The 144,179-nt window shown below is 41.3% G+C and overlaps 1 protein-coding gene across 2 annotated transcripts; it reads left to right on the top strand.

The window, feature by feature from the left end:
* Positions 1 to 36,320: 36,320 nt before the first annotated feature.
* On the top strand, positions 36,321 to 138,967 carry FBLN1 (fibulin 1). Of its 2 annotated transcripts, XM_073329642.2 has the most exons (17): positions 36,321 to 36,533; positions 48,317 to 48,416; positions 59,501 to 59,630; positions 67,807 to 67,975; positions 68,607 to 68,666; positions 73,034 to 73,135; positions 73,918 to 74,055; positions 75,998 to 76,135; positions 78,834 to 78,977; positions 82,764 to 82,892; positions 83,453 to 83,578; positions 84,275 to 84,394; positions 85,322 to 85,453; positions 87,159 to 87,282; positions 106,986 to 107,128; positions 109,611 to 109,742; positions 137,860 to 138,967. In XM_073329642.2, the coding sequence occupies exons 1-17, from the start codon at positions 36,458 to 36,460 to the stop codon at positions 137,997 to 137,999; spliced, it is 2,103 nt and encodes a 700-aa protein (XP_073185743.1). In that variant the 5' UTR covers positions 36,321 to 36,457; the 3' UTR covers positions 138,000 to 138,967. The 2 variants fall into 2 exon arrangements, with proteins under 2 accessions (XP_073185743.1, XP_073185749.1); XM_073329648.2 differs by lacking the exons at positions 106,986 to 107,128; positions 109,611 to 109,742; positions 137,860 to 138,967 and adding an exon at positions 101,042 to 101,491.
* The last annotated feature ends 5,212 nt before the right edge of the window (positions 138,968 to 144,179 follow it).

The following is a 144,179-nucleotide window of genomic DNA, read 5'->3' as shown; positions in this document are numbered from 1 at the left end:
TGGGTGTATAAAGGGATCCATGTATATGGAGGAGGGGTCTCATCCACTGAATCCAAGAACTGTCCTGAAATTGTAACCAAATGGGACAAACCCTTGGTTTCAAGGACATTGACACCTACCAAGGTCTCTGTGGAAGATGACTGACCCCTTGTAAAACAGGCATATATTTATGTTGGTTGTTTTCAAGATGTTCTCTGTGGTGCTTTTGTTCTACATAATTGCTTTTCTTTGTGAAAGCTGGCTGGTTACTGATAAACCTTGTCATAGGTTCTGGGAGATAACAAGACCACAAGTGCTGAAGTAATTTCAAACTTGCTAACATGACCATAACAAAGGACAGGAGGAATGGCAGTCTAATTTCTCAGCCTAGAAGGAGAGGACCATGAGTTCCTGCACCAAGTACGGTAATTGATTGACCCCTGAGATCTGAGTGGGGGTGCCCTCAGGGAGGCCACAAAGGGGTCAGAGACACAGTTACCTTGGGAACTGTGACACGATTAAATAACCTTTTGTTTAGAGTTTGTTTAGCCCTGGTCTACACTGGGGGATTGATCTAAGTTAAGCAACTTCAGCTATGTGAATAACCTCTGTACTCCAGCGCAGTGAGAGGCAAGGAGACGACAGGAGAGCGCTCGGTCGATTTATCGTGTCTCAACTAGACGTGGTAAATCAATCCCCGCTAGATCGATCACTGCCCGCCAATCCAGCAGATAGTGAAGACATACCCTTAGAGTTGCTGTAGCCATGTTGGTCCCAGGATATTTGGGGGGGGGGGTGGGAGGTAATATCTTTTATTGGAACAACTTCTGCTGGTGAAAGAGACAAGCTTTTGAGCTACACAGAGCTCAGAGGAGGGAAGGGGACAGGAGAAAATAACAAAAGAGAAAAGGGGTGAAAGGGAAGAGCTAGAGCAGAATGAATGAAAGAAAAATGAAAATTAGACAAAATGAATACTGTAAAGTGAAAACCCATACAATGATGAAGTAATTTCTATCAGAGAAGGAAGAACCTGGATAGAGTAACATTTTGCTTTGTGTTAACCTGATATCAGACATTTCTTCAGATAATAGAGAGTCGTCTTATGACCTACACAGTTGCCAGAATTCATTGGACAGCAAGTGAAATAGTGCGGTCTGTCTGGTGTAAAACAGCCCCACATGTGTGGTGTTTTATTTCTGAGAATCGAGGTAGGTTTGGCTATGCCCTTCTAGCAGCCCAGGCCCTGTCTATTGGGCTGGACTCTAGCACTGGAACATGTGAACTTCTCTCTCTCTCTCCTGTTTTTCTGTTTTTTGTCTCAATCTCTCCCTCTTTCTGTGGAGGAGAGTGGGAAGTGGCCTTTTGGAGTTTTCCCTTTAAGGAGAGGTCTTTTGCTTGGATTATAGGGTTTGATTAGTCCAACTGGAAATGATTAGGAAGGCTGAGTGCAAAAGACAACCGCTGTGAAGTGATTGGTGTAAGTCATCTCTGAAGATGGAGCGAAGGGGAGATAAAATGAATAAAAGAGAGTGCAGTGCACACAAATTTGGTAAAATAGAGACTACATCAAACCTATTCTATTTTCCGCTGTTACCTTTCTACAGCTTTGTAAGCTGTAGCATGACCCAAGTGTGTTCAGGTGACCAGCAGTTCAAGGTAGAAAGCATTTGTCATTATTTAGTTAGCTACTCATAGTTGCTTACATATGGATTCAGTTTTTAAACTTGTAGCACATGGACTTTTCCCAATGGTGTTGGCTACAGTGTCTTGAATTGAATACTTTTCGAGGGGCTGGGTGGATGGGGGATAAAACCATTTCAGGGGGAGTTCTTCTCCTTTGGGAAACTCTTTTGGAAACCACACACATTTCCTGCTATGTGATGTATTGCAAAGAAATTGCCCTTCAGACATATCTTCACAAGTTAAGGAGGAGATTGGTCTCTCCCTCCTCTTCTCCCCCCCCCCCCCCCCACTCCCTCACCACCTTAGTACTGTCTGTCAGGAGGCAAATACTGCTCCCCCAGTATGACTCATTTCCCCTCTCCACTGTGCTAGGCCTTATCCAGCACACAGGCTCCTCCTCTCCAGCTTCTGGGATCTTTTTAGTTAGGGTGACTAAACATCCCGTTTTTAAAAGGACAGTCCCATATATAAGCCCTCTGGCAGGTGTCCTGACTTTTTCTTAAAAACAGGCAAATTGTCCCGTATTTTCTGTCTCTCCCCTCCTTCCCCCTGGACATCAGTACTTGTGGGTTCTGCTGCTGGCCGGATCCCTGTTCGCCAGCTGCCTGCCCACCAGCGGTGAGTGGGGGTGTGTGCGCAAGGTGGTGGTGGGGTGAAGATGCAGCGCACAGGGCCGGCCACTCCCCCTGCTGGTTTGTCAGGATAGCCCTTGCTGTGTGCCAGGTCTGGGCAGCAGGGCCCCGCCCCGACCCAACCCCCGTCCCGTTTCTGGCTGGTACTGGCTGCAAGCTGCAGTGGTTGATGATTGCGGGCAGGTGTCAAGTGGCGCCAGGCAGCAGTCGGGTTACATGTCACCTCTGCTGTGCACCCATTGACCCTTTGCGTGCTTCCCCTCTCACTGTCTTCTTGCTGCTTTGCCCCTCTGCCCTCCCCCACCCAGCCCTGCTGTTCCTCCATATCCCCACTGGTGAGGTGCGTCCCACTCCCAGTGCTGTGCAGAGAACCAGCCCCTGCTCGGAGCACTCAGCTCACCAACAGCCTGACCGGCAGGTTGCTTCTTTCCCTCATTGCCTCTGGCTGGGCTGGCTCCCCGAGAAAGCCCAAGACCCTCTGGCCTGGTATGCTGGCCAGGAGGAGCCAAGCCCTACATGTGCCAAAGACCCACACAGCGCTGGCACAGGACAGCTTCTCCACCCCTCAGCTATGCTCTGGAGTGGTGTGGGGGAAGCAATTTCTGGCCTGTTCACATGCCAAACCTGCAGGCTCCTCAGCAGCCCCCCAGGCAGGGGCTTAGCATCCTCTTCACACACACCCCAGCCGTGGGTCCTGCCCCCATGGAGCACAGGGCTGCTCTGTCCCCTAGGTACCTTCCCCTGCTGAGCCACCTCTCTGGCTGGGTTTGCTGAAGCCCCTGCAGTCAGGTTGCCTGGGCCCTGGTGCACAATGCATCCTTAGGGCTTAACCCCTTCCTGCCTGTGCTGTAGCCAGGGGACAGGAGGCAGCTGGGTTACGCCAGTTTGGAGGTGTTAGCTACCTTTCTACACTGTGCAGGCAGGGGAAGGGACAAGCTGCTACCAGCCACAGGGGAGCAGGGAGGTGGAGGTGAAGATGAGCTCTGCAAATACACGGGCCAGGTCAGCCCTCTTCCACCCCCCCTACCCCACCATGGCTGGAAGCAGCTCTTCCTCCCCCGCCCCCAGTGCCGAAAGGCTGCTGCTGGCCACATTTTAGTGTGAACCCTGGCAGAAATCTGGGGAGAAGGGGCATGTGATCCTGCGTCATTCCCCTCCCCCCCCCCCGATGTGTTGCCACGGGAAGACAAGGCGCCAGGTGTCAGAGGTGGGTCTGTTCCAGGGGCATAGCCAGGTATGGAAGATGGAGAGCACCTGGCAGGAAGCATGAGTCAGTCAGTCACCACCCCCACTCCCACCACCAGTGTGAGAGAGGTGTAAGGAAATGTGTGTGTCACCTCTCCCTGTGTTAACCCTAAAGCCTTAAAGATAAGAAGGTAAATAAAAAGAATCCATCTATTCAGTATTTCTTTTTAAGAGGGGCTCAGTCAACTTGATGTTAATTTGAAAGTTTGTGCTGCATAGTTCTGATTGCCATTGAACTTGTTTGAATATGAGTAATTTTACCAGGTGTCCCATATTCAGGAAATATGGTCACCTTAATTTTAGTGAAGGAGGGCTGGGGAAAGATAAGTGGAAAAACTTCACCCAGAAGGGAGATTTTTAAACATCTCTTACTACAGAGTCTTACATCCTGAGGGAAAGACCTTAACTGCCTTAAAATGACCCCTCCTCCCCAACTTACAGGTCACTATCCTGCAATTAGGAGGACATGGGCAGCTGAGTTATAGTTCCATAGAAATTGATTTAAATACAAACAGGGCTGGGTTAGAAGCCTGGTTGAAACTGCTAATAGAGGGCTAGAGTATAGCTTGGAGTGTGTGCTCATATAGTAGTGTAAGAGGTAGTAATCCCCCCGCCCCCTTTCCTTCTTCTCCACACTTTATGCCCTGAATGGACTGCCCAGTGCTTAGGTCCAGATGTGCCGTGGTAAGGGATGATGTACACCCACTTACTCTTCCCCCAGAGCTGGTTGGTGGGAAATAGTGTTGGCCCCACACTCTCTGAATGGACTGGCACTGGCATGACGGTTATAATTTGCTGCTGGTTTAGACGAGAGCAGGATCGATGATGAAATTGTGGCTCTTTGAACCACAATTTCTTCCCTGGACTGCTCCTGGGGCAGCATAGACATTGTGCCTTGGTACCCAATCTAGCCCCTAATTGGCTTGTCTTAAAATTGTAACATTATGCTGTATGTTTTCCTAATCATTCTTTTTTATATAATTCTGTTTAATTTTAACATCTACTTATTATGCCCATTAAAGGGCAGAAATTTGAAAATTCACAGCATCTCACAAGGCTCCATGTGAATCCCTAGCATTCTGATTTCCAGCTTGTTACCATGTCTTCCCCCCACTCCCATCCCTACAGATGAAGCATATGGTGAGAATGCTGTAACTGTAAGACACTCCCTGCTGTCTCAAGTAGTTTTCACAGCAGCATTTTCAGAGTGTTTGTGAAGTGTACCATATGGTTTCCACACTTCCCTGCCGCCTGAACTCTGGCTGTTATCCCACAGACATGAGCAACATGCATCAGAAGCTCACATTCTTTACTCCTTTTCTTCTATTGCATCAGCTCTTTTTTTTTAATAGGATATGTAATAAATTGGACTACATTCAGGCAAATACATTGAAACTGATTGCTTTGTGATAGTGGGAAAACTGCATCTAACATTGAAGACAGCAATATATGGTCCCCAAAGCAATGACTTACTTGCAGTCTGTTAAATACACTTTGTAGTTACTTGGCAGAATTTGTTAATTGACGTATAACCGGTTATAGTCAAAACATCAGGATCTTATCTGGTTAGGGTGTTGACCAACTATGACCAAGGAGGCAACTAATTTATGCAAATACAGCTGTCTTTACTGTTACCCTGTCTGTCTATTTGTCTGTTTATCCCCCGTGACATCTTGTCATAGTTCAGGATTGTGAGCTCTAGGGGACACTGACTGTCTTTGTTTCACTTGTGCTTACAGTAAGTACCTTGTGTATTGGGGCCCTGAATCCTGATTGGGGCTTCTAGGCGCTATCTTAGTAAAAACAAACTACAATTGAAAATGCATTGCAAATGCCATAATGTCATGCAGGATGGGTGAGGTCCCAGAGGACTGGAGAAGGGCAAACACAGTACCTGTCTTTAAAAGGGGAACAAAGAGGACCCAGGAAATTACAGACTAGTCAAGCAACTTCTATAACTGGAAGATACTGAAACAAATTATCAAATCAATATGTAAGCACCAGGTGATAAGTAATAGCCCACATGGATTTGTCAAGAACAAATCACACCAAGCCAACCTCATTTCCTTCTTTGACAGGGTTACTGGCCTAGTAGATGCAACGTGTAGTGTTTTGTTTTGTTTTTTGACTGGGTACCACATGACATTCTCATAGGCAAACTAGGGCAATGTGGCCTAGATGAAATTACTGTAAAGTGGGTGCACAACTGGTTGAAAAACAATACTGAAAGAGTAGTTATCAGTGATTTGCTGTCAAACTGGGAGAACTTTTCTAGTGGGGTCCCACAGAGGGCCATCATGGATTTGGTACTCGTCAATATTTTCATTAATGACTTGGATAATGGCCTGAAGAGTGTGTTCATAAAATTTGTGGATGACGCTAAGCTGGGAGGGGTTGAAAACAGTTTGGAGGATGGGGTTAGAATTCAAAATTACCTTGGTGAATTGGAGAATTTGATCTGAAATCAACAAGATAAAAGTCAATAAAGACTGGTGAAAAGTACTACGCTTATGAAGGAAAAATCAAATGCACAACTGCAAAATGGGGAATAACTAGCTTAGCAATAGTAGTGCAGAAAAGAAATTTTAAGAAAGATATGAACAAACTGGAGAGAGTCTCGAGGAGAGCAACAAAAATGATAAACGGCTTAGAAAACCTGACCTATGAGGAAAGGTTAAAAAAAACTGGGCAAGTTTCATCTTGAGAAAAGAAGACCGAGAGGAAAATCTGATAACAGGCTGTTACAGAGGATTGTGATCCATTGTTCTCCACAACCACTGAAGGTAAGACAAGAAGTAGTTTTACATTAATACAGAGAGTCCTTGGACTTACAACACCATTCGTTCCTCAGAATTGCATTGTAAGTCGAAACGTAAGTCAAAACTGCTTTTCCCATAGGAATCAATAGTATGAAGGGGGGAATTGGTTCCTGAACCTTAGGCTTGATACACTATTTTCACCACAATAACACAGATTTTTGTACTAAATGAATTATAGATGACTAATGTTGCAACATCAATGGCTTTACCATCCACTGTACTTTGTAAACAGCATTCAGATAAACATAAAACTCGCGCTGCTCAGAATGCCGGCAACACAGGCTCAAAAAGCCAGGGAGGACGGCACACATGCTGAGCCTCAGCCAATCACTGTTCAAGCTTTCTGATTGGCTCCCGGCCCCAGGCTCAGCCAATCAAAAACAAGCGGCAACCCTATCCCGCAACAAGCTACCCTGCTGCTTCAAAGCCAATCAGAAGTGACCCCTTCCAGCTCCAGACCAGTATAACGCAACCAGGAGGTAATTTCAAGTGAAACTTTATGCAAATTGAGCATCTTAAGGGCGAAACAAGCGTCGTAGGGGTGAAACGGGCAGTCAATTGAAAAGCGTCATAAGTGGCATCTGATGACTCCCTGTATGAGGAAAAAAGAAAAGGAGGACTTGTGGCACCTTAGACATGTCTCTAAGGTGCCACAAGTCCTCCTTTTTCTTTTTGCAGATACAGACTAACACGGCTGCTACTCTGAAACCTGTATTAGGAAAGACTCTCTAAGGGTACGTCTACAGTACAAAATAATTTTGAAATTATTCTATTTGAATTTTTGGAAGCGATTTTATACATTTTTTGTCTTCTGTGTCCCCACTAAAGCATGTGCATTCGGCCGAGTGCGTCCACAGTACTGAGGCTAACATCGAATGTCGGAGCAGTGCACTATGGGTAGCTATCCCACAGTCCCCATCGCCCATTGGAATTCTGGGTTAAGCTCCCAGTGCATGATGGGGCAAAAACATTCTTGCGGGTGTTTCTGGATGTGTCATCAGTCGCTCTTCCCTTCGTGAAAGCTACGGCAGACAATTGTTTTGCACCTTTTTGGCATGCAGATGCCATACTGCTTTCAGCAAATCGTGCTCCGCTGCTCTCCTGCTACTATGAATCCACCTCGCATTTCCTCTCATCTTCCTTTGTCATCTCTAGTATCTACTCCTTCTCTTCCCCATTGAACGCTTCCGCTGCCAACTCTGCTCAGCCATCGTGAACTGAGCAGCACAGCTTCCACCATCAACTCTGCTCTCCCGCTCTTGCCGTGCTACCAAGCTTCTCCATGTTGTCTGTCCTGGGCTCCCGCCTCCATGTAAGCTACAGAAGACAACAATTTCCTGCCTTTTTTTGGCTATCGTGAACCAAACAGCACCTGTTCTGCTGCCACTCTGCTCTCCTACATTTCACCCCCTTTTTCCAGGATTACCCGTGCAGGTGCCATAGCCATGGAGCCCGCTCAGATCTCTGCTGCAGTTTTGACCATTGTAAATACCTCGCACATTATCCAGCAGTATGTGCAGTACCTGCAAAACCGGGCGAGGAAGCAACGATAACGTGATTACGATAGTGATGAGGACATGGATACAGATCTTCCTAGAAGCATGACATGTGGTGATTAGGAAATCATGGTGGTGTTGGGCCAGGTTCATGCCATGGAATGCCAATTCTGAGCCCAGGAAACAAGCACAGACTGTGGGACCGCATAGTGTTGCAGGTATGGGATGATTCCCAGTGGCTGAGAAACTTTCATATGCGTAGGGCCACTTTCATGGAACTTTGTGACTTGCTGTCCCCTGCTCTGAAGCACAAAGACACCAAAATGAGAATAGCCCTCACAGTTGAGAAGTGAGTGGCCATAGCCCTGTGGAAGCTTGCAATGCCCGACAGATACCGGTCAGTTGGGAATCAGTTTGTAGTGGGAAAATCTACTGTGGGGGCTGCTGTGCTGCAAGTAGCCAACGCAATCACTGACCAGCTGCTATCAAGGGTAGTGACTTTGGGAAATGTGCAGACCACTGGATGGCTTTAATGTGCTGGGGTTCCCTATCTGTGGCGGGGCAATAGACAGAACACATATCTCTATCTTGGCCCTGGAACACTGGGGCGGCCAGTACATAAACTGCAAGGGGTACTTTTCCATGGTGCTTTAAGCACTGGTGGATCACAAGGGACGTTTCACCGACATCAACGTGGGATGGACAGAAAAGGTGCATGAAGCTTGCATCTTCAGGAATTCTGGTCTGTTTGAACAGCTGCAGGAAGGGACTTACTTCCCAGACCAGGAAATTACTGTTGGGGATGTTGAAATGCTTATAGTTATCCTTGGGGACCCAGCCTACCCCTTAATGCCATGACTTATGAAGCTGTACACAGGCACCCTGGACAATAGTAAGGAGCAGTTTGACTATAGGCTGAGCAAGTGCAGAATGGTTGTAGAATGTGCTTTTGGATTTTGAAAGCGCGCTGGCGCAGTTTACTGACTTGGTTAGATCTCAGCACAACCGATATTCCAATTTAATTGCTGCTTGTTGTGTGCTCCAATATCTGTGAGTAAGGGGGAGACATTTATGGCAGGGTGGGAGGTTGAGGCATCTCGTCTGGCGGCCAGTTTCTCACAGCCAGACAACAGAGCAATTAGAAGAGCACAGCAGGCTGCGCTGCACATCAGAGAAGCTTTGAAAGCCAGTTTCATGACTGGCCAGGGTACGGTGTGAGAGTTGTGTTTTTGTTTCTCTTAAAGTTATTTCCTTTATATATTATATAGGGGGCTGGTAAAGTCACAATTGTTTAAAAACAGTTTATTATTTGTTGCACAAAACATTGAGAGAAATCAGAAGCTAGATGGGCGGGGGGGTATTGGGTTGGGGGGTGGAGGAGGAGGGAAGGACAAGTCCAGAAACCAAATCAAAATGTAGGATATGCCAGTTTTCCGCTGCTTGTTCAATCCTCTGGGATTGACGGTGTGGGTCTCCATAGCCTCCCCCCCGCCGTGTTCCTGGGCATCTGGGTGAGGAGGCTATGGAACTTGGGGAGGAGGGAGGGCGGTTATACAGGGGCTGCAGCAGCAGTCTGTGGTCTTGCTGCCTTTCCTGCATTAGATCCACCATACAGCGGAGCATGTCAGTTTGCTCCCCCATTAGCTTGACCATAGCATCCTGCCTGCTCTCATCGTGCACATCCCTCCTCTCTTCGTATTCATGTAATGCAGGGGTAGGCAACCTATGGCACGCGTGCCAAAGGCGGCATGTGAGCTGATTTTCAGTGGCACTCAAACTGCCTGGGTCCTGGCCACTGGTCTAGGGGGCTCTGCATTTTAATTTAATTTTAAATGAAGCTTCTTAAACATTTTAAAAACTTTATTTACTTTACATACAACAATAGTTTAGTTCTATATTATAGACTTATAGAAAGAGACCTTTTAAAAACGTTAAAATTTATTACTGGCACGCAAAACCTTAAATTAGGGTGAATAAATGAAGACTTGGCACACCACTTCTGAAAAGTTGCTGACCCCTGATGTAACGCTTTACGCAACTCCACAATTGTTTGCCTCCACGCATTCAGCTGGGCCCTATCAGTGCGGGAGGACTGCATGAGCTCGGCGAACATGTTGTCCCGAGTTCATTTTTTCCACCTTCTAATCTGGACCAGCCTCTGGGACGGAGTAGATAGGGCCTGCGTTGAAACATTTGCACCTGCTGCAGGAGGAGAAAAGGGGAGGGTAGTATTTTAAAAGATACATTTTAGAGAACAAAGGGGACACTCTTTCTCAGTGAAACAGGCAATTCATAGTACACAGCACATGGTCTTTCTGTACAAGGTCTCATTTTGCCTCATACACTGAAGTGCCTGCCACTTTGGTGTGAGTAAGCCATCACATGCGGCCGGGCAACAGAATTCAGCTTGCAGGCAGTCATGGTAAGCCCTAGGGGCACATGGGGTTCTGCTTCTTCCACATTCATTTCAATGCTTTCAAACTGCTGGCCCCCTTTCCCATAGCAAGCAATACCTAGTGAGTTTGCCATATAAAAGGAGGGCTGCAGGCTCTCTGGGATGATTGCTTCACACAACACCCTCCCCTGCCCCCACCGCATGGCTCCGATCAAGCTCTCACTCACCAGAAGTGCCTTCTCCAAAGAGTATGAAGAGTATTCTATTCAAATACAGTACCTGTTTTCAATACGGCATGAAATCATTTTTCTGTTTAAGCTTTCATTCTGTAAGAATAAAACAGTAAAACATGAAAACTTCAAAAACAAGTTGATACAATCATAAATTTGTTTTACACAGATGTATCCTGTTTACTTAGGTGGAATGATACGCTCTACATTTGCTAATTCACTTAGGCCCATGTACCAGTTCGTATTGTGTAACCCTTTAGAATGTGTTTTTTTGCAGGAATCAATTGGGGTTTGTTTTTGTTTTTTGTTCAACTAAGACTCAACAGAAATTTGTTCATATGGTTTTCAAATGCATACATTTTAAAAATCATCTAACTAAACAATTTAAAATCTAGAGGAGTAATGCTGTCCAGACTCATATTAATATATACAAGTATTTTATCTCAGAATTTTTGATCAAATGGACATTCCCAAAACATATGCATTAGATTAACATTTCATCCACCATAGATACAGCACATAACATTTTCTTTAGAATTCACCAGCCTTCTGAAAGCAAGAATTAAAGTTTTTTACTCTGTTTCAGATGTAGGCCATGTTTGCAATTAATCATTTGTTTGCTCAACTTCATGAGTTCAACTTCATGCTAGTGTAGCACCTTTGAAAACAATGTTGTTACATTAGTGTAAGACTGGAGTAACCACATTGATGAGCAATAAATCAAGCCATTACGTATACTGTACAACAAAGAAGGTTAGTGAAAATTCACTATCCCAGTTCTGTTTTTATTATTTGTATTATCATAGTGCCTAGGGTCTCCAGTCATGGACCAAGACCTCATTGTGTTAGGTGCTGTACAAACACAGAAGAAAAAGACAGTCCCTGCCCCAACGAGCTTACAGTCTATGTATAAGCCAAGAGACAATAGACGGAGACAGACAGACAGGGGAGTACAAGGAAACAATGAGTCTGGACTACATAAACAGACAGGGTGAGGGAAGAGTAGAACACACGAGCAGAATGAACAATGTGATGGCAGCAAATATCATGTTCTACTTTTTGGAATTTGACTTAGGAGGTGTCGTAAATATAAAGGGAAGGGTAACCACCTTTCTGCATACGGTGCTATAAAATCCCACCTGGCCAGAGGCAAATTCCTTTTACGTGTTAAGGGTAAAGAAGCTAAGATAACCTCACTGGCACCTGACCAAAATGACCAATGAGGAGACAAGATAGTTTAAAATCTGGAGTGGGGGAGAAACAAAGGATCTGTCTGTGTGTGTGATGCTTTTGCCAGGAACAGAAAAGGAATGGAGTCTTAGAACTTAGTAAGTAATCTAGCTAGATATGCGTTAGATTTCTGTTTTGTTTAAATGGCTGGTAAATAAGTTGTGCTGAATGGGATGTATATTCCTGTTTTTGTCTTTTTGTAACTTAAGGTTTTGAATCTAATTACCCTGTAAGGGTTCCAGGGGGAGGGGAGGGGAGGGGAGGGGAGGAGGGATAGCTCAGTGGTTTGAGCATTGGCCTGCTAAACCCAGGGTTGTGAGTTCAATCCTTGAGGGGGCCATTTAGGGATCTGGGGCAAAAAAAATTGGGGATTGTGCCTGCTTTGAGCAGGTGGTTGGACTAGATGATCTCCTGAGGTCCCTTCCAACTCTGATAGTCCTATGAGTAAGGCATTCACCATCCTGATTACAGAGGTGGTTCTTTTACCTTTTCTTTAATTAAAGTTCTTCTGTTAAGAACCTGATTGCTTTTTCATTGTTCTTAAGATCCAAGGGTTTGGGTCTGTGCTCACCTATGCAAATTGGTGAGGATTTTTATCAAGCCTTCCCCAGGAAAGGGGGTGTAGGGCTTGGGGGGGGGGGGATATTTTGGGGGGGAAGATGTCCAAGTGGGCTCTTTCCCTGTTCTTTGTTTAACACACTTGGTGGTGGCAGCATAAGGTCCAGGGACAAAAGGTAAAATAGTTTGTACCTTGGGGAAGTTTTAACCTAAGCTGGTAAGAATAAGCTTAGGGGGTCTTTAATACAGGTCCCCACATCTGTACCCTAGAGTTCAGAGTGGGGAAGGAACCTTGACAGGAGGGGATCAACTGACAGGGATGGGGACAAGGCAGGGTGCCTCCTCTAGGTTTTCACATAATGGCCATCACCAGGATTTCTGAGCTGGCATATGTAGGCTGCTGTGTAAAATCACAGCTGAATATGACTTCCACCTAAAAAAGACCATGCTGCTAGTTGATAAGAAAATGTAGGTACAGTACAGGTTTGCTGATAACATCATTAAAACTCTTATCTTACAGAGAAGATTACTTATCTTATGAGTAAGTCTGTCAATAAAGAACTCCTGTATCGTGATACCGAAAACACAAAAGCATAAAAGAATGAGAAAAATGTTGCAACCTATAGAACACACTGCCCACCCTACACCTGGGCTGTATATGTATTGGAGTGTCTGGTTTTTCTTTTAACAATGAAGTAGGTGTTAAACCTATTGACATGACTATGGGACATCATTTTGTTCCTTGTTACTCAAGGGCCCGTTTCAAACACTACACTGCAAAGCAATCACATACAGTGTATCACATCACAAATTATATTAATAAGAAAAAGCACTTGACATAAGCAAACAGGGTATGTTGGGAGGGTGCTTCCCAGCACAGGTAGACAGACATGCTAACTCTGATCAAACAACGATGCTTAAAAATAGTGGTGGGGGAGCACTGGAAGGGGCAGTGACTTGGGCTGGTGGCCTGAAAATATACCCAGTGAGTCAGGTGGGATTATATTCAAGGGGCTAGATCAAGATGCTACCCTGGCCACATTATTTTTAGTGTGCTAGGACAAGCAGTGTTAGCACGTGTTTGTCTACCTGTTCTGGGAAGTACCTTCCCATCTGCAGTATAGACATACCTGCCTTCACAGTGTAAGGGTAAGGCTTATAACAGGCAGCATTGTTTCTTAGTCAGCACATCCAGTTAATAACAAAACGTGTAAAAATTCAAAATGGAGCATGAAAGCCTCAAGTTGAGGTTTTCTGCAGTTTTGAAGTAAGTCAAAATTTGACAAAACAGCAGGTGAAATCCCGGCCTTATTGAAGTCAATGAAATTTTGCTATTGTGTTGGGGCCAGGATTTCAACCAAACCAGCACAAAGGGTTAGGAATATCTTTTTAGCTCTTCCCATTTCTGCCCCCCACATTCTCTAATCTATGAAAACCAGCCAGTCTGCACAAATGCAGCCTAGAGTAAACATCTTGCTCCGATAAGAACAGAGGAAATAACAATCTCTGTACACTTGGGCGCTGATTCGGCAAGGTACTTAAACATGTACATAACATTAAACGTGTGCAGACTCACTGATGTTAACGGAACTCATTACATGCTTAAAGTTATGCATGTACTTGAGTACCTGGTGGAATGGGGGAATCTATTTTTTTAAAGGAATACACTGCCTTTAATGTGCACACACAATTCTCTTTGTTGTTGATGGATAATATGTGCATGGATCAAAAGCAAGAGAGACCCTAAAATTTTGAATTATATATATCTTTCTGTCATCTTAGTAAAATTTAAGTAAAATTGCTATTAATAAAGTGGCAGACATAGGATAGGAAAATCTCTCTGAAATTTTATATTTTAAGACCACTAACAAATGAGTGTTTTTGGAGCAGTGCACGTTTGAAAAGTTGTTGCAGCACTTTTGGATTAACTGAGTGTTTTTTATCCTTTTATGGCAGATTTGAATGCTGTGTCTGTGTGCACAGCTTTTGATAAGAACCAAATGTAGTCTGTGGAAATGACTGGAAATTGCACTTATGACTGGTATGGTAGGGTGTGTCCTCTCCTTGGAAAGCCTAACTGAGAAACAAATGTAGAAGATGCATTTAAATTACTTCAGGATGTTGCACCACTTCTGTTTCCTTGCCTTCTCTTTCATTGATTAAAGCCCAGAAGGAGCCACTGTGATGACTTAGTCTAACCTCCTGCATAGCACAGGCCACAGAACTCTCCTGAATTAATTCCTGTTTGAACTAGACCATATCCTTTTAGAAAAATACACATGCTTGATTTAAAAAAAAAATGGCCAGTGATGGATAATCCACCACAACGCTTGTTGTGCACTGCTCCATCATGGACTGGACTGATCCTGGCAAGCACTCTTCCGGCTGATCAGAAAGCAGTGAGTTGGGGCCTGTAGAACTGAACTGAGAAGCTCAGTCCTGTTGCTAGTGGGGCAAAATCTCCCACCACTATTGGCGTTTAAACCACAGTAGTCTCAGTGGAGAGGCCAGAGAGAAGGTCTTCTCATTCTGGGTTTTGCAGAAGAAAATTGCAGAAGCAAGTAAGAAAGATTCTCATCATCATAGTGATCCCAGTGTTTGGATTTTATTCCACTAGTAAGCATAAAGTGCATGTCACAAGGATCAGTAATGGACAGAATAATATGGGAACCTGTAGAAAACAGGTCAGCTTGTCTGCCATACCATAATAACAATATTATTTCTGTTCTTACAGACATAAGCATTATGCCCTCAGTGTCAAACTCCTTCTGTCACTCTGCCTACCCAAAATTCCAGTATAAAGTCACATGCTTCTTCATCTGGCTCCTCAGTAGGGGACATGCTGCATCCCTAAGGACACTACTGGGGGAGGAGGAGCACATAGTGGCAGGAACAGTGGTAGATCCAGAAGAGAAGTCTACTACTAGTAGTACAGTAGAGGAGGTACTTTGATCATCTACCTTTGTCCTCATGAATTCCCTAGCTACCTGCATCACCAGCTGCAGGACACTGCACACTGGATGGGCCTGGGCCTCCTTTCAAATAGCCAGATCTCCTGATCATCCAGCAGCCACTCCTTTTCCTCCAGTGCCTGGTTATATTGAGTGTAAATAGCTGCAAACTGACAGGAGACTGGCCTATTCTGGGCCACTGGCTGCTCCAATATAGCAGAAAAAATCTGACTACTTCTGCCCCTCTTTATGGTTCTGATGTCTTGGGGCTTCCTGGGGCAGGGAATCCTGAGTGCAAGCAAGACTAAACACACATCTCCATGCCACTTAATGAGGTGGAGTCAGAATGCATATGTCCCTGGGTACCTCTGTCCCAGCCTGACCTGGGTGTTTGTGTGTATAAGTAGTACAGTATATTAGATGTGTGTGTGCTCCTTTCTCCTTCTCCATCTTCTCTCTACAAGCCACGATTGCCAGAGATGGATGCTATTGTTTTTCCTCACAAATTTATGTAGAGGTGCAATTCTGAGCTAAAGCAGACTTTGCAAGCCAATCATGGAACTATTCTGAGGCCTTGAAATGTCATAAAGTGAAATTGTGAGGACGTGAAATGTCACATGAAATGAATTGACGAAAACTTTCTCGTACCATTTTTGTCAATTTCACCCAACCCAAATAAAGAGTTCTGTTGGGTTTCCTTCCCATACTCCCTTAGGTTTAAACATTCCCCATCAATGTTGTGAACTCACCTGCATTGTACTAGAACTTGAGATCTAGAAAACAAATCTCATTAGAAGCCAACAAATCAACTTTTAGTGTAAAATTATCTCATTGAAAGTCACAGGGATTTAGATTTCTAAGTCCCTATCCAAAATAGCACTTAGAAATCTAAGTCATTTAGGCACTTTTGAAAATTTAGCACTCCATTTCTCAGCCAATTACATCAGTCAAATTTAAAATCACCCCACTCCCTCAAGCCTGTTTCATAACCTTTGATAATCTTAGTCCAGTTCTTGTTGGACTATTGTCTACATCACAAAAAACACTACCGGATTGGGTACCATTTGACATACTTATTTACACTCCGCAAAGAAGCCAAGGATTAAATGGGCATAGAAAATTATCCTCTCACTACTAAAGGGGTGTCTCCATGTCAGGATTTAGGTATGTTAGCAGGGCAGATTGGGAAGATTGTATTACCACTTCCCAATAGGGCAGTTTAAAAATTTTAAAAATTGTTCTTTGATCAAAAACGGAGTTTTCATCCAAATGAAATTTGCCATGAAGTGTGTGCTTTCCACCGAAAATTTAGATATTGTTATCAAAAAACCAAACATCTGAAAAGTAAACCTAAAACTTCTGGCAACCTTCCCTCCCAAATTTTGATTTCAAAATGCTGCCATGGTGTTTCACCTGAGTTGTAGTTTGGGTGCCTCATGCCCACTTCTCCTCTATAGGCCAGGCTCCCCCAGAACTATATCTTCCTTGATGCACCATGGCTATGTGACTCCTATGATGGACTGTGGCATCTCAGTAAAAGGGGAGACCATGGTGTGTCATAGCAGAGGTAGTCCAGCCAAGGAGACCAGCCTCTAGAGGAGAATTGGAATAGCACCTTAACTAAAGTCTCCCTGAGGCATGATGATGGCATTTCCAAATCAGTTTCCAATTTTCAGTTTTCTGCCAAAAAGTTGGAATTTTCTCTGGGAAATGACCATACAGAAGTTGTTGGATATGTAGTGGACTCCAATCTCCAAGGGTGTCAATATGGCCATTTTCTCCACACCCCCAATAAATTCACTTAATTTTTATGTGGACCAGATTTTGAAAATTCTTTTACTTTTGATATAACTTATGATGTTATCAGAAATGTAAGTAAGGAAATAGTTTAAGGGTTTTTAACCAGCAAGTTTCTCTTTTTATACTAGGTTTATGATGCAGATGTTTACAACCTTTGGCCAAAGAATCCTTCCCCATGGGTATTTTTGGAAATATTTTAATTGCTGTACCAATCTGCTATATTTATAAATATAGGGTCAGATCCTCCACTGGTGTAAATCAGTGTAGTTGCACTTAAATCAACACCAGCAGAGAATCTAGCCTATAGGACTTAATCCCTGAGGAAGAAAATTAGATTTTACTATTTAAAATACTCCTAAAATCTGTAGCTCTTAAATGAAATATTCAATATGTTACCTTAGAAATGTTCATACTAGTAACAGTGAGGAGTTTTCACGCATTTAAATGGCAGCCAAGTATAACAAACACACTGCTGATGAGTAATTCATGAGTGCATTCCAATTGGTGAGAACTTTCATTTCCTTTGGAGGACAAAATACAGCTAAGGCCATCCCAAGAAATGAAAAATGTTTCATGCAGCTTGGGCTGGATCCTACTCTTGTTGGAGTCCAGAAGAGATTTGCCACAGATTTCACTGGAAGCAACACTATAGCTTTGCCCTCCTAGTAAAAGAGTCACTGGACCTGATTGTCCATTGCCCTGAACCTTGTGTAGTCATTTTTCCATCAGTGCAAAGTAAATATAAAACACTACTGTTCTGATCTGTTAATGATTTACACTCACTTTGCCTTGCTCTGGTGTCAATCACTACATGAGATGCACGGCAATGGAGAACCAGGCCATTGAACTACTGCAATCTGAAGTATGTCAAAGCTTATGTAGTCACTGACATTATTACATCACATTGTAGAAAAGTAATATGTTCCATGTAAACGTTCACTTAATTTTTATCAGGACACAAATCCAGATCACTTTACTCAGTTAAATAGTAGAGTGTTCATGGGCTTGATCCAAACTTCACTAGGTATGTCTACACTGCAAAAAAACAAACACAACAAAACCCACAACAGTGAGTCTCAGAGCCTGGGCTTTTGCTACAGGGCTAAAAATAGCAGTGTAGATCTTCCTGCTTGGGCTGGAATCCCGGGCTCTGAGATTCACTGCTCCAGGAATGTCAACAATGCAAGTTTTAATTCCATAGTGTGAACCTGAGTAAATTGAACCAAGCTCTGAGATTTGCTGCTGCAGGTACGTTTTTTGTTTGTTTGTTTGGTTTGGTTTTTTTTGGGTTTTTTGGTAGTGTTGATGTACCCACTGACCTCAATGGGAGTTTTCCATTGACTTCAGTGGACTTTGGAGCAGGCCTGTAGCAGGGTGGTCACCCACTCTGGCCTTAAAGGGCTTAAAACAGCCCAGGAGAGGGCTGTGGCTGGGAGCAAGCAGTTCCCAGGCTGATTGGGGAAGTAGGCTCAGTTGTGGCCATGCCCCAATCAGGGCTCAGCTGGCCCTTATAAGAGGGCAGTGGGCCAGGAGCAGATAGTCTCCTCTAGCTGTGGAGGGAGATGGGCCTGGCTGCTGTGGAGTATACCAGAGTACCTGAGGTGGAGCAGGACTGGGGGAAGGCCAAGGGAGCTCTGGCCTGGAAACCCCCCAGGCTGCAGGCCTAGTGTAAGGTCAGATAGGTACTGGGGTTGCAGGGGGCAGCCCAAAGGTAGGCAGAGGCAGCAGGTCCAAACCCCCCTTCTGTGTGATGGTTGGCTTATATACTGCAGTCTGCCCCAGTGTGCGGGGGCTCAATGGTGACTGGCAGTAGCCAAAGACTGAGGTAAGGTGGGGATAGTGGGTGGGGGTTCCCCTGGGAGGGTAGACCCAGAGACTGCAGGGGTACTACCAGGGGGCAGCACCCTGGGTAAAAGGGGCACTGGTGTCTGGGAGGGACACTAGCGTGCAGAGGGTGCTCCAGAGCCTAGAATGCTAGTTCCCTGGATGACCAGCAGGAGGTGTTGCAGGGGTGTGTCGCCACCCTGCTACTTCCTGCATGAATAAAGCAGGAAGAATTTGGCCCCTAATCTTATTATCTGAATATAGACTGTTGCTGTTTTAACAGAAATAGGAGCTGTCTAAAATCAGAATTGAGTGTGCCATATTTTAACCTTGCTGGGGAAACACATTATAACAAGAGGCCAGTAAGTGTGCTGATCTACTAATGCAGCTGTAATAGGTATGATCCTTCTTCCACTGAAGTGAATGGCAAAATTCCCACTGACTTCAGCAGTGGCGAAAGCCAGCCTAAATTATAGGCTAAATGACTAAAAATCTTGTTTTTGTTTTTTTTTAAATTATTTTGCATTTAAAATGTTTTACTGATCTACTGAAAGATTTTTAGCTCCTTCAAAGTCTTAAAAGATTAGTAAAACATCAGAAGCTAAGTCACAGAGTAACTGAAATCAGGAAACAAAAGACCTTGATTAATGTGTTTCAGTACAAGTACATGCCAATCTTACAGAAAAGAAGATATTAAATTTGTATATAGTACATTTCAAACACTACCGGCTTTTTAAAAGACCTACATTTGTGTAATTTTCTTTCTTAAAAGTATCCTCTAACATATTCTGCATGGTACTGGTTAAAGCTTGTTATGGAGAAAACTAAATGAAAGATTCTAATGAAATAGGCTGTCAGATCCCACATGATAAATTGTAACTTCAGGCATCTATGTTTAAAAAAATCTCCTCTAACCTGTTCCCAATTAGTGGCATCTGGGACCAACTTTTCTTTCACTTAAAGCAGAGGCTTTATAAAGCTTTAACTGTCAGAGATATTTAAAAAAAGAGACTGGAAATGTAATAGAACTTTAAATCCAACTGCTCTACTGTAATTGATTTTACAAGCAATGTCAGAATATTTTAAAGTGTGCCAGCGAAGTGTAGTTGCTTTGTACCATGACACGTTAAAAGTCCAGTTTTAGAGAGGTTGGTATCTTTCCAATTCAAGTTTCAATACTTTGGCTAAGATTACTAACTACATCTTATTTTTTAAAGGGATGAACTGGAAGATCTTTGAAGAAACATTTATTTTGTTTCCTCTCCTGAATATTACGCCTTATTTCCAAAGGGGGAAAATGGCCAAATTCTTGCAAATCAGAGTAGCTTAGTTGACATCAATGGCGTAATTCTAATTTACACCAGCTGAGAATCTTGAATCACCTCTATTTTTTCTTTCTCCTGGAAGTCTTTTCAAATTATTTATCTGTGTACTCCACTTTTAAAATAACTACTGACATGCCAGAGCCAGGGGATAACAACAGCCAAGATACTGAGATTTAGGAATGATATTTCATACACGAATGGCTTCATTTTGAGAAGCACTGGGCACGCCCAGCTCCCATTAACTTTAACTGGAATTGTGGATGCTCAGAGCTTTAAAAAATTGTGAGCTGGTTTTCAAAACAGTATATTTTGGCCAAATGTAGGCTTTTTATGTGTTACATATCTACCTGGAAGTACTTTTCATATCTTCTTTGGCTATCCCTTGATGCGAGGATGATGTCTGTCAAGGGGGTTCATTTGTGGTTTTTTAAGTGGCTGAGGAACCCAATTCGTGTCCTGCAGTTTTTCCCACAGAAGTGACAGGTGTAATCTTGGAGGAGACATAGTTGTTGGTTGGACTGTTGTGCCCTTTCCTCTCGTCTCTTCTGTCTCATGAGCACATCTGCTCTCCTCAAAGTGAGCTGTGGCTTGGTGTTTGGTGTGGCTCCACTGTGTTCTGTTCCATGCCAAGTCCTCCCAGTTTGTTGGGTTGATGCCTCCCTTTTTAAGATGTACTTTCAGTATGTCTTTGAAGTGCTTCCACTGCCCTCTGTGAGCCATTCTTCCCTGACTTAACTGAGAGAAGAGTACTTGCTTTGGGAGGTGAGTGTCAGGCATACATACACAGTGGCCAGCCCAGCGGAGTTGGTGTTTCATGACCTGCGCTTCTATACTACCGATGTTAGTGCATCGGTCTTCCCAGCTGACCCTGAGAATCCTCTTGAGGCAGCGCTGCTGGAACCACTCCAGCCGCTTGAGATGTCGTCTGTAGGTTACCCAGATTTCACACCATAGAAGAGAGATAAGACAATGAATTTCACCACCTGGAATGTCCGCACACTTATGCACTGTCAGCACAGTGAATGCCCAGAAAGAATAATTGCCAGAGAACTGGCAAGACTCAGCATTGACATTGCAGCTCTTAGTGAGACCTGCCGGGCCAATGAGGGCCAATTAAGAGAGGATGGAGGTGGCTACACCCTGTTGGGAAAGGAAAGCCACCTGAAGAGACGCATTCACGGGATTGGCTTTGCCATCAAAAAATAAGATCACCAGTCAGAGCTTCCTGTGAGGATCAACAAGTGTTTTATGACTCTTTGGCTCAAGCTTAGCAACAACCAATATGCCATGGTCATCCACGCATACTCCCCAACACTCAATGATGAGGAAGACAATAAGGAGCAGTTTTGTAGAACTCATCACAGCCACACCTAAGGCAGACAAACTCCTCCTCTTGGCAGATTTCAATGCCACAGTCAGAGGGGACTGTCAACTCTGAAGTGGCACAATAGGCAAAGAGGGGGTGGGGAAATGTAAACCCCAATGGTATTCTGCTCTTCAGCAAATGTGTGGAGCATGACCTGCTCATCACAAATACTCTGCCTAAAGAGAGTAACAAATTTAAGACCACCTGGAAACATCCTCGGTCCAAACACTGGCACCTCCTTGGCTGTTATAGTCAGAGCTTGAGACTATACCAACACCTGTATAACAGGAGCTATGAGAGGTACTGATAACTGTTGGACAGACCATCAATTAGTAAGATAAATTGTGTACTTGCAGCTCGCTCCAGCACACCACAAACGCCCAAAAACTAAGCAAAAGTGGTACAAAGTCAAAGCACTTCAAGACCAAGCCAGCTGCAAGATATTCCAGCAACACCTGCCTGAGAAACACTCTAACTTGCCTGATAACATCATTGACGTTCAAGAGCACTGGGATCAACTTAAAAATACCATTCACAGTGCATGTGCTGAAACTATAGGATATTCCACACATCAGCACCAAGACTGGTTTGACGAAAACCAGGAGGAAATCCTAGCATTAATTCACCAGAAAAGAAACGCATTCTGTAACTGGCAAAATTATTCCTCTACCCGACGAAAACATGAGGCTTATCACCTGCTCACTTTGCATATACATGTGGGACACAAAAGCAGTGCAATTTACACGGTAAATTGTTAATGCTTTTCAGAAGGCACATGTGACACATCCTTGAAAGAGTTACTGCTAATGGTGGAGAGGAGTCAGTGGGAGACTCAAGTGGTAGGAGCAGAACAGCTAAAGCAGGAACTGCTGCACTTGTGGGAGAAGATTAAAATGGGGTCCAGCTGGTGAGACCTAAGACCCCTCCCTATTCTGGGAGCCATTAAAACATAGCTTGTATGTGTCTGTCTGTCTGTCTCTCTCCCCTCCCCCACCCCACCCCACCATGTGGCCCTTTGGGAAAAGCTGCAGCAAGGAGTCAGCCAAAGATGATTGCCAGCTGGTAGGAACAGAAGCAGTCAAAGCAGGGGACCTTTGGACAAACATTAGACTGGTCTCTGGGTATTCTCTGCCCTGTGCTGATTGGCTGTTTGCTTCAACTCTATTCTCCCTTCCCTCGTAGTGTCTTCATCTTGGGAAGATGTGCAGTGAAACCCTTTTACTCTCTTCTTCCTTGATCTGTGCCCCTTACCCCCTTCTTTTATTTCCATTTAACTGATCTCTTTGTAAATAAACCCATCTCCCCCACAAAAAAAGAACTAATATACTTCCTACCATCTCATTGTTCACTCTGCTTGCGTATTCTACCCCTACCTTATGCATCTATCTTGTCTGCTTAGACAAGGACTGTCCAATGCTTTGTTTTTCCACAGTGCATGCACAAAAGGGACCCATTTTTGATTGGCCCTTAGACATAACTGTGCAGAACACAATTATTAAAAAATAACTAAGGATACTTAAATAATAAGCTATATAAATGGAATTGTCTATGTTTTAATGATTTCAGCAGAGCCAACACTGTGCTAAGGAGATTTCATTCCCTTGTGCTGTGAAAAACAAAAAGCAGCAATTCATTTTTAAGCACATTTAGGCCCTCTGCCACAATGCTGATGAGCACAACAGCAATGCCTATGAATACAAGGCAGCTTTGGTGGTAAATGGGACTGCCAAAACCAGAAGCAGTAGAAATTGCAGATGTGATAGGCCAGGCAAATGGTATAGGGGCAATGCAGGATAAATTTTGAGCAGCATTATGTGGGGTGCACAAGCAGATGGCATCTGCAGATATTCTGTAGCTCCCAATCTGAGCAAGGGTTGGGCCACCGAGGTGTGTAACTTAAAACTGCCTGTTGGCCACTATAGTATGTTTCTCAGCCAAGGTGATAGTAAAGCAGAGGCTAGCGACCTTATTCTCATTTAAATCAAGGCCCCTTTATATACCTGTGACCATGTAGTGGAACCATAAAGTGAAGTAATCAGGCACCAGGTGTTCACAATCAGTCACTGTGTCACAGAAGCAGATAGTGATCATGGGAACATATTGTACACTGTGACAACAACAGGGATCAAGGACAAAAGAGGAAGGCAAACACAGGGTTAATAGGACACAAAAGCATGTCACGAAAGCATGCTTGAGTACCAGAAAAAGTACAAATGCAACACATTGTGCAAATAGTCATTCTTCAGTGCTGCACTTAAAACAAAGGTCTGTAGATGGCTGTCTATAACTATGACCACCCAGGTGTACAGAACACAGTACTGCCAACCCCAGATGTTCAAAAATCATGAGTCACTCCCTAAAGTCCTGATTTTTTAAAATGCTGGGTTCTTTTCTGAATCTTTAGGAGACATGTTTTCAAACTTTTTTCCATAATTACAAGGGCTAGAAACTTACTCTTCAAACAAACAAAACCACAAACCCATAGCTGAGATTCTCAGCTAATCACATGAATCCAGGTGCTGGGGCTGTAAGAATAACACTAGATGTTGCAAGACTTGAGATAAAATTGCAAGCATGAAAGAGTGGGCAGCACTGAGAACAGCATACAGGGCACTAAAATCCCCCTGTGATCAACACAATTCTGGCCCAGTTGCCTGCTTGCATAAATGGTGGAGGATCACACAGTAGATAAGCCCCATCTTCTAAGGGCTATGCATGCAGCTCATTAGAACTGACCCAACTTCCAGCAAGCAAGATCTCACCACTAATAAGCTATCTCTGTAAAGACAGCTCAGTATCATCTGAGGCTGTTAACAGCTGTTGAAATAAATAAAGATTCAGTAGTTTAACCAGCAGCCAGGTGAACATTAAATGTAATGTATAGGGAGGAGCCACATGATGCTCGCAGAGGGAGCAGGTGCATGGAGAGAGAGCTCTGTGACATGATCCAAAAAAAAAAAAATTTCTTGACACCTGCTGCAAGTAAAGAGAGCATGATTTTTTTTATTTAATATTTATATCACAGCAATATCCTATCAGGATCAGGGCCCCACTGTGTTGGAAGATGTACCTATATATATATATACACACACACACATAGATTCTGCCCCAAAACTCTTCTGTGAAATAGTTCAAAGAAAAGGCTCAATAGCTCAGTGGATTGGAGGAGCAGACACTTTAGCTGGCAACGTTTCAAAATTTATCATGGGTTTTAAGCAAAATAACAAAATACTGAAATTATTAGTCATCTCCAGCATTGAGTTGAAGAGAATTTGAGATGGTATCAGTAAAAACAACACAAGGTGAAGCAAGAATTTTGTTACTGCAGGACACTTAGTAAAACAGGAAGTAAGATTAATAACGTGCTTAAAAGAATGTCTTTTTCTGAAAGACAAAACAGACGACTACGAAAACAGATGAAGACAAAAAGACCTCCAAGAGTTTGGGCTGCATGATTGCACAGAAGTAGGGAAAGGTATCTTGTTTGTGAAAACATTCTTTTGTGCTGTTATGGAGTCTGGCAGATGACAGCAGTTTTGAAATGGAGATGATAATAGCTCCAAAACAAGATCCAAACAGGCATCCAGGAATAACAGTGTCAGGACTAAGAGTCTCATACAAAGAATCCCTCAGAAAACTAAAAGCACCAGTGAGGTACTCTATAAAACCACAATCCGGCAAGCATCCAGGCACATGCATAACATTAGGCCTATGAATAATCCTACTGCAGTTAATAAAACTATTAAAATTAAGCACATGGTTACATTTTTTTTGCTGTATTTGGGGGTGGGGGTAACCATGTTTGGCACCTCCCAGGAATGAGTCCTAAATTGGCAGCTGGTGAACTTTGGGGCATAACTATAGGGTTCCTCCCTTCATGTTGCCATGACCCCTCCTCCTCCCTTTCCACCTGAGAAACCAGGGCATCTGCCTCTCCTCTTCTCCCACTGGAGAGATGCTGACTAGCTCTCCCCCTTCCTGTCTATGACTAAGGGGGGGGGCTCTGCCTCATTGTACCCCTGGAAACAGGTCAAGTCAGGCCCAGCCTGAGTATATTGGACTGGTCCAGATTCAGCAAGCAGCAGGGCCAGTCTAGCACTGCATACTGCAGGTGTGGCTGGGAAGGAAAGGCACATGGGTTCCTGGGCAGGACAGAGCTGCCCAGTCCCAGGGATACTGTGCTTATTTTAGGTCAGCCCTGACTTTGCCTCCTGAAGAAGGAGGTGCAGCCAGTGAAGAACAGCTGCTCAGACTCCTCCTTCTCCAGGATGCCTTTGCTACTGCTCATGCTGCTGTTGTTGCTGGTACAGGTCTGAAGTCACTGCCCACGCCACAGGCTGGGTGAACGAACAGCACTCTAACTGCCCTGTGTAGAACCTACTGGCCCACTTGGGGCAGCAAGGTTTACACAGGGCAGCTAGAGCGCTGTACAGTCACTGTAATCTCTGGCTTGGGTGGTGAATCCAGCACCCCAATCCCCACTCAAAATCACCACGGCTTGCCTCCTGTCAGACAGTCTTGCGCATGTGCCACAGGCGTGATTGAAAAGAACACCCTGAGGCATATGAATGCCAAACGCATCAAATCTAGACCAGCCTGCTAGAGATTTGCCATGTTTGGGATTCATATTTAGTGTCACACACACACACGCGCGCGCATGGTAATTGTTCAGGAACATTTTACACTGACATTTGAGGGGTGGTTTCCATGGTGCTCCAAGATTCCTTATGAGTGACCACGCTTTCTTGCTAGACCTTGTTGTGTCCATATTTTGATGTAACTTCTTTCCAACATTCTCTGCAATGGGCACTGAGATTGCAAAGAAGGTGGTTTGCTACCTCTATATCATCAGGTTCTTCACACAGCTTCAGAAGTTCTGCACATTCCTTATCTAAGCAGGGTATGTAAGTCCTTTAGCAGCCATGTGGGATGGACTGAGAGACTGTTTTGAAGATTTGCTTTTGAGAAGTAGCGTAAGCATTTTCTACAGAGGCATTATATGGTATGCATACTATATACTCATTGGTCAGCTCTGAGTATTTTTCTCCAGTAGTAAATCAGGCTGAAGATTGCTGCATCTAAAAACCAAAGTAAAACTCGGTGTTAGTACTTACAGTTTTTATTAGGGGACAATCCAACTTGCATGTAATTCAAAGGAAAGACTCTCATTGAATGGGCGTTGGGGATCAGGCTTGCACTTAGTATTGCTTTTTCTGCAGAATACATTTCCTTTTGATTCTTGGCAATTTGCTTAAAAGAGAGGGGAGAAAGAAAGGGGGCAGGGAAAGTTTAATACAGATATCACTATCATAACTTAGCAATGGCCATTTCCCCATAAATCTATCTATCTATTCCTGTTAACTTTTTTCTATATAATCTTCCTTCTATTCTGGATTATGTGATAAATGTGGTTGGCTCCCTCCTTTGCTTTTTAGTGCAGAATTGCTAAAGTCTGTCATGGATTACACATTTTAATATATAAATAAGGAGTACAGAAGGATGCTGCAAGATGGTGCTTTACTGTTGACTGAAGTGGGGGATGTAAAATTGGGACATTTTTGTGTGTGGTCCTATTCTTTTTTTTTTTTTTTCTTCCTCCATAGTCTCATAGTAATGATTTGGAGTCGGAGTTTTCCTTACCGAAGATCTTGGGCTTATGTTTCTTATATATAAAATGGAATTTTTAGGGCCTATGTAGCAATATGAAAATGTTATTAGATTTCCTGATACTTACTGTATCTTCATTGTGAGTGTTTGTTTTTTGTTTTGTTTGCGAACACACTATAATTATTGATTCTATTGGGGATAGATTAAAAACAGGACAATAGATGGTGCAACCCCATAAAACATAACCACACAAAATCAGTCACGATTGCAATGTACAGTTGAATAGTGGCAGGCACAACACAAAGGTCAGGTTCTAAATGGGATATCTATGTTCTATTGCAACAAGTTCATGAAATAAAATTACAGTTTTTATAGCCTTTATGACCCTAAGCACAACTATATTCATACCCTACACGCTAGTATAATAATCTTCAAATCATAGAATCATAGAATATCAGGGTTGGAAGGGACCCCAGAAGGTCATCTAGTCCAACCCCCTGCTCGAAGCAGGACCAATTCCCAGTAAAATCATCCCAGCCAGGGCTTTGTCAAGCCTGACCTTAAAAACCTCTAAGGAAGGAGATTCTACCACCTCCCTAGGTAACGCATTCCAGTGTTTCACCACCCTCTTAGTGAAAAAGTTTTTCCTAATATCCAATCTAAACCTCCCCTACTGCAACTTGAGACCATTACTCCTCGTTCTGTCATCTGCTACCATTGAGAACAGTCTAGAGCCATCCTCTTTGGAACCCCCTTTCAGGTAGTTGAAAGCAGCTATCAAATCCCCCCTCATTCTTCTCTTCTGCAGGCTAAACAATCCCAGCTCCCTCAGCCTCTCCTCATAAGTCATGTGTTCCAGACCCCTAATCATTTTTGTTGCCCTTCGCTGGACTCTCTCCAATTTATCCACATCCTTCTTGTAGTGTGGGGCCCAAAACTGGACACAGTACTGGACACAGTACTCCAGATGAGGCCTCACCAATGTCGAATAGTGTTGAACATCTTAATACAAAATGTGCCTTGTGAGGTATCATGTGAAAACTAGTAACTCGTGGTCAATAATATTGTGGTGAAATGTATGTAGCAATATTATATGTAAAGTTATGAATTCTCCCTGTATGATGTCACTAGCACGTGTTCAAGACCAGACAAGTGATGATAAACACCATATCACCTGTGGGTGAACATTTTTCACAAAGAGATCACTCTATATCTAACCGATCAGTCCTCATTCTCAAAGGAGACCGGCACAACACCTTCAAAAGACGAGCCTGGGAACTTAAATTCATAACTTTGCTAGATGCTAAAAATCATGATGTTAATAAAGACATGGATTTATGTCTTATTAGAACAATCTGTAATCCACTAATCCCTCCCTCCCCCCCTTTTTTTTTTTTTTTGGCTTGTGACTACAGGGGCGTTAACAGGCCACTTCACCTTGAAGAGTTCCTTAGAATATGTGCTAACTACTTATGCTGACCTATCTGTTGTGTTTTGCTGTGACACTCTGGGTATATCTACACTGCAATTGGACATATACATCTGGCCTGTGCCAGTTAACCTGGGCTTGGGCGGCAGGGCGATTTAATTTCAGTGTAGACTTCCAGGTTTGGGCTGCAGTCAAAGTTCTGGGACTCTCCCAACTCACGGGGTCCTAAAGACCAGTCTCCAGCCTGAGCCCGGAAGTCTACAGTACAATGAAACAGCCCTGTGAACCCAAGTCGGCTGGCATGGGCCAGCCGTGAGTGTCTAATTGCCATGTAGACATATCCTGAGTACCTTTCCCATACCTGAAGAAGAGGTCTGTGTAGCTTGAAAACTTGTCTTTCTCATCAACAGAAGTTGATCCAGTAAAAGATATTACCTCACCTACCTTCTCCGTGCAAATATAACAAAAACCATATCTCAATAGCAAAGGAAGCATTTTGTTCATGATAATCAAAGCAAAATATAAAAATACCCCTACAATCTACCTTCAGCCCAGCTGAGGACTCTTTTTAAAGTGCATTCTAGATTCTTAAGCATATAAGTTAGTAATTTTTCTACCCTGAAGCATTAACAAATCAGTTTTTTAAAAAAAATAAGCCAGGGTTTGATCCTGTGGTCTGTATGCAGCCACGACTCTGAAGTCAGTGGGAGATATACTAAGTCTGCACAATTGAGGATGCTACAACTGTAAATCAAATGCTGTCAGGTGGAGAAACCATGTTTTATTTCAAAGCAAAATTTTAGGGCCAGTTTATTATTTCCACTTCTGTTTTAAAGAGCTGACAAATCTCAAGAATAGCAGCACTAGCACGGATACATTAGTGAACAGATGAATGAATGGTACTATTGGATGAAATCCTGGCCCTATTGAAGACCATGGGAGTTTTGCCAATGACTTCAGTGGAGCCAGGATATCACGTGTCCTTAGCAGAACTATTAAATTCAGTATATTGCACAAACTAAAAAATAGGGAAGAAGAGCAAAAGCTATGCATAGAGAAACTTTTTTTTCTGGTGTCATTTTAACCACCCTGTTGAAAGCATATGCAGAACGCATTAGTCAACGAACTCCATGCAGTTTATTACTTGGTAGGGTGTAGTCTGCTTTATAAAATTTAGGCACAGTTTTTGTTTCTGAATAGATGTAGAGTGACGTCTATTTCACAAGAAGTCTAAAAGCAGAGATCTTGCATGAATCCTATTTTCTGCCTTTCACTCAAGCTATTGCTTGGAGCCACAACAACTAGATTTTAATTATAACTGGCCCATGCATGCATAAGTGGAACATCATTTCAAAGGTAAAATATGAACCATGGAATAGCTATCAAGACAAATATGTTTAGCTGAAGCTTCATAGCTATTTAGCTGAAGCTTTAACGTGGCTTCACTGGCAAATATTCTGTATATCTGTAAGTTTGGGAGAAAGGGATGAGAGGTCTATTTTGAGCACTTACATTTTGCTGGTTTGGGTGACTACTAGGATTCTATTTTTAAATTGGAGAAAAAAGACAAAAATTAAGCCAAAACTGACCTAAATGGATACATGTCAACCTCTCTCTCAACCTGGCAAAGAGGAGCTTAATGGCACCAAACCCCTGTTTTATTAGAACTAGCTCTGATATGGCACTTTTATTTCATAGTTCTCAAAGCTCTTTGCAAAGGAGATATCATTAAACAGATGGGGAAACTGAGGCATAGAGAAGTCATATGACTTACCCATGGTCATGCAGCATGCCTATAGCAAAATTGGGAATAGAACTCCTCTTTCTTGAGGCTCAGTCCAGTTCTCTATCCCCTAAGCAACTGATTCTGCAGAATTGTTATCTGAACATTCCTTTTTTACACATATTGGGACCTATGCCCGACCTGGGCACAAGCAGTTAGGTTCCACTTTTCCTGCAGTAGAAGAGGCTGTTTGTTGCCTGTATATTGTCCCATCTTTAATATAAAAATGAATCAATTAAATTTTGTCATAGGGAATGGCTTGGCCTTCTGTCTGGAATCATCTTGTTGACCCTCTAGTATCCTAAGAATGATAGTTGGGTGGTCATGATGGAAAGAAGTCAGCTGAGAGAGAAAAGGTTTTGTTTTTTTTAAAGCCCACCCCAAAAGCTGGCTCTGATTCTGGAGATTAACCAGGAAAAAGGAGACAGGAGCCCCGCTGGGTTGAAAACTCACTCTTTTCTCTCTAAAAGAAACATCCTAACCATTGGGAAAGGGGAGGGAAGATGATGCTAATCCTACAGTCAAACATCAATAAGACTCAGGAGTCCTGCTCTCTAGCAGTTTCCAGTGATCGTGGGATGAGAAGGTGTCTAAGCTCGTTCTTCCCGTCGCGCACAGAACTCCCATGAATTTTCTTTTGTAAAACTGTCAGCCAGTTTCCTTACTTATGGCTGCCCAACTTGCTATACACACAGAGCTGTTGTAATGCCCAGGAATTGGGAGCAGCTGGCAGGAAACAATTTCCATAAGTTCACCAAACAGGGCTGAGATCTTTTTCCTTTTGCTTACTTCTGCATCAGCCCAAACATATAGCTGAACATCCTGGCCTTCCAAAGAGCCACCAGACTTTGGCATCTGGCACATCTCAGAGGACAGACATTTTGAGTAAAACCATGTTAGAATGTATGTAGTTTTTTTGATTTTTTAATTTAAAAATCTCTAACCTATTGTTGTTTGTTTGCATTATAGAGGTGCCTGGAAGCCCCACTCAGGATTCTGCCAGGAGTTGTATAAACACAAGTCCCAATCCTTTTGTGTATAATTATTCACATGTATTTATAGAATTGGGGCAATACAGGAAGGCATGGTCCTTGTTCCAAACATTTTACAATCTAAGGAAATAAGTAGTGTATTAACGGGTATGGGGGGGAAACAATCAAATATATTCTTCCCCCAGGTGAGAGTCCCCTCCATGTCCCCAGCAGACACTTGGGGATGAGTGTACAAGAGTAAGTATTTAGATGCTTATGAGAGACAGTTGCTGCTGTTGAAAAAGACTAAGGTTCAGATGATTTCAATGGAAGTTCGGAGTCCAAATACCTTTTGAGGAGCAGGGTATGTGGGCTTGTCTAGCACTATAAATGCTTTGATGATATAATTAGACTGCTGGTTCTGGTACTTTTTTATTTTTTATTATTATTATTTTTAACATTTCAAGTTTGTATTGCACCCTCTGAATGGAAAAGAAGGTACACCTTGAATTTTGTTTGTACATTTTGTGGTTTAGAGCTGAATTGAGTGGATCAACTACAGTTCGATAACTGTTGATTTGGGCACTGTGAAATTCACTGTGGTGCAAAAGGTGAGGGCAATGCCCACTGAACCACTTAAGCCCCACTTTGAGGCAATGTCTGAACGGGGAGGAGGGACAGTAGGAATTGGGAAGCATCTGCACTGAAGCCTTCTTCCGTTGGTAAGATGAGGTCTTAGTATTGGCTCCATGGACGACAGACAGGCCTGGTGAGGGGCCTTCTATGTGCTTCTAGCACACAGTGCACTGTGGCAAATGGTTTGGTGGGAGTGTGGCCAATATTCTAGCCTCATAAAGTGGAGTAGCAGGCACAGGGGTCTGCCCTTTAGCAGTTGTGGGTAACCTCTGTGACTGTAACCTTTTCTCACTTTATCCACATAAAGCCCAGTTATTTGGGCTAGTGTACATACGAACTGACTGTGTGTGTACACACATGCAGTTGCTGCTGTTGGACAGATTCAGAACTATTCAACTTTGTATTGTAGGTCTAATACTACTAACCGCAAACTGAGATTCTGTGTTACCTCAGGTGGTCAGGACCTATGCTCTTGCAACAGGCAGGTTCTGAGTTCTATTCCTACTGTCACCAGAACATTCTGCATGGACACAATGTGCAGGTGATAATGACCATCATAGCTAGATGGCTATGAATTTAAGGTATTTTTTTCATGTATTGAATTATTTATTTTTGTAATTCAAGTACACATCATTATGTATCTTTTCATAATAAGTCTCTTGGGAATGTAAAATGGGCACGATTTTTTCCATCAGATTGTATAATGGCGTGGTGTTGCTCAGTAATGCTGAGCAGCTGTAAGTTATTTTTGTTATTCTATAGTAAAAATATCCTCATTAAACCATTTGTTTGTAAACAGTTTAAAAATAAACAAAGGATTACAGGGACCTTGCAAACAGACTGGGGGAAAAAAAGATCAAATTTTGAGCCTAAGAATCTTTACAGTTATTCAAAACATTTCTCTCTCATAAGCCTTTATGTCCTACAGTAAGTACGAGCCTGATCCAAAGCTCACTGTAGTCAATGGAAGTCTTTCCATTGATTGCCATGGGCTATGGATCAGTCCCTAAGTGCACAGTTCAGGGTCACTAAGAAACTTGGGGTCAATAATTAGAAGCATATGTGCTTGGGGCCACTGAAACTGATTGCAGGTGACTGTGCCAATTTATGCTGGGAATGTCTATGAAAATTATTAGGAGCATTCTAAAAGGAAAAGGAGAAAGTTATTAGTTGATCTCCAAATGACCATACCTGATGTGATGTTTTCAAGAAATATTACTTAAACCATTACATTAATTCTCTTCACTGCTGGTAAACAGATTGTAGTGGAAGGGAGCAAAATATTTTCCACGTACATTTAGAAGGGAAGGCAACTATTTAATATATTACTTTGCAATTTAATGAAACAGTTTTTTCTCCATCACAAAGTGAGGAAAGGATAATAGATTCCAGATATAAAAAGCATGCTTGCCAATTTGTATTGCACTGAACTCTTCCCAAATGATCTGTAAAATAATTTTGTAACTAGGTAAGTGAACACACCTACCAATACAAAAAATTACTTCCAGTTCTTATCCATGATGGGGTTGCAACACAATATTTGCCACCTGGGCTTGTTTTGGGAAGTGGACAACTGGCCAGTTGCAGTGGCCAAAGCTCACCGGGTGCAGAAATGTTTTACATGTAGTCACAATGGGAAATTACTGAGATTTTGGAGCTTGTCTATGTGCAGAGTTGCACCCGTTTAATTGTGGGCTTCTCTACACATGGAGTTAGGGTTAACCAAGGCTATCTGTGGACACTTTTTTCTTTTTCTTTTCTTTTCTTTTTTTTATTCTGGAATAAGAGTGCCCTATATCTATCTAGCTTAGGTTATAGAATCATAAAAGATTGGGATTGAAAGAAACCTCAGGAGGTCATCTAGTCCAACCCCCAGCTCAAAGCTGGACCAACTCCAACTAAATTATCCCAGCCAGGGCTTTGTTGAACTGGCCCTTAACCTCTAAGGATAGAGATTTCACCACCCTTCTAGTGAAATAGTTTTTTCTAATATCCATCCTAGACCTCCCCCACTGCAACATGAGACCATTGCTCCTTGTTCTGTCCTCTGCCCCCATTTGATAGCCTAGCTCCATCCTCTTTGGAACCCCCCTTCAAGTAGTTGAAGACTTCTATCAAATCCCCCTCCCCCACTCTTCTCCTCTTCAGACTAAATAAGCCCAGTGCCCTCAGCCTTTCCTCATAAGTCATGTACTCCAGCCCCCTAATCATTCTGTTGCCCTCCACTGGACTCTCTCCAGTTTGTCCACATACTTTCTATAGGGGGGGGCCCAAAACTGGACACAATACTTCAGATGTGGCCTCACCAGTGCCAAATAGAGGGGAATAATCACTTCCCTCAATCTGCTGGTAATACTCCTATTAATGCAGCCCAATATTCTGTTAGCCTTCTTGGCAACAAGGGCACACTGTTGACTTGTATCCAGTTTCTCATCCACTGTAATCCTTGGGTCCTTTTCTGCAGAACTGCCACTTAGCCAGGAATTGAAATAAGTGTCCACACATGGAGTTAATCAGAGAGAACTCTGTGTAGACAAGCTGTTAATGTGTGATTTTAAAACTGATTTAGGGCTTGTCTACACATGAAAGTTAATTTTAGAATAAAGTAGGGTGTAAATGTAAAGCAGATTAATTTTCTTGTTTAACTCTATGCATGGACTAAATTAATGTGGAATACAGCACTCTTATTCCAGAATAAAGGCATCCACACACCGAGTTAATCAGGAATAACTCCCATGTAGATAAGCCCTTAGTCAAACCAGTGCAAATGGCTGTGTGGACACACTTATTTTGATTTATACCAAGATTATTTCAGTTTAGTTCAAGTCAATTAGGAGCAGGTTTTAGGTAAAATAAAATAAGCTACTATTGAACCGAAACAAGTTCCCACATAGGGGCTTGCACTGCTTGAATTCAACTGGTGTGAGGTGTAGACAAGGCTTTGTATGATCCTAGTCAGTTGCCCCCTGAAGCCCTTCCAACATGTAAAGGGCTTCTGCTTGTCTACTCTGCAAGTTTCCAATCCAACTGCTATTAAAATTGGTGGGAGTTAGATTGGGACCCAAAAGAAGAGACGAAGGAAGACGGGGGGGGAGGGAGGAGGAAAAAAAGGTAGATATGGGTATGAGGGAAATAAGAGAAATGCAAAGCTTTTGCAAGATACAAACTCAGAAAGAAGGATGGAGAGACAATGACAGGAGGAGGGAAGGAAGAAACAAAAGGGCAGAAACAACCTGGATACTTGTAAACGTTGGTATCTCAAATGCTTTCTGCCCAGGGACATGAGGGTCACTACATTTTGATGAAAGAGAGTAAAGGGCTACATTGTGAATGCCTTACGCTGGCGAGCAGTTACTAATGCAGATAGTCCCACTTAATGAGGGTATTTTGTCTAAGTGCTCATTAGTGTACATAGGGGGTTCACAACCTGTCCCTAAACTTGTATTTTAAACACATAGAATGAAATAATGTGTACCCCCAGCTCCTTTGTGATACAAGGAGAGTGAATCTAGATCCACTCCCAGGGCCCAATCTCAGGACCACTGACTTTCAGCTATTTATGTAAGGAAAGTTTGGTCAGGCTTAAGTGTTTGCAGACGTGGGGCCAAAGTGCCTGGGAGGGCAACCTCTTCCCTACATGTTTCCGTGTACCATTAGCTCTCTGGTAACATTTACACCTCCCCCCAACCCCCCCAGGATATCGTAAAATCCTGGCAGCAACCCTGATGCATTCAGTCAACCCTAGATCTTCCTTTGACCAAAGATCACAGTGTTTTTGAGTCCTGTTTAAACAAGATAAGGAGACCTTTTACAGATAGCAGCGGTATGCCACAGCTCTAACCAGTTTTATTGTAAATAAGACGGTCACCTTGATTGTTTGTTTCAAATGAGTTTCACTGACACTTTGGAAAACATCACTGGTGCTTTGCTTTTTTAAATCCTCCTTGTTCACAACATTGTGATTGGAGGAAAATCTGTAGAAACAAGAGAAAAAAAAAGCCTCGGGAGGGTTAACCCTCCGCCGGCCCAGGTGGTTTTCTTGGATTTGTCTGCATTTCGTTTTGTTCGCGGGTTTCGCCTGCACTTGGCATCCAGAGAATTTGCTGCATGCCTTCCAACCAAACAATTGGCCACTAGGGTCCCACTCCGTGTCTGCAAAGTTTCCCGAGCTTGCGAAGCTGGGGCAGAAGAGAAGCGGGATCCCAGCAACAGCAGGGGCTGTGCCTCCAGGCGACCGCGGCGGCGGCTCCGTTCCGCTCAGCGCTTGCAGGCGGGCTCGTTAGAAGGGCAGGCAGTGAATTCCCTCGCCGGGAAGCCCGCTGAGAGAGAGAGTGTGTGTGTGTGTGTGTGTGTGAGGGGGGGGGTCCTTCCCAACCGGTCTCAGGCGGCTGCTGGGCTAACACGAGGAGAAGCAGCGAAAAGGGGGGAGCCGGCTGGGCGCTGCAGGAGAGCCGAGCCCCGCTTTGCTCCGCGTTCGCTGCCCTTCCCGGAGCTGCTGATGGAGACTCTGCGCGGGACCCGGCTGCTGCAGCTGCTCCTACCCCTCAGCTTGGTCCCTTTGCTGGCGGGGCAAGGTAGGTCCGAGCCGGCCGGACACCCGAGCCGGGGCATGAGGAGCCTGCTCCCTGGGTAGCCTGGGCCCGGGAGTCCGCACCAGTGGGGGCACGGGGAAGCTGGTCCCTGCAGTGCCCGGCCTGGACGCGGGTTGCCCTGGGAGGCGGGAAACCTTGGCCCCAGGGGAAAGGTAACTGGGCGACGGGAGGCTTAAAGGAGACGCGGTTCTGTTTCAGGCCATGTAACCCTGGCTCCTGTTCCGAGCCCTTCGCCCCAAAGAGTGGGACGGACTCGAGGGGTGTTGCTTTTTTAAGAAGGAACGTGGCTACATTTCTTTGGGGGCATTTCAAGGGGGCAGTGAAACCGCTGTGGAGTTCCTCCTGCCCTGCCCGTGGAAACGCAATTGAGAAGCGCTGAGCACCCGCAGCTCCTGGAGACTGAGGGATTTCCCTACAACCGCCCCCCACCTTTGGCCTACAGTTACATCTGATGTTGCCACCCAGTGTGGCGAATTTAGTTGTTTTCCACCGCTCTCCCTCCCCCCCCATAAATTCCAATATCCCCTCTAATTTCAATTCTGGGGGAAGGTGAGTTTCAAGGGCATTCAGTGCCTTGCAATACTGTGCCCTAAATCAGTGGTTCTCAACCTGTCCCGACTACTGTACCCCTTTCAGGAGCTGAGGGCTGCCTGCCCACCCTGGGGGCTGAAGCACATAACTTAGCTGTGGCATGGGGCCTTAGGCAATTGCCCTGTTTGCCACCCTCTAACGCTGGCCCTAGACTTGTGACCCTCCTAAACTTGTCCTGCGATATCTCCCCCCCCCGGGGGGGCTCATGACCCCAGGTTGAGAACCACTACCCTAAATGAATGACTTGGTATTGATATTTACTTACGTTGGGTGGTCACTGATGTCTGGGCCCACCTACATTGAAAATCAGCATTACAATGAATTGTGAAATTGTGTCTTGGTTAGAATCAAGGCTTTCTTGCTTGATCTGTTTTAAACTCTAGTTTTCTCCGATAAAGGTCAGGCACAGCAACTTCTTGAATATTCAAAGCCTGAAACATCATAGGTTTTACTTACACTGAGATTCGCACCCTCTGAAAAGGGAACAAACATACATTGACATTCAGTAAATGAGTGGTTTGATTTAATACAAAAATGTTGCATTTTAAAATTAATTCTCATGAAAGATGACTGATTGAATTAACTGAAAACTGAATTACAAAAGATGAATGACTTCAAGTCAATTCCTTACAGAAGAAGGGCTCTAATTTGGTTCAGTTCAATGAAGAATTCCGAAGGTGTGTGAAGGTGGCAAAGTGGTTACTTTATATGTAATAAGAGCCAGTTCTTCACAACAATCCAAAGAAATGATATGAGTATTTATATTACAAGCAACACCAAGAGGCCCCATTCAGAATCGGGGTTTCATTATGAAAGGTGCTGTACAAACACATGCAAAGACGTGGTCCCTGGCCAACAAAACGTATAATTAAATAATGATAGATAAAAACCAGTGAAGCAAATTATCAGTTACAATCACAATATATTGGGTTTGCAAATTCTCTTGTAGCACAGCACTTGTCACAGTCAGCGATTCATACAGATTTTACTTTTTAAAAAGACAGGTAATTAGCCGGTTCTTCTCTCCTCCCCGCTCCCCAAGAAGTGTGTGTGTGGGGGGGAGTTAGGAAAGCAATATCTACTGTAAAAATCCAAAGATAGCAGTTACTTTTTCCGTTTGTTCTGACAACAGAACAGTTTTTTAAAAACATGCTTTTGATGTATTCTGCTGGCTATTGAGGATAATTAAAAATATTGTGCACAACTGTTATAAAATGTTTACTAATTTCACATTATGACTTCATTGCACATTTTACCTCAACTACTGAATTTATATTTCTGATTACTGGTATATTTTCCTAAGTGTTTCTGTGAGCACAGTGTATGCTCAAGATTATCAGAAATGGGTCCCTCATATTTGGCTTCTAACTGCATATTTAGGCATCTGAATCCATCATCTGATTTTAAAAAATGCTTTGACTTCATTTACAGCTCCTGGGTGCTAAACACTTCTGAAAATATCAACATGGGATTTAGGTGCCTAAACAGGGACTGAAGGTCCTTCCATTGAACACCTATTTTGGAAATCTTGATCTTAATTCAGCTAAGAGATTGTTCTAAAACGTAATAAATATAAACATTAAATAAGGTCCTTTTTATCTGTTTCCGCAGGCCAATGGACCAATTAGGGTGTTTTTTTACATAAATAGCTTTAATGTACTCTAATAATTATGTTATTAACACAACTGCATCTTCTGTAGATATGTGCAGTCAACATCAAGAGCAAGGACCTGTTACTGTTACTGTCATTTCTCTTAATTGTTATTCTTTGTTGGTGTTAGTGTGTGCGCTATCAAATGTAATGCAACTTCTCATAACTAAGGCTCCCATCCTGCAAAGAAAAGAAGGCACCCACTTCAGCACGACTTGTTCTTCGTGTGTAAGCATGTGCATAAATCTTTGCAAAATTGGAGACTGTATAAAGTTTAGAAACTCTATAATCGTGACTAAGATTTTTACAGAAAGTATCATATATTATTTGTAACTTACAACTAACTGTGTTTGAAAGCACTGCTCACTGAATAAAATGGATTATGCGCTTACATGATTGTGTCATGTCCATGAATGAGCAGTTCATCAGGCTGGGTCTTTGGTATGTCTTGGTATTACACACAGATAATGTAGCATAACTCAACATCTGGAAATGTCTAGTCAGTGTGATCTTATAGTTTGTAATAAAAGAAATTCCACTGACTTTTTGTGGATTGAGTTCTTTATTTTAAGATTACGATTTTTACATGTGCTTTTTTCAGTAGTAAATCTTATAAGAGTTGTTTGGGGGAAGTAGAACTTGTAAAGGACTGAGGAGGGCTATGTCTATACTGCCCTGCAGTTCAGACTATGGGGGCATGAATAACAGTGTGCACCAAAGTGTTGTGCTGTAACTCCCCCATGTGGTTACTGTGGGCATGAACTAAAAGGTTCCTGGAGCACATTAACAGAGTCCTGTTCGAAGAGGACAATGTTAATGCAAACTAGGAACCTTTTACTTCATGCTCAAAGCATCCACATGGAGGTGTTACAGTGCGGCACTTTGGTGTGCATTGCTATTCATGACCCCATAGCCTGAAGAGCAGGATAGTGTAGACATAGCCCTAAATCTGTGTTTTCTTATCTTAATATGGGGGTGAAATGGTGCTCTTACAAATCCCTAAAAGTTATTTTATAAACACTATAATTCTAAAATGATTGCAGTCTCCAAAGTACAGTTTTCAAATGAATTTCCAATTTTTATTAGTTTTTTTTAAATCCAACCTGACATCTTATTGTAATCAGGGGAATAGCAACATGGTAAACTCTTGTTTTTCATTTGTATAATTGAAATCCAACATGGTTGTGAAATTCAAGATGAAAATCCATATCGAGTTACTGCAATATATTTGTACTTTGTTAGATTTTAGGCGTAATTTGATAACAGGTTGGTGGATATTATTTAATTGCTTTAGCCAGTAACTGCAAGTTTCGTATTAGGTGTTTTTCATAAATACTCCTGTTAAAAATCTACCTGTTCTACAACATCTGTATTAATAGTTTCTAAAATAAAATATGGGTCTTTGCTTTACATAGAGAACTAGGCTGTGGGCAGTATGAAGAGTCAAAAAGAAATTTAAACTTGGTACAGTGGATATGTGATCTCAATAGAGGGATTCAAAGAGGAAGGTGACGTGGTCAGATCCTAGATGAGGAACACAGTTTTAAAATCCATGCTATGTACGGACCAAAGGGGAATAAAGTAGGTATAGAGGAGGTCAGAGGAGGAAGTTGTAATCAAAATGAAAAATAGTCAGGACATGAGCAAGAGTTTTAGCTGTGGGGATAAAATGGAAAGTTCATATCTTCAAGATATGGAGGAATGAACTGTGGGATCTGCACATGGTCTGGATATGCTAAAAGAAAGATGAATCCTGGTTCAAGGTTGTGTTGCTGAAAGTAATGGAAATTGGGACAAGCAGAGAAGGTTTAGGAGGAAAAATAAGTGCCTTTATTTTTGCTGTGCTAAGTGTAAGCTGTCAGTGAGGCATCCAGGAGGAAATGTCAGACACCCAGACTGAAATATAGATGGGTGGAAGAAGATGTGAAGTAAAATAATCACCATGGATATATTTGCAATCACGTGAGTGAATAAAGTAGCTCAGGGATAAAATATATGGAGAAAAGAGGAGGGGGCCAGAACCCTTTGGAAACCACCCAAAGGACAAAAAAAAGGGCGGGAGGGGGGGAGAGAAGGATCCACAAAAGCAAACTCTGAAAGAGTGATCAGAGGCAGTAGGAAAAACAGTGGAGGTTGGTGCCATGAAAACTGAAGGAAGGGATGGGAGTGACCAACAGTGCTGAAAGCAGCAAAGAGATCAAGAAGGATGGGAAAGGATTATAGGTTGTAAGTTTTTGCTAGAAAAAAAATGGCTTAGAAACTTTTGTCAGAGCAATTTCAGTGAAGAAGAGGGGAGGTGGTCAAGGCAGCATTTGTAAATGTCATGTTCTGTGTCTTTACGGGAGAAGGGAAGAAGGAATATAAGTAGGGCCCTACCAAATTCACGGTACATTTTGGTCAATTTCAAGGTCCTAAGTTTTTAAAAATAAATCTTGAAATGTACTCATATTTAAATCTGAAATTTCACGGTGTTGTAATTGTAGGGGTCCTGACCCAAAAAGGAGTTCTGGGGGGCAGGTCGCAAGGTGTGTGCGTGGGGGTGGGGTGAGAGGGTGGGTTGCGGTACTGCTACTTTTATTTCTGCGCTGCTGCTGGCAGCGACATTGCCTTTGGAGCTGGGCAGCCAGGGAGTGGCGGCTGCTGGCTGGGAGCCCAGCTCTGAAGGCAGAGCCACAGCCAGCAGCAGCACAGAAGTAAGAATGGCATGGTATGGTATTGCCACCCTTACTTCTGCGCTGCTACCTTCAGAGCTGGGCCCTCAGTCAGCAGCTGCCACTCTCCAGCTGCCCATCTCTGAAGGCAGCAGCGCAGAAGTAAGGGTGGCATGGTATGGTGTTGCCACCCTTATTTCTGCACTGCTGTTGGTGGGGTGCTGCCTTCAGAGGTGGGTGCCTGGCCAACATCCGCCACTCTGACCATTCCAGCTCTGAAGGTAGTCCAGAAGTAAGGATGGCAATATCGTGGCACCCCAAAATAATCTTGACATCCCTGCAGATCCTTTGGGTCAGGACCCCCAATTTGAGAAATGCTGGTCTCCCCCTTGAAATCTGTATAGTATAGGGTAAAAGCACACACAAGACCAGATTTCACAGGGGGAGACCAGATTTCACAGTCTGTGATGCATTATTCATGGCGGTGAATTTGGTAGGACCCTAAATATAAGGGGAAATGTGCACCCGTGGCATACTCATCTGCAACATAGGGCAATGAATCCACTTGAACAATACACCAACACACTTCAAGGACAGCTATGTTGTTAAGAGTTGTCTTTAGTCAATGCAACATAGTAATATGGGAAGCATTTTGAATTCAACTCTAGTGTCTAATAAATTTGCCCATCCAGAAAAGGGTTTATGTCCCCTATTGATGTAGCTCAGAACTTAGCAGGACTTTCATAGATTCAGACATTTATAAAATGTAACCCCCTTGCCTTGCTTTCACTTGAGAGATCTATCTATTCTTTGTGCTTCACAGAGGTTACTTTAGAATCTTTAAAAGTTCTCCATATATTATTTTTATTTCCAGTGAAATTCTTCTATGGATTCCAAAGAGCTGTTGTTGGGTCTCAACAACAAGTCATTGAACAAGCATCGCTTACAAAGTTCTTGGTACTTACTTTGCAAATGTAGGGTCTATAGGAGAATCTATTATTTTTTATTTATTTGTGTTACCAAGGAGTCTATAGGTACATTTACACTGAACCCTTTCCCCCCTCACCCTGCAATAGCAACTGACTTGAACTTATGGGGCTTGTGCTACACGGCTAAAAATAGCAGTGTAGACATTCCCATTCAGACTGGAGCCTGGGCTCTGAGACCACCCTGATTGCCAGGTCTCTGAGCTCAGGCTCCAGCCTGAGTGAGACTGTCTAAATAGCTATTTTTACCTGCGTAGCCTGATCCCGTGAATCTGAGCCAGCTGACCTGGGCTCTGAGCCTCTCTGCCACAGATAGTGTTTTGGTTTTTTTTTGCAGTGTAGATATATCCTTGGGGTATGTCTACGCTGCAGTAAAACACCCATGGCTGGTCTGTGTCCACTGACTTGTGCTGCAAGGCTATAAAATTGCAGTGTCGATGTTCAGGCTTGGGGACTCTTCCCCCCCACAGGATCTCAGGTTATGTCTACACAGCTACCCACAACTAGCCTGTGCCGCCAACTCGGGCTCGGATTGTGGGACTGTTTCATTGTGATGTAGACTTCCAGGTTCGGGCTGGAGCCTGGGCTTTAGGACCCTGCAGGGTGGGAGAGTCCGAGAGCCCAGGCTCCAGCCCGAGCCTGGAAGTTTACACAGCAGTGAAACAGCCCCATGAGCCCAAGTCAGGGCTCAAGCCAACTGTGTGTTTTTCTTTGCTGTGTAGACATACCCTCAGGGCTTGGGCTGGAGCCCAAGCCCAATCGTCTACACTGCAATTTAATAGCTCCACGGCCTGGGCTCTACAAGTCTGACTCAGCTGACATGGGCCAGCCATGGGTGTTTTATTGCACTGTAGATGTGCCCTTAATCATGGATTAGGATCCCTATTGTGCTAGGCAGTGTACAAATACAGAACACACAGATAGTCCCTGCCCCAATGACCTTACAATCTAAGTAAAAACTAGTGTATCCAACTGTTGTTTTGGCTTTTGTACAGGTCTTTTCCTTACTTCATAATCAATTTACTGTTTCCTAGTCAAGGAGATGACCTAATGGACAAGAACGCCTCTGGGTGTATCTGGTCTGGTCTTTGCTCCTCTCCTTTGGGCTAGTTTCACTGGAAGCTGGGCATCATATCTAAGCCTTATTGAGGTAATATTAGATTAGCGTTTGTATAGCGTTTAAGGTACTCTATAATTTTTAATTCATTGTCATAATCAGGAGTGCATTGCTACACTCTAAAAAAGACAAATTAATGTGCTGATTTCTTTTATTGAGTTAAAGGAGAACCAAATTCTACATTTCTTCAATCGGGGAGGGGGGGAAGTTAACACATTTATTCTTCAAATTATCCATGTCTACTGAGAGAAAAAGCTCATTTTGATCCACTGGCCTGAGTCATTGATACAGACTATTCTCTGAGAACCTGATAATTTGTCTATATAACTTTGGGAGATGCTATTGAGTTCTGAGCTAAATGTCTTAAAACATTCAAAAATGTCACAGACAATGAAACTTTAAATTTCATGTTATCTGGTATCATTCAGCAAAATAAAAGTGGGGAGATAGATCAGAGCAAGATAATGGCAGAGTAACAATGTGATTATAATATAACTGAATTGAATAGTACAGCCTCAGATAAGGGGGAAAATATTAATAATTTGAAAAATTCAGCTAGAGCCACATATTAGTGTCACATACAAAGTACCTTAAGTATATGTGGAAATTGCCCTTATTATATCCTCTTATTTAACCAAAATCTCCCTATTGCCTCTTTACAGAATACTGAATACTAAATCCCAGTGCTAGCAGTGTGAAGGAAATGCCAAGTTTATTGCTGCTGCTTACTTGAACTTAGTAATAGAGACGAGGACCTGAAGCAGCAAGGGTGTTTTTATATCAGCACCCAAATAACTAATATATATACACACAGACACACACTCTCTATGGCTGCCATGTTAAAAAATATATTTAAAATTATATATTTTTAAAATATATATCTTTTTATGAAGCTTACTTGGAGTCATTCAACACTACAGTGACATGCTGTAGAACTATTACAAGTAATACAGCAGTATAAAATACAAACATCATGGACTTTCCAAAGTTCAGACTCTTATCACAAACAAGATTCCAAATTCAGGTTCATGGGGTATTTTCACATCCCGTGCCTTGGCAGAATAGTTATGAGAATTGGACATCAAATTTACTGTGGGGCAGACATAACTTGAAATAGAGAGGGAGGTAAAAGTTGCAGTTAAGAGGCAGCCAAAGTAATATTTTTCTCCACAGAAAGAATCATCCATAGATCATTGGAACATAAATAAAATATAATCCATGTTATGCTCCTGTTTTATAAATCTCAGTGGCACTTCCTAGCCCACATGCTTACTAGTTACTTGAATCCTGATGTGGTATCCCATGAACTTTAACCGATCCACAGAATGTTTCCATCCAATTTTTTTAACATGGCAGCCATAGAATAACAAAACCTTAGATCACTCATTCCTTATCTCTCACTTCAACAAGATTCTTGCCTAAACAATTTTTACAATGTTACTTAATCTCTATGTAACACAAAACATACTTACTTCCTCTAACTAAAAACGTCTCTTTGTGCCTGATCCAAAGTCCGTTGAAGTCAATTTGGATCATGGCCTTAATCCACACGAGCAGAACTGTTAACAGATGATTGCATAATAGCATCTTGCAAAGCTTGTTAATCAGAATACCTCTCAAGTTTAGAAAGGAGAAATCAATCTTTTGTTTTTAATTAAGAGGTGGAAAGTGACTTAGGATGGTGACATCCTTTGAAGCCATTTCTTTCACTGCTTGGGTAAATCTTTTTGTCTAAAACACCATAACATCCATGGAGGAGAGAGGGAAGAAGAAATTCAGTCTCAGTATGTTTGGAAAAACCAACACATGTTCTAATCCATTTTTTTCCCCCCTTTTCTTCCCCATCTCCCTCCCCCCTTTTGTACTGGTGACTCCTTTCACATAGGAAGCCTCTGAGTGCGACCCCCCCCCCTTATAAATTAAAAACACTTTTTAAAATATATTTAACTCTATATTATACATGCTGGAGGCAAAGCGGGCTTTAGGGTGGAGGCTGATGGCTTGCGACCCCCTGAGGGGTCCCGACCTTCAGTTTGAGCACTCCTGTTCTAAGTAGTCATTAGAACCTCTTGGTTCCAAAGTACAGGATTGAAATCCTGGCCCCTGGACAGAAATCTCATTGACTTCAGTGAGGCCAGGATTTCACTTCAGGAGAGTAATTCAGATGCAAACAGATTCTGGAATCTTGAAAAAAGTAGACTTGTCTATAAATGTCAATTGTAAAGGCAAACAGCAAAGCAAAAACACCAAAAATGTTTCTCCACATTTTATTATTTCATTATGTTTTAGAAGAATGGCCTCAAGGTACGTGTTTTTGTATTGCTTGTTTTTTAACTTCCCTTTCCTCTCAAGAGGGCTGTGGCAGGTTCTTTGGATGGTATGAACTGTAGCGTGAACTGCAGTTTTCCCTCCACAATCCAGATCTCCCCTGTGTGGACATATGTCTGCATTTTATATGGCATTGCTGGGCCTGTTTTAAATTCTCTGGTTACTTGGTTGGAGTAGGGGTGTATTGCCAGAGGTAGAAGCAAGGGTTGTCCTTTTCAGGAGGAACTTGGCTGAGGACCCTGATGTTACTTTGTACAGATTCCTGCAAAAACCTTGGGCCAGCTCTGCACTTCACGTGAATCATTTTTCAATCTGGGTAAAATTAATTGCAAACAGCAGCAGTAAAATGTGGTCATTCATAACAAATTTCATTAAGCCCAAAACACTCAGTGTTTGCTAACAGTACACTTGCAGGAGAAGAGCACCAGACTTCATATAGATGGGTCACTCACACCCAGGCAGGAGACCAGACTCCAGATATCATTTCCATGTCTCCCATCACAGGCAGATCTTTACCAGACTTTGATTTTCTTTGTAGTACTGTAAGCCATATCTGTCTTTCAGATAGTTGCAGGAAATCCTGGACCTACTGAAATCAATGGTAATTTTATCATTGACTTCAAGGGGGCCGGAATTTGACCCTTTGTTTTTGAGTTGTGTATAGCACCAGATGTTCTTGGGTGCATTACAGGAGGAGAAGGAAATGGTCGCTGCCAGGAAACAATTATATGGGGAGTCAATATGGTCCTGTAGCCAGAATGCTGGGCTGGGAATCAGGTGATGTGAGTTCTATTTCCTCTTCTGCCACTGATGCGATGTGTGACTTTGAGCAATCACTTCATCCTTCTGCACCACAGTTCCTCCATCTATAAAATGTGGGTGGTATTTACCTTCCTTTGTAAATCACTGCATGACCCAGGAATAAAAATATCATCTTTATTATATAATTTAAAAAAATCAACAACCAGAACCTGTATAAAACAAAGATAAATTAACAGGAACTTTACACTAGAAGTCGCTCTAATCACAAGCCTCTTCCTCCAGAGTGTACATTTCTGCCTGGTGCGTGTGCAGTGAACTGTTCTGTGACTGGATTTGAATAATAAGAAAATATGACTCTTGCTTTAGTCCAAGTTTTAACATACCTGCTGTGTTGTGAATTTTTGCACATGAAACAGACCTGTGATCCTTGTCGACTTATTAACAGTATTTAGGTTTGCTAAATCAGGTAATTCTGCACAAATACTATTAAAATTAAATAACCATCTCCATTAGCTTAATTTGTTTTTATTTTTACCAGTTTCCCTCTGACTTCTGCTATTTATATCAACTGTATATATATTTATTTATTTATTGAGTGGCCAAAATGTTATATACATTTGCCTTTAGCTTTCTCTGAAGATAGTTATGCATATATGATTGATTGTAGACACTCTTAAAGAATCAATGTTTTAGATGTTCAGGAAATAAGGAAGTTACGTAAATTCATTTATAATTAATATTGTCCTTTTATTGCTGAAGGAGGGATGTCAGATGCTTCCTCTGTGTTATACAGTGTGGCTCATGGCTGCCTTCACCTTCAACATTAAAGTGTGCAATTCAGGGAGATGACTGTTCCATCCAGTATTCAGTGCTCCATCTTGCTTTTGGTGGGAAATGGCCCACGGCATGCTGGGAGCTGCAGTCGCTGTCCTACATCTTCATATTAAAGGATAAGGGTATCTACAGTCTGCTCTGTTTAAGGATAATTAGGTGCAGTAGTTGGGCTCAGGACAAGCTGCTAATATATCCTATGGGGATATATCCATGTGGGCTGCAGAGGGGAGCCAGCAAGAGACTTCAGGTGGTAGGGGGCAAAAACAACCAAAGCGGAAGCAATGGATCTCTGAGCATTCAGAGAACTTTTTTCAATTTTGATTGGACTTTTTCTGCCCTTTGTTAATTGGCTCCAATCCTTACCCTTCCTCACATTCTCTTCACCTCAGCTTCATTTCACAGTTGCCCCTCTTAGCCCCACCTATCCTGTCCCCTTCACTCCCCACAGCCCCAAATAATCATGGAACTAACGTGACATTTGCTACCATCACATTGTCCACTCAGGTTGCGTGTTCTCCTCCTTCCCCACCCTCTGCCTTTCTTGTCTATTTAGATGGTCAGCTCTTTGTGACAGAAACCATCTACAACTGTCTGTCCCGCACCTGGCACAATGAGGCCCCGCTCTTGGCTGGAGCTACCATAATAAACATGTTAAATATAATAATTAAAATACAACTCCTCATTTGGGCATCCCTATCTACTGCATATGTGTGCCATTTCAACCTTACCCAGGGTGCACAGGGAATAAGTAATTGGCTGTCAACTGTAGTAATTACTAGCAGACTTGACACTGTTTGTTAAGGTCCTATGAAATATTCTGATTTTTTTTTTGTTCATTTCTATAGAAAATTCAGTGGAAAAATGCTGCAACAGTGGTAATGAATGGGCAAGTCAAAAAAGACACTGCAGTTCTCTGCCATTTATTTCTGAATCCAAAGAATGCAGGTATGTTATTACTTAATGTTGATTGTGAAAAATTATAGTGACTGGCATTAGAGCTAGTTGGAAAATGAAAAATTGCTTTTGAAAGTTTTTGACCATAAAGTTTTGGTTTCCAAGGGGAATTTTCAATCCAATAATAATATTTCAATAATATTATTTTGAAATAATATTTCAAAAACCTACTTTTAAACATTTCCTTATTGTCTTCCAACTTTTTCCAATTGGAAAATATTTAAAAAAAGTGGAAATAAGGTTCCCACACAGACTCTCTCACATTTTTAATCCCCCCCCACACTTTTTCCAGTGGGTTTAAAAAAAAAAGTGGGGAGAGGAGGAGGGAACAGAGTGGTTTTGTTTTTTGTTTTTAAAGGGAGGAAAAAGAGAAACAAACCTCTGATAATCCAGAAACTTTAAATGGAAAATTTAAATTCTTTTTGCTTCAAAAAACCGAGGAGGAAATGACATTTTTAAAATTGAAATTTGAAAAAATTGTTTCGAATTTTCCTGTCAGCCAAACAATAGGGAACTGAAACTTCATTTTCCTGTGGAAAAAATTTTCTGGTTTAAAAAAAAAAAATCAACCAGTTCTAGCAGGTGTCATAATGAGAGAAAAGGCAAACCACGAAAGAGATTTTGTTGATAAAACATTGGATTAGGACTCAGGAAAACTTTGGTGCAGCCAGGAACTGAACCTGATTTTTGCTAGTTACTTAGTCTCTCTGTGCCTGGAGATACATCTATTAGAGTCTGTGAGGTGCACAGACACTGGTGATGGAGAGAGGAGGGCAAATGTTTAGGTAGATTGAAATCTGTATGTCAACAGGAGACTAGGAAGTTTGCAGAATTCTTGATGTATAGCTTGTTCTGGAATTGTATCTTGTAATATGGAGAAAATGTTTGTGGCTGTATTGGTATACAAGAAGTATATTTAACACTTTGCTAAAATGGAATGCACTCAGCTAATCAGAGAACATGGATATGTGCAGTTAATCACATTATGGTAGTCTTCTGTAACTACAGTATACAAATTCCTGCACTCTGGTTTGCTGATACCATTTAAACTCAGTGTTCACTTTCTCACAGCACATATGGCCATTCCAGTCCTAGTACAATTAGCTGGAGGATGCTACCTATGAATGTGTTCACTTTTACAAAAAGAATAGCAAATGTAAGTAGACGGCCTGCATAATGTCCTGACCAGAGAGAAAGTAAGAGATGGGAATTCAGCACCTGCACTGTCTGTTCTTGATGTGTCATATACAAACCTCTTTAAACTCTTTGAACCAGTTGCTGTTGCCATTATTCATGTTAAGTAGCATTGTCCTCTTCAGGTAGGAGCTATTTGTGAAGCAAAGCCCTACAGCGGGTAAGGGTAGACACTGGCCGTTTATGGCCCACGGAGTTCTATGCAGCCCACAGCTAGTCTCATTTAAAGTATGAAGGCACGATACATAGAGAAGAAGAAAACTTAAAGCTCCTAGTATGTAGCAGTCCATCTTCATCTGAGCAGCAAGCTTTTAGTTTCATGGCAATATTTTGAGTAAGATTTTTGTTAATATCTTTTAAATAATGAAACATATATGGGCCAGAGCCTCAGCTGATGTAAATTGTGTTGCTTCATTGGCTTCAGTGTAGCTATACTGATTTATGCCAGCTGAGGATCTGGCCCAATGACAATAGAAATTCTTGGATACCAGTCAGGCACAGGGACAGTAGCCAATATATATAATTAGTATCTTTTACCCAATTTCTCCAGTGTAGTCAGCTCAAGGAGACTTCTGTATTTCCTATTTAGTTCTATATTTGGTTATATGCATAAGTAAGAGGGTACTAATAGTAGTATAAGAAAAGCTACAATTCATGAGTATAAGAAAGTCTGACTTGTTTTGGCTATGGTTTTGTAGGTATAAAAATAGCCTTTGAGTGTAAGGATGAATAGATCTGCTAATTCTATTGATATTAAGAGTGCACTATTTCCTATTATGTGATCCAAAGAAATGAAGCAATGAACTTTAAAAATACTATCAACATTTAATGAATGTGGTGTTTATACTGAACCTTGTAGATATTAGAGGTGTTTATATTTTCTCTGGCACCAATATTTTATGTTAGTTTTGCCATTAAACCAATGCGTAACACTTAAATTGTGGATTTGAGAATAATAGGGTTGGTAGTTTGAAAGGCAGCTTCTAAAAAGATTTTATATTTCTCCATTTAAAGCACATCACCCTGCCTTCTTCTCTCATTTCATATGAATTGCTTAGTGCTTTAAACTTATGTAATTGTAGAAGTGTTGGATTGACCTTTGTTAGGGAAAGAATGTCTTTTGCAGTCATGTCTGTTTGTTGTTTCTGACTTTTTTCGTTTATATTGGCATAGAAAGCAGTCTCTTACGCGCAAGAATTGACAGATAGGACTTAAATCCCAATTTAGGAAATACTTGAAGAGTGAAAAGAATTATAGACAAAACATAGACAGGAAAAACAGGAAACCAAGTTTATTGAACAACTTGGAAGCAAGAGTGTTTCTGATTTAAGGATCATTTGATTGATGTGAGCTGAGAGTCTCATGAATAGTAATTTATCTTTTGAATATTGTAATTTTAGAGGGAGACCCTTAACTTCATAGGAAAGCTTAAAAGTGTACTTAACTATATCTGACTTGTGTATATACAGAAAGAGTCTAGCATCTAAAATACTGTATTATGATAAACAGACACCGTATATTGCAGTCTCAATAAATAACACAGTAACATTTGAAGTGCAGTCCTACTGAAAAGTCACTGTGTAAAAATGGCATCCTTACCCATATATTTTATTGGCAATAATAAATTATATTACTTTTTATTCCAGTTACCATTCCATCACTAATACAGTAGCAAGACACTCAGCTGGATTGTTTTCTGATGTCACTTCATCAGCAAAATGTCAAGGGCCAAAATCTGCTCTTCATTACATCTGTGCAACCCTAGTCTAAACAGTTGGGTTACACAGATGTAATTGGGGCTAAAATGTGAAGTCAGGGAGCCTAATTCATCTCTCATTTATACCAGTGTAAGTCTACTGACTTCAGTGCTGTGACTCCTGATATACACAGGTGTGAATGAGAGCAAAATCAGGTCCAGTGGTTTAGCTTAAGACTAAATGGGGATAGAATTTAGAAAGAAATTTTCAGAATGGTTCAGGACCCACAAAATGGCACCGGATTTTCAAAAGAGCTCAGCTCCTATTTAGGCACCTAAATACATGTCACAGTTGGAGCTGCTGGGTGCTGAACACTTTTGAAAAACTGGCCATAAATTATGTGACTTAAAGACAACTGAGCTCTTTTCATGCCGAAGGAACTCCGCTTGACTTCCAAATTACAGGTTGAGTTTGCAGGGCAGGCAGTTAGACAAGAATAAAACGCCTTGTAAGGTGAGCAGATTTGATCAGGAAGTCCTAGAGACAACATAACAATGGACTCAATCTGCCACTTTTACAGTCACAAAGTAGAACTATGCTACAAGGACTCTTTTTAGTATTGAAAAGTCTGGATGTGTGCAGGTGCCTTTCCCAATCTATTTTATTCAGTATATTGTTTTTAGTGTCCCTTCCTGGGCTGTGGCTTGATTAACAAAGAAACTAATAACAGTATAACAAAGACTCAAGCTCGGTCCTCCTCCTAGATGGATTACCCCTGGAGTTCCTGCTTTAGGACTGCTCAGCCCATACCCTAGATGGTCCTCTTTTTCTGCTCCCATCTCCCTTTATCTGAATCTGGTGTGGCAGCTGAATCATCTTAACCCTTTTGCTGCAGGCCAACACTTACTAATAGGAGATGGAGGGAGATATTCCAGGCAAATTTTGCCAGCCTATTATGTATCTTGCTTCCTAGAGCCAGCCCCAGGGAATGCTCTCTGGATTCATTTCTAGTCTGTGCAACACCCTTTGGGATCTGACTCCAAAAGATGCCTCTGGTTGCCAGAGGACTTGCCATCCATACTAACTCCTTTTCCATGGGTCTGAGCACATGTCATGAGCTGGAGCCCAGGTTAGATTGAAAAGGTACTCAGTCTTGCTCCACAGTAACTAGCCTGGGCTGCAAGTAGGCCACCTTACCTCAGAGCTGGTCTTTCTGATCTCTCTACTTGTAGAAGAATTCTATCTCAGGGTAGATTTGGAATCCTCATGGACGCAGGTAACCTATTTGGCCTCTGCTGCCCAGTTGTAGTCAGGATGTTCCAAGTCTCCTGCATACAGTGATGCCACTAGAATGGCCACCATTTCTCCCCACAAACTACTACATTTCACTGTGTCATAATAATTCCCAAAGCAACAAGATTTTTGCGTATGTCCCCTGTGACTAGAGCTATGCAAATAACTTTTTTTTTTTTTTGGTTCTCAGGTCATTCCAAAAACAAAACAAAAAAAAAATTGTTTAGCTTAGAGCAAAACATTTTGTTCAACCTGAAACAACACATTTTGTTTAGTTTTTGGGCTTTCTAACACATTTCTAATATTTTAAAATAAAATTTAAATGAATTATCAGAACAAAAAATGTGTGTTAGGCAATATCAAAATGATCTAATGTTTTCAATATTTTTGGAATTTTTATAAAGGGTTTTGTTTTTGTTTTTTTTTTATTGAAACAATTTGATGAATTTGACATGAATTTGCAACTTGATTTTGGTCAACCCAAATCTGCATTTATTTGGTGGAGGCAGGGAAAAAAGTTTTGGACAAAAATTCTACCTGTGCTGACAGTACAAACAGATAATAGGCCTAGAGTTTGGGTGAGCAGGCTTTTTCTAGGACCCTTGTGCTAGGTGCTGAACAAAAAGACAGTCCCTGCCCCAAAGAGCTTACAATATAAGACAAGAGACAACAGGTAGATACAGACTGAAGAACACAAGGGAACAATGAAACACAAAGAAGTCAGCATGATGGGTAGTGGTCACAGCACATGCCTAACTATTTTATATAAAACTTTATAATTTTATATCATTCTAGTACTGGAAGGGTCTGACATGTCATACTTTAAAGTCGTGACACTTTTTTATGTTTAGAACGTTTTGGGTCATTTTTGAAGATGTTCCATGTTTTAACTTTTCTTCTGTGCCTGCTCATGAAACTCAGGGCCCCTCAGGCTTGTGGCGTTGGAGTCTAAAGGATTTTAAAAAAGCAAGTCTCAAAGAAATGTTTAAAACTCTAAAAAAAAAATTCCTTGGCTAGTTTTTCATTAACATGTGGTATATTCAGAATGCATGATCGTGTGCCATGCTGTAAAGATTTTCAGTACTCATTTGGGGTGACCGGTGTAATTCACTCATGGCTTCCTATCTTGTGAGTAATGTACCCATCCCAAACTCAGGCTGATAAAACATTTATATCCCACCATGCCATCAAGATTTTCTCTCTCTAATAAATGGTATGATCATAGTTTTCCTTTTAACGTTCATAAAACATCTTTCTTAATAAGCAGATGATCCCAAGCCACTAAGTTCAGGTCTGGATCAAAATTGATGAAGTTTGATGCTGTTTGGATCTAGGGTTTAGGTTTGGGTCCATCTCTAATATATATTTTTTTGGACAGGTGATCAAGAAGCATGTATCTCTCTGGGGCACCCTTTTTGGTGGCAGCATGGAATCGGTGTTCACAGTGGGTTGGCCTATCAGGTGTCCTGGCTTGCAGCCGAGTCACTAAGCAAATGGTAGCTCAGGTCTCCTTGATTAAGGGTGAGGTGGGGTGCAGAGGAGATGAACAGCCAGTGGATCAGGCCTTCTGGCTTTAGGCTAAAAGCTGAAAGCCATCTGTGGCTCAGGCCTCTTCCCTGAGGGCTAAGAAAATAAGCAGTTAATGGGTCAGGCCTTCTCGGTTAGGGCTGAACATGCAAGCAGTCTGTGGCTCATCCAGCTGTGAGTGCAGGGTAGTGGGGGCCCAAGCCCACCCTGCGCCACCAGGTCCCAGCTCAGGGCCCTAGAAGCGAAGGGTGATCCCACAACAAGGTTGGCGGGGAACTGTGGGGTCGCTGCCTTGCCTCTTAGCAACACAGCTGAGTCAATGTCTCGGTTCCCTGGGCTACTTCCTATCATTGTTGTTGGCTCACTCTCCACTTCCTCATTGAGTCTCTCCATCGTCTGAGGCAGTGGCTGGCCTTCTCTCCAGGCTGGGTTAGGGGAGTCATCACTGGGCATCACAGCCAGTCATGGGCTCTCTTGGCAGTTTGGCTCCCTGGGAAGGACATCTGGATCCTTCCTTGGTCTGGCTGCAACTGAGCTGCAGGGCTCTACTCTTATGCTTCCTGCCTGGCCACCACACTTCCTGCAAGGGGGAAGGGGCAGGGTTAACTGAGCCCAACATGGTGAGTTAACCCCCTTTGTGCCAGAATGAGGTCATTCCACCTCATCATTACACTCTTGTTGCTGAGACATTTTACATTATGAATGTACAGAGCAAGACCTGTAATAATTTTTATTCAACATATATACCAATCTTTCTACAATCATGCATGTTACACAATAGTCTTTGAACTGATAAGAGGGATGACAGAAGGACTAAAGCCAGAGAAATGTTTTGGTTTCAAAAGTCTGTTTAATTTGAGAACATAGCTTGTCTCTGCAAAGCACTTCTTTGAGCGGAATCATTTTAATTCTAGTCTTAATGATTGACTCAAAGATAAAACCTCCAATTCTTCACATGAATAACACAAAAGTGGTTTCAAGGCACACTAATAAGTCAAGGGAGAGGGGAGCAAGGTAATGAGGGGTTTTTTTTCCTGGGTTAAACTAGACTGGCACCAAATGAAGAAATTGTATTATGACCAGTGTTAAATGTTAATGCTTTTATGGAAAGAAATGAAAGGAAATAAGAGCTCACCAGAGGTAATTAGAAAATCCATGCTGGTTTAAGAGTGCACCCTCTGGGGAGGATAATAAAGAAGATGAAAGGATTCTGGGGGTATAGCTGTTTAGTAAACGAACCTGCAAGTTTTTCACTATAAAGTTGTTCTGTGAAAATCAGTAAGCAGGTTAAATTTTAACATAAAGTAAAACCACATGACTCTGGTTCCTCACAGATCTATTAATCTAACGTCCAGTACTTACTTAACTAATTTAAGGTTTTTCAGCTGTTTAGGCTTTCATGAGTTGGGTGTTATGTGCTGTTCTAAATATTGTTGAAATTTATCTAAATCTACTCCCCAAATTACTTTACATTTTCAGCAAATTTGTCTGTGTGCATAAGGATAAAGAGGGATTTCAGAGTTAAACAACTGTTGCCCTTTAATTGATTATATTCTGATTAATGAGTTATTAAAAAGTTTATTTCATGTTTTCTGAAATATCTGTCTCAAAAATACAGTTTTTAAAAAAAGTCTAAAACATAAGTTTGTTTCATTGGTGATACATCGATGAAATGTGATAAAATCCACCATAAATCAGAGATCAGAACATTTATGTGACTCTGATATATCCTCAGTGAAAGTCAATTCTGTAGCTATGTACTCGTAGGATTTCCACATTTAAGGTTTGGGATCCTAGTGAAATTTCAGCATGTACAACAAAACTATAAATTGAACTTCACAATGTTCTCGTACAATGTGATTACTGAAAAACAGAACATTTCTGATGAAGTTGAAGAGGTGACTATTTTGGTGGTTGGTTGAAGTAGTGTGCTCAATTCATCTAAAGAATAACGGAAAACTGTTTATCTTAATTTTTCAGGCCTGATCTTGTAAGCCATCCATATGCTATTGAATCAATAAGAGTGCTGAATATGGAGTATTTGCAGGTTTTGCTCATAGGGGCTGGGTATTGTATAGACATAAGAAGAGACAGTCTCAGCCCCAAAAGTCTAAAGATCTATTGACTTTCCTATATAGTGTGAAGACCTCCCATAGGTGATCTCTCTCTCTCTCTCTCTCTCTCTGAGTGGTAGTGCACAGAAAGTGGGAGAGGATGAGGCATAGGCAGACTAAGTTGAAGTCAGAGGATCAGCACCGTGAAGACTTTCCAATGGTCTTCATCCACCATTGCATAAGGGCTCATTCTGATGTTGCCTTTGTAGAGGAGATGTATAGCTATTTTACAGCCACCTGTACAGCCTTCTCTACAGCACTGAGCCCAGCTGCTTTGGTTGGGCTTTGGGATGAGAATTTGCCTCATAAATAACAAATAGTATTTTTATTCAACTATTTCCATTCTATTGAATTTTAATTCCTAGTTACATTTAAAGTTAGTTGAACTGCTTAGTATGAATAAAACTGGTGGGGGAAAAAATAGACAAAAAACATTTTTTGTCAGAATTTGCCAGTTCATTGTGAAATACTTTGTGAAGATTATTCAATTTAGACAAAATTCCACCAGAAACTCACCCACCTGGCAGGTTGATAGACAGCCAGGAGTTTGGAAGCTCTGGGGGTCCTGGCTCCTAACTTGCAAATACTTGGCTTCCCAGCACCCAGGCTCCCTGAGCTTTCAGGGTCACTGGCTGCGGGACAGGCTGCCAAGTATACTGCCCCAGAGCTGGGCCTCCCAGTAGAGTTTTTGGCAGAAAATGATAGTCTCCTTTCCCAGAGAATTTTGAAATTTGTGAGTCTGTCTCATGTTGAAACAAAGTCACATGCTCCATAAAAAGGAACTACCAGTCTCTGCCTACCTCCAATTATGAATTTAGCCCCTCTTTTATAATGATTTGTTTTTGAACTGATCCTGATTATCCTTCTCTGCAACTGTCATTTATAAATACTCACCAAATAGTTTGGACAAACAATTTTCAGACTCTGAATGATTGGATTTCACTGTTCACTGTTGCTACTGGGCCTGATCAAAAAGCCCATTGAAATCAATGAAAAGACTCCATTGACTTCAGTGGGCTTTGAGTCAGGCCTGTTTTGTGGCTGGTCGCTGTTGCAGGAGGAAATGGCCAGAAAAGAGTTAAGGGCCTATCACGTGGCTCAGCAGAGGATTTAAAAAAAGACCTTGCCCTCTTTCTGGGGGCTGGGAGAAGCAAGAGGAAAAGCACCTGGGGACTGCAGCCAATAAATTGGGCCCTGAGGCAAGGGCCTGAAACAGACTTAAGTATGGCACTTACGCTTTCCTGGACTGAGGAGTGAGCCCATCAGTTTAAAGTCACCTAAGTGGTATGGTATTGTTGCTGGTCACTGAGTGGCTGACTGTTACATCTTAAAAAGAAAAGGAGTACTTGTGGCACCTTAGAGACTAACAAATTTATTTGAGCATAAGCTTTCGTGAGCTGTACGAAAGCTTATGCTCAAATAAATTTGTTAGTCTCTAAGGTGCCACAAGTACTCCTTTTCTTTTTGCGAACACAGACGAACACGGCTGCTACTCTGAAACCTGTTAATCTTAATGAATGGATGAGAGAAACATTTTAAACAGGAGAATAACTAATACTGATTCATTTACATTGGCCAATTTGTATACTAATAATACTTTGAAATCTTGTGGGTGTTTTGCCTAAGTGAACATTGTAAGATGAGACCTTTATATAGCTAAATAAATAAACAAAATTGATTCGTTATGAATTTAGTCCAGCAGCTTTGAGTATCATCAGTCTGCCCAGAGCTGTACTAAATGGAGAGGATCACATATATGCTACTTGCCTAAGGAGTTAATCTCTTCCTTCCGAAAATATGTTGGATGGCCTAGCCCCATCATCACAATTGCAAATAGTGTAGACACAGGTGTTGTGTAGCAAATAGCAAATAGTGTAGACACAGGATGTTGTTTCTGAATTCCTTTTCAGAATTGTGGGTGCTTCTAAATTATGCCTGCAAACATTTTACTGACCTACTCTAGTACTGTAATCAGTTAATTTAAAAAAAAAATAGAGTGCTTTTTACAGTTAACAATGAGGGTAAATCTTTTATCGTCTAAGATTTTTAATAGATGTAAGGGACTCAGGTGACTTGTTGATGGATGCAAAATATATATTTCTAAATAAATATCTTTAAAGGTGACCTGCAGTGCTTTTTCTGACCTTTTTCTTTCATCCCCTTATATGTAAGAAGACACAGGTGCCGGCTTCCTCCAGCCCAAGGGTGCTCAATCCCCTGCTCTGCTCCAGGCCCCGCCCTGCCTCTTCCTACCCCAGCTTCGCTGCCACCCCCTCTTCCCACCTAGTTCTGCCCCCTCCCCCGAGCGTGCCCTGTCCCCGCTCCTCCCTCACCCCCCCACCCCTAGCGCCTCCTGCATGCGGTGGGCGGGAGGTACTGGGAGGGAGGGGGAGGAGTTGATCAGCAAGGCTGCTGGTGGATGGGAGGTTATTGGGGGGGTGGGGGGAGCTGGCTGCCAGTGGGTGCTAAGCACCCACTAATTTTTTTTCCATGTCGGCACCTATGTAAGAGAATACTTTTTTAACTTCCCGTATTACATATAAATAAAGAAAAGTTTTACAGTCTAAATTTGCCCTTTGGATGCTCTTTTGTCTTCAGCATCTTATGTAACTTTGTCTTCTGTCAGATAGTAACATCACAATCAACTCATGAATATATTAATTAATTGATGTAAACTGATCTGTTCCTAGTCTGTGAAATTTCCCCTCTTCCCCACTCTATACTGGGTTGCAGCAATGTGACTGCTTTAACCTAAACAAGGTAACAGCATTCTTCAAGATGATGTAGCAATGTGTAAAGGGGAGGAAGCTGTTTGGATGTGCTTGGCATGCAAATATCAGTGATGTCGGGAGAGGGAGAAGTTTGTCCTTACTCAGTTTTATCCATGGGAAGGAGTTGAAGGAACTATTTTGATTTACAAAATTATATAAACAGGGTTGTGATAAATGTAAATAAAGCATTTATGGACCATGTGTCTCAGAGTTGAAAAAGTGAACAAACTTGAAAAGCTTTGCAGGCCACCATTACGTGATAGTCCACTGATGGACACACTTAGTATCTCATAGACATTCGTTCTGATTGTACCTAAAGATTCTTTTTAGCGGCTTTTTTTAAAACTAAGATGTTTGTTCCAAGTAAACCTTTTCCCACTGAAACTCGGTACAAATACTAATTGGTGCATCATTACTTTTGTTCTAAGCATGCTTTTTTTTTTTTTTTCCTTCTGCTGTCACTTCATTTGAATTGCCAGCATAGTCCAGGAGCAGTGCTGCAGTAATAAGCTGGAGGAACACTACTGTTCCATTGGCATTAACATTGCCAATGAACATGAAGAATGTGATTCACATGATATTTCCACTTGTGAAGCCAAATTCACTAAGGTGAGACTTCAGAACAGCTGTTAACTGTTGTTGTTGTTTATTATAGCTAACATGAGTTTGATTTACTCTTAAACTGAAGCATCTCCAGGATTTTGAGGACAAGTAAGTGTCTTCATCATTCTGTACCCAGGATGAAAATGCTTATCTTGGACACCTTGGATTGACTAGTTGCCACTACCCTGTTTACAATCTAGTTTCATTCTTTCTTCAAAATGAACCCTCTCCTGTAACTACTACAAGTGTTCTCTAAAGAGGGTTTTCACCAGTGGGAGATGACCCTAGCCACCAGCTCTGGCTTGCTTCACAGCATGGACTTGCTCTGGGTCCAGTCACCACTTTTTCTCATGCCCTCAACAACATGGCCTCTGCTGCCCTCTGAGCTGCCTGCCCCCCTTTTTTTTCTCCTTCGCTGTGGGAAGAAGTGAGATCCAGGAGCTGAGGGAGGTGGAATCAGGGGCCAGGGGGATGCAGGTCTTACTGCAGGCAGTAACAACACCTCATGGGTTGTCAGTATTTTGTTACACTGAGGTGTTTATGGTGCTGTTGATGGCTTCCGCAAATAAGGGCGGATCTACAGATTTGTTTTGTCTTCCATGTCTGTGGTAGCAAAGCATGTGTACATAAATTAAAGTATAGTTTAAACATTCATTAGGCAGTTGTCACAGGGTAGCTTGTCCCTGTGGATCAACTGAACCCAGCTCTCCTGTACCAAAAGCCGGTGAGCCCAGTCCAGCTAATTTAAGAGGGCTGGGTTGCTCCTGAGCCTATAAAAGGCTGCTAGTAGGCAGCTAGGGAGGAGGAAGGCCTGAGGCAGGCTGAGCCCTGGGCAGCACAGGCCACATGAAGTGGACCTAACTCCTTTGTTGAGTCCGTGGAACAAGGGGTGGGCAGGGACTCAGGGAAGCAAGCCTGTGGCTGCTGCTCCAAGGTGGGAGCCGAGCTGGCAGATGCTCGGAAGTTGCCAGGAGCTGAAGAGCCAGAGACCCTGGAGGGGTGGCCCTTAAATGTAGGGCCACATATTGATTTAAGACTGTTCTGTTTGTTTTGTTTTAAATCTTGTTATAAAAGACTAAACCTCCTGGACTGGGACTGGGCGTGAGCGCATGTATGGAGTGGGGGTGCAGTGACGCCCTCCACCCTCACCCCTGATGACAGCAGCATAAGTGCCTACTACCCTCTGCTGAGCCCTCCTACTCCCTTTTTTTTCCTCCCAGCCACTTGTTTCTTGAGCATGTGATTTATTTATTTATTCATTCATTCATTTTTTGTGGAGAGGCAGTTTTTTACCTCCCTTTAAGTGGAGGAAGCAGCTTAAAACCAATCAGAAGTCTTAGCCATATCTTAACCAATTTTTAAGAAGTTTAAAATCTGATCTGCATGTGCATTATATCCACTTTTAAAATGCTCCTAACCCAACAAAATTACTCTGAACTTGCTCACTGTGCAACCTTCAAATGTTTTTTGTAAAATCAAAGTAATTTTTTTTGACTAAACAAGCAGAGTACATCGAAGGCACCTTTTACCCGTCAGCCATTTTTGACATAGTTCTGGTTTTAAAAAAAAATCAGGGATTTTTTTTACAGTGACAGATGCCTCTCTCCCCCCACCCCCCATTCTTTGTTCACAACTCAGTAATGGCTGAAGGAGTTTTACGCAAAGTGTTTAAAAAATTCACCATCAGAGAGAGATTAAGCATGACAAATTTCAGCCCTGGAGGTAAATGTTTTGAAGAATTATGAACATGTGAAAACAGGGCTGTAATGAAAAGTACAGATCAGCAAGTGTTTCCGAAAGCTAGATCCACAAATTAAAGGGGAGAATATCGTAGAAATTTTGATAGTCCTTAAAATGCTCCAAGGTCTGCCCAAATCATAGCACTTTCTCTCTCCCAAAGGGATAGTATTTAGCCCTTATTCTCCCATTTTCTACAGAAGCTTTTATTTGTCTATATTATTGAATACATCATTTTTTTTATTCTGAACTGCTGGACATAATTTGTATCTTTGTTCACATCTTCAGAAGTTGTGAAAATTTCCACTGGATTCTTATTTTGTCCAGTCTATTTTTCGACTGCTGACAGAAGTGTGTACTTCAGTAGATGAGACCTCTTGTAGAGGAACCTACAAAAACATCATTAATGCAGCATTTGCTATTCAACTGTTTTATATTTAACTAATGATATAAATAACATGGAGGTATTATAATGTTTAGTTAATTCAGTGGTTTTATTGGCTAAGCACTATCAGGTGATTCCTAGTCATACTAAGAAATATTTTAAAACTACAGACTTGTAACTATGGGCTGAATTGAAAATGTATATATGTGTATGGCCTGATTTTCAAAGGTGCTGAGCACCTCTGACTTCCCACTGAAGTCAGTGGGAGGCTTCGGATGCTCATTACCTCTGTCTACCAGGCTATTACTGGATAGGTCTCTAATTTTGAAGCAAGTATATGGTATGCATGTTTGTCTTCCTATATTTATTTACTCCTTTCCATGAGAAATTAAGGTGTGTGACAACTTGATTGTTCATGAGATCATGCGCACCTATGACCCAGGTTGGTAGCTGGATCACGTGCTTAAGAATGACCTAGAGGCAGTGACTGGGAGTATTACAATTGGATGGTTATTTTGCACTCTACATTAAATGAAGAGGTAGTCTCAACCCAGTTCCTAGGGGTTGTCCACATTACAACAAATCTCTGGCACAGTTGGCACCCTTATAGGCAGTGTCTTCAAAGAGATCAAGAACTGAACAGACAGAGAGTCTGAACTTCACTTTCAAACAAATAGATGTTCAAGCTTACTTCAAAATAGGATGGAAGCACTTGGACAAAATAGTATGGGAAAGTTTGTACTGGCACGTTTCATCTTCTTCAGATTATACTTATTTAGTGCCTTGAATTTGAGGACCCTATAGTGTTTTATGAACACTAATTAAATTAGCCTCACTGGCCTCTGTGAGTTATCTCCATTTTATGGATGGATAGATGGACTGAGACATAGAGAGGATAAATGATTAGGACAAAGTCACAAGTGAGGTATGTGGCAGAGCCAAGAGCAGAACCAGGTCTCCAGGCTCCCAGTCTTGTGCTGTAACCACAAGACCATCTTTTATTTTCACCTGTACTTCTTCTTTAATTGAGTGGAAGATCTCCGCCTCAGTCCAGCATCTTCCATCAGTACTAAATTTAATTTAAAAAAATTGTAAACCAGCCAAACAAAATAAGCAAGAATTGACATGGTGATATTTGACCTAGAAGTACTGCATTTATTGTTAATCTTCGAGACTTCTGTTCTTTAGATTGGATAATTCTGTTAGTGTGCAGGTGTCATGATGGTAGTGGCAATATGGCTAAAGAGTCATTCTGAATAATAGTGAAGTTATTCCCTGCCCCTACCCAGACACCTTCGTTTGGAAATATGTGCATATCTGAAATTAAGGTCTCAATATTTAAATTTTAAAGCATTTTCCTCTTAGAATGAACAGTGATCCTGAAGTAACTTAGAGCTGGAATGGCAAGCTATCTTCTGGTCTTAGCGAGAGAACCTGTTGTAGCAGCTGCTGGAAATGTCTGTCTTTCTTTTTTAATGACGTTTTTCAGTTCTCCATGGTACAATCATTCCTGCAGGTCAAACAAAATGCAATAGAATCTTGGTTTTTACAAATACTAATTTTAGGAATGACAAGCGGTTATATAAACCATTTTTTTTCATGATATGGAGAGGTAGAAGGGAATCAAACTACAAAAATGATATTGATGTAGAACAAATTGTCATCACTTCACATTCTGATGCCTTGAGTGCATTTGAAATTGCTTTGTAGTGGTTTGAAGGCCAAGAAGAAAGTGAAGCAGTGCACTGTACTTTAGATGAACAACATCTAATAATGGAATATTGAGATGTTCAATTTTATGAACTCCTCAATCCCAAATTAGTTAGTAAAATAGGGATTCTACTGTAATATGGTCAAATTATGTACATAAGAGATGAAGCATGAAGTAGAATACTTGTGTAAATTGCTCTTCTAAGGAAAGGAAGCAAGCCAAAGCTATTGTCAACTCTTCCTGAAAAAGAAGCAGCAAAAGCTCTATAAAACAAAGGATAATGCTGTAAAATGCAGCACAAAAAGGGGCAAGAGGAAATACATGGATAACATCACCAAAGAAGTTGAAGTGGTTGATAAAAGAGATAATAATAAAACACTTCTGTCAGCTCAGCAAGATTCTAACTAGCAAGTTTACACCAGTTGGAGGCCTGTTAAGGTAAACAAGGAAAGACCCTAGTAACAGAAAGAGAGCGATAGGCAGAATACTTTTAAGGAGTGCTAAATAGAACAATGCCACAAGAAACTATTGACTTTGACAAAGACATTAAACACCCAGAAATAGACATTGTAACATCTAACATTAAAACCGAAGTGAATGATGCGTTAAAAAGTTGAAACAGGGGAAACCTTGCAAGTGAAGACAGTCATGGGGGAAATGTTGAAAGCTTGTGATGAGACTATCAATAAAATCACCAAACTTTTCAACAAAGCATGGGACCAGGAATAGCCTCTGGGACAGTGGGAAAATGGCATTCAAGTCAAAATTCCAAAGAAAGGTAACCTAGATGGTCAAGCTATACCTAATCCTGCTTCATCATGCAGGGATGGACTAAACTGAGGCCCTTCCAGTCTTAGATTTCTATGATTGATTTGAAGCAACTGCAATAACTGGTGAGATGTTACACTTCTTTCAGTGACAGTCTTCTGTAGTACCATCTTAAGCAGAATAAAGGAAGCAGATCAGGCAAAACTAATGGAAGGCAATCTGGATTTTGATTTGGAAGATCAGGAGTCAACCAGATTTTTATCCTAAGGATACTCTTTGAAGAGTGCATCAAATGGGGAAAAAACACTTTTATAATAAATTTAATAGATTTTAAGAAAGCACTTGACAGCCTCCATCATGCTTGACACTGGAAATCTTGAAGAATTAAGGAATACCAACAAAAAACATAACATCAAAGCTTTCTAGCAAGGCGCAGAATGCACAGTTAAACACAGGCATGAGCAAATGGTTTAACATAAACGCTGACACCAAACAAGGGAGCATTCTCTTCCCTCTCCTGTTTGGATTGCCATTGATTTCATTATGAGAAAAAGTGTAGATGGATATAGCACAGGCATCACGTAGTTTAGCAACAGCATACTAGAAGATTTAGATTTTGCTCAACCAACATGCAAACAAAAACTGAAAGATTGTTCAGCATTGCAAGAAAGGTGGGATTAATCAAATATGAAACAAATCTAATGAGAACCCCAGCAACTCCCAACACAAAAATTTACTACTGAATGTAAAGGAATGCAAGGGGTGAGCCAATTCACATAACTTGGCAGTGACATGAAAATGAATGAGAATCTCCATAAGGAAATAATGTCATGAATTGGCATGGTGGCAGCTGCAATCACCAACTTCAACAAGACATTTGGTCCTAAAAAATCTACAATTTAAAGACTAAACTGTGAATCTTCAATTTAAATATAATTTGCACCTTAACATATGGATGTGAAGGCTGGAAATCCACCAAATATAGACAGAGGTCTAAATGCTTTTGAAAGCAAATACTTCAGGAAAATACAAGGCAAAGGCGCCAAGTTTCTTATTTGCTCCTACCCTGTTCTGCCTCCTCCCCTGAAGGCGCCCCACCATAGACGACTCGAGCCTCCCCATACTGGGGGGGGGGGGGGGGGAGCACGATCTAAAGGGGAGGTCACATGTGTCCCTCCCGCCATCCTGCCCCCTGCACTCAGCCCGGGGCCACCGCACTCTCTCCGCCCCATATTACCTGCAGGGGGGATGCTCTGTCCTCCCGCTGTTCCTGGCCACCACGGTACATTCCGCTGCCCTCCATAGTGGGAGGGAGCTGCTTCTAACGCCAGCCCCTCCCAGTCACTGCTAGGCAGCCTGGCAGCTGCCTGAGAGAGCCTGGCTGGGGAGGAGGCAGCTTCCGCTCCCCCTGCTGGCTCGGCTGCCGGGGACGGCAGCTGAGTGAGCTGGAAATATGCCAGGTGGGAGAGGGGCTCCGACTCACTCACCCCCAGTCCCTGGCACCCGAGCCTGGGTGGGGAGTGGAAGCCGCCTCCTCCCCAGACAAGCTCTCTCAGGCAGCTGCCAGCCCACCACACGGCCACCATGTGCCCCTGACACATCACCCAGCCCCACCCTTGCTCCGACTCTTCCTGCCCCCACTCCTTCCCTCCTCTCCCCCCACAATGCCTCCTGCCCGCTACTGAACAGCTGATCCTCCGCAGGCAGGAGGTGGTGGGAGGGAGTGGAGGAGGTGCCTGCCGGTGGGTGCTGAGCATCCACTTTTTGGGGTTTTTTTTCCCTTGGGTGCTCTGGGACTGGAGCATCCATGGAGATGGCATCCATGATACAAGATATTAAATGGAGTGAACCTGTAACAAATGCTGAGACTCATCAGAAATTTCAACAACTCCTTATGCCTAAAGTTATCCAGAAAAAAAGATGGAAATATATGGGATGTGTTTAGAATGAGGCCAGGACATTTGCCATAAAAAGATGAAGTACAAGTTACAATGCTTATGACTAACTTGCTCTTCTAAAGCTAAAGAGTGTGAGGGGGGGGGAAAAGGAAAAGCTGATCTCTTTATTTTATCCTCGTGCTGCTCCAGGCTGTAAAGGAATTCTTCATTACAGTACAGAAGAGAAAACACGTGCACAGTTATTTATATGGGTAAGTAGAGAAGGCGGGCAGGCACGTATCTCAGAGGTGTTGGGAGAAGTGTACTGTTCTTAGCTTTTTGTTGGAAATGGCTTCTTGAACTGATACAAGGAATTTAGGTCATTAACTTCCGTAATGAGTAGTTATTTTATGTTCCAGCTGTGTTTTTAACTTTTTTAAATGCTGCAGGCTGTTTCCTTTGAGCCAAAAAACAATTATAAAAGTAATTTCTAAAATAAAAATTTTAATCTGCCTTTTACTTCATAGCAGTAGTAGGCAGACGCTGGTTTCAGTGAACCAAATTTCACGCTAGCTTTATAGCAGCAGGGGAGAAAATGGAACAATCTGGGAATGTGTTTTCAACTCGGGCTAAAACAAAATCAACACAGCCGTTTGTTCAGAATCAACCTTTGTTCTGCAATGGATTCTGAAGCCCCTGTTCTTCCAGTGCACACCCTCATGCCTAGAAGGAATGGGCACTAACATCCCATTTCAGGACTGGGTTCTTAAGAGGTGACATCCTTAAATAATTACTGTAGAGATGTGTGGACCAGCATTTAGGACACTGGATGAGACTTGCAGACTTTGTTCTCGTTTCTACCACTGACCTGCTGCATCGCTTTACCTCTCTGTGCCTCTGTTTCCCCCTCATCCTTTGTCTCTTGTTTGTTTAGACTGTAAACTCTTTGGGACAGGAAGCATGTGCTTGTATAGTGCCTAGGCTAATAGGGCCCCAATCTCAGCTGAGGCATCTGGGTGATACCATAATACAAGTAATTAATATTAAGTTAAAAATGTTAGGCTCCAGTATGAAGGATTTTTTTTCTTTTTAGTACCTTTTAAATCATGGTTGGTCTGTACAGAATAGTGTCATCTTTCATGTCTTTATGGTCTGTTAATTTTAAGCCCAGGTGCTTTTTTTTTAAAGTGAGGATTTGGGGGAAGTTTGGGAGGGCAGGCAGGTGCGCAGTTTATTTATAAACTGAGCAATGCCCCTCATCCTCACTGTGACAAATAAAATTTGTTTTAAATTAGAAGTGGAGCTCAAGTCATAAAATGTGATTCAGGGTTTTGAGGAGTCCCCCAGTTTGGTGGTGGTCAGAACTGGAGATTTGGATCTGCTCATTTGTGGGAGGGGAACCCACCACAACTGTTGTACATGGACCATTCTTGCCTTCCCATCAAGGACAGTGGGGATTGAATCAAGGGCCTGGGTTTGGCTTCCATCTTCTTTTTGAGGGCCTGATCCAGACCCATACAAATGTTCTGAGATCTAACTAATTAAGCACAGCAGGGCTTTTGAACATCGGGGTCTGAAAGCTTTGGCTGACAGTTTTCTATAAACACACTGGGTGAAATTCTGGCCCCATTGAAGTCAGTGGCGAAACTCATTGATTTCTTTAGGGCTGGGATTTCACTTACTATCTGTTCTTTGTTTTGACAGAAATGCTGTTATTGTTGCTTGCTGGGAAAGACAGCCCAAGTTCAAGGACAGAGCTGTGAGCAGAGCCAGCTGATAGGATACCAGTGTGGGCAGGTGTTCAGAGCTTGCTGTGTCAAGGGTCAAGAAGGCACTGAAGGGTCAATTAGCGATGTTCCTAACAAAGATCAAGGTATATTATACCAGCATTAAAATTAAGCTGAGACAGCAGAGCACAACTTCAAGACATAGTAGGATGCAGGGAAGGAGACGGGCTTGTACTTTTGGATAATTTATGTTGCAACTCTTCTTGTGCTGTTTTAAAATGTACGCCCAGAACAGCCAGAGATTTGGCTGGGCACCTTGAGATGTGAAGTTGCTTTTTAGAATAAAATCTAAATGAATAAATAAGGTTAGCCTAACTTCCGTCATAACTGCTAAGCACGCTCAGTTGCAACCAAAGTCAATGGAAGCTGAGGATGCTCAGCACGTTTGATGAAAATCAGGTTGAACTTTTACGTAGAAGCCTAATGTTAGGAACTCTTATTTGAAACTCTTGGTTCATGTGTAATCGGCAATTATACAAGCTATCTTATGATCTATCATTCATTTGGCAAGTATACTCTGTGTGCACGTGTGTTTGAATCAAGTGTCAAATAAAAACTATTTTGTGTGTTTATAAAATGAATAAATAATTCTTCAGTATTATCCTGTGGTAGAAGTACCCACAGATACTTGCTCCTCATCTTTTCCCAGGTAGATAGCATTTTATTATGAGAGGAAAACTGCTTTCCCTTCTAATGTCTCCTTAACCTTCTTAATAGTTAAAATTTCTGACGAGGAAGTAGACCAAGAGGATCCTTACCTTCATGACCGCTGCAGAGGTGAGTTAACTGACTGTTCCTATGTAGTGACTTTGTGTGTGTGTGTAATCATTTCAGTAAATGTGAAAAACTAAGCAAACTTAAATCCAAGGTTCACCCAAACCATTTTGCTTAGCCCAGCAATTCGCAATACAAATGGCATGAGAATCCTCTCTGAAATGGTAGGCTGTTTCTACCCTCTTTTAATGCTATTTTGATTATTGGAAGGAAAATCTTGCAAAATATGAGATCCTTTTGGATTTGTTAAACCAATGTCCGAGTAAGATGAGAACTCATTTGTCGTCTCTGAGGGACCAGTAAATGAATACTTTTTTTAAGGCACTGTGACAGGGTCCCTGGGGCAGAACCTGGACTATGGGACTGCTGAGCCATCCAAACCCACCAGCCTGGGTTGTCCTTGACATTGTGATGCAAATGTCAAGCTACAAGCTTCTGACCAGTACTGCACTTACACAGCCACCCACATGCAGGGACACGCCCAGTTTAGTTAATGAATGATCTCCCAGCCACTCATGAACCATCAATTGGGAGGCGTTAGCCAATCCCCACCCCAGCTCCCCAGGCTTGTACACCAGAACTGTAACATCTTGCACTGGTCAGAAGCCTGACAAGTGTAAGCTCAGTACTTAGTTCGCCCCTCCCTCAATGTGGAACGAACATACGCTAGCCTTTGTAATTTGAGCTGAGATTCACCAAGCACTTCAACCAAAGACACACTGTTTTAGATAAAATATAAAACAGATTTATTAACACCAGAAAGATTTTAAGTGATTATAAGTAGCAGGCATGGAAATCAGAGTTGGTTACCTTAGAAATAAAAGTAAATTCTCTGTCTAAATGCTAACTTAAACAGTTTAAGCAAGATTTGAATCAAACAGTGTCTCACCCTAATAGATGGTACAAGCAGCAAACCATTTCTCAGTACAAAAGCTGGATTCCCTTTCCAGCCTGAGATCAATCTTCCCCAGTTCAAAGTCTCTGTCTTCCAGGTGTTCTTCCAGGTGTTGAGATGGCAGGGTAGAGAGGCCAAGTGATGGTGTCACTGCCACTCTTTTATACTTTCTTCCAGCTGCTAGAAAGATCCTTGCTGTTGCAAGGGTTAGTCTGCCCCTGTGGTGTATGTGCCCTTCTTGGAGAAGTCTCCAGGATAGTTGATTCTTCTTGATGGGCCATTAACGCTGTCTGGGTCCTCCTTTGTTGCAACGGAGAGTCTGGCTGTGGGCATTTCCCAACCTCACAACATATTTCAATAACACCTATAGCAATACTTCATATACAATGGTTATGCACACAATCCAAGAGGATATTAAGGTTCAGCAGATCAAGACTTTTTCAGTGATACCACACAAGGCACGCATTGTACAAAATATATCATAATCATATGACAGTGGTGAATATGGGGGTTCCAGGATGCTGTTTTGAGGTACCAAGTGTCACAGGCACATAAACTCCTTTTAACTTCAGGGGCAGTTGAGAGTGCTCAGGGCTTTGTAGTAAAAAGCCCCTTATAAGATTAGGTTGATACACTGGGCCATATTCTGTCCTTCAGTACTACATGCATGAGCAAATTTGGAAATCCTCGGGGAGCTTCAGTCAAGATGTGAGTTGGCTTGTGGGCTCTATTGAATGCAGATGAGAAGATAGTGGGTCTGTTTTGATGAAGACTTTAGACCCCTCCCTATGGAAGGGTAAGGTGCTACTGCCAATAACATTTAGGCAAGAACTTGTTTGGCCCTTATTCTGGAAGTCCTCTTTTGAGGCTCAGAATCTCGCCAAATTTCAAGGCCTACTTCTTTTCATATTTGCCAAGGAGCTGGGAGGGAGAGGTGAGGCAGAGTTGGTTGGCTGTGTGGATGTTGGGTCATCTCTAAAAGTTGTGGAGTTTAATGTCTTACGTATTAAATTTTGTACATGCCCTCTGAGTTTTATGGAAGTGCATACTTTGCGGATCTTAAATCTATTTTATAGAGCTCCCAGTGAGCTCACTGAGAGTTATTCACACATGGCTAAAGGCAGAATTTGGCCCTCCATTATTGTCACTTTCTCCAACAAGATAGCTGTCCTCAGTAGTAGGCTCAGAAATGTCAATTATACTGTAAAACTTTTTATTTCAAATATAGGCTACAATTTAATCATGGCAAAAATAACTTTTTACCTCTTGCTATTTGTCTGCTGGTCTGAGGAAAAATAGCTTTCTTTTAAAAGTCAGACAAAAACCTTAGACCAACCACTTTAGAGCTAAAACTGTGACTTCCTTCTAATCTTGTGTATTGGGTAACACAATATTGTACTGCTCAGGAGTAGACCAGTTTCTCTTTCCTGGTAGAGCAGGGATGAAATCTGTACCAGCACCTTATGAGATGCAAATAACTTTCTCCTCTGTACCAGCTGTGCCCATTGCCCATCTCTACCTACCTGTCTGAGAGGGTGTGTAGCAGACCCAGGTTACTTGTGCTGACCCCGGTGCTCTGGCAGGCGATATGGGTAGCCCACAAAGGGGAATAACGGGACAGCTTATACTCCCTTGTTTGCTGGGTGGGCATGTAGGGAAATAGGCATTTTTGCCCTTAAGAAGTAGAGAATTTTACATCTTCTGCTGTTTCCCTTTGCCTGGGCTGTCTTTTATTTGTTCATAACATTTATTATACTAACGCATTAACAAAAACAATTTCAAAGGAGATATTTTTTTTAAATGATGGGCTAGATCCTCGGCTGCTGTTAATCAGCATAGGTCTACTGATTTCAGTGGAGCTATGCTGACTTACAGCCACTGAAAATGTGACGATATATTAGAAATACTCACTGGGATTTTCAAACTTCCTTAGGTCCCTTTGAAAATCCCAGCCTCCAATCTTAATGGTTTGTAGTTTGACATGGATATTGAACAGCATTCCCGTCTATTCAGTTGTATCGAGAACCAAAATTGATTCCAAACATATTTGACCTTTTATTTGAAAATGTCCAGACAAGTTACAACGAGCACAGTGGCATCAGGCATTCCACTTTTAGAGCTTGAAGAACATGTGTATTCTATTCCTATCCTTGTTCATGGTTGAGATGATTAGATCTGAAATGGCGTAACTAATTTCTGTTTGACCTGCACAATCCACATGAAAATTGGAAGGAAAATGAAAGAAAGATAAATAATGACTTGTGCATTGATTTTTTTTTGTGTGGCAAGTGCGTGGTGCCTCTTGGACGGAATATTTGATTTGGATAATCTGTTTATTTTGATTTACTGCCTGTCACATGTGTTTCATGTATCTAAAAGCTTAAAACATCAGAGATGTTTTATTTTTGGCAAACATTTCTGAATAAAGTAATACATTTTGGATTTAAAAAAAGTTTGAGTTAATAGACTGATATTCCAGTATAAGCTTTCAGCACATCGTAGTAGAGACAGTGCTACAAATGCTTTGTTTATGCAGGTGTTTCTGTAGGACACAATGTTTTGAAACTGTACTGTTTCAGTGTCCAGGGCATCTGTATCCCATAAGAGGTAGCCACAGATACTGTGCCCGTTAAGCGATGATTTACCATATTGCCTGTTTGGCTGTTATACTGCATAGGTGTTAGAAACAGAAAACACCTGTTGAGCCATCAGGTCCATTATCCTGCCAAAGCAAAAGCTGGCTCTCCTCCTTGACTCAGGATAATAAATCACATTAAAAGGTGTTAATGTTATACTTTCCTAATATTGCTTTTCCATGTAAGCAATTGCTGTAGTAGCCAGATGGAAGTTATTCGTTTGCCAGACGGAGGGGAATTGGTCTATCCAATTGCAAATGGGAGTTGTTATCCATTAGACATCCTTTCTATTAAGGGCTATGCTATAAACAAGTTTGAAAGCCTGTAAAGAATCATTTCTATCACTTTTTTCCAAAGATGAGTTCAAATGTGTCAGGCAATGGAACTTCCAGCAATTCTCTGGGAGTCCATTTCACAGTCTGAGGGTACTTATGTTAGGCAAATGTCTGATTTGACTATTATGACCCTTCTAGCCTTCCTTATGGGATAGTAGTTGATATTAAAAAGTCACGTTTTGCCAACGGTTACCCACAGAGGTATCTGAGCTTTCCTTCTGAACTCTGAATAGGATATATTTGTGATGTTGGTTGACTAAAGTTGACTTTTTTTAATGCTGGTTTCTTTCTGCTAATTTTGTAAGATAAAATAATCTGATGTGTGAATATTTCTTTCAATATTCCTCCATATTTCCCATTTTTTCTTAGTGTATTCTTCGAGTATACTAGTCAAACATTCTGTATTTTGCTGGGCACTCAAGTTTAAGTAGTTGACATCTTTCCAGTTTTGTGTGATGAACTGAATTGTGAACTTTGTTCTCAAAAAATCACATCTGTTTTTAGGAGGTGGTCCCTGCACACAGCAGTGTAGGGACACAGGCTCCAGTGTTGTCTGCTCCTGCTTTGTTGGGTATCAGCTTCTGTCTGATGGTGTCACCTGTGAAGGTAAACTAAATGATATGATTGCCTCTGTTTGTTGCTTAAAGGTAAAAGTGTTTTGGTTTTTGTGGATTTTTTTTTCAGGATAGAGAATAGGACATACTTATATTGGGAGTGGAAGGAAACATTGGACAATGAAAGGCTGAGTTAGGTAGGGTTTGAGCATGGGGACAATAGAGGTAAGGAGCTGGGAAGAGACCAGTTCAGTGGGGCAGGTGGAGGGTTTGCAGATGGATAGGAAGGAGGAGAAACCTCAAGTCTGGTGTTGTAAGTGAAGATAGCAATAAAAGCATGCCTTTCCATTTGCAGTAGTAAATGAATATTTATATAAAATACAGGTTTCAGAGTAACAGCCGTGTTAGTCTGTGTTCGCAAAAAGAAAAGGAGTACTTGTGGCACCTTAGAGACTAACCAATTTATTTGAGCATAAGTTTTCGTGAGCTATAGCTCACCGATGAAGTGAGCTGTAGCTCACGAAAACTTATGCTCAAATAAATTGGTTAGTCTCTAAGATGCCACAAGTACTCCTTTTCTTTTTATATAAAATACAATATGTCTTAGACCTGAGTTGTTGAATCCTTATAGTTGAAAACACAGTGAGTATCTAAAAATTGAGAACAGAAAAGAGCAGTACTTTTTTGTGGGATATGGAATTCACAGTGCACCCCACATGTGGGTGTTCAAAGTTTCAGTTGCCCCAAGCCTGACCCTTGTCCCTTTCTCTTCACAAGGATTTCAAGTCTTTTATATGAACTGTTTAATTCTCTGTCCACTTTGGTTACTTCTAGATACTAATGAGTGTATCACTGGGATGCACAACTGTGGGATTGGACAAACTTGTGTCAATACAGCAGGATCCTTCCGTTGTCAGCGTGAAACGAGCTGTGGGACTGGTTATGAACTCACTGAAGACAACCATTGCAAAGGTATGTCCCAGGCTGCAAATTGGGCATATATGAGATTGATGTTTACCAACATTTATGATGCCCAAAAATGCTAAATAAATTGTCTTGTTTTTTTTTGTTTTTTTTTAAATACATGTGTAAGTTGTAATTCCATACCAGATGTGTTGTATAGTCTAATATGAGCATCTAACGCTTCGGCCTGAGGTGCTTTCTTCATGGAAATGTAAATGAGCCGCAAACCCAATTTGACTTGGCTTCCACTGGAAAACAATCCATTTGCAGCTGAGAATGGTCTTGATGATTTTTTGCACAGTATTTTCACTCCCCTGAAGGATGTAGGCCAGCTACTTGGGCCTAAATTTTGGGTAAGATTATATTATAGAGATTGATAGATAGTGGGTGTTACAATTTAATTTTTAAAAAAAATTTAGTGTTTGGTTTTTTTTCAAAGTGCTCAGTTGACCTAACTTGGCTCCCTTTTAAGTCAAAGGTAAAACTCCCATTGACTTAAATGAGAGAGCAGTTTTAAGGCCATGGAAAATTCCACCTATAAGCATTAATAATCTTTTCCCAAAGGAATAAGGGGAGTCAGCCTTTAGGCAGTGCTTACCTATTCACATAGCTTTGGAAACTCTTACTAGGAGTTCCCAAATTATCATCTTGGAATTATATTAACTATCAGGACAGAAATTTCTACTATTGCTTTGACAGCTTTTGAAAAATTACGTTTTCCCTTAAGGAAAATACCTAGCAGCCAGATGTATGATAGCTGATACTTGAAAAAGGACAGATCCTTCAACATTAATGGCATGGGGAAATATGAAATCCTTTTCAATGGAAAAAATGACAGAGACTTTATATCAGGATTAAATAGATGTTATAATGTCTGGTTATCATTTTTTGGAGTTTGAATAAAATAAATACACGGATAAAGATAAGAGGTTGACCAAATATAACAAATTTATACCAAAGATAACAAATACAGGCTATGAATAAGATTTGTTAATACTTGCATGGAATGTTCATATATGTTGTTGATAAAAAATATAAAGTTTTAAAAAAAATTAACACAGAATGATAACCTTCATTTATTGTTTTTAACCATCATGTAAAATCAAATGGAAAACTTTTGCCTTATTACAAAAGTCTATCAGTTTTATCCCTATTAAATACTACAAGGCTTTTCTATAAGGGTTTTTAAGCCTACAGGAAACATTTTCAATGTTCATGACATTTACATTCATTTTTTTTTCCCACTGAGCTACTTTCCCACAAAAATTTGCTAAAATACCTACATCTTTTATCGCTCCAAAGAATTTTTATCCCATGACAAATATAAGGCTCAAACCTGAAGTCTTTACTCTGTTTTTACATAGGCAAAGGTCTTTTTAGAATCAATTATCTAAATTCTCATTTACACTCAGAATCTTCTACACCACTCTGACAGTGGAAGAGGGCCTTAAAGTGAGCATAAATTACACTTCATTTCATGTTAAGCCTTAAGATGTAGATGGGCCTTAGTGTAAAATGAGAATGAAGCCTGATGAGCTTTCCTGAGAAAGGACTTAATAAAATTAAGGACTTCAGGATTTAGGCCTTTATTCAGCAAAGCATTTAAGCACATGCTTAACTCTCATTGATTTCAGTGGGATTTAAGCACATTCCTGAGTGCCTTGTTGAATCAGGGCCTTAGAAAATACTGCTTCAGACTCTGTGAAAATATTGCAAGTCATTTGGTTGTTTAATAAGATGATAAAGAGTACCAGCCTGCTGCCTATTTCTGTGAGATTCTGGTAAAGACAATGGACCAAATTAATCTCCAGTGTAACTACTTAGAAATGATGAATGAAGTTACACCCAGGATGAATTTGGCCTATGTTTCTTAACTCTGTCTTCTGTCTTAAGTGTAATAAAAAAACTTCTGTAAAACTCTTACTAACTATTTTTTTTTGTGATGTACCAGATATTGACGAATGTGAGACTGGTACTCATAACTGCCTCCCCGATTTTATCTGTCAGAATACTCCGGGATCTTTCCGTTGCCGACCCAAGCTACAGTGCATGAATGGGTTTATACAAGATGCGCTAGGCAACTGTATTGGTAAGACATATTATCACTTAAATAAATTCTTAGAGTTGTGCAAAGGCCAAGTTATTGCTGTACGGGTTCAGGTCTGAGTCTCCCACGTCAATCCTAATGCTGATGTTCATCTTTATATATTACATCATCTTCCTGCTCCCATTAAAAGTAGGATTTGATTATAAGGGAATTAGAATTCTAAGTCTGATTTTTCAATAGAAACTTAGGCAGTAGAAATCTAAGACCTGTTGACTTTCAATGAGACTTAGACACCCAGTCACTTAGGGTAAAATATTCAAAAGCATGTAAGTCTTTTTTTGTTTATCATGTGCGTCTAACATAGGATTTGTAAAAATATTAATTCGTTTTGACATACTTTCTCTCCCTTTATTCAAATGATTTTAAATAACCATAGACATGTAGGGCTCGAAGGGATCTCGAGAAGTGATCAAGTCCAGCCCTCTGCAGTGAGGTGGGACCAAGTAAACTAGACCATTCTGGAAAGGTGTTTGTCCAACCTGTTGTTAAAAACCTCCAATGGTGGAGATTCCACAACCTCCTTTGGAAGCCTATTCCAGAGTTTAACTACCCTTGTAGTTAGACAGATTTTCCTAATATATGACTTAAATCTCCCTTGCTGCAGATTAAACCATTACTTCTTGTCCATCCTTCAGTGGACATCGAGAACGTTGTTTAGAACTGAAAGTCCAATGCTTGGCATTACTTTAGCATAAGTGTATCCTCTACAATGGAATTCGCTTTTGCTGGTTTGTTCAGCTACATAGAACAGATATTGCTTTCCCAAGCCAGCTCCCATAATTCAGAGGAAAGAATTTTTTACCTTCAGAATTTTTACCACCTCAGGAAAAGAATGTAACGACCTGTCGGAATGATAATTAGAGCCAATTATAATGGGAGTGGAGTTTAATTTGAAGGACAGAATAAAAACTGTTAAGTTTTAGGGTATTAATACTTTGCATTCTAGGACTTGTGGGATCTAACCTGACAAACTAGAATTCTATAGATGTCAGAATAATTGGCTTTCAACAGACTTTAAATAGATTCGCCTGGTGTGTCCTACAAATCTATCCGCTCTTCTCATTATAGTAGTACTTCAAGTCCCAACTTAACTTTAAATTCCCTTAGCAGCATAGCCTGTTTTGGACTCGTGAAATCTGCTGAGCAACAGGATTTGCCAATTAGGTAGCATGCGATCAACTTTCCATTTTCCTTTCAACCTCCCTTCCTTTGCTGAAAACTGACATTTGAAAAACACAAGGCTGAAAACAAAATTATCCATGTATAAAATTACACTTGATAAAATGAAGCCAGTTCTGTATGGTCAGATAACTTATCCCTTAAAGACTAATCTCTGACATTTATAGGGGACAGATTCGCAGCTGGTATAAATTGGTGTGGATCTGTTGGCTTCAGTGTACTAAACCAGTTTACACCAGCAGTGAATCTGGCACTTATAATGCCTTCCACAGTCCATCCTGAAGAATTCCCCGAACACTTCACATGGTGGTTGCAAAAACTATTCATCGAATGCTGCCCTGTGTTGTGATGAGCAGGAAGGAGAACAGGAACTTTCCTACCTTTCCAACCCACAGCTTCAAAGTAGGACACTTTCCTTGCACTCTTCAGAGCTGGTTGAAGCGTCTGCTGGTGCTCTGTGTCCAAGGGAATGAGGTCTGGTAGGTGGGTGCATGGCTCAGCAGCATAAGCTACAAGGATGGGGGGGGTAAAGCGTACTCTGGGACAGATTCACCAATCCCACTCCTGCCCTGGCTATCCAGAGTCATTCAGCCCTAAGGTGGATACTCTGCTCTATTCCACACTAACTCTGGGATGGAAGCCATCAGCTCTTTGACAGTAAACCATAAAACCATAACACTACATAAGAATGTAGGATACAGAGTGAAGAAGGTGTTCGCCTGAAACTACAGGGGGAATTTTAGGCAGGCAATTATCTAAACTGAATTGGAATTTGGCTAGGATGCTGTACACTTATAGAAAGTGCTATGCCCACATGCTGTCCGGTCTTCATACCATTTCCCTGTTCTCACACAGCACACTGCCCCCTGTACCAGCATGCTGTAGCACTGATTACTAGACTACTACTGAAATTCTAACTTCAGCCATCACTATGTGCTGGGCTTTCCTTGGAGATTTCCTCTTTAAATACTTGGCAAGTCCTTACTCTGCTTAGCTGGTGATATGGCAATCTGAGGTGCTTTGGTCTCATGTAATTACATTTTAAGGGTCTCTTAAGTTTATAACATGTTTGTGAATGTATATGATATATGCTCCTCCCTGTCATAAAGTGAGCAAATGCCCATTTGTGGAGAATAGTACGGCATTACATGGGTGACAGAGAGATGGCTAGTTTGCAAATAAGCACTTCTACTCTTCAGTCTCTGTGCATAAGTGGTCGGTTACATCTTTGCTCATGTTTTTATTTTCTGCATATTGGGGAGATTTCCAAAGGCACAAATAGGAGTTATGCACCCAACTCCCATTGACTTTCACTGTTTGGGCATTACCTGCCCTTTATGTCTTTTCAAATCTCCCCCTTTGATATACTAAATTGTGCAAATGTGTGTCTGCTCTCAAGGGCTGATTCCCAAGCTTTTAAGGGTGTAATGACAGTATCTTACCTTAAAATGTCTATAAACTGAGAACGGTTTTCTTTAATTGAATTTGTATGTCATCGTAGATATCAATGAGTGCCTAAGCATTAGCATGCCATGCCCAGTTGGACAGATGTGCATTAACACAGATGGCTCATATTCCTGCCAAAGAAATGTACCAAACTGTGGACGAGGTTATCATCTCAATGAAGAAGGAACAAGATGTGTAGGTGAGTAACAGAAATGGAGTAAAACTGTTAAATGAACACATGCATGTGCACACATCTACTTTTTAACCTAACTTGTCTGTTCCCTGCACTCAACCAAAGCCATTCTCATAACTACTTCCAAAGCCTACTCCTGACTCTCTTTTCTTGCTTCCCCTTACAAGCGATGGATTGCAAACAACCCCTCTCTCTCCTCCTTCAAATCACTCCTGAACCTCCATATTCTGTGCAGTTTGTGTGATAATGACCATGCAGAATGGCATTGTCTGCTACTTGTATGAATGTACTGAAATAGTGTAGCAAGGATGCTATTCACTCTGGTGCAGAAGACCAGCAAGAGGCCTCTGAGCCACTTATGTCCAACATAAACCATCATAACAGGTTTTAAAATCTTTAAATGATTATAAATTGTCACAGCTCCGTTGACTTCTTCAGTGAAGTTGTGACAATTTTATACCAGTTGAGGATCTGCCCCAATATATATCTACAGTGCTATATAAAAATTACTTTGCACAGTTCTTACATAGTGTCATCTTCGCTTTTTCATTTGAGACCCACCATAGTGGTAATGGGATTTTAATCAAATAATTGAAACCCAGGAATTGAAGTCCAGGAGCTACTCAGTCAGTGTATATACCTCTAAATAGGTTGTCTTCCTACACTGGTTCCTCTCTCAAAACTTCAATGTAGCTCTTATGTATTTATTAAAAGAAAAAGCAAACTAATATGAAGCTTAGTAGATATGTGACTAATTAATTTACTTCTGATTTCCCTAAAGCTAATCAAATAGAACACAATGCAATGATCAAATTAAAGTTACAATTGAAATTTGATCAATGGTTCAAACTACCTGACTTCCCAGGCTTGTCAGACACCTCGCTGGCACCTGCCCTTACTGTGAGGAAGCCTTGTCTGTGCCTGCCGAGGCAACTCCCCAACTCCTTTGGCCATGGGCAACACAAGCCTTTCTCTCTAAGCCCTGCAGATCCAGCTCGTTTTCTACAGGCTAGTGATAGGTGCACTCCAACCCTTGAGCCTTCCGAGCATCTCTATGGCCTGTCCAGCCCCTGGTCCACGGGACACTCGCAGTATTCAGTGCTCCAGAGGAACAGTCATCCCAGCTTACCAGCTACACCTCAGCTCACCACTTTGCTTGACGCACAGCACTTAAATAAACGTAGGCTTGATTTCACTGTGAACATATCTAACAAAACTCGGAGATTCAAGTGATAGCGAGTAGAAGTGTTAGAAACAAATGGTTGTATATAAAATAAGATCATAACATCCATTCTAGGGATTTGACTTAATTAACAAAATACTCTCATGTCTTGTAGAACGTTGCTCATCCAAAATCCTTGCAGCTCGTCACAATGAGATTGACTGTGACTCTCTTTTCATGAGACAGCCATGCCTCCTAGGTGAAGGATCCAATGTGTTTCTTTGCCCCACAAGATATATCTGCCCCATCCTTTGTTCTCGTTCATAAAGAGGATGCCCTCTGCTGTTTGCTTCATCCTGTGAATTTCTTCTCTTGTAGACTTCAGTCACTACTTTTGCCTGTGGCTCAGTATGCAAATAGGCCTCATACAATAGACAAATGACTAGATGGGAGATAAGAGTCTGCTGCCTCTTACCTGAAAGGAGCATTTGCAAAGTATGTCACCTTCTGGTGACCCACTTAAACACCAAGACCTTAAGAACATAATTTTTAGAATAGTTACATAACTCCTTAAATATTATCTGTACATACATTCTGCAATGATTATGATGACCGTGGGCTACTGGCTTTTAGTAGATACCTCACATGCCACCCTTTGGTGAACTATTATGCCTATATCTGACTCTCAGGATTCCTGTAAAATCCTGTGCCCTCTGCCAGTTGGTACCAAGAAGTCCCTGAATCACAGTAATTACATCGATTTATAAGGTAATACAAGAATTGCCTCAATGCTTCGCAGAAAAGTTAAGGAAGAACACCTTTCTTTTAATATAATCAATTGCATTAAGAATCTGCTAAAAGCAGAAGTTGACTTTTGCCTTTGTTTTAAGGAAGTATAACTCTTGGAATGATTTCTTCCTAGCTTCCTACTTTGGTGTTCTGCCTTAAGTTTTTCTGCATATACACCCTAGATTAGACTCTGTTTAATTAGCTTATTTCCCTCCCTATATGACTGCAATGTCTGCATCTTTCTGACACTCTTACACAAATGCAGAAGTGATTCTTAAATCAGGCACTTAGAAGTTTTGGAATAACATACTTTTAATCCAAAATAATATCCTTGTAATTAGATAACAGGCTTGTGGGTTTTTTTAGGGTCTACCTAGGGAAAAGGTTAGTAACTGTCTCTCTGTCTTTGTAATGGAATACTGGAGAATTCAAATGTCTCTGAATTCTATAAAAAAGCACTCTCTCACCTTTTTTTAGAGTGTCTAATTCATGTGACTAGTCTTAATTGAGAACTAGTTCTCGTGTCGCAGATAACTTGAGCTTTTTTTCATCTGCAAGGAGGTGGTCAGTCTATTTTTTCTCTTAGGGCTTGTCTTCACTACCGGGGAGATTGACCCTGCTGCAATTGATGCAGTAGGTGTTGATTTAACGGGTCTACTGAAGACCCACTAAATCAATGGTAGAAAACTCTGTGGTCGATTCCGGTACTCCAGCTACCTGAGAAAAGTAAGGTAAGTCAACCGGGGAGCGTCTCCCATTGATGCAGCACAGTAAAGAGACTGGGGTAAGTCGACTTAAGCTACGTTATTCCTGTAGCTGGAGTAGTGTAACTTAGGTCGACTTACCCCGGTAGTGAAGACAAACCCTGAGTGATAGACTTCAGGCTTGGAGTCTTTCACTTCTCCTTTTCTGGAGGCTGGTCCAAAGAAGAGAGCTTGCCACAACTTCAGGTGGTGTTGGTGCAAGAGAGGCCTCCTTTTCCTTCTGCATGGTTAGACTTTTGTTTGGTTCAGTATCCCCTTGCTCTGCCTCAGGGATCATCCTTGTCCAATTAGAGATTCTAGCATGTTGGCTATAGCTCATTATGGGCCAGTAATTTGGAATCTTGAACTGAGGTCATAGTAGAAAATTCCAGTTTGAGGCGGACATTTTCTTGCAAAATCCATTCATGACCACAAGCAGATGTCCTCTTTGTAAGCAGGACATGTGGGAAGGATTTGACAATAGACTTCTGTCTAACAGAATAGGGCCCATTCTCACTTTGCTAAAATATAATTAATGGTTGTTCATCATCAGTCACACTTGTGCATCTCCACTCGTTCCTTGTGACAGTTAGTAAGCATGACAAGGGAAAAGGGACTCGGGGGCAAGGAGGTGGGGGATAAGCCCAGGGTAAGTGCATGACCTACTCCAGTGCCATATCACCTAAAATCAAAGCCCCTTTAGCTTAGCATTTGATCAAATACAGTTATGCTGGCCCAAACTCAAATCCGGCCCACGTTCCCTACACCACACATAACATGGGATCCAAGGGATATTTGCTCTGTAATAATAATTTGCACTTGTAGGTCCTACTCCAGCTCTCACTGACGTCAAAGAGAGCCTTGGTATTGACTTCAATGGGAGCTGGATCATGCCTGTATGCCGTAGTGCCTTCCATCTCAAACACTTTACAAACACTGAGGTAAGTATTTTATTCTTGTTTTACAGATGCGTAAACTGAGGCAGGGAGCGTTACTAAAGGGTGTGGGACAGAACTGGCAGCAGAATTTACTGCTTTACCTCCACTCCTAATCTTTAACCTCAAGACCCTCCTTTCATTCATTTCTCTCTCCTTCTAGATGTGGATGAGTGTTCGTCACCTAACCAGCTATGTGGAGATGGTCATGTTTGTGTAAATTCTCCTGGCAGTTACCGTTGTGACTGCAGACTTGGCTATTATTTTGATGCTATCAGTCGAACTTGTATTGGTAAGTTCCACCTACTGACTCAAACTATATAAGCTCTTCTTAAACATTGTACTGTGGCATTTTATTTGGGTTTTTTTATTATTATTATTTTATTTAATGAAAAGGGTAATTTTATTAGTTGGTCACAAACTCTTTCATCTGAAAATGCATTAGAGTATTTCATGATTTGTATAAGTCCAAAAATGTTTTAAAGAGCTATTGACATTTTGAAGAAAAGTACATTTGTATTGTTAAAATGTAATAACATTGAAAGGTAAGATCATGAGAGGGTGTGCATAATTGGTTTTATGATATTTATGATGTGCACCGAAAGTGAAAAAATTCTTTTAAAAGATCACAGAACAGCCTTCTTTTGCTTATCACATTTAGATACGCACCAGATATGATAAATAAAACCAGCTCTGTTTCCAGACTAACATTCTGAGAATTCATTCACTCATCAGTGTAAAACTTCAATGCAGAGAATGAAAATCAAACTCCAATGATCAAATGGTGATTTGTTAGGCTGCTGCTCTAAAGCTAATCTATACATTGGTTTCTATGCATATTTATCCTTGTAGATGTTAATGAATGTAGACGCTACCCAGGTCGTCTCTGTGCTCACAAATGTGAGAATACTCCTGGATCCTACTACTGCAGCTGTACTATGGGCTTCAAACTTTCCACTGATGGCAGGTTATGCGACGGTAAGGATGCAATTTATGTAGGCTGAGTAGACAGAGAGAGAGAGAGAAGCAGAAAATGATGAAGAAAAATATTCAGTTTGTTTACTATTCTTGTTTGGCTGATTCCTTTGTTTTGTCATAGACTAAATTAAACTGGCATAAGAAATGGGTCCACTGTAGTCATTTTCAAGGTGGAATACAAGTGTTGTGATTAAACAATACCATTGTAACTCACACTTCCGCTGTGTGGCGCTCTCTCCTCTAGTGACTGGATCACATAGAGGCTTGAGCCTACTACCGCCTTTCAACTAATAGGCCTGGGCTTGTTAGCTCAGGCAGAAGAGGCTCAGGCTTTTAGATCCACAAGCTGTAGGTTTGATTCTCGCTGCTGATCACGCACCCAGTGTTAGCACATTACATGATGATGGGCAGCAACTTTCTAGGAGGTAGTAGTACATTGCAGGTTGCCTCCCATGTCACCGCCACACCACAGGCAGTACAGAGAGGATTGGGGGCTATCGCTTCGTCCTACCCCTTATTGCCAGCTTGCTCAGTGACACAAATACTAATACATATTTTTGTGAGTCTTATTTAATAAAGACATTTGATTAGTCCAATATGAAGGTTTTTTGAAATTTCGGCCCCAATCCTGCAGGACTAGGAGCCACAAAGGCAGACACCTGTAGTGGTAAATATAGATAATTTTATGTCTTTCAGACTTAAATGAATGTGAGAACAACCCATGTAGCCAAGAATGTGCCAATGTGTATGGTTCCTATCAATGTTATTGTCGTCGGGGCTATCAACTTAGTGATATAGATGGAATCACGTGTGAAGGTAAGAAATACTTAATCAAAGGATGCAAAAAAGGCATCTCCTAAGATGGGAGAAGAGCATTCCTTTCTTATTCTTGCCATGACAACAGAGACTTTATAACAAAAAGAAACAACTCCACGTATCTTAAGTTTATGCCACTACAAAATAATATTTCAACGTTTGGTTCTCGTAGCTCTTCATAGGCAATTAAACGCTACCTGCGTTCTCATATAAGCCCACCCAGCCTCTGGAGGTATCTTGGCTTTCATGATATGAAGGCCAGAGAGAGTTTTTTTGTTTTTTGCTGAAATTTAGTTTGAGGCTTTTTGTACACATTGAAGTGGTTTCAGCTGTGGAACTAAGTTGTTTGCACATTTTCATCATTGGAGAATCCTGGAGAACATTTAATAAATGTCTAAAAATTCTAGTTTAGTATTTTATTCATATCCCTTTTTCTGACAAGTTAAACACACATAAATAAGTCTTGCCCAAATATTTATCATAGGGAGGAAGTGTTGCCTAGTGGATAGAGCACTGGACAGGGACTCTCTTCACTGGGTTCTGTTCCCAGTTCTGCTGCTGGCTTGCTGGGTGATCTCAGGCAAATCACTTCAGGTCCCTGTGCCTCAATTGCCCCATCTGTAAATTGGGGGTAATTATATTTACCTCCCTTGAAAAGTGCTTTGAGATCTGTGGATGAAAAGCACTAAGTTTTTTCTTTGTAAATAGACAATACAATGTTTTTGGCTTCTTGTTCTCTATATTGCCTTTGATTTTCCCCAGACTTCCCTTGTTACCTTTATGCAGTGTTTTTTTTCCCAGCCTGCTAATCTGAGTCACAAGCTAGTGGCTTGTTGAATCCAACACTATCATGAAGCAGTACAGCTGCTGCAAACTAGGTCAAGCTTCACAGGAGTTTAAAAAAATTGGTGGGGATTTCTTTTTCAGACATTGATGAATGTGCTTTACCTACTGGAGGACACATCTGTTCTTATCGATGTAGTAATGTTCCTGGAAGCTTTCAGTGCACCTGTCCTTCTCCTGGTTACAGATTGGCACCCAATGCACGGAACTGCCAAGGTATGTTCAGTAACTGTGTAGGAATATCTGACCAGCTAGTTAGCTTGTGGAAAAATCTAATTACATTTTTAATTGGTGGGAAACATAAATGTGTCTGTCATATAGCCTTACAGACAATTTAGTAGATATCCTATGTCTACTAGAATTCAGTAGGGGCAAAACTAATAGTTCTATAATAATTAAATTGGATCCTATAGAAATTACTCTAAGACCCCAAAGGATACTCTTTCTACAGAATTTTTAAAGCAGTCCATCAAACTCAGTAGAGAACTACATCCCAGCTAATGCTACAGAATGAAATGGGTTGGTTTAAGTATTTAATAAAAATATAATCACGCTCTATAAAATGTACAGGGTTTTTTCCATTTAGGGACTATGTGGGAGAAATAGCTAAATCTTTACAACAAAATATTATTCAGTTTTATGGGTAGGCACCAGAGCGAAGGTAAAGCACAGCTTTTCATGTTGATAAACCCAGACCTTTCGCCTGTTTCCCCTTATCTGTTCCTTCTAGCCAGCGAGAAAAGTGCATGGATTCTTCAGAGTGGTGCTTGCACTTAGTCCCAAGGACTAATACATTTGGCTGCCATACTGTCCCCATGCACAAAAGAAAGCATTTAGTTCACTTGACATACTCCCCTCTTCTGCTGCAGCGTAGTGCGTTCATCTGCAAGGCCTCACCCTGTCCATATTTAAATTCCTCTAAATTAAAAGACCAACTTTTGCCATGCTGCCTACAGTGGATCAAGCTGACTTGTATATTTGTTCTTCCCTTTCCTCTGACCTCTACTTGTCTGTCTGGCCTTCAACCGTGAGCCCTTTGGGGAAGGAACTTACCTTCCTTGTATAAAAATTTTGGCATGTTACAGATGGTCTGATGAACCAATATTAAGTAGTAATGATAATCGGAGATAAATGCATGGATCAGGACACTTACAGCACACACACACATAGGGCTGGAGTTAAAGGAAGGGTAAATGTCAGACAATTTTGTTTCAACTTTTAATCTAAAAAAGCAAAGTGGCTTTTCTACCTATCCAGATGTTTGTAGCTTCCATCATCATAGTGTCCGAGCACCGCCTGTTACCTCTGCATGGCAACAGGCCTGCCAACCCACTTCCCTCCCACAAAGGCTGCTGAATATTTCTTTGCAGGCCTGCAGCCTCTCTATTACCCCCTGATTGCCTAGCAGTTTTTATTTTGGGAAGCAAGAGTTTTCTGTCAGCCTCTCTTATCTGGCCTCTGAGGCCAGCATCCGCCTGTTTGGTTGTTCCTCCAGCAGCAGTTGCTAGCCCCAGTGCTATTGTTCCTATCCCTGCCACTGATGACACAACTCTTGCACTCAGTAGAAGACTGTGGGAGGGGCCATTGGGGCTCCAAATACCTTACATTTTGGTTGTTGACCAGAATTTGTCATTTATTAACCCTGCCATTTGCTTATAGAAAATACAAAAAACCCAACAGTCCTGCCATGTTTTAGAATCTGAAAATCACATGTTCCAACATCCCTTTGATAAATCCACCCATCATTTATCCACCACCCCTGAGGAATACCCGCTTGTGGAGTTTTTTTTTTCTAGCCAGTAGTAAAATCATGTTGCTCCCCTGTATTGCATAGTAGCTAACATGTGAGCTTCTTCATCTGGGGCCTACAAGCAGAGGAAGGGCTTGTGTTTTTATCCCCTTTATCTTTTCCACTTGACAGATATCAATGAGTGTGTTGCAGAAACACATAACTGTTTATTCAATGAGACCTGCTTTAACATCCAAGGCAGTTTTCGCTGTCTCTCTCTGGAATGCCCGGAAAATTATCGCAAATCGGGAGATACGTAAGTACATTCCATTTTCTAGTAGGCTGGCTTGATGGGCATCTCCCCAGGCCTAACGCCACCATCAATTAAGCATATTGTGGATCCTCCCAAATTTGTAATTTTCCAATCTGCTAACCCCATGAGTGGCACACAAAAAATTATGGTCTTTCTCCCACATGTGAGACAGGCTTATGGTTCTTGGATTAAAAGTCTTTAAGTCACAAATAACACCAAATGGAGAGAGAGAAACATACTCATTGACACCAAGTTGGATGCACAAGGTGATGTTATCAGCATAGGCTTCTGATGGACAGCCTGGTGGTGCAGGTCACGTTTAGCCTCAAGATTCCAACACTCCCACAACTGGACTCGGGAGCTCCTTTCTTCCCTCAGATTGGCTAAGTCAAACCCTTTACCTGCTTTTATATTTCAGTGAAAGGTTCATTTTCCTTGCAGCTCCCCCTCTGAAGCCTTGTCTATAGTATGGACATTTTGCAAAAATTTCCCTCCCTGCTAACACCATTTCATCTCCACCACTGTTAGCAAGATTAGGAGCCCAGGTATAGAAGACCGGTTGGCTGCTACCAGTATTTGTTTCAGTTCGTGTTGCTCAGAAAAGGTCTGATCAGCATGGTGTATAAAATGCCACAGGCAGCTGGCAACCCATCGACACTGGCTGTAATGGTGCTAATGATAAGAAGAAATCTTTGCAAAATTTCTCTAGTGTAGACAAAGCTTATGGCTGCTCCAGGGCCGGACTCATTCTGGCTTCTTCCTCCTCCTTCCCATCTGCTTTATGGCAGTTCAGCAATCAAGAGGTTCCTTCTGAAGGCCATGTGATTGTTCCATAACCTTCCCAAGTGCATTTGCCCAGGTAAGTTTCTATTCTATCAGCTAGAGGGAGAGGCTGACATGCCACAGTGGTCATAAATCTGTTATTCCCTTCCCAATCAATGAGAAGACATGATTCCATCACATATCATGTCTCAGCTAAGATTTAATATTCTATGTCCCATCTGTGGAATGAGGCTAACACTTATCTACCTTATAGGAGTGTTGTGAGGATTAGTTTGTTAGTGTTCGCATCAAAGTCTAAAGATGCAAAGCGCTATATAAGTGACATGGTGGGTATTAATTTTATCATGACCAGGATGCTGTTGAGGGAGTTTCATATTAAGACCTTTATTTATAAAATATAGCAACAGAAAGTTTACTAGTGTTTTGTGAAATGTCAATAATTACATTTATGTCAATAAACAACACTTAACAACAATAAACAAATATCAGTAAGCAACACTTGCCAAATAAATGAAGAAAGAATGCTTTGTGATACAGATTTCTTATTTCTTTTTTTGTTTAATTACATCCTAATTTGTAAAATTCACTCATTTGTAATAGGTTACTAAAGTGATTTAGCAAAGTTCTATGGTTATGAAAATTCTTGAGGTGTCAAGATTAATTTAAAAATAAACATGACACACAAACGCACATTGCATTCTTCTTTTAGTCTTTCTCCATTTGTCTTTCCCTTCCAAAAAATACTCTTATTAGTTTGTTGACTTTTGGCTAACTCACTTGCTTTCTTCTCTCTTTTTGCCTATGCTTGCAATAAAGCACACAACAATTTGTGACTTAAAGAACGAGTCCCTGTTAAATAGTCTCTGTGTCTGCTCACCTGTGGCAACCAGCAAACCTCTTAGTATCCAAGCTATAGGAAAAAACACACCCTTTTTTCAGTGGCAGTAGTAGGTCAGAATAGCCTCTCTATGGCTGATCCCTTTTGGAGGCAGCGAGTCTGTTGTTTTGCCCACCTCAAATGGACTCATGGAGAGAGATTCCAGTGTATCCTGACATGGCCAGAAACCAGCTAGATCAGTTAGCCAGAAACCAGCATAAAGAGTTAGTGGTCCAAAAACTTCCCTAGCTAATAGCTTTCAGGCCTGGGTTACGGAACGGGGCTATGTAATGGTGGTAGTGCTCATTGTTGTTTGTTAATAAACCTAAGTGATGTAATTCCATAAAATTATTCAGTGCTTCACAAGCACAGATTAAGACCTGTTTCCTGTCCTAAGGTGTTTATATCTTACTACCAAGAGAAACACAGGATACCACAGAACAGCACGTAGGGTGGAATGGCAAGAAGTTTATTTGAAATCTCTAAATCCCATTTGGAGTTATGCTTTGGGGTCTGCAAATGTAACAGACCCTTGAATGGGTTGTACAAGGAAAGAGATGTTCCTTGCACACTTCCTGGCACACCCATTTATGGGCTGTCAATTGTGAGAAACATGTGAACGTGTTCTCACTCCAGCCCACATTTCACTCTTACTGACTCCTCTTGCTGAACAGCCCATGATCTTGATATTGCTTTTGCTTGGGTACTTCATACTGACAGTGAATTTACTGAACCTCCCTTAATAAACTTTTTGTTTCTGAATTGCATAACAGTTAGGGTCTCTGTGTGACAATTAATTCAAACATTGGTAATTGCAAAGCTAAGGGAAAGAAATGGTTATGGCTGTTTACCAGACGTTTATGCTACATCAAGCTAGGACTATATATATATTATGTATTTATTAATTATTATTATTATTATTTATTAAAAGTTAACCATCATTTCCCATTATTCAGAACTTTTTTTCAGTTGCTTATAACTTTGTCAAACTTTAACTCTTTCGGCTAAAATTTGCCATGCCAGGCATCTTTCCAAAACCTTCAGTGTGAGGCAATTTCAGTCAAAATGGTTCAGCTGTTTCCATATATAAGGAGAAGGGGAGAAATCATTGTTTGACTGCGTTTAAAAAAAAGTCCGACCTTTTCTTTGAACAGCTCTAGCACTACCATGCTTTGGAGCAGGGACTTGAAATGTGTCAGGGATGTGCATTTTACTATCCCCATGAGAATCCACCAGAATTTGGCCAAGTTATAAGCCTTTGAAAACTTGCAGTTCACATGTGCTCAGTAGTGTTGTCTTTGATTTTTAGCAGCTAAAATCTCTGAAGATTCCATCCTCACTGAGCATGCTCCATCCCCTCTGAGCAGTTAGTGCTGACCAGACTCTGCTTGCGCTATCCCTACAGCCCAGGGCTACAGTTGGAGGCTCAGAAGGTCTTACCCTCTGTAATGGCTGTTCCCAACTGCTCTGGGGTGAGGTGGGACTTGAACTGAGAGCAAGGAGCTTGTATCTGCTGTGCTCTCAATGACCCCTTGCACACACACCCCCTGCACACACACTCATGCCAAGGTGGTACGGAGAAGGAAGCTATCTGATTCTAATGCGGGGGGTGGCAAAAGAGCAGATTGGGACAAGGAGTCTGGAGAGGTGTAGGGAGAGAAACTATACCTGACTGGGTGAGGTGGGGACTGGGAGCAGAGTAGGGGAGGCTGGGATTGGGAGCTGAGGGGAAGAGATTGGAACTGGTTAAGCAAGAAAACTGGGGGGGAGGTGGAGTGTAGACTGGGAGTGGAAGCTGGTGAGGGAAATAGAGGGGATAGGGGAGGAGTGGGACTGGGATCCAGTTGGCTGTGGGCAGGGGTGCCCTGGGATCAGATGAGGAATTTACAGGATTGAGCAACCAGTATCACTGGGAAAGAACTAGGACTAAGAGACTACGGTTGGATGAGGAACCCAAGGAGAGAGACTAGGACTGCGAGCCACTGGGTTGGGGGGAATGGGGCTGGCTGAACAATGAGACTGGGACTAGGTATGCAGAGGGGGAGAGTGAAATTCAGACAGCAAGCCCAGAGAGGGAACACCAGTACTGAGGAGATTGGGACTGAGATGAGAAGCCTTCAAGACTGGAGACTGAGATTGGGCAGGAAAGGAGAATGGAACTGGAACAAAGAGCTGGGGGTGGAGAATAGACAGGGCTGGGACAGGCTGGAAAGGACAGGGCAGAGGAGGTCACACTTGTGGGAAACAGGCAGAAGAATCTGAGCCCGCTAAAGCAAACCCCTTTACAGAGTCTGGTGTGGAACCCAAGTTGCCTGAGTCTTGTCTTATTCCCCTGCTGTCAGCAAATGTATGTGAAACCCAATGTCTGTGTGTCGTCCCCCTCTAGTCCTGGGCCCCAGAGAGTATGACAATGTATTACTGCCATCAGTTACTCTATAAGCTGAAGTGACAGAGGTCTGTGGGGTGGATATAAAGGGTCCCAACTTGCAGATGAACCATGCGGGTGTCAGTATGATACCACATGATGGAATTTATTTTTTCAATTTGCTTTTCTAAAAACCTAGGAAATTGCCACAATAAACCTCATTAAAAGACCATTATTAAGGTTGCAAAGTCGAGCATTCCAAAAATCAGGAAATGCCAGAAAGAAAGCTGCACAGGCATTATGAGTAAGGCTGCAGGTTTGTCATGGAAGTCACGGATTCTGTGACCTCCATGACTTCTGCAGGGCTGACGCACTTGGCTTGGCGCAGCTCAGGCAGCCTCTGCACCAGTCGCACTGGCTGCTGCTGGGGCAGTCTCGCGCCACTGTGCCCCTCCCCCTAGAGGCAGCAGAGGTTGGGAGGGAGCAGGAGGTTGGGGCCCGGGACGGGATGAGGCGGGTCCCCAGAAGCAGCAACATCCCCCTCGCTCAGCTGCTAGGCGGAGGCATGGCCAGGCAGCTCTGTGCGCTGCCTCCGCCCAGAACGCTGGCTTCGCAGCGACCATTGGCCAGGAACTGCAGCCAATTGGGAGCTGCAGGGGCGATGCCTGCAGGCAGAGGTGGCCATGCCTCCGCCTAGCAGCTGAGTGAGGGGGATGTCGCCGCTTCCAGGGAGCCCCCAGGTAAGCACGACCCAGAGCCCACCGTCCCGGGCCCCTGCCCCCTCCCACACCCAAACTCTGCTGCTGTTAGGGAGGGAGGCGCGGAGCCAGATAGGAAGCCTGCTGGCCCCACCAACCCCTCCTTCAACCCCTGCACCAGTGGAAATCCTGGGCCGCATGCTGCTGCTCGCCCCCTCCCCCCAGCAGCCAGGCTGCCCTCCCTCAGGCTCCACCTCCCAAGTTTTAGTCAGGGGTATATAGTAAAAGTCATGGATTGGTCATGGGCCATGATTTTTTTTTTTTTTCATGCCTGTGACCTGTCCATGAATTTTACTAAAAATTAGGACTGTCAATTTATTGCAGTTAACTCACGCGATTATCTCAAAAAAAATTAACTGCGATTTAAAAAATTAAATGCGATTAATCGCACTGTTAAACAATAGAATACCAATTGAAATTTATTAAATATTTATGGATGTTTTTCTACATTTTCAAATATATTAAATTCTATTACAACACAGTACAAAGTGTACAGTGCTCACTTTATATTATTTTTTATTACAAATATTTGCACTGTAAAAATGATAAAAGAAATAGTATTTTTCAATTCACCTCATACAAGTACTGTAGTGCAGTCTCTTTATCATGAAACTGTAACTTACAAATGTAGATTTTTTTTATTACATAACTGCACTCAAAAATAAAACAACGTAAGACTTCAGAGCCTACAAGTCCACTTAGTCCTACTTCTTGTTCAGCCAATCGCTAAGACACAGAAGTTTGTTTACATTTACGGGAAATACTGCCGACTGCTTTTTATTTACAATATCACCTGAAAGTGAGATGCTTTGCATGGCACCTTTGTAGCCGGCATTGCAAGGTATTTACGTGGCAGATATGCTAAACATTCATGTGCCCCTTCATGCTTTGGCCACCATTGCAGAGGACATGCTTCCATGCTGATTATGCTCAATTAAAAAAAAATGCGTTAATTAAATTTGTAACTGAACTCCTTGTCTCCTGCTCTGTTTTACCTGCATTCTGCCATATATTTCATGTTCTAGCAGTCTCAGATGATGACCCAGCACGTTTGTTTTAAGAACACTTTCACAGCAGATTTGACAAAACGCAAAGAAGGTCCCAATGTGAGATTTTTGAAGGATAGCTACAGCACTCGACCCAAGGTTTAAGAATCTGAAGTGCCTTCCAAAATCTGAGAGGGACGAGGTGTGGAGCATTCTCTCAGATGTCTTAAAAAAGCAACACTCCGATGCGGAAACTACAGAACCCAAACCACCAAAAAAGAAAATCCACTTTCTCCTGGTGGCAACTGACTCAGATGATGAAAATGAACATGTGTCGGTCCACTCTGCTTTGGATCGTTATCGAGCAGAACCCATCATCAGCATGGATGCATATATTCTGGAATGGTGGTTGAAGCATTAAGGGCCATACGAATCTTTAGCGCATCTGGCACGTAAATATCTTGCGATGCTGGCTACAACAGTGCCATGCGAACGCCTGTTCTCCCTTTCAGGTGACACTGTAAGCAAGACATGGGGAGCATTATCTCCTGCAAATTGTAACCAAACTCGTTTGTCTGAGCAATTGGCTGAAGTAGGACTGAGTGGACTTATAGGTTCTAAAGTTTTTCATTGTTTTATTTTTGAATGCGGTTATTTTTTGTACAGAAGTTCAACTTTCATGATAAAGAGATTGCACTACACTACTTGTATTAGGTGAATTGAAATATACCATTTCTTTTGTTTTTTACAGTGCAAATATTGTAATAAAAAATAAATATAAATAAGCACTCTACACTTTGTATTCTGTGTTGTAATCAAAATCATTATATTTGAAAATATAGAAAGCATCCAAACATATTTAAATAAATGGTATTCTATTATTAACAGAGTGATTAATCGCGCTATTAATCATGATTAATTTTTTTAATCGGTTGATAGCCCTACTAAAAATATCCGTGACTAAAATGTAGCCCTAATTATGTCTTTAATTACATGATCACATACTATTTTTTCCACAGGACCCTTGCCTCATTAAGTGCACAGAATGGACCTGCTCTGGGGATAAATCAGGGTTGTGAGATAAAGGAGGCAGTTGTCAGTAGGACCCCTGCCTCATTTTTGCAGAGGTTAGAAGGTGTAAAATAAATGAAACTGGGGACTCTGGAGGAAGAGAAAAGAGGATCTCATAATGAAGGCAGTTGAAAGATCCCGTGGAGTACTGGATTCTGTCCCTGCCTCTGCCACAGTTCCTATGTGATGCTAGGCAAACTAAACATTTTGCACAGGGTCACTGATAGTGTGTTCCTTTGTTTTCTCAGTGCCTGACTAGAGACTCTGGGGTCTGATTTGTAGAACAGCTGCGCACTCACAGCTGCATCTGAAGTGAATGGGAACTGTGCTTTGAACACATGGAGTACTGTATAATGCTACGTACCTTGAAAAATCAAAACTAGTCATTTCAAATTAGGCACCTAAAATTACTGGAAACTTTTTTTCTTGAATCTCTCTGTGCTCCCCATAAGTAAAATGGAAATAATACCACTCTCTCACCACACAAGGGAGTTTTGAAGATATATTAATGTTTGTGAAGCACTCAGATATTATAAAAAGAACAAGAGTACTTGTTTCACCTTAGAGCCTAACACATTTATTTGCGTATAAGCTTTCATGGGCTACAGCTCACTTCATCGGATGCTTAGAATGGAACATATAGTAAGAGGGTTATACACACACACACACACACACACACAAACCTACAGAGAACATGAAAAGGTGGAAGCTGCCATACCAACTGTAAGAGGCTAATTAATTAAGATGAGCTATTATCAGCAGGAGGAAAAAAGACTTTTGTAGTGATGATCAAGATGGCACATTTAGACAGTTAACAAGAAGGTGTGAGGATACTTAACATGGGGAAATGGAAGTGGGCTGTAGCCCACGAAAGCTTACGCTTAAATACATTTGTTAGTCTCTAAGGTGCCACAAGTATTCCTGTTCTTTTTGCGGGTACAGACTAACATGGCTGCTACTCTGAAACCTGTCGGATATTATAGTGATGAGTGCTATAGAAAAACCCCATGAGGGAATTAATAATTCTGTCTTCAGAGCAGGGTTTGAATAGCGTGCAGTAAATAAGGCCTAAGGCCACACACACTGAACAGTGGGGAGAAAACAAAATATTGAATACCTGATCATTCTGTGAGCACCGTCTAGCCCGTGCACTGAATGAGGCAGGGAGGTGACAGTTATTTTTTTTAAAGTTTATGAAATTTTGGAAACAATTTATTGTAACATCACAAGGATCAGGAAGCTGAAAGCTGAGCAAGTGAGATGAAAGGGCTTTTTTAATCAGACTGTTGAGAAGTTTTTGGTTTTCTGTTTGCTTTTGTAAAAACCTATTTGCTTCCAAAGACTAACAGACATTTTGGAGAAAGGACATCCTTGTTAAAGACTCAGTAACTCACACTTTTCATTAGGTGGGAGAGCTGACCATACGCATGTTCTGAGACACACACAACTTCCCCATCCCAAGGTCTTGCATCAAAATCAGGGCAAGCCAGATTTGATATGACTGATGCTTTAAAGGCACAAAGCAAGCAGGGAAAAATCTTTGTTTAAATGTCTTGCACAAGGTCAAACAAGCCCATGGCATAGTTGAAAATAGAACTCAAGTGTTCTGATGCTTTGCCCTGCGTTCTAATTACATTACAAGCTTTCCCAGTCTGCATTTGGCTCTCTAATATACCTGGTTATTATGTATGTATGAAATGTATCTGGCTCTAATGTATCTGGCTATTATGAAACAACTCACCTAATGAGTTATTTATCAACTCAGTGTTAGGATTATGTGCATTATTTTGCATTTACTATGATTCCAACTACACATAAAAAATAATGGGTTCTAAATTAGCAGTTACCACTCAAGGAAGAGATCTGGAATCACTGAGCAGATGTTTTCAGAGAACTATCCACAATGTGCAGGGGCAGTCCAAAAAAAAACCCCCTTGTCAATGTTAGGAACTGCTTGGAAAGGGGAAGATAAGAAAATGCCATAATGCTACTTTATAAATCCATGGTATGCCCACACCTTGGATATTGCACATAGTTCTGGTCACCCCATCTCCATAAAGATATATTAGAATTGAAAAAAGACAGAATTGCAACAAAAATTATTAGGAATATGGAACAGCTTCCATAGGAGGAGAGATTAAAAAGACTGGGACTGTTCATCATAGAAAAGAGATGACAAAGGGGGGATATGATAGAGATCTATAAAATCATGAATGGTGTGGAGAAAGTGAATAAGAAAGTGTTTTTTACCCCTTTACATAACACAAGAACCAGGTGTCACCCACTGAAATTACAGTGCACTCCTTTATTAAGAATCACATCTGTCCTGAATTATTTTATTCTTATACATGGTTGATTCTTACAAGTGGAGTATTTTAGTTAGTATAGAAATGATTTCGTCCCAGTGGTTTCAATCACTATATGCAGTTGATTCTTATATCACTGATTCTTATAAATGGAGTGCACTTTAATAGGCTGTAGGTTTACAAACAAACATAAGGAAGTACTACTTCATACCACACACAGTCAACCTGTGGAACTCATTGCCAGAGAATGTCGTGAAGGCCAAAAGTATAAATGGGTTCAGAAAAGAATTAGCTAAATTCATCAAGGATAGGTTCATCAATGGCTATTAACCAAGCTTGTCAGAGATGCAGCCCCATGCTCTGTGTCCCTAAATCTTTGACTGTCAGAAGCTAGGACTGGATGACAGGGGATAGACCATTCAATAAATTGCCCCATTCCCTTCATTCCCTTTGAAGGTCCTGACACCTGCCACTGTTGGAAGTCGGGATACTGGGCTAGATGGACCATTGGTCTGACCCAATATGTCCATTCTTTTGTTTTTAAATAAGCTCTCTAGTGAACACAGAGTGGCAGATAGTAAGAACCCAAGTTATTTCAACTAAGGTTGGCATAAACACCCTTTCAAACTCTCCACCCAAACAAGTAAAAGTTTTTTTGATGTTATGCTCTTTAGTATTGTTCTGAGCTGAGTCTACCCACTTGGTCAAACCATGCCCAATGTCTGGTGACTCTTCCAACTCAAATAGTGAAGACATGAGGATATAGCAATATGCTTGTGTAGAGGACTCTAACATGCCTCTATTGAGTGCAGAGATTCATATGCACCCTATAAACACACAAACACAGAGCCAAATTTCAGCACTGGTTGTATCACTAGGTCCTTCATTCAGCATATTGATATGGGTTCTATTTCTGGAATAAATTCCAGAGCCGTAGATCCATTGCTGAGTACAAAGCCTTACATCAAAAGATCTGGATACTCTCTCATCAGTGCATGAGGACTTTATGTACTTAACTCTTTTCATCATAATTGTATAAGTAGCCTTTGTATCAAGGGAAAGCCAGACTCAGAAACTAAGAACATCACAACAATTTCTCTTCTAACAATGTCCTTGATATAGAATACTTTATTATTTCCTTAAAAATGAAGTCTCTTTATTGTTTGGCAGAGCATTTATTCTTTAAAGAACCAATATTTTGCACACAAAAACAAAGGTCTCAGTAATCCTTTGTGATCAATGTTAAGTCGAGTAATATCATTTTAAAAGAAAAAGAAATCTGAAACAGTGCTCTAAAATAATTATGCGTGGATCCAGGCATAGTTTTTTTGCAATATTTTGATAATTGTTAGTTTATTTTTTCAGGACCATGGTTCTAACATGATTGCAGAGGTTTGCAGGAATTATAAAGAGCTATTGAGAACTGCTCCACTCTAAGCAGTTCTATTTTTGCTCTGCTACACCAGGTTTTATTTTTTCTCTGGTATCCAGATCCCTCTCCTTCTCTAACCCTTCCTTTAAATAGGTTCCTTCGTGTTTTTACCCACAGCGACACTTAGTGGTAGCAGGATTCAGTAACACGATGGCCAGCTAATCCATAGTGCAATACCACAGAGTTGGATCTACACCCCTGGTCTTGGTCTGCTCATTTGTTAGCACTAGGTTGTTAAATTCCCTACTGTATGATTTTCTTCTACCCGCAGAGGGGAAGAATTTAACGTTGTGCCTAGAAAGTACATTGGGATTTAGATACTCATTGTTTACTGTTCTTTTGGGGCATGACTCCAGATTGAACTCTGGTACTTTGAATGTGATAATATTTGCTAACTATTCTTTGCTGCTATTTGATGGGTCAATACACGTTCCCGAAACTGACAGTGAAGTGTGCACTGTGGAGGGTTGATCACCAAACTATAAGATAAAAGGTCATGAATTTTAAATAATTCTAACTTCCTAGTGACAGACCTATGTCTCCACAAATAACATTTCAGAATCAGCAGAATGTCCTTTTCAATAAGCTTTTTTTTTACATGAACTTTTATTTTAAAATTCATTTGACTTTAGCAGAAGAGTGGATCACCTGTATCTTTCTGTGTGCGCATGCATTTGTAAATGCTTCCAAAAAGCCATCTTTATGCGGGAATATTTTCCATGATTTCATACTCAGCATCTTATCTTTCTAACAACAACATTTCCAAAAAACAAAAACACAAATGCCATTGAATTTTCTTAAGTAAAATTAATTGTATGCTATGGAAAAAATGCAAAAACCAATATATAGCTTAAATATCATCAGAGCAGTCAAGCACAATTAGGCCTCAGCTTATGCCTGTTCTTTACATACATGAATAAAATTAAGCACGTACAAGTTCTACCGCTAGCCTGTTGGGTGATCTTGGCCAAGACACTTTCCCCTCTCTGCCTTAGTTTCCCCATAAACTGAGGAATCCTGCAAAATGGGGATAATGATACTGACCACCTTTTGAGCTCCAAAGATGAAAAGCTGTACATAAGAGCTAGGTATTATTATTATTTATCATTATTAAGTCTTTGAGGATTCAGATCTTAGACAATTAAACACACTTTGTTCAACAGGTTAGTGGCCTGTTGTGAACGTGACTATACTGTGTGTTCTGACAGGAACCCAGAGTGCTCTTGATCTTGCTTTTTAAACATGATTAGTCTGCCAACGGTATTCAATCTGGGTACACTCAAAGGGCCCTAAAATGTACAAGGCCACCTCACATTGGTGATGTGCAAAAAAGCATAGTGTGGCTTGCTCAGAGACTTATGATTTACATAATCTGGACATATTATGAGCCTGTAAGGGGCCTATTTGTTGCATCATGGTGGAGGAAATGGAGTCACATCTCTTACCAAGTGGGACGTGGCAGGAAGCAAGTAATGTTTTTGTGCCTGAGCAAATCTTCAGTGGAGAGCAGCCCTTGGAAACAACATTTTTTTTGCAAATAATTAATGTAGTTCTTATCAGCTTTGGAAGTATAGACAGGACATGACTTGCATGTTTTGATGGCAACGCACTGGGTTAACTTAGTTAAAAATAAAAAACCCCAAAACCTGGATTTCATTTTCTCATTGAGTTTAGCAAATGTCACATATAATTTTACTTGATGAATGACTGCGTATAAGATGAGCCTGAACTTTACTGATGTATCTGAACAACCGCAAAGGCTGTGGAAGTTAAATATCCAGAACAGAATATCATGTCTTTCCCCTCACTCTATTGCGGTCTGGAACAAAACCCTGGATCCTAAGATCCTGGACATGGAGAAGTTCAGATCCAGAACTGAACTTGGTGGTTTGGGTCTATTTTTAGTCTGAATTTGAAACCAGCCTTCATTTTAGGTGAATCTCTAATGGTAAAAATACAGTTCCCAAACCCACCAGATGACATATGCAGATTCTGATTAACATGTTAGCATACGATAATGTTCTCCATTAGCTATGAATGTTAATGTGCATATCCATCTGTCATATTTTACAGGAGAAGCTTCACTTATTTCAGTAGCTGAAAGGAAACAGAATGCTGCCTTTGCGGGGAGCATGACTTACAGTGCCTCTGGTGGGACTAGGGCTGCCAATCCATTGCCACTCTGACTGGCCAGCATTTTGTTGTGGGCATGATTGGCAGATTCACAGTCAGATGGATTTGTGGATGTGGTGTGTTATGGAGGCTGGGAGTTAGGGGGGGGGAGAAAAAAAGCAGTCAGCAAGGGGCTGGAAGACTACTACCAACGTACTGAGATTTTTCCCATTGATATTTCCTTTTGAGTCAGGTCTGTAAGTGTGAGGTTTATTGGTCCAGGGCATGGGCTGGAGAAATGAGGCTATTAGGTCTGGTTTTCAGTGCCTGTTTAGAAGTGTTCTACATTGAGTTGAGTTGGTTCTCTTGGTTACACAGGTTAGCAGTGATCACCCTGCTAGGCTCTGGAAGAAGTTCCTCTTCAAAGAAAATTGGTGAAATTGTCATGGTTAGGGTCAGGAGTCTTCCTCTGCACTACCATGGGTTAACAGACGTGATCTTGGGTGCCTCCAACTTTTGAGACTTTCGGGTTTTCTTTTAATATGGGGAAACCTTAAAGGAGTCTGATTTTTAGAGAGTGGATACTTTCATAAAAACAGGGATCTAGAAGGTATCTCAAGAACTTGGGCACCCTGAATTCACTAGTCACTTGAGAAAATATAGGCCTTTGTTTGCTAGACATGAGACCACAAAACAAAATCTGCTGTTTTTGAAATAAGCTAAACTCTGTGAAAGAGGATTCCAGACAATTGGATGCTAAGTTCTGATAACATTTTACCCATGGTAAGGTACCTCAGACTCCATTCTAGTTTAGCATATCAGCGGGTGTGTGGAAAGGGCAACTCTTCTAGAAGTGGTATAACTCTCTCCTAAAAACACAAGCTACAAACAAGTGCATACTTATTTAATGAATGTCTGTTTGCATTATGATTGAGCCAGTCATACTGGAGAATGGATACAGTGCGCAAGTCAGCATATCATTTCTCACCCCCACTGCCCCCCCCTTTTGCTACCACGCTTGCTAAATGTACGTTAATACTCCTCTTGTCTTGTGTTCTCACTTTTCTTGCAGTCGCTGTGAGCGCTTGCCTTGTAATGAAAATAAGGAGTGCCAGAGCCTGCCTTTGAGAATAACCTCCTATCACCTCTCTTTTCCTACCAACATTCAAGTACCTACCGACATTTTCCGCATGGGCCCTTCCAATGCTGTCCCTGGGGATAAAATTCTGCTGTCCATCATCAGCGGGAACGAGGAGGGTTTTTTCACCACAAAAAAAGTGAACAACTACAGTGGTATTGTGGTCATGAAGCAGCAAATCACAGAGCCCAGAGACCTTCTTCTGACCATTCAAATGCAACTTTTCCGCCATGGAACTGTCAGCACATTTATTGCCAAACTTTTTGTCTTTGTTTCTGCACAGCTTTGATCCCTAACATGCAGGCATCGGCTATTTTTTCCCTCTGGCAGTGGCTTTTTATTTTTTTCTTCAATTTTAATAAAGTTTTAATGTCAATTCATCTATTGCATGCTGCACGTACAATTTATTTATCATTGTTACAGTTCTCCACTTTTCTCCATCACTTCTCAACGTGGGCAGTGTTTCTTATATATGGCATATATCATTATATAAGGGGCAAAATAGAGGTTCCTAGGGGACCTTCAGTGCAATTTCTACCCACAAAGGATTGAGGACATAGATAGCTTTTGTACAGCAGTGCAACTAGAACTTTTCTGAAGATGCACAGACTGATACATCTGGTTTCAGAACTCACCGGTGATTTGGGGTGCATCTGTGTTAAGGCTGCCCAAACTGGAACATCTTTAAGGCATCCGATTTTCAGAGAGTAGGTGGCTAACATGTTTTGAAACTCAAAACCCTTTAAGGTGTCTCAAGTTATGCACTCAAAAACGGAGTTGCTTTTGAAAATTTAGGACTTCATTCCCAGCTGATATAAATCAGCATAGCTCTGTTGAAGCCAATGAGTCTGATTTACACCAGCTGAGACTCCGACCCTTAGTTTTTAAGTATAATACAAAAGTGAACCCCCCTAAATGAAAGGTTTCAAGGCTGTTTCATCCTTTCACACATGGAACGTCCATTCAAGTCAAAACTAATGGTAGGAAAACAGCAACAATCTCATAAGTGCATTTCGTTAGTAGCAAACAGTGAGCACCTCCCTACTCAAGTGGTAATATTCTGAAGTTTCTCTAGAGAAAAAAATGAAAAGATGTTTTGTTGGGTTCCATATCAATTTTCTCTCTCTCTGGCTTCCAGATCAAAGCTGATAACATTACAAGTGTAAAGAGGTTTTTTTGTTTTCCCTTGCTAGAAACTCTGAAAAGCAAACCTGGATTCTGAAGGTCAAATCTGGTTCCTATTCAGTTCTGTATGATCACCAATAATGAAGAGGATGCAACAGGAACTCATTTAGCAATTCTACTAGTGCATGAACCAGCAGGGACGCTAGTTCATTCTCCAGTCATTGTACTGACTCTGCAGAGCTAGCCAGAATAAAACATTAAACGTACAGACCTGGGGGCATTGTCCACATATTTTAACATGAATGCTCAGTCATGGCCTCGCATTATCCCTGTCCTATCTAGATTGCTCCTGCCAGGAATAATCTGTGTGAGCATAAAATAACCCATTGTCACGTAAATACACACACCACAGATCAGCAGTAGGAAAAGAACTTGGAACCCCCAGTAGCAGTGTCACAAGCCTTGACCAACTGAGCTGAAGAAGTAACTATTACATGTAAGTTATAGACTTATATCCCCAATGTGAGCCAGTGACGAGATGAATGCATGATCACAACATTTAGCCAGTGTATTGCATGCTTCCTTAAGTAAAGCTTATCCCAAGCAGCTCACAGATGATCAAGTTCCATCGGGTGTGCCAATTTGTAATGATCCTGTCACCACATACTTATAAAGGTACCAGGGGCTACCAGTAGGGATAGAATCAAAACATTACATACTGAAATCACTAGCCTGTATTACTTAAGCTAAAGGAGTTTCTAATCCCACTGATAATATATGGCATCTACGTGTATGTGGTTACAAGTTCATTACCTGGTCTGCTCCCCATGAGGCCAGTGTCAACTTGACTAGAGACATAAAAATAAGATTGGTTTTGCAGCATTAATGTATACTCATTTGGGAGGGAAATCAGAACAGTGCAAGAATCTGGCCCAAAGTACTCTAAAATGCTATCATTTTATTGTGTGTGCGTCTTGAGCAAGTAATTTAAGAACACAGAGCCCACATCTTATGATATTAGACAAAAGCTTTCCTTCTTAAGTTTGAGACTTTTAAGTATATATAATTATATAGCACCATTGAATTTCTAGGTAAGACAATTAAACAATGTAAAGAAAAATGACAACACAAAAAAAAAGGAAAATATTCAAGGGAGCATTATTTACAAAATAATCAGAGCAACTGGATTTTTCTTTATTTTTCCTTTATATTTGAGCAAGCGTTAAGGAAGTAGCAGATAGCTCTGGAGCTGAGATTTGTGATAAAGGCAATCCAAAAGGAAGGAAACAATTTGAAGGAGCAAACATCTTGGCACACAGGATGGAGTCTGTTCCAGACTTAATGGCCACTGTGGAAAGAGGCACAAGTAGGAGAGGAACACACACAGTGTTTAGCAAAGTGTAAGATTGAGTGCAGGAGGAGTATGAGAAGGAAATAAACTGAAGGTAGTTGGAGCCGTGTGCAGCTTTGAAGGTGAAGATAAGGAGTCTGAACTAGGTCCCGAAAGAAGTTGTCCCAAAAGGGACCTGAGGACAGAGATGGTGTGGTTGGATCAATAGAAGAGGATGGTGGTGTTGGCAGCTGTAGTTGGGATATGCTATGGAAGTTAGCAGAGCCATGAGAAGAATGGAGGTCAGAGAAGAGAATGTTAAGGTAGCCAAGGTGTGAGAGAACTAAAGTATGAACCTGAGTTTTAGCAAGGGGGACAGAGAAAAGGGGGAAGCAGCCACTTAGAGCCACAGAACAATAGGGTTAGAAGGGACCGCAAAGGTCATCTAGTCCAATCCTTTGCCAAGGTGCAGGATTTGTTGTGTCTAAACCATCCAGCCACCTTTTGAAAACCTGCAGAACAGGAGATTCTATGACCACCCTAGGCAATCTGTTCCATTGTCCTAGTGTTCTTACAGTTAGGAAGTTTTTCCTGAGATTTAATCTAAAGCTACTATGCTGTAGTTTGAACCCATTGCCTCTGGCAAGAGAGAACAACTTTTCTCCATTTTTTTATGGGAGCCTTTGAAGTATTTGAAGATCACGTCCCCCCTTAATCTCCTTTTCCAAACTGAATTTACACGGTTCCTTCAGCCTTTGCTCAGAAGGCTTGCATTCCATCTCTGATCGTCTTTGTTGCTTGCTCTGCATCCTTTCCAGTTTCTCTACATCCTTTCTATACGTTCATGACCAAAATTGGACACAGTAGTCCAGCTGAGGCCTAACCAGCACCGAGCAGAGCGGTACTATCCCCTCCTATGACTTGCATGCTATGCTTGTGTTAATGCATCCCAAAATTGCATTTGCTTTTCTGCAACAAGTGCAGAGAGAAATTGAGACCTTCATAGATTCTCAGGCCAGAAGGAACCACTGTGGTCATCTAATATTACTTCCTGCCTAACCCAGTCCATAAAATTTCCCCAAACTAATCTGTGTTTGAACCAGAGTATATCTTTTGGGGAAAATTAGTCAATTTTGATTTAAAAATTGCCAGTGATTGAGAATCCAACACAACCTTTGGTAAATTGTTCCATTGGTTAATTACCTTCATTGTGAAAAATTTACTCCTTATGTTGTTGGAAGTAAAGCCAAACTGACTTAGTTACTGTGATTCCAACCATGCAGGTCTCTGAGGGAAAAGACCATCTATATATATTATGTAATAGAAACCTCTAAAAATTACCTGATATAGCCTTTTCACCCACTATCATGATTTAAGATCCGATATCTCCTTTTCCAAGCCTAGATACAACTGTTGTGCCTCCTTGGAAGTCTGGGAATTATTTCTCTCTTGTTCTAATCAGGTGTGATAACTAGCCCTGGTGAACACTATCTTATTTTAAAATTGGCATTGGTCTAATCCTGTATGATCAGTGTAATTTTGAGAGGGGAAAAAGAAGTAAGCATTTTTCTGGTAGTTAACTATTTTTCTTATCTGATCACATGATATCATGTTATGTGTGTGTGCATGTGAGAGGGAGTGAGTTGTGGATCCATGTGCACTAATTTCTGAATATAATATATTTTTCATATTCTTAAATTTCCCTAAAAAGAGGAAAAATTTCCCTAAAAAGAGAGGGAAAAAACGTTCCTAGTGTGTGTGTGTGTAGGGGGGCGGGGTTTGCCCTACTCCTTGTTCCATTTGTGATGTTTGCTAAAATGGGCTGATTTAGTTTGGGGACCAAATTGTATAATTTAGCAGACCCTTATTCTGAAATCAACAGTGTCGAATATCTGGAAGTTCCTTCTTTTCAATGTAGAAGATAAACAGTTTGTGACAAGTTCAAGAGTAAGGATATAGGATTTGTCATATTGGGTCAGACCACTGTTTCATCACGTCCAGAATTAACATTCAAAAGTGGGCCAATGTTTCAAGCAGATGGAACCTCCACCCTACCCTATCACATATCTAGGAAAATCTTCCATGTTGAACGTGGGTAGGAGATGGGAAATGGGAATTCCTTCTTAACCAGTGTAGCGATAATCCTAAAGCATGAATCTTAATTAAAAATAATGGGCTGGATCATCAACTGGTGTAAATCAACGTAGCTCCACTGACTTTAGTTGGGCTGTATCAATTTATATCTGTAGAGCATATAGTTTCCTTAATATTGCATATTATTTTCTTTTATGAGTGTTTTTTGCTTTACACACAATCATCATGTGCAACGTTGTTTGCTTTAATGAGTAAGCATGGGAAGAATTTGAAAAGAACAGGCATATTTTGTTTTTGATGGTATCAGACAAAGTAAAGATTCAATTTTTATTTTTTTTCTCTTCTGTGTGAAGTTTTCCCTTTACATCTTTTAATCTCCCTCCCTCCAACTATAAATCCTGAGACTACAAACTTTTCTTTTCTGCTTGGAAATGTGAAGAAATCAGCAGGTCAAAGCTGAGATCGTTTGTAGGGCTTAGGGAAAGTCACATTGCAAGTCTCGGCACAATCCTTTTATCTTCAGGGAACACAGATGGGGTATTGTGTGAAGTTCTTGTATTATAAGTGACTTTAAATTCAATCTAGTTGGACAAAAGTGAGAAGTAGTTTAATTTGTAATAGACTTGCATGTAGGAATGAGCAGCTGGTGGTGATATAATATGAACTGACCCTTACCATTTCCCCAAACTCAAAATGAAACCTTTGGGATTTGGAATAATTTAATTAACCTTTCCCCTCCCTCACCCAATTTCCATTCCTCTCTGTTTTCCTCAATTTGGATGGAGAGCGGAGGTACAGAAAAGGCTGAAAGAAAGGCTCCTTTGGCTCTTGTGCTATAAATCATGTGAGAAAACCTGCCCTGATGATATTTCCTGCCAGATTTCTAGACCAGAGAAGTTTGTCTAAGCTTTGGATGAATGTCTAATACCAAAGTGAGCACTGTGTACCAGATGTTAAGATCATGTAATTCACTGTAGTTCTACTAAAGTCAATGAAGCTGATTTACACCAAGTGAGAATCTAGCCCTGAACTGATGGTCCTTTTGTGTTTGGATAGCTATCTTTCATGGGTATCTCTTATACTGGATTTCTCACATTGCAATTAGTAGGTCCTGAGGTTTAGAGATCCAGTCTTGAGGATTTCATGACTGCAACTCTCAGTCAAGCCAAATTATTCCAGAGTACTGTAGTTTGGATGATTTTCACCTGACTAAGAGTTTGAGGGGAATAATGAATACTTGTATCCATTGTAGCTTTTGGTTCCCCATCTTGCAAAACAAAGTAATTCATTTTCATGATTAATATTTAATCTTTTTGTTTTCCCTCATAGAGGCGGACTTGAAAAGACAGATACTATTCGCTGCATTAAGTCTTGCCGACCAAATGATATCAAGTGTATGGTAGATCCAGTCCACACAATTTCCCACACAGTCATTTCACTACCCACATTCAAAGAATTTACTAAACCTGAAGGTAAGTGTTCCTTGTTCCAGTTAATAGCCTATAACATTTAAAAAAAAAAAAAAAAACCACCTGGAAATCCTTGCTTAAAGCCAGAATAACTATCAGTGCAGTAAAATGTTTGCACAGTCCCAAATTCTATCATGTATTCCTTCATAATTATTTATTACTCTTTGTATTACCAGACAGCCTGGGAGCTCTAGTCATGGATCAGAAGTTTATACCTTTGTGGGGCAAAAAATCATTCTGAGCTCAAGCACACACAGTTTCTTATCTAGAATATTTGATCCTGAATTTTCATGTGCACTATGTCCACTGTGCACTGTTCTAGCTATGAAAAGGGGCATAGAGGTGGTTGTAAATGAAATTCATATTACTCTGCCAGAGCAGTTCAAAGTGGGCATAATATAAATGAGACTCCGGCCCCCTTTTTCTTTGTTCAAATTACAAGATTGGGTGAGTGGGGGTTAGATGTAAAAGGAAAGTGATCTTACCCATTTTCCAATGGTAAAATCTTCACCCCATTTAAGTCAATGGAAAACTATATTGACTTCAATGGGGCTCGGATTTCACCCTGAGTTTTACAAGAGCAAATCTGACTGGCACTTTTTCAGTCTAAATTGATGATTATTGACCTATTGGAAAAACGTTTTAAATTCCAGTTGAGATTTTTAACATTAAATAAACTAAGGAGGTCTGCAAGAGAGTGGCATGGGATTCAGAGCTTGTTGAGGGATATTTCAAAATCACCTATGTGATTAGGATCAAAGCCTCATTGAAAGCCAGGGGGCTTTGTGCACCCCAGTCATTTGGACCCTTTTGAAAAATCCTGCCTTCCATCTTTAGGCCATTGGCTGGATTTGAAAGTAAGTCAGTAATGACCAAGTCGTGTTAGTATCTGATGGCTGTTTGGTGAATTATGTGAAATGAATTGATGGTCTCTGTATGGTTGCTATTATAAAATGTTCTACATTGTGAAAATCATCACAGACTGGCATCTTTGCTGGCTTTCTTGTCGGAGAGGCCGATTCATCAAAAATGAATGAACACCTGAAGAGGGTGTTCCCTGCAATCCAGTCTTTGCACTTTGGTGGGGCCTATGAGAAAGTTTGTGCTGCTGTTGCTTGTGTGGTGCCTGTGGATTATCAGTCCTGCAGCTTTCTGAGCAGAACATTCACTTCCAGCCTTTAAAAATAATATTACAGACTAAAGGCCAAATTTTGATCTTTGAGTACAACTCTTGTTGCTTTCACTGGGAGGTACCTACAACTCCGTGGTGGAATTTTGCCATCAGTGCCATTCATGTGCGGGATGCACATTCAGTAACATTTTGTGAGATCAGGGCTTTCACTGCACTAATCTATATAGGAAACTTCAGGGCTCCTCGCTCACTTCCTGCCAGATGAGGTTTTTCTCCAAATGTGCCCGTATGTCTGATCTCAGTAAGAAGACCTGTACACAGTTGTTGGAGTTTCTCTTAGACCTCTGTAGCAGATTTAATCACTATGGAAGATCGCTATTTCTCCATGTCCGTTTTGTCACTTGTTTTCAGAACCTTGGTTACACAGGTGTCATCCCTAGGAGGCGCAGAGCCTTCTGGGGTTTCTCACTGTCTTGCACTGAGAGACTTTAGACCAGATTCAGTCACAGGAAAAGATTCTGGAAAAACTGAAGAATCATAAAACAAAATTGTCAGTCACAGCTCTCAAAGATGGGATTTTTTTTTTAAATTAATCTTCATGCCTTCATTTGAGATCAGCGAGCCAGAATCTCAGCCCTGGTACTGCTGCCTCAGGGGAAAGTATCAAGAGCTGCCTTAAAGGGGAAGCTGGGGGTTCACCCTCACAGAAATTCTGTGCTACCCACTCCTCAACCCTTCCGTTGAGGAGATAGGAGGGAATGTGTCCAGAGTGAGAGGGGGTGGGACAGACTACATGACCTGCCTGATCCTTGGCTAGCACAGTGGTCCTCATGGGACTGCTGCAGCCACCATAACTTCTTAGGCCATACTAAAGGCTGCTGTGTTGCCACCAAAGGGAATCAGTTCAGGGGGTGATCTCCATTTGTTCTCAGCACACGTCATCAGTTTAGAGGGTCCTGGAGGCATTGCACTATCCTCAGTCCCTAGTGAAGGGAACAGTTCGTGGTTGTCTTGAGAAACCATGTTGAAGTGCTGATTGATATTTGGAGTGATCTTCTCAGACTCTGAAAGAACTCATGACTTTGACTGCAGGGCTTTTGACTGTGGTGGCTTAGGATAGTAAGCTAGGGAGAAATAGGGATCTCCTTAAGCACTCCTCCAGCCCCCACCAAAAAAGGGTACCTTGACTATTTTTAAATGTGCAAATTCAAAAAGAATATTTTACCAGTTTTGAAATAAAATGGCACATTATCTATTGCTTAACATAATTTATTTTGTAGACTGAGTATTGAGCTTAGCACATTAAATTGACTTCAAACTCTTTAACCCATTTCGTGATGCTTTTATTCACAGAGATTATTTTTCTTCGTGCCATAACACCTGTGTTACCAGACAACCAGGCAGATATCATATTTGACATAACAGAAGGAAATCTAAGGGATTCCTTTGATATCGTCAAGCGTTACATGGATGGCATGACAGTGGGTGAGTACAGTATTTTCTATGCACAGCACGTGTTCCTTTTCCTGTCAGTAATATCAGAAGATGTAGATCGAAAGGGGCAAAGGAGTATAACTCGGGGTAGCTTTCTAACTTGACTTTCAAGTCTATATCAGTTTAATATTCACCCTGTTTGGCCACATATGGTTCATCTGATCTGATTTTACAGACTTTCATTTGGCCTCAGCATAAATTTTGGGGAAATTTTAAATATAAATCAATTGAGAAATGAATCTAATTACAAATGTAAATTTTCATCTTTAAAATTGTCCTACCCCCATTATAATTCAAGCAGTTAGAAGTACACCATAGAAGATTTTAATGGTAACATTTCTCCAGTTGCTACTTCTGCTTTTTTTCTTCTTTTTCTTACTGACTCTACAGTTTAAATAGCATGGTAACAATTTTTGGTGAATAATTCATTTACATTGTAACTACGGGGTACTTCCGTGAAGCTGTAACTGTTTCAACATTGATTGGCAGGTTAAATTTGTTGTTTTTTTCCAACTTTGTAATTGTAAAACATATAAGTAGGCAGGGATTCCTTGCTGGCAGATTGTGCTGCTGTCTTTTGAGGTTCTGTCAGTTAGGCATATGTACGTAAATTCCTGCATCTGTTGCAATTTTCTGGCCTATCTTAGAGGGGTCCATAGAATCATTTGGTGTAGAAAGGACTTGTACATAGGACACAAAGAAACGCACAGGATCAGGTTACTCCCTGAAGCATGGGATTTGAAGCATGAGATTTGCTTTGCTTTGTCTTAGCATGTATATATGAAAACCAAGGAATATTTCCCCACAGTTATTTGTGTTTAACATGTATATTTTATACTCTCTCAGAGCTCAGATTTATGTATGTGCTTTTATGCTTGTGAAAGGATTCTCCTTCTGGATTGTGGGTAAAATCCTTTCTGTATTTTTTACGTATTGAAATGTTGATGTGAAGTAAAATGTTTTTATGGGGCACTGTATTTAGCCTGGTCTGTAGGTGGCACTGCTGTATTTCAGAAATGTGACAATACAGTAACAACAATGTCTAAGTTTATATTACTGCAGATAAAACGGTCATTAGGTTTCTGTCTCATTCTTTATCAAACAGAAATGTGCAGCTGAATACTGAGAGGCTTATAAGATTACAGATTTCAGGCATTGGTTTGATTCTTTAAAAAATACACAAACATGATCAAGATCACTCTGTAGCTAGGGATTGGGAGTGGCTGCTCACTACAAAAGCAATTTTCCCTCTCTTGGTATTGACACTTCCTCATCAATTATTGGGAGTGGACCACATCCACCCTGATTGAATTGGTCTTGTCACCACTGGTTCTCCACTTGTTAGGTAACTCCCTTCTCTTCATGTGCCAGTATATTTATGCTTGTATCTGTAATTTTCACTCCATGAATCAGAAGAAGTGGTTTTTTACCCACGAAAGCTTATGCCCAAATAAATCTGTGAGTCTTTAAGGTGCCACCGGACTCCTTGTTGTTTTTGTGGATTCAGACTAACATGGCTACCCCTCTGATACTCCGTAGCTACCGTAGTTTTCTTTCCCCACATTTGTTCTTGTCTGAAAAAATAATGCCATATATAGAAGTATGACTGGTCATGGCACTTGCCTGAAGGAAACTGTCCAGTTTTGAACAATAGGACATAAAGCAAATGGCACTTAACTAAATAAGCCAGATATATGTTTTGTAATGTACAGGAGAAGAAGGATGGTCTTGCACACAAATATAAGAATTGGTTGATCTAATTTACATACCCAGCTGTACAGGTGAATTCCTGACTGCATTTAACTTCTCTGCATCTCAAGTCCCCATGTGCAATATGGGGACAATAATATCTACTGACAGTACCTTGCAGAGGTGCTGAGGCTCAATGAATTCCTGTATGTAAAAGCACTTCGAGATTAATGCAGACAGTGCTACAGGAGTGCAAATATTGTCGTCATGTATTTAATTTTCTGGATAGATTAGGTTTGCATTGTTGAATGGCAAATCAGGGCCTGAACAGCAGGAGCGGGGCCTTGTTTTGCAAAATCCTACTTAAAAACAACAGTGAACTAAAATACCTCTTGTGGTGTCTGATCTATCTGTGCTTCCTTCAAACATTTTTCATAGGTCTCAAGTAGAAATGAGAGATGATCAGAACTCTAGTTCTAGCAAAAGAAATGATGAAAAGCAACCTGCCTGTAGCTCAGAGGGAAAATCCAACTGATCGTACATAGAGGGGTCGGGATTCAGGCCAGTAGTTTGTGTTGGTGAAATCAGGAACACAGACTGGTGCTGCTAGCTGCAACTCTGCTGCTCTTACCACTGTTGTATTATTATATTTGTTTGTTTTAATAGCTCCCAAAAGGGTGCTAGGAACCTTCCAAGACCCAGAAAAAGACATGACCCCTAACTCCAAGGAGTTTAGAAACCAATTTCAGACATGACACAACAAGGGAGGGGATGGTTTGCGTGTATATACAAGAGGAAGAAGGATAGGGACAACATCTGTAGAATTATGTAGTTATTCAGCAAAGGCTAGTGCTCGTGATGGTGCAAAGAATTTAAGTTTTCAGAGAGAAATATACTGCATGAATAAGCAGAAGTCTTAGTTGGCAAGTTTCAGTTTGTTGTAGGCTTTGCAGAAGAAGTGGGTCTACAGGAAGCATTTAAAAGAGGAGAAGGTAATAGCTTCATGGACCAGTTCAGGGAAGGTGCGGAAGAAAGCATGGAGATGGTTGGACTTGTGGGTGGATTGGTGGGGAGGGTGATACAATAAGACACAAAGTCAGATAAGTAGGGAAGAAAAGATTTATGTAGAGCCAAGAAGGCAATGAGACAAAACCTGAACTTGGTGCCATGGAGAAGATGGGTGGGGGGAAGGGGGGACTTGATCAGGTTGACAGGCCAAGAAAACTATCTTGGTGGCAATGTTTTGCGTGAATAGGATGGAGGCTGATGTGGGTGTCACATAGGTCAGAAGAAGAAAGCTACCAGATATTTGCTTGGGGATGGTGCTTGGGGTATGCTGCAGACCCCCAGGGTCTGATTTGGATATGGATAGAGACCTTTTTAATGTTTTTCATGAAATAAATACTACTGGAAATTGTGTGATTATAGGAGACTTTAACTTGCCAGATATAGATTGGAGGACAAATGCTACTAATAATAGTAGGGCCCAGATTTTCCTGGATGTGATAGCTGACAACAACTATCACAGTGGTTGAACCAGCAAGAGGTGAGGCCATTTTAGATTTGGTATTGGTGAATAGTGAGGACCTGATAGAAGAACTGGTTGTAGGGGACAACCTTGGTTTGTGTGATCATGAGCAAATTCAGTTTAATTTAAACTAAATGGAAAGATAAACACAAATAGATCTGCAACTAGGATCCTTGATTTCAAAAGGGCAAACTTTAAAAAATTAAGGGAATTAGTTAGGGAAGTGGACTGGATTGAAGAACTCAAGGATCTGAATGTGGAGGAGGCTTGGAATTACTTTAAGTCAAAGTTGCAGAAACTATCTGAAGCCTGCATCCCAAGCAAGGGGAAAAATTTGTAGGGAAGGGTTGCACACCAAGCTGGATAAGCAAGCATTTTAAACAGGTGATTAAGAGAAAGCAGAAAGCCTACAAGGAATGGAAGATGGGATAGATAGGCAAGAAAACTACCTCTTGGAGGTCAGAAAGTGCCTGGACAAAATGAGAACTGCCAAAAGCCAAGCAGAACTGGACCTTGCAAAGGGAATTAAAACCAATAGTTAAAGGTTCTTTAGCCATATAAATAAAAAGAAAACAAGGAAAGAAGAAGTGGGACCACTAAGCACCGAGGATGGGGTAGAGATTAAAGATAATCTAGGCATGACCCAACACCTAAACAAATACTTTGCCTCAGTTTTTAATAAGGCTAACAAGGAGCTTAGGGACAGTGGCAGGGTGGCCAATGGTAATGAGGATACGGAAGTAGAAATGACCACATCCAAGGTGGAAGTCAAATTCAAACAGTTTATAATGGGATTAAATTGGAGGGGCTCAGATAATCTCCATCCAAGAATATTAAAGGAACTAGCACATGAAATTGCAAGCCCAATAGCAAAGATTTTTAATGAATCTGCAAACTGGGGAATTAAACCCTATGCCTGGAAAATTGCTAATATAATACCTATTTTTAAGAAAGGGGGAAAAACGTGATCCAGGAAACTATAAGACCATTGGTTTTACCTCAACTGTAAGCAAGGTCTTGGAACAAATTTTGAAAGGGAAAGTAGCTAAGGACACATTGATGAATGGTAATTGGGATAAAATACAACATGGTTTTACAAAAGGTAGATCATGCCAGACCAACCTGATCTCCTTCTTTGAGAAGATAACTGATTTTTTAAACAAAGGAAATGCAGTAGATCTAATCTACCTGGATTTCAGTAAGGCATTTGATACAGATCTGCATGGGAAATTATTAGTTACATTGGAGAAAATGGGGAATAATATGAGAATTGAAAGGTGGATAAGGAACTGGTTAAAGGGAAGAGGACAACGGGTCATACTGAAAGGTGAGCTGTCAGGCTGGAGGGAGGTTTCAGTGGAGTTCTCCAGCGACCAACCTTATTTAACATTTTCATTAATAGCCTTGGCACAAAAAGAAGGTGTGTGTTAATAAAATTGGCAGATGACACAAAGCTGGGAGATATTGCCAATAGGGAAGGGAGGAGGACTGGAATATCATACAAGATGATCTGGATGACCTTTAAACTGGAGTAATAGAAATGGGATGAAATTTAATAGTGCAAACTGCAAGGTCATGCACTTAGGGAGTAACAACAAGAAGTTTTGCTATAAGCTGGGGGCTTGTCAGTTAGACGTGACAAGAGGAGGAGAAAGACCTGGGTGTATTGGTTTATCACAGGATGACTATGAGCCACAAATATGATGCAGCTGTTTTAAAAAAAAAAAAAAGAAAGGCAAACACAGCCCTGGGATGCATCAGGCAAGATATTTCCAATAGAGACAGGGAAGTGTTAGTACCTTTATACAAGGGACTGGTGAGACCTCATCTGGAATACTACAGTTCTGGTCTCCCATGTTTATGGAAGATGAACTCAAACTAGAACAGGTGCAGAGAGAACTCCTAGGATGATCTACCTTATGAGAGCAGACTCAAAGAGCCTTGACTTTTTTAGCATAACCCAAAGAAGGCTGAGGGGAGATAGCATTGCTCTCTATAAATGCATCAGAGGGATAAATACCAGGGAGGGAGAGGAGTTATTTAAGTGAAGCACCAGTTTGGACACAAGAACAAATGGAGATAAACTGGCCATCAGCAAGTTTAGACTTGAAATTAGATGAAGGTTTCTAGCTATCAGAGGAGTGACGTTCTGGAACAGCCTTCCAAGGGGAGCAGTGAGGGCAAAAAACCTAACTGGCGTCAAGACTGAGCTTGATAAGTTTATGGAGGGGATGGTATGATGGGACTACCTACAATGGCATCATTGGCATGTAGCTGATCTGCAACAGCTAGCAGCAAGTATCCCTACCAGCCGATGATGGGACATTAGATGGGGAGGATTCTGAGTTACTACAGATAATTCTTTCCAGGGTATCTGGCTGGTGGGCCTTGCCCACATGCTCATGGACTAACTGATTTGCCATATTTGGGGTCAGGAAGGCATTTTCTCCCAAGTCAGATTGGCAGAGACTATAAGGGGTTTTCTCCTTCCTCTGCTGCATGGGTAACTTGCAAATTTAAATTAGTATAAATGGTGGATTCTCTGTAACTTGAAGTCTTTAAATCAAGATTTGAGGACTTCAGTAACTCAGTCAGAGTTTATAGGTATCTTGCATGAATGGGTGGGCCAAGTTCTGTGGTCTGCAATGTGCCGGAGGTCAGACTAGATGATCATGATGGTCCTCTCTGGCCTTATAGCCTATTAGTTTATGAAGAGAATGTTACAGTAATCAAGATGTGAGATGATGATGACTTGCATGAGAGTACTGCCTGTATAAACAGAGCGAAAAGAATGGATCTCAAAAATGTTATTTAGGAAGATGTTGCTGCCTACTGGTTTTTGTATAGGGACAGGGAGGAGTTGATGTTGACCCCTAGGTTAAAGCCAGAGTTACAGGGGGGATGGTGATGGCAGAGACCTGGGGAATGAAGAGGGTTTGGGAGGAATGATCAGGTGTCCAGTTTTAGCTATTGTGAATTTAAGTTGACAGTAAAACACCCAGGAGAAGATGTCAGTGAGATTTAATGAGGTGCAGGACTGGGCAGAAGGACACCAGTTAGGGGGTAGGTTTGTCATTTGTCATCATGTAGAGCTTAAGCTGTATGAATGAATGACAGTGCCTGGGTGCAGGATGTAGAGCGAGACAGAAAAGGAGACTAGAGAGGAAAGTGCCCTGAGGGACCTACCTCAAGGAATGTCTCAAGGAATGAAAGAGGGAGGAGGTGGGTCTACCTAAGGAGACACTGAAGGAACAACCAGAGAGGTAGGGTAAGAGTGATGAGAGGTCAATGGTGAAAAAGCCAAAGAAGGAGATGACATCAAGCAGGAAGCCACAATCCCTAGTATGAAAAGCAGTGGAGAGGCCAAAGGGGGTGAGTTTGAAGCACAGGCCCTGAAAATTGGCGAGGAGGAAGTTATCCAGACCCTGCTGAGAATAGTTTCAATGGCGTGGAAAGGAAGGAAGCCAGTTTGGAGGGATAGGTTCCTCAATATGCATAGACTTCCAGGCTAGTAGCAGAAAGACAATATCGTGCAGATAGTTGCTTCCAATATTATTACTCCGATTTATATTTGAAACAGATGCCAAGCATGCTATTTTTCTTACGAAAAATGCGGTGGGATTCCTAACACCAGGCACAGTTGGAACCTGAGTTTTGCACGGCATTCTGAAGAGAGTGCTAGCCATTCTAAATCATTTCTTAACAAGAGAGAGTGGGGAGGGGAAAGTATAGACCCACCTTGGGGGGGTTTTTAAAGCCTTTTACAGACTTTTTGCTGCATACCTCTTTAACCAGCTGTCAGTGAAAGATGAAGAATGCATTAATATCCTATTAATGCCTGAGGTCTTATCAGGTACTATAAAGCTCTTTCCTCAGCTACACATTTATTTTCTTAGCTATATATAATACCACCTGTAGTCAGCAAGGCTGGTAAATCTCAGGAAGGTTTTTTAAAGTCCTTAATGTACCTAAGAATAATGCTGTTTTGATATTTGTACTGTAAGATTTCATGCAAAACCAAGTATATTCTTGCATGTAAAATAAAAATGTTACTGCTGTTTGCAAAAGCTTTCCAGGAGGGCTCTCGATTAATTGCAGTTAACTCACATGATTAACTAAAAAAAATAATCGTGATTAAAAAAATGAATTGCGATTAATTGCAGTTTTAATCACACTGTTAAACAATAGAATATCAATTGAAATGAATTAAATATTTTGGATGGTTTTTTACATTTTCATATATATTGTATTCTATGTTGTAATTGAAATCAACGTGTGTATTATTTTTGATTACAAATATTTGCACTGTAAAAATAGTATTTTTCAATTCACCTCAGACAAGTACTGTAGTGCATTCTCTTTGTTGTGAAAGTGCAACTTACAAATGCTTGATTAGTCCAGGAACAGAGAATATCATGATACCTATAACATGAGCTCCTGTGTTTCATAAACAAAAGGTCTGATTCTCCTCTCACACCACTGTTACACCAATGTCACTCCATTGACCTCAATGGAGTTACTCCTGATTTACAGCACTATCCATATCTTGGCTTGACTGGCTCTTTCGCAAACTACTGTATTTCATGCTGTGTCTTTTGGACCATAATATAAAGAGTGACATTGTACAGCACTTATGGATATAACTAAACTCTGCACATACCAGTGTCATGATTACGCCCACATTATCAGCATTGCTAAATATACTTCTTTGGGACAGAGACTTTTAAAAAAAGACAAACTAAACAGAATAAGTGGCATAAAATATATTGTTTTTTGTGTGACTTGTTGAGAAGCCCTTTCTTAATATACTTGTAGTCCTATCACTTGCCAGACTTGTGGCTATAACTTTTCATATCTGCCCTACAAATCTGTGTGTGGTATAAAATTAAATTATATTCTATCACTGGAGTTGACTAATGAATGGAGCACTGAATGCAAAGAAAACCTGGGATCTGTTTTGAACTCTGCCACTGACCTGCCCTGTGCCCTTTGGCAAATCACTGTCTGCATTTCTATTTCCCTCCGACTGTTTCTCTCTCTCTCTCTCGACTCTTTGGATTGTAAGCACTTTGGGGCAGGGACTGTCTCATAAGATATGTGTTGTGTAGCACAATGGGACCCCAGTCTTGATTCAGGCAGCTTGGCACCCTTGTAATACAAACAATAATCATCTTCCTTCAGCTCCTTTTCTTTGGCCAAATTGAGCCCAGGTGTAAGCAGGTTAATCTCTCATTGAAATCAAGGAGAGTTGGGCCAGGTATACTGGGAGATTAATTTGGCATTCTCTCTCTGGACACAATTACAAACAATTAATGAATAATAATAAATCTCCATCATAACTATAGTGTCACTAGTGTGATGCAACAATGAATGATGTCTTGCAATACAAAACTTCAGCAGTCCAGCCATCTATAACCAGCATATAAAGCAGTGATGTAATTAAACATTTTTAGAAGGGCTTATTCAGCCCTATATGAAAGAAGATACAGACCAGTTTTCACCCTTTCAGGTGGTATTTCTCTGTTCTCCTAGTTTTGCCTATTTCCATCCAGGCTTCCTTCCTTCACAGGAGCAGCTCCTCAGCAAAGAATCTCATTTTTGTATGCCAGACTGTCTTATCAATAGCTGCACTGTTGAGAAGAGGTTGCCTAGAAGCCATTTTGTAGGCTGGATGCTAGATTCATTATCTGAATCTGCCCTTTCAGACGATTGATGACTGCCCTACTCAGTAGTCAAAGGTTTCAGAGTAGCAGCCGTGTTAGTCTGTATCCGCAAAAAGAACAGGAGGACTTGTGGCACCTTAGTACTTGTGGCTAAAGCCCACTTCATCGGATGCATAGAATGGAACATATAGTAAGAAGAAATATATATATACGTACAGATAAGTTGGAAGTTGCCATACAAACTGTGAGTGGCTAATTAGTTAAGATGAGCTATTATCAGCAGGAGAAAAAAACTTTTGTAGTGATAATCAAGATGGCCCATTTAGACAGTTGACAAGAAGGTGTGAGGATACTTAACTTTAGGGAAATAGATTCAATATGTGTAATGACCCAGCCACTGCCAGTCTCTATTCAAACCCAAGTTAATGGTATCTAGTTTGCATATTAATTCAAGCTCAGCAGTTTCTTGTTAGTCTGTTTTTGACTCTGTTTTTTCTGTTGCAAAATTGCCACCCTTAAATCTTTTACTGAGTGGCCAGAGAGGTTGAAGTGTTCTCCTACCGGTTTTTGAATGCTATGATTCCTGATGTCAGATTTGTGTCCATTTATTCTTTTGCATCGAGACTGTCCAGTTTGGCCAATGTACATGGCAGAGGGGCATTGCTGGCACATGATGGCATATATCACATTGGTAGATGTGCAGGTGAACGAGCCTCTGATGGCGTGGCTAATGTGATTAGGTCCTATGATGGTGTAACTTGAATAAATATGTGGACAGAGTTGGCATTGGGCTTTGGTTCTATCCTCACAATTCTTGTCAACTGTCTAAATGGGCCATCTTGATTATCACCACAAAAGTTTTTTTCTCCTGCTGATAATAGGTCATTTTAACTAATTAGCCTCTCATAGTTTGTACGGCAACTTCCAACTTATCTGTACATATATATATTTCTTCTTACTATATGTTCCATTCTATGCATCTGACGAAGTGGGCTGTAGCCCACGAAAGCTTATGCTCTAATAAATGTGTTAGTCTCTAAGGTGCCACAAGTACTCCTGTTCTTTCAGTAGTCGAAGCATTTCCCCTGCACCCCCAAAATGTGTGAAGTTGGAGGGCTCTTCTGAAAACGAGCAAGAAAGTCAAGTAGGAGCTGAATTTTCATTGTCTATAAGAAAAATGGTGAGTGCACTTTTCTAGCAAGAATTATTTTCCTGCTCAAGCAAAATAATCTGTCTGATGCCAAGTTTCACTCCAGTGCATTGTACAGTAGCTAGTTAATGAAACATTCTTCATTGATCTATATCCCTCTCTGGCCCTCATATAGAAGATGTAACACACCACAAAAACATTAACACATGTCATCCTCTGTTAAGTTTTCATAAAACAACAAACAAATCAATCTTACTGTTGAAGATCTGTGAATTGCAATGGGAATTCAAAACCCTGCCTACTTGGGGAAAACTGAATGACTCAGGGAACTGATACTTAGCATCGGAGCTTTCACCACTGCTGTCGGTCACTGGATCAAATTACATACTGTAGACAAATAGTATGATATGCTCTGTTAACTTTTAAACAATGTATTGAGGTGTGGTCCTCCAGATTATGTATATGAGGAAGTGTGGCCATATGTGTGAAGTCTGACACATTAGAAAAGTGTGAGCCTCACACATTAGAAAAATATACACCAGCAGAATGTTGATTCTGCTCTTATTTATACCTGTATAAATCAATAGAATTACACCTGCGTGAGTGATATCAGAATCTAGCATTGCCACTGACTCACTGTGCGAATTCAGCATTGTGAGGCGCTTTGGTCCTGTTTGCAAAAGCACTTTTGCTTTTCAGTCCAGGATCTCAAAGTGCAAAGAATTTTTATTATTAATGATAGTGCTGCCGCTACTGAGTTTGTACATCTGCTCCTATGATCTGATTCCTGCAGCAGCTTCTGCACTTCATGAGAGCTGCGCAGAGAAAATAATAAGACTCAAGCCAAATCATAAATCTTTCCCAGCATGATGCATAGATGCCATGGCTCACTTAAAAGAAATCATTATCTTTAAAGGGGTTAAATGTGGTGTACTGACCCCTTACTTTAGTCTTATTCTGTGAATTTGGTCAGGGATTAGCATGCATTATCACTCAGAAAACTTCATTCTTCAGAAATTCTGCTAACAATAACAACACAGCCATCATCCCCAGGTGATGACTTACTAGCTGTGTAAGGGCTCTCACACCAAATCCTCAGGATTAGGTGCTTTATCTTTCTTGGTAAATTGAATCACACAGTCATGTCCTGCTGTGTGCCATAATGTGGCTCACAGCCAAGAAATGCTTAAGGTTACAATAATTAATTGCCTTGGTGACATGGATATGCTATTGTATTGGAGGTTGGCTGAAACTGGATTGTGTGTCAATGCGACTGGAAGGATCCAAATGTTAATAAATGTGCACTCAGATGACATACACAAAATGGTAATTGCACACACATTAAGGACTATGATGACTGGAACTAATAAACTATAGATATAAATAAATAGACATTGTGAGTTAAACAAGAGATTGTTTTGCCTACACACAGGCATATCTGGTGTAGATGATTTAGGTTTTCTTATTTTAACATTCAGCCTTGATGTTTTCCCCATCTTTTTGTGACAGCTGAAAAACTAAACCTATTGAACCCAGATAAAATTTTCAAAAGCTTAGGACAGAAAAAATGAAAAATGAAAATAGTGGAAAATAGTTTGTGTCTCTGAGGATAGTGCAAGTGCAGTTAGTGCATGCGTAATCTCACTGTGTTGTCAGCTTGGAAACCCTTTGCAAGGTTTTGGCCCCAAGGCAAACCCAAGATCTAAAAGCACTTTGAGTTTGCCAAAACCAAGATAAGAGCACATCTTTCTGAATTTATTGGGTACCCTTAATAAAGATCGCAGTATTCGTAAACAAGCCAAACCTCACTAGAAGCCAAGGTTGCTTTTAACTCTTTCACAATACTTAAGCTATATGATCTAACATGACAGATAATAGCTTTGAAAATATTTATCATTCGTTTCTGGCCAAAAACTTATAAATTCCATGAAGCCTGTTAATAGTTAAGAACTACAGATCCTTCTATTCAATGAAAAGCTTTCTAAAGCTCACAAGTGTTCATAAAATTAATTTTTGATGAACAACTGAAGTATTGCATTTACAATAAGTTGTATCCCAAATTTTTGAACCATCGAACATGGTCATTGAGTAAAGTAAGATTCATTTTTAATTGAGAATATCCCTGAGCATGGCATTTCTAATGTAGTTTCCTTATGAATCAAGAAAGTGAATTCCTTGTAACTAAGACTCATTAATCCTAAATTTATAAGAATTTATAACCCATTTTGAAAACTTCATAGACTTGTTTCATTGCAGTCTGAAGAGCTTAGACATAATTGTTTATTTGGTCAGACTTTACATAAAGTTTCATTTATAAATGATTTATAAAGGGTTAATAAATGATTAATAGTCATAAGCATGTTACAGGAGTAGTGTGTGTTATACATAGAGACATCAGTGGAAGGCGTTATAGATGGTTAGAAGCAACCTGTTGTCAGTTTGGCTCTTTAGCAATCTATTACAATTGATTAATCATTTATAAACTCTTTATAAACAAAAAGAAAAGGAGTACTTGTGGCACCTTAGAGACTAACCAATTTATTTGAGCATGAGCTTTCGTGAGCTACAGCTCACTTCATAGCTTTCATAGCTTTTTTCACTTCAATAGCTGTAGCTCACGAAAGCTCATGCTCAAATAAATTGGTTAGTCTCTAAGGTGCCACAAGTACTCCTTTTCTTTTTGCAAATACGGACTAACACGGCTGTTACTCTGAAACCTGTCTTGATAAACAGAACTTTAATCAAACTATACAAATATCAGATCAAGATGTTTAGGACCAGGGAAATAAACTGCAATGGTGGTTATATCAGAAAAACAGAGAATTGATGGGATCACTCTAGTAAGTGGGAGTTTGAGGAGAAAGAACAGCCCCAAATAGAAGCTTCTCTGGAGGTAATAGAAGCTTCTCTGAGGTAATATAATAAAAAGTTCTCTCTTATCTGATTCAGTATTTCAGGAAGTATACAACATTCACATATGCACACAATGCACATTCTTGGCTAAATTTTTCCACACTGTTTCTGCCCAAAGGTCAGTAAGTGAGTGAGTGAGTAAGTTAGTGTGTGTGTGTGTGTGTGTGCGCGTGCGCGCGCGTGTGTATAAAGTTTCATTATGTCACTGTAATGACTGTGAGTGCTTTAATTGTTTGTCACCATAATTACTTAGGGTTCATTAATGGTGCTTAGGGACCTGAACCAGGCTGGGATGGGAATGAGGGTGCATTAACTACTTAACAATTTCTGGAAGTATTATAATGCTTCCAGAGATGCTGTGGGATGGCACATCTCAGTGTATTTGGTCAACAGAAAGATCCAGAGTTCCTATGTACATAGTAACCCTGTCATGAAGGGGGTGTGGTATTATGGCCCCATCCACACCACACCCAGAAAGGTTTCCTTGAGGCAGCTAGTGCCCCAGAGTAAGTAGAAATCAGGGAGGGAATTGTGCCTCAGAAGGAAGTCTCTGTTTCCCAAGTCTACTCCTTGCTCACAACTGTGCCTACAGGCACAATCTAGATGTCAGAATATAGGCAATTCCCAGATACGTATACTGCCTTGTTGTACCAATAAAATAAAAACCAGCAGGATCTTATTAAAGGGAAAAGGCAAAATACCACATTTATTGTAAATACAGAAAGAATCATAGTAAGCAGTTAGTTATAGCTATAACATTCCATTCAATCTCATATTTATTCACACATTCATTCATACAAACACACACCCACACACATACAGGTTCTGCAAGGTTGTTATCATAGTTACCAGCCTTAGAGTTGCTCATGCCAAGTCACTGGCCAGGTGGCCTGGACATGAGGAGGGAGCAGGGCCTTGTCAGATGCTCATCTGATGCTCCTGGAAGTTGGTTTGCAGAATCAGACCCCAAAGTTCTCACTTTTTAGAGTCTATTTTTATAGGAATTTCTTCCTATGCCAGTCTATGGGAATTGCTTCATCATGCTGTTGCTGAATCAATCAGCAGATAGCACATTCCTGACGGCTCCAAGATGTTATCTTGTTCTTTGGTTCTCCCATTCTTGAGGCTGTTGGGTGGATTCCAGTCTGCCCTCCGGGGGGTCCTCTGGTTATTTCCACTTGACGCCTTCTTCAGCCGATGGACACTGGATTCTTAGGCTGGCACCTCCCTGATCATTCAGTTATTATCCACACCAAGCATCCATCCACATACATCCTCTATCTCTATTTTAATCACAATTGTTAATACAACAAAAGGGTGGGGAGTCTCTGGGTGCTGTTTCTGTTGTTAGAGTATTGCTTTGAGTCTCTCTCTCTGTGAATTGCTTTGAGAACAGACTCTGTCTTAGAATGTACTAACACAATTAGCAGCTTGCAAGTTTCACACATAGAGGGAGAGAAACAGTACCAAAAACCAAGAGACCTCTTAATTAGTAATACCCTGGAATTTAAACTCTGGGGAATCAAACTCATTTGTGATTTTTAATACAGAACTTCTTTAATATGATCCAACAGCCTGCTATCTCCAAAGAGCTACCACATTACTTAAGGTTTTTCCATCATTCAAAGGCTAAATGATCCTTTTCATTTTTCCTCACCATTTTAATGGAATTTATCTACATTGCTCTTGAATTATTTGTGACAATAATGATAAAGGCTCCTGTCGTGTGTTTTTTCCGGAATTTCTGATAGAATCTGGTTTATTAATAAATTACTTTTCTTTAGAAAACAAATTATTTCTTGGTAACCACCACTGCAGGCATCAAAAATATCTCCAAAGATAGCATTAATCCTTGAGCTGCCACACATGACAAACATAAATATGGTTACATGACTCAAAATTCAAAACACTGAAATAGATTCCCATTTACTTTGCAGTATAATACCCTTACAGCATTGTGAATTAGGCCTTCATTCTTGTTTGATGGTATATTTTGAATATTTCACTGAGTGTAACAGGTTTAGAAGATTAGGTACATAGGTGGATATATTAACGTGGATTCCATGCTAATGTAGAATTTGTTCACAGGAATATAACTGGGCCATAAATATCTGTAATTGTTAGGTACACTTTTGCAGTACTGGCCAAGATTTTCAAAACTGGGTGCCTAAAGTTAGACTCTAAAATCCTTATTTTGGTGCATTAAAAAGTGCCCTAATTTTCAAAAGTGTGGAGCACCCAAATCAGGTAACTTATTTAGAAGCATAAATAAGGATTTAGGAGCCAACTTAAGGCATGTAGGATATAATTTTCAAAAGTGCCTAAGTCCCAATTTCAAAAGTGACTTAGGCACTTAGTAGCTTAAATCTAATTGAGAATCTATGAAACTTAAACTCTTAAATCACATAGGCCCCTCTGAATATGGTACCTCTAGTTTTGAAAATTTTGGCCACTGTGTATATAAAAGTATACAGAAATAGATGTGGAGGAGAAAAGGAGAGTACATAAATAAATAAACTTAAAAATAAATGTGGTCAAAAATATAGAATTATGGACAGAGCTGACAGTGGTGCCTATAGTTAAAGTTACCCAACACTTACCATTATAAACCCCTGTTTTCAGTTGCTTATGACTTTGCCAAACTTAAACCATTCAGGCTGAAATTTCTCATGCTTGTTTCTGTTTTAAGATGAATTTTAAATTTTTGGTAAAGTTTCAGCACAAGTCAGCTGTTTCTTATATTGCATTTAGGAGAAAAGAAATAGTTTTGAAATTGTTAAAAAAAAATCCAATCATTACTTTTAAAAGCTCTACGCTTTTAAAGCTCGATGCTTTTCAAGGTGATAATTACGGTGTCAGGTAGGTGCTAAGCTCCCCACTGCAGCATAGACGTACCCTGGGAGCTAGGCAGCTGGACTTTGTGGCTCGGGCGGGAGCTCAGAATCTCAAGCCTAGTGGCCCCAGTGGCCTTGAAAGTCCAGGCCACAAGTTCCACACTGCTATCTTGAGCCATGCTAGTGCAAGCCAGTCTACCCGGGTTGGGAGGCTGGCTCTCAGCTGCAGTGTAAATATATCCCTAGCCTCCCATGCTTTGGGGCAGCCTGCCGGATGGGATACCTCAAATTCAGGTCTCGCAGAGTATGTCTACACTGTGACAAAATACTTGTGACACAGCAATGGCTGGCCCTGGTCAGCTAACCCAGGTTCATAGGGCTTGGACTCTGGGACTATAAAATTGCAGTGTAGACCTTCAGGCTTGGGCTGGAGTCCGGGTTCTGAGACCCCATAAGCAGGGAGGGTCCAAAACATCCATACTTCAATTTTATAGCCCTGCAGCGCAAGCCTGTGTCTGATGACCTGGGCTCTGAGACTTATTCCCCTAGGGTCCTTGACTCTGAGGTAGCCCACCAGGCAGCCTGCCTTGAAATACACAGTTCCAGGGTTCCTGGCTCCTCAGGATCCCAGAAGGCCTGAGAGCACCAACCAATAGGAAACCTGAGCTGTCCAGTTTTCCACCTGGCAGGCTGCAAGGGCTCTAGGCATCTCAGAGAGCCTCAGAAACATTTGAAAAGGTCAAAAGGAAATGTCTTGATTTTTTTTTTTCCCTAAACAAAATTTTGGAATTCCCATTCCAGGGCAAATTTTGTAATTTCATTTTTTGTTCTATTTCAGAGCAGTGTTTTTGATAGGATCTTTTTATGTTTTTTTGAAGGGGTGGGAAGGGGAGAGGGAGGTTATACTTTGGGATTTCCTACAGAACAGGAATTCTAGTTTCCAGCCAGCTTTTGTGGCTACATTTCAACTAGGTCAGGCTCTGCAGCTCTGTTGAGGACAGGGAAGGAACTCTCTTCAGTCACTGGGTTCCAGTAGATGCTTGATTTTTTTCAAATTAGTCAATTTGTGCTGACAGTGTCCACGTAAAGGTTCATGGAGAAATGGCAAGAGGGAAAAAATAGGATATGTGTTATATCTTTGAAAAACTCCCCTCTTAGGGGTCAGTCACAGGTCCACAGTTAAGTTTTTCACTTAAAGCAGGACTCACATCCCTCTATTTCACATACCAGGAATTGAATTTAGTCTCTAAATTTAACCCAGTTATTGGTCAGATGATGATCCAATTTTCAATTACTTTTTTTGGATAAAGTAGTTACTAACTTTTCCAGAGAAAATCATTAAAATCAGTCTGTTTTCAAAGTTGTCCCTCAATGTCTCACTTTTTTCTGCTCCCTGCAGCTAAACTACCACAGTTTCCAAACTTCATACGCGGGTATTATCATTAATCTGTCAGATAAGCCACCCTGGGGCAATTTCAGCATTAAACAGGGAAAACCCTACTTCCCTTTTTCTTCCTCATCGTTTTTATTTACACTGAGGAAAACCAATGGATCTTTCTCTGAACCTGCTGCACAGCTTGCCTCTCTGGCTACCTAGCCTGACGTCTCCAGGCAGCTTCTGGCCATAGGTAGGCAGGCTGGCTAGGCAGTAGGGCCAGCCTGGAGGAACGGACCAACTGAATGTGTGACCCAACCTCTGAAATGCACGAAGGCATGACAGAGCTGTCAAATGAAACACATGACACTTGGCAGCCATGTTTAGTGTCCAGTCCTGCTCCTGTTGAAGTAAATAGAACTGTTGCCATCAGCTTCAGTGGCAGAAGTAACAGGGGCATAGATCGCAAGCCAGCCAATTTCCCCTCATTATTTCTTAAACAGGTCCCCATTGCCCCAGGCTCCTACAGGCCTGATCAGAACTGGCAGCTGAAGTCTCCTCCTCTGGCAAACCACAGCAGGTTCTGCAGAGAGTAGCTGTCACCATAGCATGGCTGTTAGAAGTTGACTGACAGGCAAAGCTACTGCAATCTTTCCCCCCCTCTTTGCAGCCTGTGACTATATTTCACAATGAAAATGACACTAACAAATGTACTGAAGGAGCTGTATGTTGTACAATATTCAATGTGACATTCCATATGCTATTTTTATGGTGCACTCTCGCTGATTATTTTCATATATTCTAAATTGCACTGAGGGTCCCACTCCCAATAAAGTCTATGAAAAAAATTCCCACAGACCTCAGTGGTGCCAGATCAAGCCAAAAATAAACAACTATTTAATAGTTCTACCTGTTTATTTTTAAAGAAAAGTGAACAGCTAGATATGCTGACACTTGTTTGGCTACGTTTGGTATTTCAAATATGCAGCCAATTTTTTCCCTTTTCAAATACCCTTTCCAGGGTGTCTCTTTAAAAGTACATCACATAAAAAAACAGACAAAAAAGTGTGCGTTATTCTCAGTAGAGCTGAATTAATATGTACACTGCAGATTAAGACTCCAGAATGTGGTTCATTCCTCATTTGGACTCAATATCAGCTACCATGTACCCTTTACTCTTCCCATAATTCCATGACTATTTATCCCAAGTTGATTTCTGAGCACCCAGGAGTCTTACAGTTAAACCATTTAATACAATCTATTGGCTTCTTTTTCAAGACAAGTCCTTTATCCTCACCAAAGATAGGCTGCATTTAGTACTTCCATGTAAAATCAAGTGTGAGATTTTACTTTATTCAAAATAATCATGTCATTGGATTTATCTGAGGACAAAAAGTGCTTCTATCTGTTAAGCTGCCAGCTAAGAGAAATCACAAGAAGGAGACCGGGACAAGAAAACAAACAAAACTGTTTATTAGTTTTGTTCTTATGTTTTCGTGCTATAAGGACACAGCAAATGACTTTTAGAAGAGCAACAATGGTAATTGTTTCAGAGTAGCAGCCGTGTTAGTCTGTATTCGCAAAACGAAAAGGAGTACTTGTGGCACCTTAGAGACTAACCAATTTATTTGAGCATAAGCTTTTGTGAGCTACAGCTCACTTCATCGGATGCATAAAGTGGAAAATGCAGTAAGGATGTTTTATACACACAGACCATGAAAAAATGGGTGTTTATCACTTCTGACTCTGCACCATTAAAATCAATAGGAGCTTTGTCATTGATCTCAGTGGAGAGAGGATCAAGCCTATGCACAATGGTCATTACTAACATTTGCTTGTTCCAATAAATGGGTATCTCTGTGACGCAAATTTTCCATGGGTTAAGTGAGGGTGCTAAAGAGAATAAGGGTAGTCTTGTAGTTAAGGACCTGAGCTCAGGAGATCTGGGTTCAATTCCTGACTCTACAACAGGCTTCCTACGTGCCTTTGGGTAAGTCACTTCATCTCTTTGTGCTTCAATTCTCCATCTGTAAAATGGGGATAATAAATACTATCTTCCACCCTTTGTCTATATTTTTATTGAAGATCTTCGGGGTAGGGGCTGTCTCTTACTCTGTGTTTGTGTGGAGTCTAGCACAACCTTATCTTGGTTGGGGCTTCTGGGCTGCACTGGAATACTAATACTTAAAAATTAATGGGGGAAGTTTAACTAAAAACAGCTGCCCTATGCAGAGACACAAGTTACCGAAGGTTGGGTGATAGGGATTGTGATATCCAAACTACCCCAGATATAATTGTGACATGTCTGTAATAAATAGGTGCTGTATGTTGGGAATGACTGAAACATTTGTTGAAGAGTTGAGCTAATCAAAATTGATTGCAATTCTTTAGTTTACATTTATAATCTTGTTGCCTTACATTTAATAACCCTTGTCCGATAGAGTCTGGATTTCCTGAAGCCAAATCCTAATGCAAAAATAGGATCAGGCGCTCTGGATTGTACTCCCTAATGGGTTAATGTGGTCATAAAGTGGTTCTCCCAAGTTCAAGATTCAGGCTTATTAGCAAATCGACTGCATAATACAAAAATACAAGCAGAAACCAGACATGGAGGTGAACTGCCTGAGGGTCCTACATATTTCAAAGGGGAAAAATGTAATTATATCTTAGAGATATAGACAAGCCAAGAAATACCTGCAGCATCTGATTATAATAATAGAAATATTGATGAAAGGATTAACAATATTAACACTACTGTCTTATTTATCTAATGTTCTCTCTTAAGTAACACCTCAGTCATTTAGATTTCAAAATCAGTACTAATTTCTCTAAGGATTTTTATGAATTTGCTATTTTTATTATTAATTATTATTATTATAATAGAACTCACTTGAAAATGAAAATTACATATTATTCTTTAAGATGTCCTTTGTATGCATGCCGCTTTACAAGACAAATTCCCTTCCCCCAAAGAGTTTATAATCTAGACTGAATCAAGGTTTCAAAAAAAGGGGGAGGAGAAGAGAGACCCATGAAAGCAAAGTCCTTGAGCAATTAAAAATCTTGTTAATTCCATATGGGAGGGAGGTGTATGTGTGTGTTTTAGTTTTGACATGAGCTAAGCTCTCAACTAAAGGATTAAGCTATGAGATAGGTGCGCAGAATGGATTGTTAGTGGTGGAAGGCCAGATGAAAAGTGAGAATTTAGAAGGGACTTGATGAAAGAGTGCAAGGTTGCTTGGCATCATGTAAGAAGGAGACTGTTCTAGACATAGGAAATGGCATGAAAAGTAACATGGAGTTGCCAGAAAGAGATTAAGGGTTCCGACAGGCAGACTCAGGTTGTAGAGTCGAATGATTGAATGAGGGTGTATTAGGAGAGCAGGAGCAAGGATCCAAGATGCAGGCATGGGTAACAGTGTGCCAAGCCTTGAAAGTGAGATGAGGCTATGAATTTGATCATGGAAAAATCAGGAAGGCAGGGTGTGTGTGTTTGTGTGGAGGAACAAAGGAAGATAACTTTGCGGTGTATTGAATGAACTGACAGGGGTGCTGGAACAATTTGTGTAGTGCGGGTGCTGAGAGCCACTGAACCAAACTGTAAACCCTGTATATAATGGAAACCACTGCAAGCCAGGGGGTGCAGGAGCACCCCTAGTTCCAGCATCTATGTGAACTGGATTGGGGAGAGATGAAAGACCAGGAGGTTGAAGAAAAGTTACTGACGTTAGAGACAATGAGATCATGGACCAGACTTTTAACGGTGGGGTCAGGTAGGAAGAGGTGGATTTTGCAGGTGATAAAGAAGAAGTGACAAGATTTGGTGGGAATCCAGTTGGGAGGGAAAGTGGACAGAGAGAAATGACTCCAAACTGAGTAATAGCAAATAGCAAACTCAGGGAGCTCTGTGATTAAGGTCTGAAGTGGTATAGAGAAAGTTTCTTTAGGACAGGTGAGACAACACCACTATTATGCTTGTTATTAATCTACATTCTTGAAGGTGGGGGAAAGGTTCCAGAGAAGAGGTAGGCAGTGATACAAGATGGCAAAGGATAAGGAAACTATGCAGTTGGGGAGATGGGGAGGGTTTTGAATCAAAGAGACCGCTCAGGGTGTTCAAAACAGAGAAGATGAGAGATAAAGATTAGGGCTGTCAAGTGATTAAAAAAATTAATCACGATTAATCACACTATTAAAAAAATTAATTGTGATCAATCACAGATTAATTGCACTGTTAAACAATAATAGGATGCCATTTATTTAAATAGTTTTGGATGTCTTCTACATTTTCAAATATATTTATTTCACTTACAACACAGAATACAAAGTGTACAGTGCTCATTTATATTTATTTTTTATTACAAATATTTGCACTGTAAAAAACTAAAGAAATAGTATTTTTCAATTCACCTAATACAAGTACTGTAGTGCAGTCTCTTTATCATGAAAGTTGAACTTGCAAATGTAGAATTATGTACAAAAAAACTTCATTCAAAAATAAAACTAAGTCCACTCAGTCCTACTTCTGGTTCAGCAAATCGCTCAAACAAACAAGTTTGTTTACATTTATAGGAGATAATGCTGCCTGCTTCTTGTTTATAATATCACCTGAAAGTGAGAACAGGCATTCACATGACACTGTTGTAGCCGGTGTTGCAAGATATTTATGTGCCAGATGCACTAAAGATTCATGTGTCTCTTCATGCTTCAACCACATGCATCCTTGCTGAAAATGGGTTCTACCTGATAACTATCTAAAACAGTGCGGATCGACGCATGTTCATTTTAATCATCTGAGTCAGCCAGATGCCACCAGCAGAAGGTTGATTTTCTTTTTTGGTGGTTTAGGTTCTGTAGTTTCCGCATTGGAGTGTTGCTCTTAAGACTTCTGAAAGCATGCTCTACACCTCGTCCCTCTCAGTTTTTGGAAGCCACTTCAGATTCTTAAACCTTGGGTCGAGTGCTGTAGCTATCTTTAGAAATCTCACATTGGTACCTTCTTTGCATTTTGTCAAATCTGCAGAGAAAGTGTTCTTAAAACAAACAACAGGTGCTGGGTCATTATCCGAGACTGCTATAACATGAAATATATGGCAAAATGTGGGTAAACAGAGTAGTACACGTACAGTTCTCCCCCCAAGGAGTTTAGTCACAAATTTAATTAATTACTTTTTTTAACGAGCATCATCAGCATGGAAGCATGTCCTCTGGAATGATGGCCAAAGCATGAAGGGGCATATGAATGTTTAGCATATCTGGCACGTAAAGACCTTGCAATGCCGGCTACAAAAGTGCCATGCGAATGCCTGTTCACAATGTCACCAGAAAGTGAGAACAAGAAGTGGGCACCATTATCTACTGTAAATGTAAACAAACTTGTTTGTATCAGTGATTGGCTGAACAAGAAGTAGGACTGAGTGGACTTCTAGGCTCTAAAGTTTTACATTGTTTTGTTTTTGAGTGTAATTAGGTAACAAAAAAAATCCTACATGTGTAAGTTGCACTTTCACGATAAAGAGATTTCACAACAGTACTTGTATGAGGTGAACTGAAAAATACTATTTCTTTTGTTTGCTGTTTTTACAGTGCAAATATTTGTAATAAAAAATAACAATATAAAGTGAGCATTGTCTGCTTTGTATACTGTGTTGTAATTGAAATCATTATATTTGAAAATGTAGGAAAACATCCAAAAAATTTCAATTGGTATTCTATTGTTTAACAGTGCGATTAAAACTATGATTAATCTCAATTAATTTTTTTAGTCCCGATTCATTTTTTTTAGTTAATCACGTGAGTTAATTGCTTTTAATTGAAAGCCCTAATAAAGATGAATAGATTTTTATAGACTCTAAGGCAAGAAAGAATCATTATGGTCATCTACTCTGACCTACTCCATAAGACAGGCCAGCATAATATTTCACCTAGTTATTCCTGCATCAGGTTCGTAGTTTGAGAAGACACCAAAAGTGGTGAGAAACCCTTGCCTACATTTAGTACACATGGTTATTTGGGACCCAAATATGCATACTGTCTTTGTTTAAAAAGCAAAAGACACAGTAGGTGTGCAACCTGGAGCCTGTTTATGACCCACCTTTTAGTATTGCTTTGATTTCTGATGTAGGCACTGTCATATTGTACGTGCAACATTTGAGTACATCTGCAGCCGCTAGTAGCAAATATCTCCAATAGCCAGAAATGGGACACTTGATGGGGAGGGCTCTGAGTTACTTCAGAGAATTCTTTCCCAGGTGTGTGTGAGTTTTGCCCACATGCTCAGGGTCTAATTGATTGCCATATTTGGGGTCAGGAAGGAATTTCCCCCCCAGGTCAGATTAGCAGTATACAACCAAGGAAAATCAGCAGTGACTGTAATATTTGAATGTAATAAACGGTGACTGTAATATTTGAATGTGTGTGCCCCAATTCCACATGTGGGCGCTAGGATGGCCAATTTTGGTTGGACATATTATTGTCAAATGACAATCTTTAATTAAAAATTGATTGTTAATTCCTGGGAACTCCAGGACAATCCTGGATGGCAACCCGTGGGGTTCAACCTTACAAGGGTGAGAAAGGTGATACTCAGAGCTATGTAAATTGACTTGCACTCGAGTTAATACAACCTAAGGTTGTATTGAGCTAGCTGTTTAACTCTGATTTACATGGCATGCTTCTGTATTTCGGTGAGGGGGCTGTAGATCATCCATTGCAATCACCAGAGCTACTCCATTACTGGTGTAAGTGAGATAAGAAAGTGGCTGCTTTATTCCTGCAATTCTTGACTCTTGTGTATGTTCAAAATTGTAACCTTCCTGTTACTGTAAAGTATGTTTTTGTACTTAATATTAATATTCAACTAAAAATGCTGGAAGGAGCCAGACCACAAAGCTGAACCTTACCTTTGGTCTGCCAAAATGCATCGTGAAACAACATGTTTGTGCAAATGCTGCCGTGCCTGATAAATCTGCTTCGTGTAAAAGCAGTCGTAAGTACTACATGTGGCATTTTAGATGAAAGCTTTTGAAACAGTGATTGATACTAATAACCAAACTTGTGTATTAAATATACTGGGCCTGATTCTCAAGCGCTTTGCCCCTTGTGTAGGCACCTGCCCCTGTGCAAAGTGGGTGTAAAGCACCACAGTCATTGTGAAGGCAAGGAGAGAATTCTCATGGGGTAGCACTTTGCACACATAAATGACTGAAGAAAATGCAAGGCCTTGGAGGATCAGACCCTTCTTAAAAACTGATGACAAATTATGGCACATGATCTAAAATAATGTCTCAAAACCGCTTCCAGGACAACTGTAGCAGATTTACCGGAATCTGGATAACTGAATAGCCTTTGTCCTATAAGGCCCCATTACAAGCTTTTCAGCAGCTCTGGTGTATGGTTTTCTGTGCTTGTAAGAGGAAAAGGATCAATTGTTCCATGTATCACTTGTTATCAAAAGGAAGAAACAGAAACTCTTGATGAGCAAATGTTACTGATTATTGTACACTAGGCGGTCCTACTGCATGTGTTTGTCCACCAGATCATTTTACAGTTAATTTCTTTCACATATCATAAAACCCTAATGTGGCACAGCAGGGAAGCTTCTCCAGAAATCGGACTTAGAGAGGGTTCAGCTTCATCTATACTACCTGTAAGGAAGCCTGGCCAAGCAGCTCCTACATATTTGATGGAGGAGGAGTTTTGTGTTCCGCTGGCTTTTTAATTTTATTTCTGTTTTGCAATTTATTGCAGGGGCACTCCTTTTTTATTTTGTATACAAATCTAAATAGATAAAAAAATCTGTTTTTTAAAACAAAGAACTATTGAAAGAATATAGGATACACCACATTCCACATATTTTACCACAGCGAGTCTTAACAAAAACATCACACTTCAATTTTCTGTACAAAACTTTCATTTGAGCAGTATTTACTCCCAGGCCCATGATTAGTCTTGATTTTAAAGCAGCAGCAAAGTAACGATAGAGGAACTGTCAAATTGTACACGGTGCCTTTGTTCTTTCCCTCTATCAGCTGCTTCTAAAAGCAAACTTAAATTTCACCTGTCTTTTACTAAGCACTTATTTGAATGAATCAGAAGAGACAATAAAGATGAAATGTAATGGCATTTGGCTACAATCACTGCCCTGCACTTTAAATGGGTTGCAGGGTTGGGAGGGGATTGGCTGGCTGGCTGGAAGAAGAGGGCAATGCTTTCTGGCTTGGAGGAAGAGGAGGGGGATAGAGTCAGTCAGTCAGCAGTCAGTGTGGTGGATGACTCACCACTTAGGAATGAGGGGCCTGGGTCTGGCCCCTCCCCTCATTCACTCGGAACAGGCTGGGCAGCACCCACCCTTCCTCCCTATTAAGGTCACAAATAAGCTGGGTGATTAGCTATATCTGCTGTGGGCATTATGCTAGCTGCCCCGCTATGGGGGGCTGGGAAGGAATTTTTCCCTTACCACCATATTGGCCAGGTGCAGTGGGGGGTTTTTTGCCTTCCTCGCAGCAGGTTCAGGTGGGCTCTGTTCAGGCATAGCATGACGGGTGGTAGGCCATATATCGGAACTCTTTATTTAAGTGTATAATGGATGTTCAGTGCAGATACTCCATACGTTAAGGCAAAAAAGAACGGATAAATGGTTTGGAAAAGGAATTAAGGAGACGTGCTTGGTAATTGAGCAAGCTGGGGGCAGTTGGGGCCTCCTCTGATTGGTACAGCAGGGAGCCAACCCCCCATCATTCTAGTCCACCTTAAGCCCTCCTACGAGGGGGAGAGGGTGGTCGGTAAGGTCCTGGCAAGGGAATTGCTGGAGGGACCTAGATGAAAGGGGGGGGAGCTCGTGGAAGCCCCCTCCCTTGGCATTGGCTGGAATTAGAGGTGCCTGGCAGTGGATCTGCTGGAGGGACATGAACAGAAAGGGGAGGGGGGGGAGAAGGGGTTGAAAAAAAGCCCTCACCACCACCCCCCCAAGTGAATTGTGGGGGTTTTCACCTGCACTGCACATTTTATCCGCTGGGTTAATCCCAGACATCCAATAATAAAGTTGCGGCCTGATTAAACCCATATCTAATGTCTCCTGTCCTTTCAGCATAGCCAGACACTAGCCATAATGCTCAGAAGTTCTGTACTGTAGCATCAACCATCTTAGACACAATTGCATGACTACATAAATTGTGGTGTGCAATCTGACTTTGAGTGAATAGATTGAGAGGTGAGACTAAAAATATTAAAGGATTACTCAGTAGGAACACTAGCCCTTACCCTCTGAACATTACTAAAGAACAAGAAAGAAATTAAGTGGATTAAATATTAGATGCTATTGATTGGATTCCATAGTGCAAATTCACATCAGTGAGGTGGAAGATGATTTCCACAATAACGTCATGTAATATTATTAAAACACTTCCTACCATACAGGAAGGGGAATTCCAGAGAGAGTGTTTTTTTCCCCCCTACACAGCCCTTGCTACCACAAGTCAATTTTACAAGGTGCAGGATACTGGCCAAGAAAGCTTTAAAAAAAAAAAAATGTAGGGGGAAAAGGATGCTTTAAAAGAAGTGTATTCATTAAATATGGCAAGCAAAATGAATGTGGTGAAAAGTTTGCTATTTTACTACATGCTGAAGATATTAGTCAGTATTTAAACAGAACAGAGCTGTAATGTCATCACTGCACTAGAAAAAAGGTGCTGACAGCCTACATAAGCAAACGTTTATCTCCACCATCAGATCTTAAGCCAATGTGTTCTTAGGGAACTGCTCTAAGAATTCTTTTGGAATTCCATAAGGACGGTGTGCTATATGCTTTGAAACATAACCCCTAAGGAGGAATAAGACTAAAATAATCCCCTCCAACTATCTTTCCTACCAAATCAAATGCCACAGTAACACATCAGCTGTCAGAATCAAGTATTTGAAAAGGGGATTCTATACCAAATTCCTGCTGTCTGTCAGTTAGCTTTGGATTTATATATCTTTGACCACTTTAAACTTCCAAGTACTAATAATAGAGTAGCTGTACGATATGTTTAATATGGAGAATAACATAGTTCATGGAAGCAAATCTTGTGTAATTTTGATTTAGGGCAAAGCTCCCACTGACTTTAATGGTGCAGGATCAGGGCCTTAGCCCCCAGTTCCTGCACCTATTCTGTTTGGCTGCAGAGGTCTGCCCATGCAGAACAAATTGCAAGATTAGGCCTTAAAAAGTATAACTGATTGCTCCACTATCATTTTATTTGTTCATCATATGTCCCACTGCAGATGAAGCAATGTGAAAGTGATGTATTTAAAATGTGATCAGCTGTAACAACAGAGATTAGTTTTTAAAATTAAACAACATGTTTCAAACAACACTAGGCCAGATTCGGATAGTCACGTTCCTTACTCACCTTGCATACTTACCTCCTTCCAGCTGTCATCCTACTGCTTTCAGTGGGATTGTTTATAATAATTTGGCCCACTATAATATGAAAATTGGTGGTGATTGATGTGTATATGAGAAGTGCTTATTAACAATTAGCGTTCCTTGTAATCTCTCCTGTCTGAAATAGAGTGGAAAGTTCATTCTTGGTGTTCTATGTAGCCATCTCTTTGTACATTCTCTAGTATAATCTGCATCTTGCTTTACTTAAATCAATGTTTTATGTTCTATTTTTAGAAAAATAGTTTGCATAGATTGGGCAAAAGGTGGAAGAAAATATTGGTAACTGCAGAGTATTCAGCGTTTCTTCCATTATCAGTGTTTTAGTAATGGTACTGAAAACAGGAGCTGGGGAAAATATGAAAGGGGAATAATCATTGCCTTGTTGTATGTTTGCAAACCAGACTGACATTCTGTAAATGTAATAGTTAATCAAAAGTATTCACAACCCCATATAGTCTACAGTTAATCAGAAACCATTTCATTTCACTGCATTAAACTTCATTGCTTATTTTTGTTTTTTCCCCCCACAGGTGTAGTTCGTCAGGTGAAGCCCATTGTTGGACCTTTCCATGCCATTCTGAAACTGGAGATGAACTATGTGATTAAAGGGATTGTCTCTCATCGTAATATTGTCAACGTGCACATCTTTGTGTCTGAATATTGGTTTTAGTAGAGCTTTAAAATCTGAAACAAGCAAGCCACTGCAGACTAAATCCTTACCACAAACTATTATGTTATATGCCTGTTTGTAAAACCCAATAGTTTGTGTTTAATATTTGGAATATAGTTTAATTAAGACAAGTACCAAGTTATGTTGACTAGATGTAGGATGGAGCGAAATAAATGAACCTGATCTAATGGTGTTTATAAATAAGTATGGTATAAAAGTGCTCATCTGCTTAGTGAATTTAATTTTTTTTGTAAATGTTCAAGCAAATCTTAACTATTGCTCCTTTACCTGATAGCCAGCACTATAAAGGACATGGGAGAAATGGACTAGCCCTAGACCATTGTAATGAATGTGGTACCACTGGAGGAAAGTCCAAAAAGTAATGAGTCATTTTGCCTCAAATTTTTGGGTGCCCAATTTGAAATATCTGAAAAGGCCTGATTTTCAAAAAATGCCAAAATATCCACCCTCTGAAAATCAGGCCCCTTTAAATTAATTCAAGATGCGCATCCAAAATCAATTGTCATTTTTAAAATCTTGGCCTAAAGATTTAAAAAAAGCTGTTTGGCCACAGTTACAAGAGGAGTTGCAAAAGGAAGTAAAGCTAGCAAGAGGAACAAGTCTTTGCACATATCAGATAAAACACTCATGTTTTGTACCTCTTATTTGATTATAAAATGAAGCATGTGTTGGATCCAACTTAACCAAATACCTCTAATTTGAAATAATCTATTGCAAGAATTACAGCATATTGCCTACACTCCAAACCAACATATACTCACCAGTACATTGGAATTCTAGATAAACACCTCCAGAAAGTAAAGCACAGTACAATATATATTTTTTAAACTTTGTAAAGAAACTAGTATGTTAAGCTATAGACTTTTCTGAGCACCAGACCAAAACATATGCAATAATATAATGAAACTCTCTTAAATAAATTAATGTTGAATGTATGTTCTGGGCATCCAAGTAATGAAAATAATGTATCTTTTTATTACAAAAGTGAAAATAAACAGCTCCATGTTTGTTTTGGTCTGTAATTGAGAATCCTGAAGAAAAAAAGAGTTAGTGGGAAAATACCCGTGTTTCTTCTTTTTCCTGCTTATCTGAGAAACACACACACACACAACCCTGCCAGTTCACCCACCCATTATTAGACAAACACTTGCCTTTTAACTAGCATATAGGTTCTTTATCCAAACCCCACTGAAGTCGATGGGAGGCCAGTCTACCTCAGGCACAAACTGGGAGTTTATAACAAAAACATTCTCACATATAAGTTTTGACTAAAGAATATTTGATTGATTATATTAAATTACACCTTACTTACTGAACACTCCCTGGATTACTGTACATAATTTGGCTTTCAGGATGCCATCATGAAACAGTGATAATCTAAAACATATCCAGTGTTCTCAAAGGCTCCCTGGACAATACTCAGTGTCTCCTTAAATAGTTTCCATATTTAGATAGAAAGATGTTGGGGTAGCAAGTGGATTCAGAGCAGGTGCCTTTCATCATTCAACCAATGGAAGGAGATTTTTGGATAACCCCAAATCACAAGAAACACCTTGTCTTCAGGGATTATTAGCCATTTTAAATTGTTCTTTAAAAAAAGAAAAGAAAACAAAAAAACCCCCACTTTATTATATTGAATTAATAGTGCCTGAGAAAATGGAGATGAGAGAGATCCATTGAGTCATCTAATTCTCCTCCTAGCCAATGCAGGAAAAATAAATAGCATCAGTATCAAAAACCAGGAAAACTGGTTCCATCTGATTATCTAGATTGTAGTTTGTGATTGCTCATTTCCTGTATAGTTAGTTGCATCAGAAAGAACTTCAGTACAGTAAAATATAACTTTTAGGCTCAAACTAATGAACAAACTCATTTACAACCTCCTTTACTCTTATTCCTCCACCTCCACTCCTATCCAGTCCACTTTTTTGGATAAAATACTGAAAATGGGGATGGCAAAAGACATCACTACTATTTCCTGGAAAACTATTTTCTTATAGTGTATCCAAATAATCTGAAATTGTAACCAGCTTTTTGAATAGCCTGGAAGTCATGAGATAGTACTTATCCAGCAGTGATTTTATGTTTCACATCTAATGAAGATAGTGATTGCTCAGTGCCATAGTCACCATGACATTCCTTAATTTATAGTAGTCCCGTAGAGTAAATCAGAACATTTAATGACAACAGGAAAGGATAGATATTCATCTAATCCAAGCGTGTCGCATTCAACTTTACAAGCATTACAAATAGCATGAAGTCAGATAAAAATTTGTAGTATGTATGTGTGAATGACACTAATTAGAGCTAGCCCAATGGGAAAATATATTCATGAGTTTGTCCACAGAATCCACTGCAATTTGGTTCAAAATGTTTTTGAACCCTTTGGTTCATTTTTCTTCCCAGACACTGTTTCTGATTGCATGGATGTCAGCACAGGCACTTTTATTCACATAAATACTGGTATTCATATACAAATGAGCAAGTTTCTTCTGACAACAAGAGTATGCACTACCATTATTATTCTGTTTATTAAAAATTGTCATCCACTCAGAACAGAATCAATAACAGATGATTTAGGAGATAAGTCACATAGTAAATAATGAATAGTCATAAGGCTCAAAAGCAAGTAATACATAGACCCAGGCTCTCTAAAGAGGCACAGTTGTATTCAGCAAAAGGCTTGTGGTGGTAAGTTTTAAGTGGGTAAAGGTTGACTCTCTAATTATAGGGATGGCAAATGCTAGCCTTGTCCCCAGTATGAGAGAGATCTTTCGGTTGTTCTGTCTTTCACAGACTGTCCACTGCCCCTTGAGGCAGTGATTCTTGTCTGCCAGCACTGGTACATAGGTAGATCCTAGCTATGCTCACTGGGCTACAGGAGCTGCTACCAGGGTATTGCTGTACATTTAAGCTCTGATTAGGGACTGTCCGCACCATTGGAGAAATGCAGAGTGGCTGGAGGACACCAAGAATTGGGCCCAAGGTCTGTACTTTGTTCAAAGTGTTTGGTGGATGATAATGAATAAAAAACAACTAGGGAAAAGCTTCGTCAGTTTGTAGATACTTTGGCTTTTTTTTAAAAAAAAAAAATCCTCCCACTTAAAAAACAAATGAACCCAAAAAACTTCCTGAGGGGATTTATAATTTATTAGCAGACAGAGAAGGGAAAATTGCATAGTGCATGCAATCTTAGTAGACCTATTAAAGAGCTCCAGACAATATCTAAAAGAAACACAAACAAATTTCCTAATAGTGTTCACAACAGTATATTCCATATAGAATAGTCGGATATGTTTGTGCCATGATGACAAAAGTTATTTCATGATTTGCAGAGAAATACTCTGGGGTATTGCACGATAGTTTTAATACTTCATGTCATGAAAAACCATGCATATTGATGATTGTAGACAATTCATTGGTATCTAAATCTAAAAAGTAGCACAAACCCACATGTCTATGACTGGTGGATTTAGCATTTGATTCCTTAAATTAGTAGACATATGTAATACACACTGTGACAAAAGTTCCTCCTCTGCCTTGGTGAGTCCTGTGCTTATTGGCGGATTTTCTCACCTCAGAGGTTCACGGCAGCCCTCAGTTTGGCCACTTTCATGGCTCAAATCTGCCGTTCACTCAGTTAGCCTCATCACTGGCCAGCTTGGGGAAAGGAAGAACAACAACCCACAGTCCAGTTCAACTCCTCCGGGATCAAGTAGGGAGTTGGGGGGGGATGGAGAAATGGGGGGAACCCAGGCCCACCCACGAGTCTGGGTTCCAGCCCAGGGCCCAGTGGATTGCAGCTCTCTACAGTGGCTCCTGTAACAGCTGCGTGCCAGCTACAACTCCCTGGGCTACTTCCCCATGGCCTCCTCCCAACACCTTCTTTATTCTCACCACAGGACCTTCCTCCTGATATCTAATAATGCTTGTGCTTCTCAGTCTTCCAGTAGTACGCCTTCTCACTCTCAGCTTCCTGCACCTCTTGCTCCCAGCTCCTCGCATGCACACCACAAACTGAACTGAGCTCCTTTTTAAATCCAGGTGCTCTGATTAGCCTGCCTTAATTGATTCTAGCAGCTTCTTGATTGTCTTCAGGTGTTCTAATCAGCCTGTCCGCCTTAACTGTTTCCAGAAAGTTCCTGGTTGTTCTGAAACCTTCCCTGTTACCTTACCCAGGGAAAAGGGACCTACTTAGCCTGCTCTCCTGCTCCTGCCCTCTGGCCTGGGCTTTCCTTGCTTTTTGCCCCTGCTTTCAGCTTCCCCCCCGACCGGGCCAGACGCTCTCCTCCCTTTATTTTCTTTTTGTTGTTTTTTTTTTCTTTCTCTGCTGTTGCTAGAGTGCTGGCCGACTGCCGGCCTGCTGTTAGCCCCCCCGCCGCCTGCCCTCGGACGCTGCTGCCGGTCCAGCTGAACCCCCCCCCCGTGAGGGGGGGGCCTGCTGACCCGCTCCCCGGAGCGGGGGAGTGGAAGGACCCAGCCCTCGGACCCAGCCGCTTGCTGTTTGTCTGCGGACCCGTCTCCAGTCGAGAGGACTCTTATCACTTACTCTGGCATTTCTGGAATGCAAAAAATAAAACCCAAAACAGACAGAGAAAAAGCCATCCACCAGAGGAACACCGCCCGGGGAATCTACAAATCGCCATGGAGGGGGCCTAAGACTGAGTAACTTTTGAACTGTGCTCTCGTGTGGGGGGAGGCCTTGACTGTGTCTTAACTGTGTTTGTAGGGACACAGGGGGTGTGGCATAGAGCTTCTCCCCGATCCATCTGTGTCCTCCCAACCCCCACACTACCATCTTCACCCCCCCCACGCTCCACCATCTTTGCTGGCTGTCCAACATCTGCCTCTGGACTCAGCTGCTCGCCCTGATTCCACCGCGTGGGCCAGAAGCACCAGCCAACCAAACAGGACTCTCTGGACAAGCGTACGGTGGTTCATGTACCCCCCCCCCCGAATTGTCCACCCCACAGCTTGTCCCTTTCTACCTGACCCCAACTCCTGTTAATCACCTGCCGCTGGGGCATCGGCAATGGAGGGCACCAGGGTGACCTCTGCCACTACCATGCCCATCGGCTCCCCAGGCTCCAGGGGAGCCCCCCTGGCCGGCGGGAAAGGCCAGGGCAAGAAGAAGGGGAAGGGCCCCGCTAAAACCACCAGGCCCTCCATGGCAGGGGCCACCCCCACCGCTGCAGCCCCGCCACCGACCATGGCGTCCTCCCCCACTGCCTCCTCCACCAGCAATGCGGATGTCCCTCCCTCAGCCCTCAGGATGTATGCCCAGGGGGCGGCAGCCCCCCCACCTGCCGCCATGTCATCTCTCCCGCCCACCGCCTCCGCCACCATCAATAGCGGCTGGGGCCCCTTTCCCATCATGACAAGGAAGCACGGTGTCCGATGCCTCCTGGTGCCCACCTCGCCCCCCGTGGAGACCTACGTGCGGGAGTTGGCGAGGGTGGTGGGGCCCTCGGCCATTGTGGCGGCCTCCAAAATGTACACGAAGGTCGTTTTCTTCTTAGCATCGGAGGCTGCCGCCCAGGAAGCGGTGGAGAGGGGCCTGGCGGTGGGAGGGGTGTTTGTTTCCCTAGAGCCGCTAGAGGACCTGGGCGTCCGCCTGGTCCTGACCTCTGTCCCTCCTTTTCTCCCAGTGCTGCCCTGGTACCCGCCCTTTCCACCCTGGGGAAACCTGTTTCTGTTATCAGCCCTCTCCCATTGGGCTGCAAGGACCCCACCCTCTGTCACATTTTTTCCTTCCGCCAGCAAGTGCAACTTTTACTGCCATCGGGGGTAGTGTGGGGGGAGGCCTTGACTGTGTCTTAACTGTGTTTGTAGGGACACAGGGGGTGTGGCATGGAGCTTCTCCCCGATCCATCTGTGTCCTCGTGAACCCGGAGGCAACCGTCGTGGCGGATGCCGGCGGGGAGAACCCCGGGGTGGAGGAAAGTGTCCTCTCCTCCATGTTCGAGGAGATCAAGGCCTTAGATCTGACCCTGGTCACCCAAGGGGAGGACGACCTTTTGCCAGCAAATCTCTATCTTGGCAACCTCACTCCACCCCTCTTTTCCCCATGCTCCCTCCCCTTAACTGCTGCTTCCGCTCCACCTCCGAGGAGCCTCTGGACTCCTCCACCGACCTGGCCGCTGATGGCACCCCGCTGAC

This window comes from Lepidochelys kempii, chromosome 1 (genome assembly GCF_965140285.1).
Source record: "Lepidochelys kempii isolate rLepKem1 chromosome 1, rLepKem1.hap1, whole genome shotgun sequence".
Taxonomy (NCBI): domain Eukaryota; kingdom Metazoa; phylum Chordata; order Testudines; family Cheloniidae; genus Lepidochelys; species Lepidochelys kempii.
Note: the sequence above shows the minus strand (reverse complement) of the source record. Positions and strands in the feature narration are given on the sequence as shown.

Coding starts and splice junctions, on each gene's coding strand:
- FBLN1 (XM_073329642.2), top strand. CDS start 36,458: ATGGAGACTCTGCGCGGGACCCGGCTGCTGCAGCTGCTCCTACCCCTC. Junction 36,534..48,316: donor CCCTTTGCTGGCGGGGCAAG/GTAGGTCCGAGC, acceptor TCATTTCTATAG/AAAATTCAGTGGAAAAATGC. Junction 73,136..73,917: donor TGATGGTGTCACCTGTGAAG/GTAAACTAAATG, acceptor GGTTACTTCTAG/ATACTAATGAGTGTATCACT.